This window comes from Centrocercus urophasianus, unplaced genomic scaffold (assembly GCF_019232065.1).
Source record: "Centrocercus urophasianus isolate 14NV4802_14NV808 unplaced genomic scaffold, USGS_Curo_1.0 seq_33, whole genome shotgun sequence".
NCBI classification, from domain to species: domain Eukaryota; kingdom Metazoa; phylum Chordata; class Aves; order Galliformes; family Phasianidae; genus Centrocercus; species Centrocercus urophasianus.
The window spans coordinates 7127673-7267312 of NW_024884900.1; the positions used below are offsets into that span (position 1 = coordinate 7127673).

At 47.0% G+C, this 139640-nt stretch overlaps 5 protein-coding genes across 14 annotated transcripts in view; 4 read left to right on the forward strand and 1 right to left on the reverse strand.

Moving 5' to 3' along the window:
- The first annotated feature begins 6601 nt into the window (after positions 1 to 6601).
- GTF2IRD1 (GTF2I repeat domain containing 1) lies at positions 6602 to 41726 on the forward strand. Of its 3 annotated transcripts, XM_042830152.1 has the most exons (27): positions 6602 to 6725; positions 8490 to 8631; positions 11810 to 11956; positions 15231 to 15414; positions 16564 to 16874; positions 17254 to 17343; positions 18238 to 18321; positions 18997 to 19180; positions 20113 to 20138; positions 22222 to 22342; positions 24311 to 24348; positions 24523 to 24603; positions 25810 to 25899; positions 26172 to 26231; positions 26590 to 26655; positions 27743 to 27926; positions 28649 to 28707; positions 28870 to 28929; positions 29624 to 29707; positions 30770 to 30953; positions 31413 to 31441; positions 35860 to 35907; positions 38296 to 38373; positions 39375 to 39567; positions 39904 to 39941; positions 40819 to 40955; positions 41583 to 41726. In XM_042830152.1, exons 1-27 carry the CDS (start codon positions 6603 to 6605, stop codon positions 41655 to 41657), a joined length of 2916 nt encoding a protein of 971 aa, XP_042686086.1. In that variant the 5' UTR covers position 6602; the 3' UTR covers positions 41658 to 41726. The 3 variants fall into 3 exon arrangements, with proteins under 3 accessions (XP_042686086.1, XP_042686087.1, XP_042686088.1); XM_042830153.1 differs by lacking the exon at positions 35860 to 35907; XM_042830154.1 differs by lacking the exon at positions 11810 to 11956.
- A 4602-nt stretch (positions 41727 to 46328) lies between these two features.
- GTF2I (general transcription factor IIi) lies at positions 46329 to 98017 on the forward strand. Of its 8 annotated transcripts, none has more exons than XM_042829889.1 (34): positions 46329 to 46455; positions 49565 to 49670; positions 50630 to 50768; positions 59854 to 59988; positions 61005 to 61188; positions 61371 to 61399; positions 61702 to 61750; positions 62436 to 62479; positions 63720 to 63797; positions 67496 to 67555; positions 69822 to 69884; positions 71083 to 71184; positions 72271 to 72336; positions 75236 to 75419; positions 77145 to 77203; positions 77917 to 77988; positions 78571 to 78754; positions 79072 to 79139; positions 81346 to 81417; positions 81937 to 82120; positions 82583 to 82641; positions 83071 to 83154; positions 83641 to 83736; positions 84659 to 84724; positions 85557 to 85740; positions 86634 to 86686; positions 87370 to 87480; positions 88178 to 88261; positions 89045 to 89228; positions 90090 to 90118; positions 91412 to 91474; positions 92838 to 92876; positions 94605 to 94680; positions 95744 to 98017. In XM_042829889.1, the coding sequence occupies exons 2-33, from the start codon at positions 49572 to 49574 to the stop codon at positions 94661 to 94663; spliced, it is 2982 nt and encodes a 993-aa protein (XP_042685823.1). In that variant the 5' UTR covers positions 46329 to 46455; positions 49565 to 49571; the 3' UTR covers positions 94664 to 94680; positions 95744 to 98017. The 8 variants fall into 8 exon arrangements, with proteins under 8 accessions (XP_042685823.1, XP_042685825.1, XP_042685826.1 ...); XM_042829891.1 differs by having other exon boundaries at positions 95748 to 98017; XM_042829890.1 differs by lacking the exon at positions 46329 to 46455 and adding an exon at positions 46840 to 46923.
- Positions 98018 to 99362: 1345 nt separating this feature from the next.
- Positions 99363 to 106935, forward strand: NCF1 (neutrophil cytosolic factor 1). The gene is made up of 11 exons (XM_042829900.1): positions 99363 to 99678; positions 99883 to 99963; positions 100248 to 100323; positions 101349 to 101514; positions 101620 to 101675; positions 101989 to 102111; positions 102600 to 102707; positions 103255 to 103372; positions 103710 to 103817; positions 105324 to 105463; positions 105811 to 106935. Exons 1-11 carry the CDS (start codon positions 99607 to 99609, stop codon positions 105927 to 105929), a joined length of 1167 nt encoding a protein of 388 aa, XP_042685834.1. The 5' UTR covers positions 99363 to 99606; the 3' UTR covers positions 105930 to 106935.
- A 53-nt stretch (positions 106936 to 106988) lies between these two features.
- Positions 106989 to 120524, forward strand: RCC1L (RCC1 like). Its single transcript, XM_042829899.1, has 11 exons — positions 106989 to 107300; positions 108020 to 108149; positions 110447 to 110575; positions 111407 to 111473; positions 112573 to 112624; positions 113645 to 113729; positions 114650 to 114831; positions 115911 to 115995; positions 116907 to 117080; positions 118339 to 118424; positions 119283 to 120524. The coding sequence occupies exons 1-11, from the start codon at positions 107004 to 107006 to the stop codon at positions 119358 to 119360; spliced, it is 1365 nt and encodes a 454-aa protein (XP_042685833.1). The 5' UTR covers positions 106989 to 107003; the 3' UTR covers positions 119361 to 120524.
- A 6222-nt stretch (positions 120525 to 126746) lies between these two features.
- Positions 126747 to 139640, reverse strand: part of CASTOR2 (cytosolic arginine sensor for mTORC1 subunit 2) — an 86273-nt gene continuing 73379 nt past the window's right edge. The window contains exons 4-10 of the mRNA XM_042830408.1: positions 134133 to 134326; positions 133624 to 133756; positions 132617 to 132740; positions 132102 to 132212; positions 130815 to 130897; positions 129839 to 129933; positions 126747 to 127002 (exon numbers count right to left, since the gene is read on the reverse strand). Coding sequence (XP_042686342.1) covers positions 126937 to 127002; positions 129839 to 129933; positions 130815 to 130897; positions 132102 to 132212; positions 132617 to 132740; positions 133624 to 133756; positions 134133 to 134326 — 806 coding nt within the window. The 3' untranslated portion in view covers positions 126747 to 126936. The remainder of the gene's footprint in view (positions 127003 to 129838; positions 129934 to 130814; positions 130898 to 132101; positions 132213 to 132616; positions 132741 to 133623; positions 133757 to 134132; positions 134327 to 139640) is intronic.

Below are 139640 nucleotides of genomic sequence, written 5' to 3' on the forward strand. Positions count from 1 at the left end.
AGAGGGTTAAACGCCCTACAGAGGGAGGAGTGTGGGGCAGGGAGTGGGTTTGGGACTGCTGTCCTGAGATTATATGGATAGGGATGACATGGGGATGGCTCCTCGTGGGAACTGAGGTGGTTATATAGCCTGATGCATGCAGAAATGCTGGTGCCTGTGCTGCGAGGCCAGGCAGGAGCTAGTGGCAATACCTGGGTCACCTAGTCCTAGTCCTGGCTGTGACTCCTTGCAGAAGCATCTGGGAGAGGCCCTGGCTGTGTCTTAGGGCTGCCTTCAGCCCGGGGCAGCCCCTGAAGGGCTCCCAGCTCCTTGCAAGGCTTCCTCATAGCCTGAGGAGGAGGAGCAGCTCTACCTGGGCGCCGATCGTTGGGGAGTGGTGTCATCGCTGTCTCTGGGTGTGTGTCTGTTCCTGTTCATCTGTCTGCTCATCCCGAGTCATTTGCTGCTGGCTGGATGGCTCCCACCAGGCGCCCGGTGACAAAATTGGGGTGTGTGTCTGAGCCCTATTAGCCACCAGCGAATCTCTGCAGGACCAGTGGCACCGGTGGGATGCTGGGTGGGATGTTTCAGTCTGGCTCTGTTGGCCATGGGGATGCTGGGGCGTGGGGAAGGCATCCCATCCCAGCTGATCTTGCTGCTGGATGGGGGCTGTAGGACTCGGGGCTGTTTGTGTCTGAGAGCCAGTGGTGATGCTGTGGTTGGTAACACCAAGTTGGGGTGAGCTCAACACAGCTTTGGGGCTGGAGAGCCAGCAGCAATTCTGTTGGAGCTTCTCTAGGTCTTCCCTTTAAACAGTGAATGTAAAGAAGGAGTGAGCAGGATAGAGGAGCAGTGTGCTCTCATGTATCGATGCTGACTCAGACCCAAAATTTGCTTTTCCGTGTCCTGCGAGTTGCTGGTGGCTGCAGGTTCTGAGCATCCTTTAATCCCTGCAGAAAGCTGTTTTTTTTTTTATTTCTCATTGAGCTCATTGATGCAGCATGGAGCCAGGCACGGGGCTGGCAAGCAGCATGTCCTGCAACAGGGGGGGAAACTCGCTACTGAAACAACAAGCAGAGAGCTGAAATATCAGCAATAAAATTAAACTGTAATGAGATTAAACAGTGGCTCTTCTATCAGACCCTCCTTGTGCAGAGGGAATTACCTGAGAAGTGCAGCAAGCACATTGTGAGCACGGCCATGGGCTGGGATGGGCTCAGCACTGAGGATGTGCCCAATGCATACACCTTGCCCCGCTGCACTGCCCCAACCCAATGGGGATGCATGGCTGGAGGGCTTCGTTCTGCACATCCCTGTGTGCACTGGGGGTATGGGATCTGTGTTCCCTTCCCAAGGTGTGGGATGTAGGGAAACATCCCAAAAGAATGCGGCTCGGACCTTGTGTGAAGGACTGCAGTTTGGGGTTTTGCTTCTGCATCCGTGGGCATGGGGCATTGCTGCCACCTGCACGTGGGATTCCTCTTTGATTTAGAGGAAAAAAGGAAGGGGAAAAGAAATCTGTGTGGCTGTGTGATATAAAATCTGAGTTTGGATCTCTGTAAGTGCACGGAAAACAACAGGCTTTTTATGTTGGCTCTTGGGGTAGGAGGAGAGCAGGCTAGAATAAAGATTTACAGTGTTTGGGAGATTAAAGGCCCTTGGTACATTGTTCAAATACCACGAGATTAGTTTCCAAGGAGACGGATACCAGTTGCCATAGGCACCGGGGGGCCAGGAATTAGGATTGCGATTTTTTATCCTGATCACGCAAACAGTAGCTGAACGCTGCTAAAACTCCAGCTTTAAATAACACGAGTGTTAGCTTACATACCAAGAAAGCAGACTCTGGAAACTGGATCCCGTCCTCTCCCTGCTCCCCATCGCCCTTGGCTCCATGCTTGGCTGGAGCCGTGCTTTGTGGTGTTGCACCTGGGTTTAAAACCCACGGGTTGCCAAGCGGCACGGGGCACACACAGATGTAGGTCCGTGGGTCAGGGTTTGACCCCCTGTCACTCAGCCCTGTGGCATGGCCATGATGCTCATTACCAGCACTTACTTCCTGCCCACCAGCCCCGTTTCAGCACTGATGTGCAACCCCAATCCCAGCCCCAACAGCTCATCCCGGCCTTGTCTTATCTTTCTACCAAGGGCTTGCTCTCCTTCGGGGATCTATTCACAGCCGGCAGCTGCAGTGGTGCAACAGAGCGAGCTCCACATGCCCTCACCTAATTTTAGCAGCCATGGGCCACCCGCTTCTGGGAAACGCAACCTGAGCCCCAGCAGCACTGCAGCACGCATCCCGAGCGCTCCTCCCGGCGCAGCATCCCTTCCCTGCCACGCTCCTTGGGTTTTTCCCCCATTTTTGTTTATTTGTTTATTGTTTTCTTCAGTAAATGAAGAGGCTGTTGCTCGAAGCCAGAGCTTCTGCGCCTGCCTGGTGAGAGGTTGCAGCATGGCAGCTTGGTGGTGTGGGGATGCTGGAGGGACGTGGCGGAGCCAGGGTGAGAGGTGCTGCCTTGCCACGGTGACACAGAAGCTGGCTGTTTGCAAGAGATCTGGTTTGTTCTGTGCTTGTGTTCGGAGTGGGACGGAGCTGTGCTGTGGGTTATTTGGGGCAGTGGCTGCAATGGATGCCTGGGGATGTTTTCGTTTGGTGCCGGCATGTATGTGAGGAGCTTTTCCAGCAGGTGCCCTGCTTTTTATTGATAAAATAAAGCAAGGGAGGAGGTGTCTGATGGCTCGGAGCCATTCTTCCCCTTGGAAGGGGTTAAACAAACCCCAACAAACTGGCTTGGTTCGGGGGGACCTGTTCCCAGCCCCGGTGCTGGCATGGAACGTGGTTGGGGTACCCCAAGCTGCACCAGAGGACTGACCTCAAACACTGTCATTTTTCAACTTGTGCAAACAGATGGAGTGAAAAAGGAGATCTGTGGGTGCGAGAAGAGACATTGCAATGGGGCAGTGGTTATGGGGCAGCAGATGTTTATAGGGCTGAGTCATGTGCATGTGCCCTTGGTTGGTGTGGGAAGGGCAGGTACCCCAAATACCAGAGCCCCAGGAGGGCTGCATTGCAGCATGAGGATAAGATTGGAGATTTTCGGGCTTTTGGAGAGCTTATTTATGGCCACTGCATGAACGCCTGTTATCGCAGTTATGTGCTGGAACTGGCATTGATGCTGACCAATCTGTGACAGGAGGGCTGTGCTGAATTAGGCATTGGGGATTACATCTGAGTGGGTTACGGGGCCGCCAGGGCATGCGGAGCATTCATTTATCTCCTGCAAGCCGCACGTCCAGAGCAGTTTGTCAGCCCCTTGGTGGGGTACAGCCAGCACTTGGCAGTGTGTGAGAAAGCTGCCCGTGCTGGGCAGACATCCCCAGCACTGCGGTGATGATGAGTTGCACATCAAGTCAATGCGAGTCAAGTGTACGGTGCTCCGAGCCAACCACCAAAAAGCTGACCTCAAAAGTCCCTGAGATTTATTGGGGTGGGAAAAACGCCTGCAGTCAGCGTCCTCTTCTTGCTGCCTTGCTGTGGCTCTCGTCCTGAGCCCACATCCCCATCAGGGATGTGTTGGAGCCGGTGGATGTGGGGACTGTCCCTGTGCAGGAGGGCGGATGCTGTCTCTGTGCTGCTGCACCTCGGCAGTGACATTCGTTGTCCCTTTGGCTCCTATCAGGACAGCTCATGATGAATTTTAAAGCACGTTTAATGATAGTGAGGGCTAATGACTTACGTGTCCTCCAGGGCTGGTGTGATTTTTAGAAATCCCCTTTCAAGGCGCCTTCCCAGAGCAGAAGGCAATTACAGCCCTATCATCGCCGTCTCATTGCTACCTGTGGGTCCCCATCACATGCGTCCCTCTGCCTCCAGCCCTTTGGGTGATGCTTCCTGGGTGACTCAGGAGCCCAAATGCCATCATCAGAAGTCCTTTTGATGCTGTGTGGCATAGCTCCAGCACCTGCCCCAGGCTGTCTCTCTCCAGCCCATGAGGCATGGATGCCCTATGAGTCCCTCTCGTTAGTACATACCCATTTCTTTGATGTGCACGTGGCTGTTCTCATCCTATAGCATTGCTAACCCTGGTGCATGCAGCCGTCCTGCCCACAGGGCTTCGTCGTTACCCAAATAATGAGCTTTATGCCTTCTTTTTCCCCTCTTCTTGCAGTGGAACTCAGCTTTGGGTGATGTACCCCTCACTTTGCCTTAACGGAACCTGTTTATAATTTGAAAGTTCCAACAACACCATTTTCTGCTTGGAAATTTCCTCTGGGGGAGGGGGAAAGGGGGTGGGTTGTTCCAGCTGTGTTTCACTTGTTTTGTTATTCTGTTTGCTCCTGGCGCTTTGGAAATGGTGACAAAGCAGGCAGATGTTTATTCCTGAGAAGGGTGCGCGGCATGGGCAGGAGGGGGACCATGGCATAGGGGCAGAACGGGCCTGGGGTGGGGATGCATAGTCCCCATCCCCATGGCAGCACTTGGACATCGTCCCCATCCCTGCAGGAGCGCGGCCCCTTGCTCGTGGATCTGGCCAGCTCGCGTGTACTGTGCCCCCGTCCCACCTGCAGCCAGCCCTAAGTGGTGTAAGAATGGTTTACCCCAGTTTCCCTTGAGCTTAGTTTCCCTCTGATTAGACAAACAACTTCAAGCTGTACATCTTAATTTGATTTGAATAAGCCTATCGCTCGCCATGAAGTTTTTTTCCTCCCGTTTATTCCCCCTCTTCCCTTCTAAATCTGCTGTCACTGCTATGCGTGACCGTAAATGATTAAAAGCTTTGTAGGAATATTTCTTCCTCCCTCACCCCCCCCTTCATGAAATCCCAGACATATTACTTGGGTCATGTCCTGCTGTCCCTGGAAGGCTGTGGGATGAGGCTGCTGCAGTTGTGCTCGCTGCAGGCCTGCCCCAGCCCCATCCTCTGGGGCTCTCTGCAGTGCTGCCAACAAACATATAACGGTGGCAATACGGAATAATAATTAGGGCACTCCAAGATGCACATCATCAAAGTAAGGCTGTTTTCCATGAATGCTTGGAGGGGAGGGGGGCCGAGCAGTGGGAGCCTCCAGGTGACGGATGGCCCAAGCCTGGCGTGTGGCATCGCTGCTCAGCATCGCATCCCGCGGCGGCTCTGCGGCGCTGCCCGATGCTCACAGGGTGGGCTGCCTGCAGGACATGCTTGTGTCCCTGCTTCATTTTACAAGCTGATGAACCTTTGGGTCGTTCGTTCCCCCCCCCGCATCCTATTGTCAGCATCATCCTTGGGGAGAAAACTCAGCCGTCAGCTCCGCTCGGGCGGGCAGCGCCGCTCAGAAATGTCAGCTGCTCAGGAGAGGATTTTTCTGGGTCAGTGTTGGCGCAGCAGAAGTGCTGGCGCAGCCTCGTTCACCACTCTGTGCCCAAACACACCCGCACGGCCTGTGAGAATCCTCCTGGGTGTGGGTCCTGTTGGCACCCTGTGGGGTGGCCCTGCTTTGAGTCTGCACAGCGGATCTCGTTCTGTGCCCGCAGCTTCATTCATATTCCTCGGCTCGCCCTGCCCGGCTCCCTCTAATCTCATCTCATTAGAAATTCCCCGTCCCCTTTCATCTGCTCGCAGCTTCAGCACTTGATTCATGAGCCTGGTTGGATGCCCATCGTTCCATCTTCTTTGCTGTCCTTTTATTCGTAGGATGGAAGCCGGGCAGTGCAGTGTTGTATGGGCTCTGTGTGTCTCCCCTTCCCCACATCACATTGCTGCTCTGAGCTGCTTGTAGATATCAGTGCTGGGATTGAAGGATGAAATGCATTTTGGTGCTTATCTTCTTCACCTGTGTGACCGAATGGGTGCTGTGATGTGGCTCAATCCAGTCCCATTTTCTCCATTTTTTTCCTCATTTTGGAGCTTCTAGGGCTGGTTCTGCTCCCCCACCTCCACCCCTCAGGAACCCGAAGCTTCTCCTGGAAGAGGAGCTGATGGTTTGATGGACAATTAAGAAAGGAAAAAAAAGGAAAATACCCTAAAAAGATCAATTCCCTTTTGCTTTCTCCCCACACTGAGCTCCTGTGTGTTGATCAAAGTGAGGGCAGATTGTGCCATGCCTTGAGGACATCTTTGCATGCCAGTTGCTCTCCTGAGTATAAAGAGAGCCCATGGGGATGGGGAGCATGGGGACACATTTGTCACCCAGTGCTGTTTGGTGTCACTTCTCCCACGTGGCACAGCTCTGCTCGGGGTGTCCCACCTGGGCAGCACCTGCCCAAGGATGAGTCCCCACTGGCACGGTTGGGATGCGTGGCATCGGCGACAGGCTTTGCTCACAGCTTGGCAGCACTCGTGGTTGTCTGTTCTGCTCCTGGCAGGGCTGAGCTGATTTGCACGTGGGTGTCTTCCACATGCCTTTGGTTTTCTGCTTTTCCTCTTGCTTCTGCCCACTCGTGTGCGTGGTGTCTGTGCTGGGGCCGGGCGCCGTGGTGCTGTCTGTGATGCAGGAGGGACCCAGCAGCACTAATGGTGTGCTGAGTGCTTGCTAAAAAGACAATTTCTTTTTTTTTTTTTCTTTGGGGGTGGTTTTCATCATTCTTTTTTGCTTCTATCAGTAACAGCATTGCATTTTTTTTTTAATCTTATTTTCAGGTGAATATGGCACTGGCAGGGAGGCCTCTAGATGTGACCCTCGGCAGCTCCAGACCTGAGCAGTGGAATATGGTATTTCCCCAGAAAGATGAAATCATCACCAGCTTAGTGTCTGCCTTAGACTCCATGGTAAGGGTCCCCACTCCTCTCCATCCCTGTGCCTGTTTCCAGCTACTGAAGGCATTGCTGCAGCCTCAGCAGGGCTCACATTAGAACCCAAAGTGGGGAAAGCCTCCATACCCCCAACAAAACCACCCCTCAACTCATTGAGCTCCCATTGAAAGGGCTGTGCTGAGGGATGTTGAGTTCATCACATTCTGACAGCCCTGCTTGGATCAGCCCGTGCTCATCTCAGCTCCGCAGTGTTCCCCATTAATATTTATGTCGGTATCAACTGAATGTAGGGGCTGGTTGGGTTTTTTACTTGATGTTTTACCAATGTTACCGTGCACTTTTACACAACAGGAGAACAATGGCTTTTATCTGGCAGAACAAAGAAAATAACTTTCATATCTTTTGACGTAGAATTCCCAGTGGAAACCTTGCATAAGTCAGGCGTGCTTACATAAACAAGATAACTGTTGGGATTAATTCTCATGGACCAGAGCTAATCTGATTTTTAACTGTGAATGTGATCGAGAAGAGAAGGTGCGAGTGTAGCAACAAATATCTAATGGAAAGCAATGTGCTCAGCAGCCCTCCCTTTTCAAGCCAAGTGTTCGATGTATTCATCTTGAAAGCATCTTCATCTCGACCAGGAAGGCATTTTTCCCCAGATAGCAATTTCCTTTCTTTTGACCACTGTCACCCCACTAAAGAGCAGGTTCCCCAGCTGACACGGCCCAATGGCTTTGATGTGTGTCTGTGCCATCATCTACAGCAAACCGTGCTGGCGTAGCTGGGCTTCTTAATGAACGCCCGTTGTTCTGCTGACTCTGAACCTCCCTTCTCACAGTAGGTTTTATATTTCTTTTCCGCATGTTGAGTTTCTTGATCAAAATATTCCGAATTATTGCCAGGTTCTTGAAAGGAGACTTCTTAAAAATACGTATTTTGGTGATATAATGAAATACTCCCTTCTTGAGGAAGCTCAGCAGGAGGGAAAATGACCAAATAGAGTTTGCTTTGAGCCCAACCAAATGGAAATCGTGTGCGGGGGAGCTGGGAGAAGGCGGTGGCTGCAGTGGGGTTTGGGCCGTGGGCAGCACTTTCCTGCTCCATCCTCAGCTCACCTGGTGTGCTTTGGGTCACCTGCACTCCATTTTTGTCGTCACTGAAGGATGAAAGTGGGAAAATCCCCATTTACATTGTGAGCTATGGATGGGGCCATGGCAGAGCCGTGGGAATGGGAGCCAGGCTGTGGGCACTGTGTAAGAATTACAATGGAAAATAATAACGAAAATGCATATGCACGTGTTATGTATAGCAGGAAGGACAAATTACATAAAATGGATTAATGGAGGAAGTCTTTTCCATCTCTTTAATGTTTTGCATAACTGTACAAGAAGAATCACTCGACTAATCCAGACTTTGACCATATTAGTGTTCTGTAGCTGAAATAAGATTCTTGTGCTCCTTATTTTATTAGGGCTGGTGGAAAACCACAAATTGTTGTTTCTTTGTTCTATGCAGGAATGTTTTCTTTTAAAGAAATAGTATAAAATTGTTATTTCGGGGAGGGGAGGAATAGAAGTCACATGTTTACCAATAAAACAAGCTTCTTTTTGCATATCTAAGCCTTTATGGCGTTGTAAAGTGGTCAAAGTATTTGTGGTGTAGGGGGTGCTGTAAAACCCGTGAAATTCTATCCAAAACATTGCTTATGATGGGGAGATGGCCACGGGTGGCTGATGCAAGGCAGTGCTTGAGCTCTAACCCATCACATCTCTGCAGTGCTCCGCGCTGTCCAAGCTGAACGCCGAGGTGGCCTGCATTGCTGTGCATGACGAGAACACCTTTGTGCTGGGCACTGAGAAGGGCAGAGTCTTCCTCAGTGCCAGGAAGGAGCTGCAGGCTGATTTCCAGAAGTTCTGCCGTGAGTATCTTGGGTGATTTGAGCTTGTCTGCCTGTATGACGTGCTCGGGTTCGTTCGTTATGTGGTTGAGGATGGGCAGCTTACAGGTGGCGTGGCTTCGTGTGTGGTGTTTGTGGGGCTTGGCAGAATGAAATCGTAGATTCATGAAATCACAGAATCTTAGAACTGTAGAATCATAGAGTGCCTTGAATGGGTCAGGACCTGAAAGATTATTCAGTTCCAAACCCCCTGAATGGATTTCCTCGGGCATGGAACTTGGTGCTCCATTGGTTCATGACCCCAGAGTTGCATAAAGAGGCTGGGGTTGGGGGTGGTGGGGCAGATGGAAGCCTTTTCCAAGGAGGGCACCGTGTGTCCTGGCTCCTTTGCATCCTTTTGGTCACTGAGGTTTGTGGCGTGGCCATCTGTGAGCAGGAGGAAGTCTGAGGGAATTAGCAGAATTAGGTTCTCCTAGGGATCAGCCTGGAGCCAAGGCTTTTACTGGCTTTTGGAATGACAGGAGCAGATTTGGAGAGCTGGAAGCACTGGTTGGATTTTTGAAGCCAACGGGAATCTTCATTCCATGGGATATCCCATTCCATGTGGATGTCAAGCAACAGCCACGATGTTCTAGGTGCCACCAAATAACACACCCCAACCTGCCCACCTGCATTTTGGGATGGCTTCATCCCTCCACACAAGCTGGAGCTTTCTCATGGCTCCCTGCAGGAGTAGGGATGGGGTTTTGGTGCTGCTGGTGAGCCCTAAGGTGGGGGGAGGTGGCCCTGAGCCCTGCAGGAGGGCCACCACACGTGGTGGGACAGTGGTGGGGACAACAACCCACATATGCGTGCACGCATGGCCTGGTGTTGATGAAAACCATATTTGTGCTTAATCCATTGGAGAAATTGTTCAAGAACGGTTCATTGTAGTGAAAACATGAGTGCTGTAAAGCTGCCAGGGTCACTGTCTGCTTGGCTGATTCGTTGCACATGTGCTGGGTGAAGCACAAGGCTCGCCCGCAGCACTTGGCTTTGCAGCACCGCATCCCTGAGCATCTCAGCCCTACTGACCCCACTCCTCCATCGCGCTGCAGATGGGAGGCTGGCATTTCTTCCACTCTATTTGGGGCTAGGAAAGCTGTCTGCAGTTATTCTCCAGCTCGATGTGTTTCCTTTTGTAGGCAGGTTTTTGTTTTGAACGGTGGCGTTTTGGGAAAGGTTCTTCCCGCTGTGAAAAGAAGGCAGGAGAGGAATGTAGTTGTCAACAGCAGCAGGACAGTGAGTGTAATTAATGGAGCTGAGCCTTACAGATTTTGGCACAGGCTGCCCAGAGTGGTGGTGGAGTCACCGTGTCCCTGGAGGTGTTTAAGAACCGTGGAGATGCAGTGCTGAGGGTTGTGGTCAGTGGTGTGGTGGGGACGGGTTGGTGGTTGGACTGGATGATCATAGAGGTCTTTTCCAACCTTTATGATTCTGTGAGATGCCAGCTGTGAGGCCCTGCAGCTCCCATTAGCTGATGACTGCATGCACATCTCACTTTTAGTAATACATCCGCATAGATTCCGGTCAGTTACCATCGGCATCAAAGCTCCCCTCGCCTTTGGTTTAATTTACACCTTTGTGGAAGTGGAATTCTAACATCTGGTACAAAGCATGAGATTCTGACTGTGGGGTTTGTAACAAAGCGACTGATACTCGAGACAGGGTGAAACGTGATAACTCTGTCTTGAATTATAAATGGCCGAGGCTCAGCTCCACTACATAAAGCTCTTACAACTGGCATGCATCGTAAAGCATCCATGGAAATGCCTCTGATTTATAGGCTAGCTGCCCCCTTAGAAAGGATCTGAAATAATCTAAACCAGACATCACTGGGAGATGTAAGAAGGCTCTTATCTGCCGAGCTGCTCCTCCGGGCACACAGACCTCACTTGGATGCTCTCCTTTATCTGGAGCTCTGGCTCAGCCTTTCCTGATGCACGGTGGGACCTGACAGTTATAAAGATGGATGTTAATGGAGGCGAGTTTGCACTCGGATGGGAGGGAGAGTCTTAGAAGGGTGTGAGTTTGAGTGGATTTCACCACTTTTGTAGAATACTCAGGGTTTCCTTCCTGCTGTTGTCTTTACCACCAATCCTTCCAGCACCTTAAAAACAGTTACTAAAGGCTGTGGAGTAGAAGGCATGGTCACCACTCCAGTCAATAAGTGTGGGAGCAATAAGGGACAGCATGGGGGTGGCACAGGGATGCTGAATCCCTCCATGTCCTCCTTTCACCTGGGAACATCTCAGAAACAGGTCTGTAGGGGGACAGGCAGCGTGGTGCCACTAAATCCTTCATGCTGCCCTAACCATGAGACCATCAGCAATCTCCCAGAAGCCATCCAGCAGTGGCAGAGCAAGGACTTTTTTAGTTCTTACGATTTACTCCAAGTCTGTCCTTCTGGACATCAGTATAAACCGGACACGTGCCAGCTCACCTGCCCTCAGTACTGGGCTGCCACTGCCTTCCCCCTGTGCCAGGAAGGATGGCTGAGCCCTCTGTGAGCAGCAGCCAGGTTGAATGGCTGGTGAGAGCCTGTCGAGGATGATGAAGGAATTAGTCCTTTGCCACTGAAAATCCCTGGTGAATCGGTTTAGCTAGAATAGCAATAATGTACTTGTAGTGTTTAATTTTCTGTGCATTTAGAGACGCGAGGAAGTCATTGCTGAAGATATGCTTTATTTGAGGTTTAATGGGGGAAATTAGCAGGAAATAGCTGGTATTACCAAGTTATGTGACGCTGAAGGGTAAAAAAGCCTCTGAGAAAGGCGGATTTTCTCTTTCGGAGAGATTGAAGGCTAAGCAGATTGAAACCAGAGAAAAGAAACGCGCTGGCCAATTAATCACAATGGTGTCAGTGCAGCTGAGTGTGTAAAACAGGAGTGAAGGGGGGTACATGTGAGCTGAGCATGCCCACAGCTTGCTGGGGTGCACCATGGCAGTGCTGCCTGTCCCTGCACCTTTCCCCATGCATTCTTAAAGGCCTTTGCTGACACCGGAGTCTGGCAGCTGTGGGTCTCGGTCTTGCATGGACAGGCTGCGTGATGAGCTGTTGATGTTGGCCGGCCAGTTTCATCATTTTGTGCAATCAGAGTTGCTGGCAGCATTGTCCACTGAACCTTCTCCCACTGCAGCATCTCCTGTTTTGTTCCAGGAGTCCAGCAGCGGAGGGAGCAGGACGCAGAGGCGCAGAAGAAGGCAAAGGAGTGCGGGCGAAGCATGCTCAGGGTCTCCCCGGACCAGGGATCAGACGTGTACCTCCTCAGGAAGATGGTAGAGGAAGTGTTTGATGTGCTTTATAGTAAGAACCTTCACAATTCCATCTGGGGATTTGGACGGCCCTGGGGCTCGCTGCACTGCCAGCACCAGCCCACCTTGTGGCTTTGGGACCACTGGCACCCAAAACAGCGGGCCCTGCTCCTGCGTGGGGTCAGTGCTGTGCTGGGAGGAGGTCCAGTCACTGCCTTGTCCCTTTGCAGTGAAAGGGGCTGTACCCCAAATGGGTAGCAGTGTGCTTGGGGGGAGCACCCTGCAGCTCCCCGGTCAGCTGAAGCCTCTGCTGTGGGCTAAGTGGGGTTCTCAAATGCACCCTCATCCTGAGTGCTGCCCATACAGCACTTCACAGGTGTCCCAGGCTCTGCACCTCACTCTCCCCTTTCCATGGCAGCTCTGCTTAAAAGCAGAAAGATGATTTTCTCAGCTCTGAGAGACAAGCTGGTGCCATTCCAACACATGCATCATCCCCAGCAATAAAGCTCCTGCAATTAAAATGTAGATGACCATATGGCTGCTGCTGCGTTGCCTGGTGGGTTGCAGGGCTCCCTCTGGGCCCAAGCTGTGGATGCTGGAGCTGCGGCAGCGCTCCTTCTGCACTCAGAACATCCCCTCCGGGTCCACTTGCAGGGCTCCTGGTTGTGGTGTAGTTCCACGTTTCAGTGCCCACTCACACCTGCACCCAGCATTGCTGTTTGTTTGAAGCACGCATCGCAGGCTTTGGAGGTGGAGGGGAGACAGCATTGCTTCCCCTGGGGCAGAGCAGTTGGGATCGGAAGTGGAGGTTTTCTGAAACCACTTAAAGGGCTTGGATGTGATATTCCCATTAAAGGGGGTAATCAAATCCTCTTGCTGCCTTTGAGAGCTCATCCCAAGTCACGAGGAGAAGGGAATACAGAAAGCCAAGCGGATGAGCTGGGGCTGCTCGGGTTAGAGCTGCAGGCTGCGTTTTCCTGCTGCAGGCTGTAAAGCCAACGGGGAATACAAGAATTATTCTTTTATATAATTAGGTATTTAGATTATGTAAGTTTTACCAGGGCTCATTTGCATGGGGCTGGATGAACTAGATGGCCCATGTATTAGGATAAGGCTGGAGATGCTGTTTGCGGTGTGAAGGACGTGTGTGGGTTTAATGCAGTGCCTGACTTGCAGGATGCATCTCCCAGCAGAAGAGCTCCTGCAGTGCTGCACTGCATCCCCAGGCTGGTCCCAGGGTAAAGCCTCTCCTGGTTGATCAGGGAGAAGCTGTAGGAGCCCCATGGGGATTCTGTTTCCAATACTGACAGGGCTGTTGGAAATTAGGAGTTATCTCTTTTCCTTTTTTTTTTTTTTTTTTAAATTTTCTTATCCTTTCAGTTGCTTCCCATCAACAGGGATTGGAAACAAAAATCTTAGAGAATGCTCAGTCAAAAAGACGGCATATTCCCTCCAGAGCCGGGTAATCTCTGCACCAACAGGATGACTGATTACCGCCAGCTTCTATTAAACAGGCATTAATGATGATTATTGTCTCTCTTTAGCTAAACCGTGAGGCTCTGCGTGGCAGCACAAGGCTTGGTGAAGGTCACTTTGACAGGAACACGCTGCCCATAAAAATGTGTTCAGGGAGTTGTTGAGTGCTGGGTTGATAAGGGGCCGCTTGGGCATCGTCCTCCTCCCATAGCAAAGATGGTGGGAGGTGGAAAGCTGCTAACGCCGGCGCATCGAGGCAGCAGTGCCTTCTGAGCCTGCAGAAAGTCTTCTTGCAGTGTTGTGGTTCAAAGGTTTGGTTTGAAACTTCTGTTATTGGCTTAATTAAAATATTATCCAGCCCAGCTATAAGGAACCTTGATGGCTTGTGCGAGTCACACATCATTAGTTATCATGCGTTGCTTCAAAGAACATGTTGAAGAAATCACTTTTAATAAGGACTTGCTGACAGTGCCATAGGATTTCCAGGGTTTCTGTCAGATCTTTTGTGTGTCTTTTTTTTTTTTCTTGAGAGAGAGAGAAAAAACAGAAGATTTTAAGGAGAATCACTATTTAAATGTCCCATAGAGTCCTCTGCTCCTGACCACAGTGCTGGGGCATGGATGGAGATCCCATGGGACAGGAGCTGAGGAGTGAACCCATGCCATGCAGCCAGATGTTCTGCATCTGGACATTGCTTTGCCAGACAGGTCACATTCATGCACGGCTGTTTCTTTTGCTTCGTGCTTCAAGCACCAGGCTTAAGTGGCTGCAGCCAGTTGGGTTGGCTTCCAAAGGAATTGCTCAGGACAGAGCAGCTCAAGGGAGTTGGCAAATACCCCCAAAATGCTTTGGCAGAACCATCTTCTCTGGTATTCATGCTGCCTTGGCCTTGGATGTGGGCACGGGGCCTCTTCCATCCTTTTAGCAGATCTCTGTGTCTCAGTGATGCTGTGTGGTCATCCTGTGCTGCCAGGGAAGGGGAAGCCATGTGCTCCTGGCTGTATGGGGATGTTTGGTTACCAGAGGTATAGAGGTGCCTCGTGTCACCCAGCCAGCCCTGCACTTTGTGGGACTATGGGGCTGCTGAAGTGGAATGGGTGGGCAGAAGTGTCTGTGTTCACTCTGCCTTCAAATCATGGAACGGAGGGAAACTTTGGGGGATTTTCTTCTCTTTCTTTGTGAGCGAAGGCTGCCTCACAGCAGTGGGGATCAGAGTGCTTTCCTTTTCTCCAAGAGGTAAAGAAAAAGTACTGACAGTAAGATATGCAGAATATTTCAGTTAACTAAGATGAAAACCCACGCGAGCGGAGGATGACACATCTCCTTTGTCACAGAATCACAGAATCACAGAATGGCCCGGGTTGGAAGGGACATCAAGGATCATGAATCTCCAACCCTCTACCACACGCAGGGCCACCAACCTCCCCATTTAATGCTGGACCAGGCTGCCCAGAGCCCCATCCAACCAGGCCTTGAACACCTCCAGGGACAGGGCAGCCATAGCCTCTCTGGGCGGCTGTTCCAGCACCTCACCACTCTCTCTGTAAAGAATTTCCCCCTGGCATCTGTGCTTTGTCAGCACAGATTCCTTGCTGGCACGGTTCTGGGGTCCCTTGGAGGTGGGCTCACGCCAAGCGACCCTAATTGAGGATTTCACTGTGCCACCTCCATGAGGAGGGCTCAGTGCTTAGAAAGAGTTGGAAGATCCTAAGCACCAGACTGCTTGCTTCTCACAGTGTCTCCATCAGGCTTTGCACAGCAGTGCCTGCAGTCCCGCTCTGGGTTTGCTCCTCGAGCCCTGCCTGGAGGGCCGGGGGTCCCCGCTCTGTGTAACTGTGCCCTTTCCCCAGGTGAAGCAGTTGGGAAGAGCAGCGTGGTCCCTTTGCCCTACGAACGCTTCCTGAAGGAGCCGGGACTGCTGGCGGTGGCCGGCTTGCCCGAGGGGATCAGCTTCAAAAAGCCCATGGAGTACGACGTGAAGTCCCTGATGGCCATTTTAGAGCACAGCCACAGCATCCGCTTCAGGCTAAAAAGGTAACTGCAGGGATCCTGGAGGGGCTGCAGGGGGCTGAACCCTTGGCCCGTTGGCTCTCATCACACTGCTGTACGGTGGAGCTGCTGTTGTAAGCATGTGGCAGTGCACGAGGTTAACTGCAGTGCTCTGTGCCACTCTGCCAGCATCTCAGCTGCAGTACACTCTGTGCTTTCTCGTCTCCAAAGAGATTTCCAGTGTAAATGTCGCAAGCTCCTTTCTAGGCTGAAATGTGTTTTTGTGCCAGAGGACGAGGGAGATGGGGGGCAGCAGCGGGGTGGGGTCCCCCAGCTGCCATGTTTTCACGAGGGACTTGTTGGTTTTGGATGCTCTGAGCTCGCCTGACTTGAGGCACCTTGGATCATTCAGAGAAATGCTGAGCACTGACAAATGCCTCCTTTGAAGGCTCAGCACTTCTGGAAAATCAGGCTGAGATGGCTAAAAGTAGGACACGCGGAATTTGAGCTGTTCAGTGAAGCCATGGCTGCCTGTCTCATGTGAAGCTTGTGCACTTCCTAGGTATGAAACGCATCCTTGGGCTGATTGAGGTCCCTGGTGAGAGTGCCGTGAGGCCTCAGTGCTGAGAAAGGCAGCTCAGACACTTGGTTGCAGTCCCACAAATTGTTTTATTCCTAAGCACACCAGGCTATGGGACTGGATGGCTTTGCCAAAGCCATAAGCGTTATGCACTGCCATAAGCTAACCTGTTCTGCTTAAAGGAGAAAATGGTGTATGTTCCCAAAGAAGCTATAGGGGGTTGGGTGTCTGCTGTCATTTCTGAAACCCTGAGCAAAAAGGATTTAAGTGCAGGGGGTCCCATCCTCTTGGGCACGGCCCATTCGTAGGCTCTCCTTTCCCCTTCCATCTCTTTGTTCATACGACTTATTTTTCCTACTCACATCCACCCTGAACATTGGCAGAGGACGCGCTCAACTTCCACAGGCGCCCAACTCACTGCCTGGAGCCACTGTCCCCATAGTTTGAAGCTGTGCACACCCTTGCCTCGAGCAGCTTTCCCCTTCCAAGGCACAAGGTGTTGGTGGCAGCTCCTAGCGCACGCAGGCCGTGGTGCTCGACTCTCAGGTCTCCAGCAGTGCCACAGACCCAGCAGAACCTGTTTTCTCCTCTTTTTCTCCTTTTCTTCCCTTCAGGCCGGCGGATGAGCCCAGCAGAGAGCCGAACCCTAGCGTAGAGTTGACTTGTACCTCCCTCGTGCCCAAGGGCAGCCGAGACCCCGGTGCCAACAGCCACATGGCCAAACCCTCTGGCCAGGACGCTCCCCCCGCCGTAGCAGTGACCAATTTTTTATATGGTGTCTCGCTGCCTACGCAGATCGCCATGGACCTAAAGCAGGAGGTGTCCTCCGGTCTGCACGGGGCGACCATGGCCAGTGAGGTGCTGCTGCCCAGGCCCTCGGGAGAGCTGAAGGTGCCTTCCTCACAGGAGTACAGCGACTGCTGTGGTAATAGCCTCGAGTTTGCTCGCAGACGAGGGCCTGGTGCAAAGCCCCATGGAGCTGAGAGGGAAACATTCGGGGCCGGGCGTACGGGGCCAGCGGGCTGGGGCTGGAAGGTGGACACTATTATTGGCCCTGGGGCTGTGCAGCCCTCACAGAAATGAGGAGGCCCTGCAGTGCTGCCCCAGCATTGCATTGGGTGCCTCCATGGTGCCGCTATGGATGTGCTTTGCTTTGGGGGTTGGGTGTGTGAAGGGGGTGAGAGATGTGTCACAGATGCCTAGCCCCGGGCTGGTATCACCAGCAGACATCCAGGAGCTTGCTGAAGTGCCGTAAGCCTCTCTGGGGCTCTTAACATCGCTTTCTCATCTTCCCTTGTGTCCAGGACAGAAATCAGCTGTCTCTGGGGGTCCTCTCATCCAGAACGTGCACTCATCCAAGCGCATCCTCTTCTCCATTGTCCACGACAAGACAGGTCAGTGTCCCACCATGGAGTGTTTTTTTTTTAACAAGAAGTGCAATGAAGCACTGGCACCGGTTGCCCAGAGTTGGTGGTGGATGCCCCATCCCTCGAGACACTCAAGGTCAGCTTGGATGGGGCTCTAAGCACTTGATCTAGCTCACCCTGTTCATTGCAGGGGAGTTGGGTCAGATGACCTTTAATGGTCCCTTCCAACTCAAGCCATTCTGTGATCCTGCACCTCTCTGGGAAAGGTTTCCCCACCTAGAGGCACCAGTTACGCCACCACACAGACGACCTTGGGGAGTCCCAGTCCTAAAGGGGAACCTGGGCACGGCTCGGGTGAGGTTGTTTTCCCAGCTGAAAGTTTCATGCGGTTTCGAAACAAGTGGAACCCTCTCACCCCAATCTGACTGTGCCAGTGGTGCCCAGAGGGGATTGGTGGGAGGAGGAGACTGCCACATCCCCTCCTAACCCCACCCCAGGGATGTGCAGCCTAGAAATGCTGACGTGTTTGCACCAAAACCCTCACCTTTCTGCTTTAGGAGTGGGAAAGTTGGGAAAGAGAAGGTATGGGTGAAACTGCCATGCCTTTCAGAGGTGTGCTTCAGGTGGAGCTAGCTGTGTGCAGGAGGGTCTTTCATTTCAGGGCCGAAATGTTTTATGGGGTCGTTCCTCAGGAATCTGCTGTGCACATGCAGAGCTGCAGCAGAGCTTGCTCCAGGCTGGGGATGGGGAAGCCCAGACCTTATCTGCCAACCTGGCAGAATCAGCTCTGGAAGAGGGAAATAATTATTTTTAAAGCAACAAAGTCTCGTTCCTCGTTCTCAACACTTTGCACGAGAAAAGTGCATCTGCTGTGTATGAACCATATGGAAGTTCCTTATTTCTTATATTTTGTTTTGATAGATAAGTGGGACAGTTTTATAAAAGAAACTGAAGATATCAACACCCTTAGGGAGTGCGTGCAAATTCTGTTTAACAGCAGATATGGTGAGTAGGAGTTAATATCCCATTATGCATCTGCAGTGCTTGTGGTTTGCATATCATTATATAGCAATCATTTTTGTTCCCTAACACAGCAGCAGGAGCCATATGCTAGAGCTCCCTTCTTAACACATTTAGCCCAGCAGCTCCCTGTCTGGGTGTCTGTTGAAGGTTATGTCAGTATTTCCGTTTGGAGCCTCCCCTGTTGAGGAATTTATAACTCAGCCATAAATTGGCCTGGTGTGGAGCATGGCAGGGCTGGGTCAGTGCCCACCAGCACTGCAGGCAAAGAGGAGCAATGGTGTGCAGCCATATTAAATTAATGTGGCAGGAAAAGAGGAAAATCGTTGCTATCCCAAGTGCTTTTTTTTTTCCTGCTTGTGATGCTTATGAGTGCTGACCGTGGCAAGGTGCTTTGGGGTCACATCTCCATAGGGTTGGGATGTGGCTCGTGGATGGGCTGTGGGTTGTTACCTGTGATATAAGTCACATGCAGGAGCTACATGTGGGCTGTGAAGTGATAACTGAGATATGAGCTGCGTGGCTCAGAGACATGCTGGGGGAAAAGCAGTAGATAAGACAACACGCGCTCTGCTTTTCAGACCACCTTGAGTTCACCTTCATTTTTATCATTCCTCAAAGGAAAAGTGTGTGTGTGAGTGAAAACCTTTCACCTTGCAGCTGAAGCCTTGGGGTTAGACCACATGGTCCCCGTCCCATACCGGAAGATCGCGTGCGACCCCGAGGCAGTGGAAATCATTGGCATCCCTGACAAAATACCCTTCAAAAGACCTTGCACCTACGGCGTCCCCAAACTCAAGCGGATACTGGAGGAGAGGCACAACATCCATTTTGTCATCAAGAGGTGAGTGGCCATCCTCTGCAGGAGCTGCCACTGGCAGGAAGGGGCTGCACTGAATCAGGTATCTTGGGGTTCGCTTGGTATGTCTAACGTGAACGGGGCAGTTACAGCACATTTGGCTCGTGGTTTGGCTCTCTCAGCACATCTTTGGCTGGTTGGGTGCCATGGGAGCTCCATGAGGACACAGCCAGCACCACAACTGGGAATTTAAGCTCAGTTTGTTGCCTCCATGCCCAGAGGGTTTGTTTTACACCCAGAACTCATTTTGTCCTTATTTATGGAAAAGAGTTAAACAGCTGTTGTGTAAGAGATGAGCAGGGGGTTTTAGTCCCCGACTTCCATCTCTCTTTCCCTTTTTGTAAGTATGCCACAAGGCCGTCTGTAGCCCCTGTCATCCTGCTGTGAGGTATTGCAGGTGTCCCACTCAGCATTTCAATTGGCTTTGGGACCCTTCCATCACAGCATAGCTATCAGATGACATTTGGTGTCTGGGAGGAGAAACACCCATAGTTACTGCACACACCTGGGTGCTTGGAGGCGATCATTTGTGGACATCTGAAATCCTCTACCGATGACACCATGAGGATGTGTCACAGGCAGGCAGGGTGCTGTGTCCTGGGCACTGCTTTTCTGCTGGAGTGAAAGCTTCTGCTTTGGTCCTATCATCTTTTGGGACCAGCCTCGAACAGCCTCATTTAATAAGTTAATTAAATGAAGAGAACGACTTATATAGAGATTTAAAAGTGCTTTGGTTAAAAAGCATATGCTGTAAGATTGCTTGGTTGCACAACAGGCTCAGAGCCTTTTTCTTTTTTTTTTGAGGGAATGAATAAGTTGACTATTTTGATTCAGTTTAATCCTATTCATAAATAGAACCTAAAAGTCAGTCATTAGAAGCATCTCTTTCTAATCCTTTTTTTCCCCTTCCCTCCTAGGATGTTTGATGAGAGAATTTTCACAGGTACGTTCTTTATGTCTTCTGATTTATTGCCTGTGAATTGAAAGATTATCCAGAGAAGCAGGGTTGAAATGCAAACAGCCAAGTGTAGGACACATCTTTACACTCAGAAGAAACCCGGTCTGTGCCAAACCCAGGCTGGCTTTACCTGGGCTCAGAAAAGGCACTGTGCACCCCTCAAATTGTGTTCTGAAGGTCGAAGGGAGGAATATGTGGGGCGTGAGGCTGGGCTGGCTCCCTGCACACAGCTGCAGGAGGCACGTGGGGTGTTCCTTTGCTTTTGTGGGTAAGAAGAGTCACCACCGGGTTCCTCCCTGGTAAATGATTCTCTTAATTTTAACTGGGAAGTGCTAGCATCGCCCAGGGGCTGGCTGTTTTTTAAAAGAAAAACAGCAAAAATGGATTTGATCAGTAACAAAACACTGGGAGAGGTTCTGCTTTCTTTTCCCCGTGTTTAGTCCTGCTTGTTGGAGGTGGAGAAGCCACGTTCAGTGCTTCCCAATGAATAAAGCAAGACAGGAGCTGGGGAGGCTGCCACGTCCCAGTGCCCTGATTTGGGGAGGAACTTCAGGAACAGCACCAGGCACTCCCAGATTTATCACCCAGCCCTGCTCCTGGGCTTGGCTCACAAGTAAAGACGTGTTTGGGGTTTTCCTTTCTTCCCAGCTGCCATCCAGCTTCCCAGACAACACCTGTGACATCTCCACAGGCCAAATTAACAACCTGAGGGTGCTCCCAGGCGGAGTCCCAGCATAACCTGGAGGAGGTCCCACCTCTGTGGTTCTGGAGTCCCATTTGTGATTTTCTTGCTCTAGAAAATGATTTTGAAGCTGTCGCCCACCCCTCAGGTTTGGAGCTCTGAACCGCATCTTGGATGCTTGGATTTTCCTTGCAAATCCGTCACAGTTTGCCTTGGGGGAGGCGTTTTCAGACACAGGGGGTGATGGAGCAGCTCTTGCCTGCCCACGCCTGCGAGCTGCAGCAGGAAAGCTCTGTGCTGGGAGCTCAGGGTCACTTGGCACGGAGCTGCAAATGGAAACGTGGAGACGAGGAAGCAAATCCGTGTGGGTGACGGCCCCTCCTTCCCCTCCTGCTCCCCGCAGGGCTACCAGGAGCAAAATACATTAAACCTGTCTTACTGCGATTCGTGTCAGCACATCTGACTGTGCAAAAAAAAGCATCTGCTGAGTCAGGAGGTGCCAGTTTTGCAAAGGCACTTTTTCAGTGCGGAGCTGTATTTTAACTCGCCGACTATAAAGCATCCCAAAGCTTCCCCTTACAGTTTTGCTCACCCTTTAATTAAAATACCCACCACTGCTAGGAAACCTATTTTTGCTACTCCCCTGGGTAGCAGCTGAAGGCAAGCTTCATTGCTGCAAGAGTAAGATTCAGTCCATAGAAAGTACAAATTAAAAGGACTGTCGGTAGATAAACAGCATCTTTGAGGCTCTCTATTGCTGCTGGTGCTGTTGCCAGAGCCTTGCCCTTCCATCCAGGCTGGGGTCTAAAGCCAGAAATCTTCATTTTCCCATGGGGCAGGATGTGTTTTGGAAGGGTGGGGATGTTGCAGTGGCACTTTGATTCCAGCCAGAGGCCCTTTACAGCTATTTAAGAGAACACCTATATGGTTTTTGAAGCCTGGCTGCGTAATTCCATTCCCTCCTTCCCTCAGCACCAATTCTTCAGCACTTCCTTCACGTTCCCTGCATGGTTCTCATTTCCTATCCTGTCATCAGATCACCCTTTTCATCTCCAAGGTCATTGCTGAGGCTTCGTTTCAGCTCCTTTCATATTGCTGAGGAACAGGGAAGGGGAAGAGGGGGTGTTTGGTGGTGACTGGATCCTTTTGTCCCCTCTTGTGTCCCTGCAGCACATCCTTTCTCCCTTTGCGAGCCCAATTAAATCAGCACCCTCTTCTTTGCAAGCAGGCAGCTCTTAAAACCCATTCCTCTCCCTGACCTTAGCTCTGGGACTAGAGAGGAAGGACATGGAGGTGGAGATGCAGCATTGTTGCACTTCTAGCTCTTTGGTTGCTTATTCTGGTTTTGCTTTTAATTCCAAACCCACTCTGCACGTTTGGCACCAGGAAGTAAATTTACCAAAGATCCAACCAAGCTGGAGCCCTCCAGTCCCCCTGGGGAGATCTCCCCCGAGCCGCACCGCGGGGCCGTGCTGGACCTGGCGGGGACATCACAGGCTGCCAGCAGGTAAGTGGCTCTCAGGTATCAGAAGAATAAAGCTTGGAATCGTTGATTTGGGGTGAAATCGGTGCTGTTAACTGCAGGAGTGATGTGAGCTGCCTCCTGCCCCGCACAGCTTTGAGACTGGAAGCATTTAGCAAGGAGAAGCAGCACTGATCGTAGTGTCACAGAGTGGTTTGAGGTGGAAGGGACCCTTAAAGGCCATTCTGGTCTGACTCCCTGCAGTGAACAGGAATGCCCACAGCTCCATCAGTGCTCACAGCCTCATCCAGCCTGACCTTGGGTGTCTGCAGGGGTGGAGCATCTCCCACCTCTCTGCACAGCCTGTGCAGTGCTTCACAGCCCTTATCAAACACGCCATCCTTGGGGGTGAGCAGGGGAAACTGGTGCTGCAGATCTCCCCCAAGCACGCTGCAGGGCTGAAGTCTGGCCTGAGGCTTCTCATTTTTCTGTTCATTTGTTAACATTTGCAATTAGGACGCTTCTTAATTTTTGCCACGGGAGATCTCACCGTGCAGTTAAATCAGTGTGACCGAAAGCAAGCAGGCAGAGAGACAGAATGGTGCTGAGCAAAGCGAGGGGTGGAAAATGAGTGGCACATTTCTGCAGTAGCATCCTTGTCCCACCTTGCTGATGCTGCTCCTGCCCCATTTCAGCAGCTGAGGCCAGGCAGGGGTTGCATGGGGCAGACAAACCACTGCAGAAGACATGATGGGAGAAAAGTAGGTGTTGTAGGGGCAGTTTGTATGCAGCCAGGTTTGGGTAGTGCTTCCCACGGTGATGCTGGGCTGGGCTGACCTTCTGCTGGCCTAAATTCGGTACAAGCAGCAGAATCACCTGAGGTCCCTTCAGAATCTGTCAGATCTACCCTGGTTGTGTGTATAGACGTGCGTTGGTCCCTGTTTGTGTTGTGTGGGTGCAAGCTGAGTGAGGCCACATGCCCTGCTTTTCTCATTCTCTTGGTTGCAAAGGAAATTGTGCCTTGCTATGGTGGTGGTGGTGCAAACCTTGCTTTGCCCTCCTGCAGGTGGAAATTAACCCTCCCAGTACCTCGATAACACATATCTGCAGGAAAACCATATGTGTACTTGACAAATAATCAAATCCTGCTTTGTTCTTCCTGTCAATGAGGAAAGCCCTGTTCCCAATAGGAGCACAGCGTTTCCATACCTGTGGTCCACCCAGGTCAGAGTCCGGGTCTGGGGCAGTGCCAGATGCTGCAGGGCAAAGGGAAGTGCACTGCACTGCACTTGGGGAGGGCATCTTCTGAAAGGCTGCCTTTCACCTGACCTGGGAGAGTTGGAAGCCCTTCCTGCAGCTCCGATGTGGCACACACTGTACTTACAGGCCTGGACATCCTCTTTGCCCAGTTAAGATCTGTCCTTACAACAAATTTATTGCACTGCCTGAATTCAGATGCCGTTGAGTGGGTTGAGGTGAGAGTGGGGTGCTTTTAACCCCCCTCTCTCCCCCGAGCCAGCACAGACGTGAAGCTGCATCAGAAGGGCTGTCCTTTCCCTCAGAGCACCAGCACTGTGGCTCTCCAGTGCCGTTCCTTCTGTCCTTCACTGCCAAAGCAGTCGTTCTTGTTTAAGAAAGACAGAGAGAATATCCATCCCGAGAATGAAAAGTAATCTAATTTGGATGCTGAACACCTTGCATAAATTTCTAAGCATGTGAAGTTAACTGTAGACACAAGTTTGGGATAGTGCCCAGTATCCAGGGGAGAAAAGCTTTGGGCAGAATAAATATTTACCAAATCAATTGACTTTTTCCTTTCTCTCTATTTGCTTTTCCTCTGTGAGTAACCACGTTGTAATGAGGCTTTATGCACTGCTCTGTGCTGCAGTGTGATGGAGTCTGCAAGGTCTGAGGCTGTTAAAGCCCCTGGGATGGGTCCAGTGCACGCGCATGGGTTTAAAGCTTTCCCTTTGATTGCTCCATTAGCACCTCTCATCTGCCTTTCCCTTTCAGGTCAGAGAAATGTGGTGTTCCTGAAAGCTGTGAACCAGGTGAGGAATCATTCGTTTTCTCTTGGTGCTGGGGGGGATTCTATGCCATCCCAGGAAATACGAGGTGCTCAGTGAGCTGCTGACCTCTGGCTGATGCAGTTGCCCACCAAGGTGTGCAGACACAGTGTCTCTGATTCATGTTGGAGATTGTCTTTGCTTGTCTTTCTCCTACAGGTACCTCAGGAGAGCTGGGTGGGATCAGACAGATCAAAATCGAGCCAGATGAGCTGGACATCATTCAGATCACTGTTCCAGGTGGGCACCGACTCCCTGCTCCTTCTTTCTCCAGGTTTTGTTTGGAGAAGCAGCCGTGCCTAGAGCAGTTACCAGACCTGGGTATCACACCAAATGGTAGGGCTGTCCTTAGGGTTTAATGAGTGGATAGGTAGCACTTTGCATTGTCAGTGTGCTTTCCAACCGTCAATTAATCATCTCAGCAGAATTAGGGCAGCAACATGACTCCCAGTGAGCCTGAATGCAAGTGATGCTGGGGGCAGCAGTGATGCCCTGTCCAACTTGTCCAACTGCATCTGCGCTTATCTCGTGGCACCCAAATTGCTGCAATCTCAATTGCACCCAAATGCACCGATCCCATTAATACAGGGGCATGCTGGGAGTCTCTCCAGGATTATCATGGAATGGATTTAACATATGGTTACCATAGAGGAAGGGAAGGAGCAAAGTATGGCGGTAGATCAAACATTTTAATTTTCAACTTGGCAGCTCGTGGAAGAGAAGAAAGTTAATGCATGGCAAGCTGGCAGCGTGTGGGAGGAGGAGGTGTTATCACTTCTCCAGCACTGGGTAGATCACACTTGAAGTCCAGAGTCCACTTTTTATTACCTTATTTGAAGATACAGTTCAATCAAAGGGAGTACAGCTTAGGGCAATGAAGATGATTAATAGAAAAGTGCTCAGGTGCAAGAAGAAATTGATGATATTTGGATTATTTATCCTGTGAGAAGATGATTAAAAAGTGACCCGATTGAAGTATTTAAACGAGCTAAAGGTTTATTTAAAACTAAATTTGGATAGCTTTTCGAGGGCGTTGGGCAGGCCGGTATTAGGGGATGCAGGCTTAAATTGAGAGGGCATACATATATACATAAGGGAAACTTCAGGAGGTGTCATTTCATGGAGGAAGGCGGCATTAGCGGAATGCTGTTCTCAAGGTGGAGTAGTTAAGTCAAGCAGCATTAACTTTTTAAGCCAGAACTGAGTGTTCACATGGAGTTAAGCCAATTAAATAATTTAGGGCTGTTTTTGCTCTTCACATGCTGTAGAGGTTAAGGTGAAACTTTTTCCCTTGGGTCTGAGAGAGATGGGCTGCATTTGTGGGAGGCCGTGGCACCCAGGCTGAGGATGCTCTTTGTTCAGCCCTTGCTGTTGGGCCTCTGAAACTCTCTTGAGGAATGGTGCCCTTCTCCTTGAGACCAAAGCTGCCCGTGCTGTTGTCTGCAGATCGATCGCCCGGTTCAGATGAGTTGCATGACCCGGTGACGGCGCACGTGGCCTCAGAGGAGTCGAGCTACATCCTAGATGCAGTAGCAGGTAATGGAAATTACGTATCCAGGAGACTGGTCATCCAATGCAATGGGTGACGAGCCAAGGTGATGGAGTCAGCACCTTCTCACAGAGTCCAGTTCAGAGCTCAGGCAGTTGGTGCTCGTTGGGTGCTGCCATAGCATGAACCGAGCTCCTGGGGGAAGGCATGGCACTGCCAGACCCAACCTGTGCCTGTGGGTGACCCAGAGGGTTCCTGCTGATACGTGGTCTGATTTTGCTGGTGCTGGCCACTGCTAACCCTTCTTTTTCCTTGGCAGGGTCAGAGAAGGGGCCTGGTGAGGAGCAACGACACGAAGAGAAACAGATGGAGGGATCAGGTGAGGTTCTGGTGAACCTGGAGCACCTCCAATAGCTGCAAGGCTTTGGGAGGTTTGATGGACACAGTTGTGTTTGGTGGGCTGCCTGCATTATCTGTGAAGAACTCAGCCTCCGTGCAGAGATGCACCTCTGTATTTTGGGGACTCGGTGCTCAGACTGTGAGCACTGCTGGCTGGTGGGGGGACTCTCACTTTTGCCAACCCACTCATGAGTAGAGGTCTCTCTCCTCCCATCTTGCATTGGTAGCATCTTTTGCCCAGATTCACTTCTACTTTTTGCCTCCTTGGGGAGATCAGTGCTGTGCTGGAAGCAGCTGATTTCTCAGAGCATCCTTTTTTTTTTTTAATTTTTTTGCAGATGGTATAGGGGACGTTTTGAGTCATCTGAGGAGACAAGTAGAAATTTTGTTCAACACGAGATACGGTAAGTTGGTCATTAACACATTTGTAATGCCAAGTGTTGGCTTCGGCCGTGAGGAGATCCTAATTGCTGAGAAATGCCACCTACTCTTTCCAAACCAGTTGCTGAGTAAAGGTGCAATCTAATTTGTTCATTTACTGTCTGCCGGGCTTCTGAGCACGTTTGAAGTCTCCCTGGGCCTCGTTACTGCAGCTCTTCCCCTTGGCTTTCTCAATGCCTTTGTGCTGGCACAGCCCAGGAATTGCCATGGTGACCTTCAGCCTTCCTCCCACTGAAGTGGGGCTGATGGGTGCACCCAGCACTGGTTTGAAATACGTCCAAGAGGATTTTCCATCCGACTGGGCTGTGTGGTGGCCAGGAGAGCTGGTGGGTTGCAGGGACATGGCATGCTTCGTCCTGGGGTCATGTATCCCATGCCTCCACCTTCTCCTTCCTTACAAAGAAAGACAGAGAGGTCTGCTGGATAATAAACAAAAATCAGGTTATTACCTGCTTTCGGTGCCTAAGGATGTCTCCTAGCTTAATTAAGTTTAGCAGGGCATTGGGAGGTGCAGAGAAAACATATCTTTTACCTCCTGCTACTTTTTATTCAGGTTACTTAACTTGGGAAAAATTCAGCAAGGTCACACGTGCCTTTGGTGAACTGGCAAAAGGGTGTTGCTGCTGCTGGTGGCAGGAGAGAAAACAGAAGAGAAAACTGAGCTCTGTGCATCCAGCTCCAAAGTACAGAGCTGTGAGAGCCAACCTGGGCTGTAAAGGGAGAAAAGGAGAAGGACCACGATGCTCTTGGGGAGGGGCAGGGGAGAGCTGCAGATCAAGCTGCCAGCAGAGCAGTGGGCTTTGCACAGTGATGGACTGGGAGCCACGTCCCCCATCTCCATGTCTGCCTGAGGGACAGCAATGAGGCCCAGGAATGGAGTCCCCAGTGCAAACACTTGGTGGCCACCTGGTTTTATCACATCACAGGGCATCCCTACTGGGCACAGGGTAACCAGAAACTCTCTGAAGACCTCTTCAACTTGTGCTGATGTACCATATCTCTGCTGCATTGATTCAGTTGTCAAACTAATGAGATCTGTTTCTTGTGCAGCAAAAGCCATAGGAATATCAGAGCCGGTGAAGGTTCCCTACTCCAAGTTCCTGATGTACCCTGAGGACCTGTTTGTGGTAGGTTTGCCAGAGGGCATCCTGCTGCGGCGTCCCAACTGCTTTGGGATTGCAAAGCTGAAGAAGATCCTCCAAGCAAGCAACAACATTCAGTTTGTCATTAAAAGGTGAGCAGGAGGAGTGGCCATCCCATGGGAAGATGCTGCAGGTTGGAACTCCTGCTGCTGGGGGTGCAGCAGCCATGCAGTGTCCTGGGCAGTATCCATCACTTGGTCGCCTACAGTCAATTTGCTTAATTAGGAGCAGCCAAAGCCTTGAAACTTCAGGGTGCCAGATGTGGGGCAAGGAGAAGGCTTTCCTATGTGCAGTGGCTCAGCCAAGGGCCATGCATATCTGTGCATGCCACAGGCACCAGGATGGATGCTGTCCTTGTGATGAGGAGCAGGGGCTGTCCTGGAAGGTGGGGGAAAGAATCCAGCAGAGATGGACAGAAGATATCTTTAAGTATTTCTAAGGGTTTTTTATCCAAACAACGATGACTTTCTGTACATTGAAAGCAGTTAGGCAGGCTTTTCCTGTCCCCGAGAAATGTTGGGACCACATCTCATGCAAATTTGGAGGCGCTGATTTAAGCTACTCAGCTGTCACAAGCTTAATCTTATCGCATGGAGTGTTACATTGGCTCACTAAAGAGGCTGTCAGCATGAAAATTATTTCTGAAGTTCCCCCGCTGTATTGCAGGAGCTTTGAAATTGCATTAGCCAGATATGTTTAGTGGGTTTGCTGCTGTAGGAGCGTTATCCTCAGTGATAGATGGGGCAGTAAAACGTTGATGGCTTTGCTGGATGGGGATCTGATCACGCTGTGTCTGCTTCTTGCTGTTATTCAGACCGGAGCTGCTGGCGGAGGGCATTAAGGAGATGGCTTTGGACAGCCCAGGAGCTAAAGGTAGGGCTTGAGACCTGTTAGTGATGGGGTAGAAAGGGAGGGAGGGCACGTCCCTGCAGCACGTCTTGTGCCACCTTGTTCTTGCCCTGTGCAAAGGCAGTCGTGGTGGTCCCGTGGCCCTTTGGTACTGCTGATGCTAATGGCTCTCTGTCCCCTGCCCAGCTGCCAGCGACTGTGGTGATGCACTGCTGGATGATGCCATGAAGAGACAGGGCTTCCAAGGTGGGCTCTGAAGGGGGCAGCTGTGGAAATGGAGGAGCTGTGAGATTTCAGGGCTTGGAGGGTGGGAGAGGAGGAGATGGGGAAAGAGTCAAAGGGAAGATGGAGGGCTGGTGCACAGCCATGGGTCCACGCAAGGGCTCTGAATGGAGCCCTAATTAAACAGCTTTGCTTATCTCACCATCTGACCATGTGAGACACATAATGAAGTCTTCTAAGATTTGGACTTTGGCTATTTTTTGGTTTCTTCTTTAATATATAAACACCGCTCCCATCCGCAGTGCATCTCTCCAGTGGGGAGGGTCTGTTGGGGCAGCTGTGTGCAGGGAAAGGGGCAGCAATGAGGATCCCGTGGTTTGGGATGGGTGAGCTCTGCCCCACTCCTCAGCCAGGGATGGAGGCCTTGAAAGGGCTTTGGCTTGTCAGGCTTTCGAGTGTGTTTTATTTTAACGCTGGTGATTATCACCACTGAATCTTTGATTTCATGCAGCTTTTATTCTTAGCAAACAGGCGGGGGGAAAAAAAACCCACATATTTCTGTTTAGATTATTTTTAAGGACTTTGAATGGCCTACTCCAGAGATTAGCTAATTGCAAGATAAGGACTTTCCTATAATTAGAAAATCGTATTACTTAAAAGTCACAGAGTGCCTTTTAATTTAACAGCAGAAGTCCATAATTGTTCCTTTATTTTACAGAAAATTATGATGCCAGGCTTTCCAGAATAGACATTGCTAACACGCTGCGGGAACAAGTCCAGGACCTGTTCAATAAGAAATACGGTGAGAAATCGGGGTGGGAGCTGCTTTAGCTGCTTTCATTCCCCTCTGGCTCATCCCTGATTTTTCGCCCTTACCCATCCCTCTCTCCCAACATCTCCCCGTCCGGAGCTGCTGTTGTGCTGGGTGTACCAGGGTTGGATCTTAGGAGCAGTTGCTTCTCAGAGCGGTGAGGCATTGGCACAGACTGCACAGACTTCCCTGGTGGTGTTTGGGAGCCGTGGAGATGAGGCACTGTGGTCAGTGGTGTGCTGGTGGAGGGTTGGCAGTTGGACTGCATGATCCTACTGGTCTTTTGCAACCTTAATGATTCTATGGCAGGAAGGAGGTAGGGAATGTTGGGAAGAGAGTAAAAGCATCCGCAGGCAATTCTGTGGCACTGCTCTTCCCATCTGCCAGGGGGATGTTAGGGACAATTGCTGTTATCAAGCAAGACAGGGGAATGTCATTATCTCATTTTCTAGATGGGGTTCTGGCTTGTCCAGGTTCCTAGGTGATCGTTTAACAAACCAGTACAATTATGGCAAGGAAATCATAGAATCATAGAATGCTTTGGGTTGGAAGGGGCCATAAAGGCCATAAAGATCATCTACTTCCAGCTCCATGCCATAGGTTGGTTGCCACCCACTAGATCAGGGTGTCCAGGGCTCCATCCAACCTGGCTTTGAATGCCTGCAGGAGTGAGGCACCCACAGCTTTTCTGGGCAGCAGTGCCAGTGCTTTGCCACCCTCAGAGTAAAGAATTTTTTTCCTAACAACTGACCTAAATTTCCCCTCTTTTAACTTCAAGCCGTTCCCCTTCAATCCTGTAGCCAGATGTGAGAGATGGAGCATGGATGTGATGTCCACTGTAATGTCCCCAGGCAAACAGCTCTGGGTTCTCCATCCTTCCCGCCAGCTCTGCCTCAGGACCCATTACCCCCATGGTTAAGGCTGAATGTGCTGCTCCTTGACCCAGCTCACCTGGCTCTACAGCGGGGTTTGGGAGGACTGGGATGGAGCCAGAACCACTGTCAAAATTACATCGCTGCCATCCCACATGCTTACCTCTTGCTTCTCTTCCAGGTGAAGCCTTGGGGATTAAATACCCCGTACAAGTGCCATACAAGAGGATCAAGAGCAATCCAGGCTCGGTGATCATTGAAGGACTGCCCCCTGGCATCCCCTTCCGCAAGCCATGCACCTTTGGCTCACAGAACCTGGAGAGGATATTGGCTGTAGCTGATAAAATCAAGTTCACGGTGACAAGGTACGGCCCCGAGGGCTGCCTGCCACCCCACAGGGGAAAGGGGCTGACATGGGATTGCCATGCCTCTACCTAAATGCACAGCTTTGGTAAATACCACGCAGATCTCCAGCCCCAGAGACAGCAATTCAGTTGGCAGCCAACAGTTTGGAGTGGGCTATAAAGCGTGGCATCCTTTGGCTCTCTCCTCCCATCCGCTGCCCAAGGAGGAAGTGAGGAGGTGCTCAGGGTGGTGCTGGCAGGGCGGCAGCCCCCAAAACAGCTCAGTGGGATGAAACAGTGCTGGGTGCCTCTGCAGAGACATCTGTGCTGCTTCTCTTGGAGACCTGAGGTGGGAGAAGCTTGAGGAGCTTGGGGGAAAAACAGATTTTCCTACACATCCATTACTTGCTGAGTGTTTTCCCAGGTGTAGACTCAAGATGTTGCCTATCAAATCTTCATTTTGCCTCCTTTGTTTTACAGGCCTTTCCAAGGACTCATCCCTAAGCCCGGTAAGAGATGGTGCCTTTTTGCCTAAGCAGTGCTTTGCCTTGCTGTTTGTTATTGGTCAGGGAGTTGCAAGATGTGAATGGCACGCTAATTTTATCAGCTGGAGGAAGGTTGCTTATGATCTTGCTTGCCTGTGTTTCCTTTTTTGTTGGCTTTTTTTTTTGTGTATGTTTGTTTTGTTTGATGCATTTGATAACGTTCCCCTGACCGAAATAGCTGGGCTCAGCTTCACCCACGTGCACGGCTGCTATTTCCTTGAAATGACAGCATTTTTAAAGAGCTGATCTAGGGCAGGAATCTGCTTTCTGCACTGAACAAAGCGCATGGGCTTAAAAATAAATATCTGTTGCAATCAGATGGCAAGTTCAGCAGTGAGGGAGTGCTGCGTGCTCACCTGTGGGCCTGCACCACTGCTGTGTCCCACCATGGCTGCTCCATTGCTCCCTGAAAAAGAGAGCTGCTGCTGGAAGTGCATCCAGCAACCCGCCTTTGTTTCCAGTGTCTGTGATTACAGCCAAAGGAAGAGCACAGATGGGTGCAAAAAGCGTTGTCGTCTTTTATTGATGGCTTTCCTTTTTCTTGGCCAGCCTCCATGGAGATGGCACAATTTAGGCAAGAGAAATCTGACAGAGGGGAAAACATTTATATGGCCTCATTGGAACTGCAGGAAGGTGTTAGACTCCAGAGATGGCTCTGACAGCAGCAGTCTGTCTGACATGCAGTGCATGGTCCCCATTCCTTGCCCAGCCATCTCCATATGGAGGTGCCCCACGACCCCTTGGGTTTTGGGTTAGGATTCCCATCTTTTGGTCACACCTCACATCAGCCAGATCTTAAATGGGACAGAATTTGGCTTTCAGTGGAATCACGTGGATGGGAACGAGCTGAGGACGCACCACTGCTCCATCCTCATCTTGTCTTCCTGCTCCCCTGCTATAATCTGGATAATTACGTTAAGAGACACTGATCTGACACAAATCACACCATTAACAAAGGAGCATATCAGAAGGCAAATACTTCAGCCTGCCAGCTGGCTTGGAAACACAGTATGATAGATAGAGATGTAGAAAAATTGGATTTTATTTTCAATGCCCAGTATTTTTCTTCCTCCTTTCCTAGCTGAGTGTGTGCTCCATGGGTTTGTCCATGCTAGCACAAAACCCAAGATGTTTTATCTTTGTGTTGTTTTACCTGAGGGGGCTCGGGAGGAGTTCACAATGTCTCTGCCCCCTAAAAGCCCCACTGACAGCAATTAACCTCTCTCCTGCTTCTCCATCACCGTATGCCTCAGTGGAGGGTGGTAACACGGTTGTGTATCTCCATGCATTAAAATTGATTGCTTTTCATCTGCCTTAACAAAATGAATAGCCACAGATTAGACGAAATTCAAATGTAAGAGAGGCTGTCATGTTCTTTTCACCTCCATCTCTTGTAGTGGTGCCCTGCCACGTAGCACTGAGACCAGCAGAAGTGCATGCTTGGCATTACAACAAAATCAATGGCAATCTCTTTTATTTCACAGAGGAGCATTAAAATGAAAGCAATGGTTACTCCCAAACAGAATGGCATTGCAGTGGGTTTGAAAAGCTGGAAAGCCCAGGAGATGACTTTATGAATTATAAGGGAGGTTGTGTTTTTGAGGATTGCCTTGCCAAAAGTTAGGTGAGAAATATATGTTTTAAGGGAGAAAGGAAACAACATTTTTTTCCCCTTGAATCACTTGGGTGAGCTGGGGTTTGCCTTCAAGCTGCATTGTGATATTTTGTTTGCTATCTGGTGCATCTCCTGCATGGAAAAACCCACAGAGCTGCAGGGTGCGTTGTTCTCTGTGGGGATCCCATTCTCTGAGTGCAGCAGATGAAGGCATGTAAGTCCAGTCTGAGTGCTGCTGCTCTTTCCCTGCACATTATCTCTGTTTCTCTGCGAGGTGCTCTCTCTGGATATGAGCTGCAGGGATCAGACTGGCTGCTATGTGTGTGTGCAAAGAGCTCTGTGCTCAGCAGATGGGGTGTTCGTGAGAACGGGCCGTTTTTTGGGTGCTCCCCATTGTCCCCAGGAGGTGAGCACTGCCCTGCAGCACAGCTTTCCAGCAGCTCTGGGAGGTTCAGCTGTGATCGCAGTGCTGCTGACCCAGGCGCCTGCTCTCCTTGTAGTCAGCATCACTGTGGGGATGGGGGCTGCAGTGGAAAGCAGCCAAAACCCAGCTGGGCTCCCCGTGGGGTTGTGTCCCATGGGCACCATGGGGTGTTCTCTGTTCCAGTTTCCTTTCCCCCCACCACTGGTATCCAATTCACAAACACTTTCTGAAAGCAGAGCAATCTTTCAGCGTTAGAACAGAAGTGGAAGTGATGGGGTGAAGCTCCAGTGCAATAAACACTGCACTTATCCTTTCTTTTCTTCTTTCCCGAGGCACAGAGATACAAAACAGGCTTCATTTGAGCCTTTGGAAAAAAAAAAAAGAAAAAAAAAAAAAGAATCAAGCATTCTGTATGTTAATTTTTATGTGCTTTGATTGAAAATGTACACCAGCTCCATCTGTCCTATTCCCCAAACTCCCTACCACCCTGATAGATTATTTCCCATACTCCAATTAATAAAGTAGGGCAGGCAGTGTTCTTTAATTAAAAAAGCCACACATCCAGGCATCCTTTTTTTTTTTTCCTTCTTTTTTTTTTTTAATCATGAGAGCACCATCCTCTGCAGGACTTTGATGAGATGTGCCTCACGGAAGCCCCTGATGACAAAAAAAGGAGAGCAAAGCCCTCGGTGCGCAGTGTTTGGAGCACGGCTCCATTGCTGCAGTCCCAGGGCTGCCCCTGTGCTTAACCCCTACCAGAGCTACTGAGTGCTCCTTCCTTCTGCTCTGCCTTCCCTTCACCCTTCAGGGTGAATGATTGCTTGTTTACCTCTGAGCTGGTTAGTGATGTGAATCTGAGGGTGGAGCACCAAGCGGATGATGGTATAAATGGCTTTAAATGAAAAGAGGGGAAATTTGCATTTGGTTTGGGAAGAAATTCTTTACTCAGGGGGCTCTGAGGCCCTGGCACTGCTGCCCAGAGCTGTAGGTGCTCCCTCTCTGCAGGTTCCCCATGCCATGGATGGGCCCTGGGCAGCCTGAGCTGGGGGGGCAGCCAGCCCATGGCAGGGGTGGGGCAGAGGGGGCTGTGAGGACCCTTCCAACCCAACCATTCTATATGATAAATGACTCTGTAGCTTCCAAGCCTGTATCTAAACACCTCTGTGCTTCAGATTGCTTTGAACGTTGCTTTTCATTTCCTTGTTTTCTCTTCCATTAACTCATACAGCATCCCTGCGTTGAGAGGGCAGTGCTAACACCCAGCTAATCCTGGCCTTTGTGCTTTGTGCTTGCTTTGCTCTTGCTTTGCTCCCCATCAGCCTCATACCCTGCTTCAGTCACCCCAGACCTCTGTTTTTTGGGGTCATGCTGTGTCATGGCTGCACCCTGGCATGTTTCATGCTCTGTGCCCAAGGGCAGCGGTGTGACCCTGGGGGTTGGCTGAGCACATGTGTACTGGCAGGGCAAGGAAGTAAATTATCTTTCTTAATCAGCATGATTTAATAACAGCACCTAGAAATCCCCACCTGCTGGAAGTGTTTGGGTTTATTTTACTGATTTATTACCAATACATTTTAATGACAGTGGTGGCTGACTTCACCTCCTATCTGTGCTCAGCTCCATCCCAGCACCCCAACCCCTGTCCCAGGTTTTCCTTTCCCATGCTGGCGTGCCTTGCTTGCATCTCTTCCTCCTTGCACGATGTATTCACCAAAAAAACATTGGCCAGAATTTTGCAACCTCGGCTTTCCCCAGCCTGCTTGAAATATTCATGTCTCTGCCTATTCCGAGATGCTTCGTGTTGCTCTTATCTCTGCTCAGCCCACCAGGACGTGCTCCCCTGCTTGCCCAGCCCTTCCCCTGGGCTTTCCCATTTGTGGGACTGTCAGCACATTCTGGCCCAGCCCCCCTGCTGGGGCTCTTCCCCAGGAAATCCATTTCTTTTTGATGTCGCATGTTGTGTCGAAGTCAGCAGCGAGGCTCAGCCTCTCCTTGGGGAGCCCTTTTCTCCATTTCCCCCCATTGCTGCAGAACTAACCCAATTCCCTCGGCTTTCCATCTGCTGCAACCTCTGATTTTCCCGTGCATCTCTCGGGCTCCCACGCTGTAACCTCACGGGATGCTCAGAAATTGAGTATGTCATAAATCAGAGCACAGTCCAGTCAGCCTGTGGCACCCAGCCTCCACCATCTTTGTCCCACGAGGCCTTGGGACCTGAGGAATTTTATAGGGAGAGCATCGCCCTGGGTTTTGCTTTTGTTTGTGAACAAGAAACGAAGCTGTAGCACTCATTGCTCTCTTTTTCTTTCTCTTTTTGTTTTCTTCTTTTAACTTGTGCTGTAGCCCCTAGACGGATAACGTCATTGGAAAAAGCGTACGCTGCTTTGAATGGTACGTAGCTCAGTTGATGCATCGTAGATGGTAGCAGACAAGAAATGCATTTTAATGTGCGAATGAAAACGTGTAAAACTCCCAAATTTCAGGTATTTTTTCCTCTCTTTCCCTGTGATGCCGAGAACTGAATGACGCCATATGTGTTAACAGTATTCTGTTGTTGTTATTAATCCTCTCTGCACGTCTGGCCACGTGTCTGGATGCTTAGTGCCTGCTCCCACAAGTCCCACTTGGAAAACACGCATAGGTGGAGCTGCTTCTGATTGTATTTAAGCCCACGTCACTGTGGAACAGCCTGAAGTAATGTTAGCGTGTTAATCCAGAGGTACAGTGAGAAGAACCTGTGGGTGCCCCTTCCCTGGAGGTCCCCCAGCACATGGGTGGGCCCTGAGCAGCCTGAGTTAGTGGGGGGCACCAGGCCCATGGCGCAGGGCTTGGATCTGGGTGGGCTGTAAGTTCCCTTCCAACGCAAACTGTTCTATGATACTGTGGTTTCAGCTTGGATATTAGGAAACATTTCTTCTCAGGAAGAGCAGTGCTGCAGTGGCACAGCCGCACAGGGAGGTGGTGGGGTCACCATCTCTGCAGGTGCTCGAAAACCATGGAGATGTGGCACTGAGGGACGTGGGCAGTGGTCTGATGGGGGTGGGTCAGCTGTTGGTGATCTCAGCGGTCTTCTCCAACCAGAATGGTTCTGCGGCTCTATGAAATGCCTCAGTGGCATTGATTATTTTCCAAAGCCAAATGCCTGAATGTCAGGGCAGGCTGAGGTCCCTCCTGCCCTGGGGTGATGGGATCACAGGGCCCTGGGAGAGGTGCCACGGCACAGAGCCTCCTCTCTGGCTTCTCTGTTACGCATGCTCAGTTCCAGCTTCGCCACGGCACTCACATACCCCTGGATGGGAATCGAGGAGCGCTGCCCATTGCACAAGGCACCACAAGGCAGAACAAACCCTGGGATACTGTTGGGGCCATTGGGTCTCTGGGGAGCATTAGTGGAAAGGAAAGAGCTTCTGCGTTTGTCAGTCTGGGAGGAAAATGAAACAAGTGAGAACACGTCGCTTTGATGCTTCTTTGTCTGCTACCATCTATACATCCATACGGGTGTCTGCATACATCCCAGAAACTGAGCATAAATGACAAGGAAGTCACAGAGGGAGCCCGCAGGGTTTGCCCCCCGCCAGCCCCTTGCAGCAGCTGCCTCATCTCTGGAAATCAGAAGTTCTTAGGGGTGCTTCTTTTAGTTTCTTCTGTTTTATTTATTTTTGCTCCATTCATTTCAAGCTCCTTTTGTTGCCGTTTCTGGGTTTGAAACACAACTTGGCCCGGATGTTGCTTAGTAGAAAGTTCTCCCCTTTTTTTTCCTAGTTGTGGGAAAACACGTTGGGAATAAGAAACCAGTGTTTTCAGGCTCAGCAGCTCTAAGAGGAGGCTTTCCTGAGAGTGCAGAGCATTAAGGATGGAGCTTCTGCCCCTCACCCAGCCCTCCAGCAGCACAGCAGTGATCTGTGCCACAAGGGCCACATCTCCACTCAGGGAGGCAGGGACCCACACGTGTGTGTCCATAAAGCAAACTTTCAGGCCGTGTGATTGCTCACAATCAAATTAAATTGCCCCAGAGCGTGGGCAGAAGATGCTCGGGTCCTTGCTGGATGTGCCACGGTTTGCAGTGCCCACCTTGGCCCTGGGCAGAGGTGCCTGTTTTTTGCATGGCAAGCTCGGTTCTTGGTGGGAATGCCTCTGTGATTCCCATATTGAAGGAGGTTTGTATCCCAGGGCTGGGTCGGCTGTCCATGGCAAGATATGGAAGAATTTCATTTGGTCACTCCGTGGTGTCTGTGGGTGGCAAAGCACCGAAGCAGGCAGGAACCAAATGAATTCATTTTGTCCTGGAGCCCCTTGAGGCTGCTGTGTAGCTGTGAGAGGTCTCCTGGTGCAGGCATGGTGTTTAAAGCAGGAGAACGGAGAAGAAACCGGTTGGCGTGATGAGGGTAATTAAAAAAGCTAGTAAAGCCAAGCTGATTATATGGTGTATTATAAAACAATTCTGTACTTAGGAACCCGGCTATAAAAGCACTATCATAGTCCTTGATGTCACTTGGGGGAGCGTTTGTGGCACTCGGGGTCTGAGTCTCCATTGCTTTGCATATTTTGCAGTCATTTCCAGCACCGCAAAGTGGATCTAAAAGGCTCTCAACCATGTCAGCTTGCAGCAGACGCAGATGTGGCCGCGTTTTATAGCTCCTTCACACAGAAGGTGCAGGCAGAGAACAGCGGTGCTCAGACAGGGCAGCACCTCGAGCTCAGCGTGATGGCAGCAGGATGGTTTCTCTGTGGGTCAGAAAGAAGTGGGGGATTTAATTGGCTGCCCTTTTTGCTTTGCAGATGAGGATGACGCCAACAGGCTCGGAGAGAAGGTGATTCTCCGAGAGCAAGTGAAAGAGCTTTTCAATGAAAAATACGGTGAGCCTCCCGCCTGCACGCTGAGCAGGGAGAGTTTGTTTTTGCTGACAGCAGCCGTAGTTAAAATTAATTAGGCCGAGGGGCTCTATTTATAGGCTGAGCACATGGCAGCCTGCCGCAGCACGGGATTCTTCCTGCTGCAGCCTGGCCCTGGGGACGTTCCTGCAGGTGGGATGGTGACCTTCCTGTTGGGATGGGGAGGGAGTTGTTCAGTGCCCTCTGTGGGCTCCCTGTGCTGCCTGCTGGGGTTTGGGAAAAGGAATAGGAATATCAACTGGAACTGGGGGGAAACAGGAGCTGGCGAGAGGATGCGCAGCCCTGAGTGGTGTCACTGGCTCAGCCCATGGGCTGTCCCCTTGCTGCTCCTTGCTGTGACTTAGTGGTTATTTCCCAAGTCCTGGTGGCTGCTCAGCCTCACAGTGGCAGTTTGGTGGCATCTGTGGGCAGCCAGTAGCCAAAAGTAACTGAAAGAGGAGGGAAAAGAGCCAGCTGATGGCAAAGAGGAGGTGAGAGAAGCTTTTAGGACTGTGACCAGCACAAGAGGGAGGGATTCTTGCTGTTCTGTACAGTGCAGGAATTAAAGGGGTACCAAGAGAAATGGACAGCAGGTTTAAGCTGCACAGAAGGAAGTACTTGCAGTGCTGCATGTGATTAAATGGTCATATTTCATTGCCGTAGGATGAAGGAATTAAAAAAATGATTCCTGAAGCCATTCTATGATTCTGCGATCTGTTAAACGCAGCATGCTGGATGTGATCACCACCCCAAAACTGCTGATAGCTGGAGAAATGCAGGCTGGCAGCTGATAGGCAGGCAGAAGGTTGGGCAGGCAGACATGGAGCAGCTCAGTGAGACATGGCTGCAACATGGCAACGCAGCCCCATGTCTGCCCTGTGGTCATCACAGCAGCTGTGGCTTCTTCTGTAGCTCTCACTCCTCAGGTTGGTGTTGTCCCAAGCCCTGTGGGGTGAAGCCTCATGTCCTCTGCTCTGCCCTTACAGGAGAAGCTCTGGGCTTGAACCGACCCATCATGGTGCCCTATAAACTCATCAGGGACAGCCCCGATGCGGTGGAGGTCACCGGGCTGCCGGACGATATCCCTTTCCGAAACCCTAACACCTACGACATCCACCGGCTGGAGAAGATCCTGAAGGCACGGGAGAGCATCCGGATGGTGATTATCAACCAGCTCCAGTAAGTTCTTCCAGATCTGTGAGCACTAATTAGGTATTGTCCCCGTTTCTCCAGCCAGTTGACTATGTCCCCATAGAGCCACCAGCACGGGACCGTGCTGCTGCACACCCATGGAGAGCCTGTGTGTGCCACAGGAGGTGCTCAGCCATTAATCCCCTCTTTCTTACACAGTTTGAGATGACTGTGTTGGGAAGGACATGGCATTGGCACCAGGGGCTGCCATGGGTCAGATCAGGGGATGGCCCAGAGACCCAGTGAGTTGTTTGGGGTTTCTTCCCTGCCAAGAGGTGGGGAAGGTGTCTGCAGGCTCTGACCACATGCTGTTTTCTTACACAGGCCATTTTCCGAAATCTGCACTGAGGCCAAACCAACAGGTAAGGACTGGAACGTGTCTGTGACTTTCCTTGCAGTGTGGCAGAGAAAACAGATGGGCAAAACGGATGGGGGCCTTGGGGAGCAGGCATTAGTCTCTCCTGCATCCCTCAGCAAGGCCAGGGGAAGGATCCGACCTGGAAAATGGAAAGTCAGACTCAGCATCTGCTCAGAAGCAACCTGTCGATTTTGGTGACTGTATTGCCATGAGCTGGCAAGAGACCTGTGCTCTTAAACTCAAATTTTCAGCGTGTTCTGGAGGATTTAACACTCCTTTTCCCATTAGCAATTTATTCACCACGAGCAATTTATTCACTGGTTAAAGCCCTTAATTTCATCTGTCGTTTACCCATTGAGCTTCTAAGGAAACAAGGTTTCTGTGATCCCTCTGAATGTATTTTTCTGTGTCCCATCCTCCCCAATAAATTTCATTTAATCAAATGTGTCAGAATTAGCAGCTCTAGAGATAATTAGGATCCTTTTTATTTTATGAAAATAGGTGGCTAGGGAGAAGAGACAGACCTGGCAAACCTGCAGTTTGAGCTGATGTAGAATGAGACGGATGAGAGACTTTATATATGCATATATATATATGGGTATATCATATAGGATATCACATATACATGGGTATATCATATATGTATGTATACACGCTGATATATAATCACAGAATCATTAAGGTTGGAAAAGACCTGAGGCTAAGATCACCACATCCAACCATCAACCCCCCACCATGCCCCCTGACCCCATCCCTCAGTGCCACATCTCCACAGCTCTTGGACACCTCAGGGATGGTGACCCCTCACCTCCCTGGGCTGTTCTCCCCTTAGCCACGCTTGTGGGGCACGGCCACCTCATTTTTTCCCTCTCTCCCTGCAGAAAAAGACAGCGGTGTTCCCAAGCGGAAGAGGAAGAGGATCTCCGAAGGGAACTCAGTATCTTCCTCTTCCTCATCTTCCTCTTCCTCCTCTTCCAATATGGAGTCTACGTCGTCAACAAATCAGATCTCACTTGTGGTAAAGCCTTCCATATGTTAAGTGGTTTACTATCTGCCTTTTGGCAGCAGGACGCTGCTCTTTGCTCTCTAACCATCAGTGCTCCTCCTGACAAGCACTGTAAAGCTCAGTGGCATGGCTGGGCTTGGAGGAGGGGATGCAGCTTTGGGGCTGCCCTTCCCTGCTGGGTTTGTCGGCTGTGTCAGTGGAGCAGTGCTCCGTGGGGCTCCATCCTGCCCAAATGGAGGTAATTGTGGCCCCATGGCCCCGTGTGCCTCTTGGTGGGACCCAGCATCCTCCTTCAGTCCTTATTCCAGGAGCAACGCTGAGCTCCAGCGCACATCTAAACTACAAAAGTAGGAAATGAAAGCAGTGGAGCTGCATTCAGCCTGTCCTCCCTCAGGGCTTGGCTTCAGTTGTGGATGTTACTAAATGCTTCTTAGAAAAAAAAAAAAAGTGAGAGAAATATAGTCTTAAAAGGCTTTTTTTGTTTGCTGGTGGTGTTTTGCTTTTGGGTTGGTTCTTTTATCTTATTTGGAAAGTGGGAGCAACTGCTCATGTCTGAACATGTCAGAGATTTGATGTTTGCATTTGTTGGTCGTGTGCTAACAGAGACTTCTGCCTTCTTTTTCTCTCCCTCTCTTTCAGCAATGGCCCATGAACATGTACATGTTAGACTATGGTGGTCTAAATGTCCAGATCCCAGGACCTATTAACTATTAGACCTCAATACCGAATAAGAACCTCAAATGAAAGAATAAATAAATAAATGTAATTTATGTAAAAAGTGTATATTCCAATATGTATCAATGCCTTTTAGTTTTTCCAATGATTTTTACACTATATTCCTGCCATCAAGGCCTTTTTAAATAAAAATAAAAAGTGTTGCCTTGCTCTTAAAAGTACTTATTTTATTACGTACATAATTGACAAATAGCATCTGTAGGAAGGAGAAGGTGCAGGAGGACACCTCTGTCAGACCGCCTTGTGCTTTGGCTGCTGATTGAAGTCTTTGTGACCAAGAGGTTGGGCTCATTTTGGGGCTTCGTTTGATGTCTTCAGATTGGAAGCAAAGGTAAAAACTCACTGGGAGCTGCAGGAGGAACGGCGTGCTGCCTTCTGACATGGTGAAGCTGTGGGGCTTTGGGCAGCCTGGTCCCCTGGGGGTGTTCCTGCCTATGGAGTGGGTGAGCTTTAAGGTCCCTTCCAACGCAGACCATTCTGTGATTCTCTGATCTGTGATTTCCTGCAGAGCTTTGGTGCCTTATGGGGAGAGGAAAGCTCCAATGGTCCGTTCAGATAGAGCTCTGGTGCTCAACCCATTCCATGGTGCTGGACCAAAAGCTGCAAGTGTTACAGAGAGATGGGGAGAGCTTCCTCTGTGCACCACGAGAACCAAATGAAGCAACCCCATCCATTGAGGGTTGTTATTTGGAATTTCCCCAACTTTACCTCCATTCCACCAGCAGATTTTGGCAGCAGAAGCTGGCATTGCTGGTTGCTGTTATCACTGCAGGTATTTAATGTGGGTTTTTGGGTGCTGAGAGCTGTGCTCGAGTGACACAATGGCAGCAAGTGCATGGCCATGTAAAGAGTCAGTGAGCAGAATGGTTTCCGTGCCCACATTCCTGCTTTCAGCTGCCACCTTCAGGCAGAGGTGGCATTGGTCACAGGCATCAAAGTCACTCACAGTGGCTTTTCTGAGTGTAACAGGCTGCTCTGTTGGCTTTATGAGTCCTCTCTGGATGTGCACAAATCCGTCTCCATGCTGGCAGAGGGTTCTGAGCAGAGGCAGAGCTGTTCCAAACGGCTGCAATTTTATTTCCTCATCCTCGACTTGCTGTGGAGTTGGATGCAAATGATGGCACGAGATAATAAAAGCCTAAACAAATGCAGCAGAAGGCACGAGGCTGGCAGCTGGAAGAAGGGCAAAGATCTGTACCCATGACCCCAATTAGATGTGCAGTTTGACATCTGATCAGTTGGCATCAAAATCTGAAGTCTTTCATGTTTCTGCCTGGTGCTGAAACCCCATGGCATCTCCAATTAGGAAACAAAAAGAAAAATGCTTTAGAGGTTAAAAAAAAAAAATACACTTTCTGTCTTCTAAAATGTCTGAAAGGGGTTCGCTCACAGATCAAACCACCCTGAGGAGGTGTCTCCTGGGAGAGCACGTTCATTATATCTTGACTTCTCTTATTTTTTGCAGTGTAAAGGCCTGGTTCTGGAACACCGGGGGCGGCACTGAGGCTGGGTAATGAGCGAGGTTCCAAGCAATGGGCAGGCAGGGATCCCAGCACTGAGCCAAATCAGGGCACTGAGCTGCACTGGGGACTCATGACTCTGTTCAGAGAGCTGAGTGCATTCCTAAAGGCTAGAGAAGTGGGGGAAAAGGGAGGTGAGGGGGAGCCAGCAGGGCTGTTTCCACTCTTGGCTGCCTCATTTCCCCAAGTGGGTGCATGAGGGTCATTCTGGACCCAAATCCAGGTGCAGTAACTGCTCTGGACATGGCTTAATTCAAAGATTCCCCATGCCCCTGAGCTCTGCAGCCAGCTGGCACCAGGCTGGGGTTTGGAGATGCTGCAATCTTGTCACAGTTTTGAGGAGTGATGAGCAGCAATTCCTGCTGCACTTGCACGCTACCCTATTCCCCCAAACTCCAGATCTTGCTTTATTGCTGCTTTCCCTTAGCTGCAATTTTGCATCTTCCCTAGTCTTGGTCTTTTAGCACAGGATATTTTTATACACAGTTTTTGTGTGCAACGTGATTTTCTGCTGAATGGGATGCACTCTGTCACAATTAGAAGATGGAGATCTTAACACTTGAGCCATGTTCCTCATTTATTACTTTTCAAAGACTTTGGTGGTGGTTTTTTTTGTTGCTGTAGTCTCTGTGTTTACAAATCCAATAACAATCCTCATTAAGAGTTGCAAAACATGAAGCCATTTTGATCCCAGGCAGATGGCAGCTAAATGAAGTTTAATTAAAGAATGAGCGCTTTGATTCAAATCATTTTTAAAAAATATAGTGCACGGAGATGCTGGAGAGCAGCATAAACAGCATCTGTGCTGCATTCAGAGCCCCGAATCCATTTGCAAGGAAACATTTTGGGAAAAAAAATATGCAGGGAAATGGTAAGTTTGTTGGCTGGGTTTAGGGGTTAGCACTGCGTATTTGGGGAAAGGGCTGGGATGTGAATCTCCTCCAGGCTGAACACTCACAGCCCCCAGAGCCTTGCTCCATAGGAGAGATGCTCCAACCCTCTGAGCATCCTTGTGGCCCCCTCTGGACCCATGCTGGGCAGCTCCATGGCTTTGCCATTTTGCTATTGGCAAAATTGGATGAATGGATGCTCCCTCCTCAAGGATCGGGAGACATTTCAGCTAATTCCAAAGAATGCTATGGAATGTTTGTGTGGGCTCATAGGGAGGCTGGAGAAGTTTGGAAGCAGGAACTGCTGAGTGCTGAGCACTCAAGCTGGCAAAGCTCATCATGGGCAGGAACCTCCTGAAGGTAGCTGGGATCTGGGTGAGCACCAGGGGAAGGCATCACCTGTGCTTGACTCCAGACACACAGTTCTGAGGATGTGCAGATCCACTTGGCTGTCCTGTTCCTGGGGGTCTGGAAGAGCAAGGAGGAGTGCAGGTAGCCTGTGGGAGGAGACGATGGTTCCTTGGTCGTGTCTCTTGGCTCTGGCTTGGTGCTGGTCTTGCTCAACCCAGTCTGGTCCTGTTCTCTTGGATGAATACCAAGGGATCAGCCACTGACAAGGGGCTGCTGTGCTGCAGCACAGCCTGGCACAGGGAAACCCTGAAGACCTGTAGTCCATTGGCTTGTGATGACAACTTCTGTCCTGCTTCAGAGCTTCTTCCAAAACAGGCTTTTCCCTTATATCCAACTTCGAATCAAACGGAAGAGGAGAATGAAAAGATGATGGCACTTCCACTGCTTTGCCATGGGATGGCACAGGTTTCTGTCCTACAGATATGAGCTGGATGGTGCTGGTGTCAGTCTGTGCGAGCTGGCTGCAGGCTCTGTCTCCAGGCCAAAGGCACTGCAGGGCAAATGGGTGGGACCTGGAGCACCCTGGGATCAGCATCCCTGCTGAATGCCCCAGGGCACAGCAGCAAAGTATGGAGGAAAATAATGCTATTACTGTGCAAGTAACTGTACTTACCATGTGCATCGAGTTCCAAGTGAAAACAGGATGTCCTTACTTACTATTTAACAGAGAAAAAGCTCAGCGAAGGAAAACTGCAAAGGAATCGAGCCAACAGGAGCACATCCATGTGCTGTTCTGGTCCTCCAGTAGTGTTCTCAAGTGCAAAGGGTTCTTCGCTGTTCCTGGCTTTGGAACTGAAATTAAAATAGCTCGTAGTCTGGGAGAAGAAAAGACATCCCATCTAGGTACAGCTGGAGCACTGCTCAATAGGCAGCCCAGAGCCCTGGGCTCTAGGCTCTGGTCTGTGTCTGACACTGAGCTTCTGCACAGAGTATAAAAGATAAGGGAATGCCACACAATTCAGCATCAGGACTGTTCCTGTAGGGCCTGGGGCTTCCCCCTGCTCCCCATCACCCTGCCACCAGCTCTTCAGCACTCATTGGTTTCACACACTGAGGTTCTCGCTCTCAGATGTTAGATATTTAGGCGTAATTTGTCAAGAATACTTAGATTTTCCCATGGATACTTCAAATGGGAGTCAAGTGAAACACCTTACTTACGTGCTTAGCTGGAGGTGACATTTGTAACTCATGCACATCTTGGAGCAAAGTTTTGTGACATAGCCTAAAACCTTTGAGTGTTAAAGAGAATAATATGTGTTTCTGGAGATGAAACAGAAGTAATGAGTCAGAAGAAATAAGTACGGATTGGTCTCATTTTGTTTCCAGGAGGAGACTATGTGCTGAAGATGGAATTTCTCTGTTTTAACGATGACAAAAACGACTCTGAATTCTCCTCTCCACAGCAACTCCGGTGTTACAGCATGAAGAGAAATGCTTTTCTTGCCTGGTGTGAACACCTCATTCAGCCTGCAGCCGATGCTCATCTGGTTGACAAGCAGAGGGGAAAGCAAAGGGACACGAGGAATTTAGGTCCCAAACTGAAGGACCTGTGCAACCGGCCGGACAGGAAATGGCGACCGGACCCCCTCACGCAGGATGCCCCTCCAAGGCCACCACTGCCCCCGCGCTCCCTCCCTGGGATTCGCGCCGCTCCGCCCCGCGCGGGGCACGATGGGAGTTATAGTTGGCCGCGTTACACACTGCGCGCTGTGGAGAGGTGCGGCCGCAGGGGAGCGGACTACATATCCCAGCAGCCCCTGCGAGGCGCGCGCATGCGCAGTGGTACATCGGTGAACAAAAACCTCCCCCTCCACTCCCCTCCCCGTGAGCGGCGCTGTGCTCAGCCCGAGACCGCGAGGGGAGCAGCGGGGCTTCTGGGCCCGTCCCAGCGCCGAGAGGTTGCTTTAAGTGGCCGCCGCCACTGCCCGCCGTTCCCCTCAGCCTCCACAGCCAGCGGTGAGCGGCGGGGTGGGATCGGACCTTGTGGGTGCGATGCGGGGATAGAAGGCGGGAGAGAACCGCTGTTCCCCGGCACCCTGAGGGGGAGGGAGGGCAGCGGGGACCCTCGTGCTGTGGGCTGGGAGAGGCCCCAGGCCCGGCTCTGGGGGTGGGGGGGGCTTATTTTCCTCCGCGGGTGGAGGCGGAGCTCCGCATTCTGCCCGCCCCACGGAATCCAGGTGTGGGGACAGAAGGAGGCGGGCACCACTGTGTTGCCGCCGCCTGCTATTGGCTGGCTCCGGGGGCGCGTTTACCGAGAAGCGGTCGCGATTGGGTGCAGGAGGAGAGGGGCGTGGTCTGTATGCAACTAATGTAGGGTGAGGCCCCATGGGCTCCTGGGATGGGGCCGTGAGGGCGGGGGGGGGCTCCTGAATCTGCAGTGCAGGGATGGAGCTCCGTGCTGACAGCTTCTGTGCTGCTCCGTGGGTAATGCACTTGTTTTGTATACCTGCCTCGTGAGCAGTGTGGTTGGATGCTGTTTTTTCATTTTATCTAAAACTTTGTCAGTGTACGTTGGTCCAGAAATAGTGAGGTTTGAATTAAGTATTGCTTTGCTAGCAGACTTGAGAGTGAAAGGAATCAGAGATGTTCTTAAAGTAGCCAACGTTGGGATTGTTTTGTCTCTTTAAGTGGTCTTTAATAGTAGTAGAGGTAAAAGGGCATTGCATCTTCCTGAGCATCACAGATCTGCCTGCACCCCTGCAGGGTTTCTGTGCTCCATTAGCTAAGGCACGTCAGGATTAATGTTTTCTGAATCAAACTGAGGGAGAAAAATAGAGCTTGCTTGCTTGCTTGATTGATTCAGTATGAATCGTCAAAAAGATTTGCTTGTACTTAACAGCTGTGCATTCTAATCTGTGCAGTTCTGATACGGTGCCTTCTGTCTGAAGGCTGATGTTTGGGTGCAATTAAACATACCTTCACCCTGAAGGCAGAGTAGCTAAGGGTCGAGACCAGTAACAGCCAGGCAGCAGTCTGCCTTCCAGGTAGAGCACCCATTATAAATCTATGTTCCTTCTTATTCCAACTTGGTAAGGCAACAGGTGCTCAGCTAGAATGGTATTTCTTATGGAAGGGCCCCTGCTGGGCTGCTTTTCCCTGGGAGTAGCAGATCTACAGCAATGTGCAAGGCTGAGTGCAGGCACGCTTGCAGCAGCTGCTGTATTTTGGAATTCTTGGTTACAAGTCTTTCCATCTGTATAGTAGGGTTGGTTTTAGTGTTTTTAGTGCTGCGTGGTCGGTTTGCTGCTTTGGCACTGTGTGAGACTGATGAGGAATTTGGCTTGTGCTGCTTCAGACAGCCTGAGCAGGAAGAGCTGCAAGAGGGGAGATAGGAGAGAAGTGAACCTGCAGAAGCAGAGCAGAGAACTGCTTTTCTCTGCTTCCTCTTATGGATGACATCTGTTTCTTCCTATGGCTGAAAAACTTCAGCTTGAGGAAAAACATCTGTTTGAGCACAAAAGAAAGTAAAGCAGCAACGGATTGAGGATGAGGGGTCCATCACTCCAGAGACCCTTATTGGAAACTCCAGATCTTCTGGCTCCAGAGCTGCCTTCCCAAGGACAGTTTGGGACCTCCTGGACAATAGGAAAGTGAGCACCTTGATCAGCCCTCCACCCACAGATCACCACCCCAGACTCAGGACAGTGCTGGACCAGAGAGTGGTGCAATGTCTGTTTTCTGTCTTTGGCTCTTTCCCTTCATCTGTTTTCTCTTGACTTTTTTTTACATATCTTTCTTTAGTAGCTGTTGCTTACATTTCTCTTAAAGTAGTTGATAGGAATACATGTGCTTAAGTATTCTTTATCCTGAATGCTTACTAGTTGTTGGAAATCTGTCTAATTTTGCCTTGAAGTAGTTAGATAAATAGTGCTACTCTGGCAGCTAGCTACTAACTGTTGGAAGAATGGCTTCTAGATGGGCCTTTTTGTGCAGCACACTGATGACAAGTCGGGATATTCCCCGAAGCTTTGCATGAGGGGACTGTGCAGAGCAGTGGTGTTGTCACAGAACCTGAGCTGCTGGCATTTCTGCGTTTCATTTCAGATACCCTCCGGTAGCTGCAGACTGTTGCTGCCAATTTACCCATAGCAGCTTTAAAGCTGTTCAAACCTTGCAGACCTGCCTGGACCGTCAGAAGGCGTCTGGGTGTCTGTTGTGTTTGCACTGTCGATGCTGCAAGTTTGTTTTCCCCACCTTACTCTGTGTTTGGAGGTTTTGGGGGGTGATTTCTTGAAGACTCACATGTGGAGCTGTAATAACAACGCCTCTCCCAGTTCTCCCCACCTGCAGGCATGTCAGGTTGTTGCATTAGGTTTGTGTGAACATAACATCAGTTGCAACATCCAGCAAAAAAAATGTGCTCTTGGCAGCTGTTCTTGGTATAGTCATCCTTCTCTGGTGGCAGTTCTGCCAACATAAGCGTGAACAACTCCTGGTTATTATGTCTTTAAGTTGAAAGTCGGTTACGATGCACATAAAACAGGGTTTAATCCTATTGTTGTCACTTCTGAAATGCAGCTTTTAATTTGAGCACCTTAATTGGCAATTCTTAGCTTGGAAATTAATCCTGCAGCTGTTTAATATGCAGATAAGAATGTCGGGCTCTGGTTGCTGACACTGGAGTCTCAGGCCACGATGTGGGATGGCTGTAGTGGTGGTGTTTATTTGAGTGATACCCTAATGAACTTATACTGAGAATTATAGGGCATGTTGCTCTAACACCAGTGTCAAGAGAGTTTTGTCATTCTGTTAATGCTTGTCTTTTTCTGCTGTGCCTCTTCAGGCTATTGCAGATACAAGCATGCACAAAAAGAAAAATCAGTATAAATGCAGCTAATCGATTAATATGCATCTCTCTGGGTGTTTTGTCTAGACATGGAACAGCATTTTAACTTTCAAGCAGCAGGAGGTATGCAGGAACAAAACAGTGAACAATTTATTCTGTTGCTGCACCTGCATATTTGCTCACGTGGGGGTATTCAGGATTTTTGAGTACATGTATCTGTAGGTAGATATTCCTGCACTGTTGCATGTAGCTGAACAGGCTTTTTATTTGATGTTCCAGGAAGAGAATGGCCCAAGCTACGGTAGCAGCAACGTCCATGCATGATGAAGACCCATCTGAAAGCAGGATGGTGGTCACGTTCCTCGTGTCAGCGCTGGAGTCCATGGTGAGTGGCTGTCAAAGCTCTCTGGGCACATGCAGTGCTACAGCAATACCTTGCCTCCCTCCAGGGAGCTGGTGTGTGCTGTGCTGTCTGTACCTTGGTGTGTGCTCTCCGACTATTGTGACTGTGTGCTTATGGAAATTCATGCTAACAGCCTTCCTTTTTGCTTTGTGGTGGTGTTAGCAATGAAGTTTTGAATATAATGATTATAAGGCAATTGGTTTCAAAGCCAAGGGTTGTGTTCAGTTCCTAAGGGCTTTGTTGCTTCACATCATGCAGCAACTATTTATGTCACCCTGGTCTCCTGAGTTACTAAGGATAGTTAACCTTTTGTGGTCACTTCTAGATGATCTCACTGACTTGGGAACTTCCTGCCTCCATACTCTGCAAGTTTTCTTTTTTTTTTTTTTGACTCCCTTGCCTGGAATTGCTCCCAGCAGAGCACACCTACACCTTCACAGGCAGGCTGCCATCCTTCCCCTTCTCAGGAGGAATCCACACAGATCCACACAGAGCACAGCTGTCAGGACAGGGCAGGCTACAGGAAGCCTTCCTGTTTCCAGCCACGCTTTTCCAAACAACACTGTTTGTGTTAAGTGTGCTGTGGAAGGGCAAAATTCTCGCTAGGACAACACCATTATCTAATTGAAATCTAATTGAAATGATAATTTCCAAAGGATAGATTGAATAAATCATTTTAATTAAAAGCAGTTCAACTTCTCAGTCTAGATGAGACCTCAATTTCACTAATGCATCTATAGTGCTTTTAAGGTTTCTCATCAAAAGAATTCCAGATACATAAACTATCCTTTGCTACTGACTGACATTATGTAACTCACGGTATCTTTTAAGGAGAGGATGCTGGCAGCAGAAGCAGTAACTGCTTTAAGTGATTCTGCATACATTTCTATAGAATGTACATTTAACAAGGACAATAAATGCTTTTCTGTTTCTTTTCATAGTGTAAAGAACTTGCCAAGTCCAAGGCAGAAGTTGCCTGCATCGCTGTCTATGAAACAGACGTCTTTGTAGTTGGAACTGAGAGGGGAAGAGCCTTTGTTGATTCCAGGAAAGATTTTCAGAAGGATTTTGTTAAATACTGTAAGTTTCAACATTCTTTTTTTCGTTTTGTATTTCACTCAAGCTGCTTAGTGTATATTGCAAAATACTAGTATCCTTTGAGAGCAAAATCCTGTATATCGTGGCTGCATTCTGTATGCTGCTCTGAAGTTACAGCTGCATTACTTTTGTACCCCTTCACATCTGTGGGAGTGTTTTTTGTTTCTATTAATTTTCATAGTGGAACTTGTGTGATTATAAAACGTGATTCATTGTGTACAGAGCAGTGTTTTAAGAGTGGGCTCTCAAAGATGCAGTGATTCTTTGTGGAGGGTTTACATGCGTGTATAGGAAAACACTGCTGATGGTCAGTGCTTAGCCAGTAATGCAGAGTGCCTTTATCTGCCTGAGGGAGGGAGAAGATGAAGGTCAAGAGCAGGATGTGAGAGAAAAACCAGTCTGCAGGAATTTTAAAACAACAGCTGTAAGATATGCTGGCTTGACTAATTAAACACTGTGTGCAATGCAGCCATGTTTAATCTGTAACAGAAAGATTCGCTCCTAAAAATGCTTTTGCTGCTAGTTAAAACTCTGAAGATCCAGATTCTCTGGTAAGAGTCTGGATTTGTCCACTGCTGTGCTGTGGGACAGTGACTTTCTGCAGGCGTAAGTGTATTTACTCTAAGAAAACCACTGTAATGTGGGGCTGTAACATGATATCAAAATGCAGAGTGATGACCTCAGTGAGGAATTGAGGATCAGATAAATCCATTTCTCCTCTTCATAATTTCTGCAGGGGCAGGGTTTTTATACTGGTATTTATGAAAACTATTAGCTGAATAATTGGAGGATGTTCAGCTTTTCACCTGACCTGCTGTTAAAGGATTTCCCTGTGAACCCAAATACTTTGTTTGCTAACCCAGTGGTACAGGCAGAACAGTGGTATTGCATGCCCAGGTAGAATGCTGTGGGCTTTGTCTGCAGTGTGTGTTGGTATGGGATCTACAGTAACTGGGTCTGTTTGATCTCCCTGGCTAGGTCTGTGCTTTTGGTTCTGGACCATGGCAAGCACTGGTTTTCCTTCTGTGCTGGTTGAACTGTATCAGTTAAGATTTCTGTAGATGTGCATATGTTTATTCAAATCTTATGTCAGTTCTCTTAATCCTGACCATTTGTTTTGTTCCAGTTATAAATTATACTGTCTATGAATATCTTTTTCATACTGTCAGATATGATTAAACAATATCTACAATGAAAACAGTATTTTCCTTATGCTTCCTCCGGAGCATCATGGGGTAGATCTGTGTGAATGAAGCCACCCAAATCTCAGTCTATATTCATGGGTTAGGTGTGAAGGAAGGAAGAAGCTCCATAAGGATCTTGTTGTACCTTAAGGTAACAACCTTAAGAAAAAATTGATGGGAACATGTTAGAGCATTGCTTTTTTAATGTTGATGTGTGTTGTGTGCTGAATGTTGAAAAGGCATTAATTATTTAAATTGGAGTCAGATAATAGACTCTTCTGAACTGTGCTTAATTAAGATGGCTGCAAGCTCTGTGTTACAGTGAAATGGTTTGTTATGCCTTGTAGTGTGGAACTCTGTGCTTCCATACATGATCTGCAACTCAGGTAACCTGCATCATCAGTTCTTCTAAGCCTGTGTGAGTTTCCGCTCTACATAAAAAGGAGCATATGAGAGGCACTCAAATATCATACAGAGTATGGGCAAGCCATGGGTATGGAAGCAGTGCAGATAATCTACCTCTTATTCTACCAGTACCTCTAGCTGTTCCCTACTGAAATGAATTGCACAGTTCCTCATGGATGGCCTGTGGTGAGATGAAATGCCTCCTTGCTCTCTGGGTTATCAGCCATTCTGAACAGGAGATGGAAGGCTGGGATGTCTTGAGGATGACATTCCCTTCATCTAGCCACCTTGACAGTTTCTCTTGAGGTTTGCTATTGATTCTGTGGAATTCATCCTCATGCACACACAAAAGGGCAGTAGAAGAGGCCTTAGCTCATCCCTGAGCTGACTTTGCCAGTCAGAAGTAAACTTTCAGAAGAGCTTGTTGGCTCAGAAGTGCCTTTTTGATCACCTGCTCTGCACTTTGAGCAGGATTAGAAAGCACCGTGTATCCAGCCCTCACCCAGATGCTGAGTGTTTGCCAAGAGTCCTGGTGACCTGTCCTTGAACATCCACTGGTGCCAGCTGTGGCACCCGCAGTACATGGGCTGTGTGGAAGTACAATCCTGCTACTTCTGTGGCTTTCTGTCAGCTCTCAGTGTTGATACTTGTTCATTCATTGGTGCTAGGGCTTTGGGATTGCATCTGTGGACTGCTCATCCTGAATGGTAAGCACTGGATTCTTAGAAGCCTTCTTTTTCCTTCTAGTGGTCTCAGGATTCTCTGCTGATCTTAGAAATACATCTAGCCAGAGTTCTGCTTTAAGTCCTGGAGGGACTTTGGCTGAAACTCTTTCACTCTTCTTACCTGTGCTTCCGTGTTCATCTAGCCATGGGTTGCAAGGGCTCCTTGTAGCTTCAGGAGTGATCAGAATTTCTGTTTTAAATGAGTACTGCTGTTCCTCCTACTCGTGATGAATGAATGTCACGCAGTGTTCCAGAGACTTCACAAGAAAGATAGCTCAGCTTTGACTCACCAGTATCTTTGGTATGTGGATTACTGTTGAATATCTTCAATATCCTCCAAATTTTGCAGGCAAGTAAAATGACTTGTCCCATAAATAAAGTTATTGTGGAGCAGCCTGAAGATCTGTGGCTGGGTGTCTGCCTCATTGCACCCCTCTGGTCTCTGAGAATGCGTTAGGCTTTGCAGGGAGTTTTTTCCTCTTGTCAGCAATAAGGAAAAATAAGGTAAACAGAACCATGAAAGGCTGCATCTTACCATCTCTTCAAAAAACAGAAGGAAGTACTTTCAAGTCTCCAGCTGTTGGACTTTGTGGTATTGGCTGTAATTTCCGTCTGAGTAACTGAATTTAACATTTCTGGGCCATATAGTAAGCTCTGTATTCTATGGGGAATTAAGCATCCATGGCTTAAGTTAAACGATGCCTTGGGTCTTACAATAATAGTTGCTGGCTTCCTAGTTTGTAACAGCAATTTTAAGTATGCAGTGACTGTTCTCAGTACTGAGTTTGGCTTCCACAGGAGCTGCTGTTTGCTGTGCAGGGTCTCTCCTCCATAGAGAATGAGTGCTTTGACTTTGCGTCTAGTGCACAAAAACACTGATGTTTTGATCCTGGGCATCCTTTCATCTTCAAGGATTGCAGGCTGGATTCTGAGTGTCAGTTTGCATACAACACCTACACTGGAGAGCATGGGTCTACTTCATCCCTAATTGTTCATCCCCGTGGGCTGGAGGATACCTGTGTAAGATGAAAGCAAATCTATTTTACCTTGACCTTGCCTTCCTTGCAGTGTCTTCCTAACTATATAAAGAGATGCAGCTCATTTCATCTGTCTGCCCTGTGTGTTTAAGCAGCAGGACTTGGCTAGGCTGGGCGCTGCCTGTACTGGACACCAGAAATGGAAGGTTTTGTGACTCTTCTCAGTTTTCCCCTCTTTTCTCAATTTCCCAACCTGTTTTTAAGAGTTCTCAGTAAATTTTACTCTTGCAGTTCTGTGTGACATTGCTTGTTGCATCACAGCAATTGCAGCTATTCCTGATACTGGCAGTAAAAAAGCAGTGCTAGCAGCAGAGTCAGATTTACAAAGCAGCTTAACTGCCTAGAAAATCTGGAGTGGTGCTTTTGAGAGCCTCTGTGCCATCTACCTGTAGGCCTCCAAATAGCCCTTATATCAGTGTTTTTTTTTTTCTTTGCAGCTGATGATATTCAAAAAAGACAAATTGGTTTTTTTGTTTGTTTTTGTTCTTTTTTAAATCAAGCTCAGTCAAGCATCTTTCACTTTCTAATGGATGAAGCTATTTACACGTTTGATCCATTTGTATTATATGTATGCTGTGCTGGATAGACTGCTCTTTTGCAGGCCTGAGAGCATCATGCTCTTGTGTTTAGAGGATGACAGGTTGGAGTCAACAGCAGTGTGGATATCTTCTTAACTCAGTAGTTCTGGGTTAATTTCAGTCTTGTGCTTAAAAATCTTTACATCTCCAGAGAGTTCCTGGTACAGCAACTTGCTGTACTGCTACCCTGGGCACGTGCCTTCTGTAGTGCTTGGTGTGGATGCTTCAGCTATGGTGTAAACCAGGTATTCATACAGCAGCCTTGCTGCTTCCTTATGATCCTGATCACTTCTGACTGTATTCCTACTGTGTATTTCTTGCTTGTAATGCCTGTGTGAATTCAGAAATAGCTTCTAAATGGAATGGTTTGCTCTTCAGCCACTAAGCAGAATGTATCTGATCTGAAGTGCAGGCTGCATTCCCTGACACGTATGGTAAGAGCTGAATACATTTTTCAGCCTTACTCTAACAAGAGAGATTACCAGTGGCTCTAGCTGCTCCTGATCATGTTCCATTTGTCTTAGTTACAGTATCTAAAGGGCAGACTTCCTCTTTGTGCCAGGGCAAATGTGAGGATACCACTCTGTAACTAGCTGACATCTTTGTGTTGCTGGGAGGGTGATCCCTTGACACTAATGCAGCTAGTTGAAAAATGCCACTTCTTCTTTGATGGTGATGTGTCAATGGGAAAACTGGTTTCCCACAGTCATTTTCTTTGGCCCTGAGCTGTTCTGTGGTCAGCTGTGACTTCCGTGGCTTTTGCTGCTCTTGAAGATGCAGAATGTTTAAGCAGAGAGGGGATTTGTTAAATTGTAGGCTTAAATAGTAAGGGAAAGAAAAACAGTGAGAGACAGGTGGAGGATTAACCCTGACAGCACACTTGTGGAGGTGCATACGTGCCATCTCTAATCCATTCCCTACTATGAATGCATATTTTTGGGCTGTGTCTACTACAATTCTCACCTTAGATTTGGTGCACTCTGAAGAACACATAGAAGCAGAGCACGATTGGATTGGTTGCATTCTTCAATCTGTAATTAGCAGGATGCTTTCCGACTGCCAAGCCAGAGCTGTTGAACCTCTGTAGGTCTCAACCTCTTGTTTGTTGTTTTTTTAATTCCAGATTCCCTTTTCACTGTCTGGGAGTGGCCTTTGCTGAAGGCTTGTTCTGTTTAAGTATGTGTTGGAACAGGCAATCTCCAGTCAGTCTTAATGGGAGCTTCCTCAGTTGTGGCTCTTGGTTATATCCTTGAGTTTTCAATGTTTTGGTTTTTTTTCTTCCCTCCTTGCAGCAGATGACATGGAATAATTGGCATTTCTGCAAATGGCAAGATGAGAAGAGGCTGACAGCTGTTTGTGGCTGTGCTGACAGTAGCCTGTCACCATTTCCCAGACCAAGCATGCTGGCTGCCATCACATGTTTACTCCTGTCACTGGGGAGTTAGGGCCTTGGTGCCCTGCTGGTGGAAGGGATCACATGAACACTTCCTTGTCCATTTCATATTATGTGAGCCAGGTTGTATCATGCCTCATTAGTGATGCATTATGCTAACCTGGCTGGCTCTGCCTGGAGTTAATTAGGGAATAGTTTCATAATTGTTTTGTACAAAAGGTGTGGGCATGGTAACTGCTTTGTCTTACCTGCTTTCTTGCTCTTCCCTTCTCTTGCTGCTTCCAGCACCCTGAGCTTCTGCAGTTCCTCTTTGGTGATTACATCACATTCTGTTTATCAGAAGCACTAGTTTGCATTGTGCACTTGTTTTTACTCCCACCCTATTTTTGGGCAGTTATAACTGCTTGACAGAACAAGCAGAACTGTGTTCGTTCTTTGAATTAAGTCTTTGGAATTCCATCACTTCCAAGTCTGTATTTAGCCTGTGGTGTGAGTTAAAGCATCTCCCTTTAAAGACTTGATCAGTATGTTCACAATAAATCATGGTTACAGTTGAGTTTAAATAAAGATAATATTCCTTTCTAGCGCTTACTGAACAGTTGCAAGAAGTAACAATAAAATCCAAAGCAATCATCAACTGAGTGCTGCTTTCCTGCCATCGTTCTCTCCATTTGAGATCACTCAGTGGGTTTTGGCTTACCAGTCCCCTTCTGTCTCACCTTGTGAAACACACAGTGCAGTTCTTGGGCTGTCTTATGCTGCACTTTTCTTAATCACTGATGTGTTCGCTAGGTGAACTCCACATCAATAATCCATGTCATGCTGTTTCAGCCTTACCTCGTGGCCTGTTAGATCCTTTTACCTTTGTCCTTAACTGTGATTCTCTTCCCCCTCTTTTTTTTTTCCCCCCTCCAACTTCCCAAGTTGGTACAGGGGCTCCAGCTGAAGTGGCTGATGATCTGTCCTGGCTAGCCATGCCTTTTTCTGTATCTCCTTTGTAGCCTTTTCACACACACACACAGCATCAGGGGTGAGTTACTCTGTTTTTGCTAAGTTTTACTTCTCAGTCAGTTCGCTTAGATTTAAGAATTAGTTGATGCCTTTTTACAACTTCTCAAAATGGAGGAAAAAAAAAAAAAGAATACCTTTAAAAGAACTTCTGAAAATGCAACGTGTGTGTGATTGTATAAGAATTTTGAAAGATCTCTCAGAATTTTCTGCCTGCCTTCCTCAGGGATGATTCCCTTGCTTCCACTGCTCTCTGCCCTGAATATGTGGATGTGTTGGGAACAGAGGCTCTTGCAGGCTTTGTGCCAGCCCAGTCACCTTCTTTTTGCAGCACTGCCGATGTTAGCCAGCCTGCACTGTTCCGGGTTGGTTTAGGATGTGGTGAGCTCTTTTGAATCCTTATTAGGGCTGGTTTCCTTGGCAGGAACCTTTCGTTCTTCTGTCTCTGCCTCACCAGTTAAGGTTTATTAAGCTAATGAGTACTTCAACAAAAAAGAATGCCAATAACAATGACAAAAAGTAAAATTAAAGAAAGAAAAAAACCACCTGCTCAGAGAGTTAAGCCTCATCTCACTGCAGCCTACCCGTTTTCTTCCCTGTAGTTGCAGAGTTGCCATCAGTAGCACTTCAAATACCCACCTCCTCAGTGTCTGCCTCAGGTGATCTTCTCTTTGACAATCATTACATTATTTTTCTTTAGAGCTGTTGTCCAATAGAAAAGCTTAGGGCTGAATTAGATGGGCAAAGCCAAGCAAAAGTGTGAATGCTTTCCCTCTGATTGATTGTAGTCACTTTTGGATAATAGTTTTCCTTAAGCACAAAGGATGAAAAGCGTGTCCCATGTTGCTGCAATGGAGTTGCTGGCCTTACTGTGCCTCTCAGTGTCTGCACATGGTGACATTGGTACTCCTACAATCATTTCCTGATTTACTGTACCTGGGGGAATGCCAACATTTTGTTGCAGGATGCCTTGCCTACCATGGGCCCAATGCCCCTTTTGCTAGAGGAGTGTCAAACAGTGAATCCCACCTCCTTCTCTCTCGTTGTTTGCACATCATCTCCTCTTTGACTTCAATTAAATTGTTGATCTGCTAAAGCTTGATTTTTCTTTTTTAGGTGGATTGTAGGCAGCACTCTCTCTGTTACTTGGCTGCAGCACAGCTCTGCTCGGTAAAGAACTGCAGCCTGCAGCAGTGTTCCCTTCCTTGCAGTCTGGTGCTTGAATGCAGATATGCTTTGTGGCCTATTTTTGTCTGCAATCAGAGAACATGCTTTGGTGGACCTTCAGAGCAGATGTTGTGTAACACTGCTGAGCTGTGCTGCTCATCAGTTTATAAGCATCACAGCTCTTGTTTAGAGAAGGAAGCTGCAGTGTTGACCTGCACAGAGGCCAGGCTGTAGATGCTGAGCTGCTCTGAAGCAACAAGAAAAAAAAAAACTACCAAACTGAAATTCCATCATTCTGAGTCAAAAACAACCAAAATGTTTGGAGGGCTTTTCTTTCAAAGCAACCTGTCCAGCCCTTATAGAAAGATGATTGTTTTCATCATGAGGATGGAGACAACTGTGTGCTGCTTGGGTGATTGCTCTGCCTCCCACTGTGCTCAGGGCAAGAAGGTGGTTCTGAGAAACCGAAACAGCTAGGTAAGGCAGGAAGATAAAGGATGCTTGACCATACAGGTGCTCAGTGGAAGGTGAGAGTTGCTGAAGGTAGCTTGCTTGTAACCCTACTGAGCACAGGTTGGCTTTAGCAGAGTATCTGTGCTAATCTTGCTGTGTGCTCCCAGCTGTAGAGAACACAGCTCTTCCACCACCTTACCTTCCCACCCTTACTGGGCCTAATGAGGGCTTTTTTTAGGTGACAAATGCCTTTTTTTAGTGCGAGTGTTTCTTCTCAGCTTGTTTCACAGCCATCTATAAGCAGTTGTTCAATCTGATGTTTGCTTTCTTGTGTTAGCCACGTTACCACTCTAGCAGTATTGGTGTGAATTGCAGTGTTTATGTTCTTGTTCACAGTGAAATCATGATGCAGTTTTGACACTGATTGTCCTGTTACTCATAGGAATGTAGTTCTTTCTTGTGTTTTCTTTCATCTGTAGAAAAAAAAAATATTGTTTTCCCCCATTTTTTTTCATGGGTGATTCTCAGTAAAACTACAGTAACAGAAAGGAAAGGCTGCTCCTGAAAATAGATCACTTCTGTTCGCTGCTTATGATCGAAATAGAATAAGGTTTAGGACTGAAATACTCTTTTCATTTGTTCCCCTGTTCAGCAACAGATGTACTTCAGTGTCTTTTAAAAGGTGAAGAAGCCACGCAAGGTAGGAGCTGTGTCCTATAACAGGATACAGCATCTGCTGAATGAGACATCAGGTGTAGTGCCAGAGACAGAGGTTTTAGTATTTTCCTGTGTAGTGTTCCTACCCTTTCTTCCTTTTGCCTTTGGCATTTAATTTCTACTGTATCTTTCTCTACTGGGATTAGTGGTGTTTTCTACATCTGCATGCAAAGAGAAGTCAGCTTGGCTGTGTCTCTTAATTAATCGTTCTTACGCTCAGAGGGGGATATTTACAAAGGCTGTATGGAGGGCATAATAATATTTACCCACTGCCCACATACGTTTGCCTCTAGGTTGAAGAACTTTTGAGCAGGAATCCTTCTAACCCCTCTGTAGTCTAAATTAGAGGAGCTTGGTCGTGAGGGTTTTAATAACTTGTTTGATTTTGCCTCGTTTTTAGGTGTTGTAGAAGGGGAGAGGGCTGCAGAGCTGCAGGAAACGAAGTATGTACCGCCTGCCAACAGGCTGACAGTGGATGCCATGGAACTGGAAGCTCTCAGGAAGTCTGTAGAGGACTACTTCTGCTTTTGCTATGGTGGGTGCTTCAGGGTCTTCAGAATACCTGCTTTGGATTTCTAAATTTTTATTCCAGTTGGAAGAAGGGTGCTTTATGATCTCGTTGTCTGAAAAGCAGATCTGTTACCCAGTGTGCAGTGAGCCAATTCCCACACACTCTGAAGAGATACTTCTTATTTGGACCTGAGTGCTGGGGGAAGTTTATACAAATCAAGCATAATAATGCAATTTTCTTCATTGTATTTATACACGAAATTCTCAAGTGTTCCATATTCCACCTATCTAATAGAGAAGGGACACCTCCTACCTATATATCCATAAGTTAAGCCATCATAATATTGCCTCCCTTTTGTCTGCTTTCCTGGCCATCTGTGCCTGTGCTGTGTCCTAGGCCTTACGTGGCCCTTTGTGGCCATTTGGGCAGTGCTCCCCTTGCTCTTTTTCCCTTGCTCTTTTTACACTTGCATGGCCACCTAAGAACGAGCTGGGCACTTCTCCTCTTGCCAGTTTTCCAAGGGGATCAATTGGTACTGATTAATCAGATAACATAAAAGGTTGAGGTGTTCTACTTTAATATAGGCAGCTCTTGATTGAAGGATTCTTCACCCATGTTGATGTAGCACAAACACCCTCTTCTTCCCAAGGGAGGATTGTTTCTGTTACCTGTATCCTCCCCTTAGAACACTTCAAAATGTCTACCTAGTATCAATCTTAGCTTTTCAACTGTACTGTAATTTAGGTAATGAGCTTATTTTGTACTGGCTGATTCTACAGCATGCACATATACTGGGTGGTTTTATTTCCTATTTGTTTTGCAGCATTTAGTTTGAGACTGTGGTGCAGTACGGCCCCTTTGCTTTTAAGTAAGCATCTGTGCCTCAGTGGGTTCCACTGAATATTGGTGCATGAGGTTTCCTACAGGGGTTTGCATCTGTGCCTTGTTTTCTCTCCAGTCCTCTCTGAAGTAATGGGGTTTATGAGGCATGCATCCTTTTGCTAGCTGCTGATTGTGTGACAATCTCCTTTTGGTTGTAGGTAAAGCTTTAGGAAAGTCAACGGTGGTCCCGGTGCCGTATGAGAAGATTCAGAGAGACCAATCTGCTGTGGTGGTGCAGGGCCTGCCCGAGGGGCTTGCGTTCATGCATCCGGAAAATTACGATGTTTCAACCCTGAAGTGGATTTTGGAAAACAAGTCAGGGATCTCATTTATCATCAAAAGGTTCATTGCTCTCTAGTTTGCTCGTTTGTTCATTTTTGGAATTCAAATTCCACTTCTTAAATTGTTTCTGTTTCTATTAAACAGAAGTCTTGCCTTTTTAGTTTTGTACTACAAAGTCCATATTCATCTATTTTGCTAAAGCTATGCTTTGGTGTTTTTTTTTTCTCCTTATTTCCATACAGGCCTTTCCTAGAGCCGAAGAAAGAGTTAGGTAAGTTCCTGCTTGTTCAGACTTTCATTTAGGAATAAACTGGAATTTCAGTGTAAGCATCTCCTTTGTTTGGGTGAAAGGTTTGCTTAGCTTTGTTTCCCAACATTTTGACTTTTAAATCTGGAAAGAGAGCAGTGGAAAGCATAGTTTGAAGCAATTTTATATTGGTGTTACTTGACAGTTTAATAATCCAATTCAATTAATCTCTCTTCTTCGTATCTTTGCATGTGCATGGGCTCTGTATACAAAATTTGAATTGAAAGGTGTTAAAGGAAATTCACATGATATCTTTTAACTTTCAGGAGCTCATGTGACAGATCCTTCACAATCAATTATACCTCCAGGTGGAAGGTGAGTTTAAAATAATGTAGGGTTTTTTGCATGTCTTTAAATATTTCATCTACTTCTGTTGCATGATTTGATGTCAGTGTCAACGGTGTGTTTTCATATGAATTCATATAATTTATCTTAATGGGCTTTTTCTGACCAGCTGACCTCTGGACAACTTCTTGATAGCATGGGATTATAAAGAGCACAGACAGTCTCTTTCTTTTGACCATTACTTGTGGAGAAACTATTACAAATTAAACAGCTGATGAAGTTTCCGTTCAGTCTAATTAGCCCAGTGAGTGTTGTTAATTCACAGTCTATCAGTGATAAGTTTGCCATGTCTTATGCTAAAGCAGCGACTGGGAACAGATGAAATGTTCTTCCCTTCCCCTTCCTTAATTAAAAAAACTTTATATATCTGTATATTTATTTGATTCTAAACTGAGAGCTTATATTTGGAATAAATAAAAAAACTGTTTAATGTGAAAGCAGGGAAATGTTCTGTGCTTCTGCTGAGTGCACTTCTCATTGGATGGTAAACGTGCTTGGAACGTTGTGCACATCCATCGAGTGCAGGGCTGGGAGATTCATCCCCATCCCCTCGAGGCTGATTTCACTAGACAGCTTGTAAACTATGAGGAGCTTTCCAGAAATAGGATTTTGGGGTTTTATAATGTCACTGTGTTCATTCTGTTTGTTTCTGTAGTTGCCTTCCTGTTCAAGTGAAAACGGAGCCTACTGAGGATCCTGGTACGTTCAGAATTTTGTCCTTATTTGCCAAACAACTGCATCATCAGTTTCTGTTCAGAAGGCTGTATTGAAATGGTGATAGGAAGATCCAATAAAAACAGCATAAATCCACCCTGCGTGTGAGAGAGAAACTGCTTGTTAGTTAAAAATGGCCACTTCTCCATTGCAGTTTTTATCAAATTTTTTACCTTAGCCAGAGGTTTCCACTTCTGAGTTTGTCATGTTTTGTAGCCTGAAATTATTTATTATCATTGGAAGTGAAAAAAGGGAAAGGTCCTCAGCTCTTCTTTTCATTCTTACTCAGCACTATTTTATCCCTGATGTGGAGAGTGGAACTTACCAGCTTATATAATAGCACTACCAGAATGTTGATAATGACATGGAAACAAATGGGAAAATGTTACTTTTTGTTTAAAAATAAAAAAAAAAAATCAATAGAATCATTCCCTGCAGCTGGGACAGGATGCTGCGAGGCACTGTGTTCCCTGTAGCAAAGCAGTGCTTAGGTGTGTGCTTTGAGATTAACACAGCAATAATTGCAGGGAGACAACAGGTTTGTTTGGAGATGAGTTGTGCCTTCCTGCTTCCCTGGGTTGGGCTGTGCAGTTTGGTGTTTTGTAGAACTGTGTTTTGTTGTGGGGGAAGGAAGCCATTCTTTTTAATTCTTCAGAAATCAGATGGTGTTTGCAGGGATGTTTGCTTTGTAGGGATGCATTTAGTGCTGGATCACCTCTGATGGGAACTGTATTGAGACAGGAGAAACCTGCAACGTCACTGTGTCACTTGGTTACTGTTTTGTTTGGTTTTTTTTCCCCTCAGCAATTGTTTAGTGCCTCAGCACTTGGAAATCAATTTGTTTTCTTTTCTTGTTTAGATACTAGCTAGAATATTAGGGGTTTTTTTGTTTGCTTGTTTTTGAGTTATTGACTTTTTTAGTTGTTAAGAACTTCGTAGAATGGCCTGGGGTGGAAAGGACCACAATGACCATCTAGCTTCAACCCCCTGCTGTGTGCAGGGTTGCCAACCAGCAGACCTGGTGGCCCAGAGCCACATCCATCCAGGGATGGGGCATCCACAGCCTCCTTGGGCAGTCTGTTCCAGTGCCTCACCACCCTCTGTGTGAAAAACTTCCTCCTAATACCCAACCTAAACCTCCCCTGTGTCAGTTTAAAACCATTCCCCCTTGTCCTATCTTGATTATCTTTAATCTACTTATTTGATTCTTTTATTGCTTCTACAGGAATTCCTTTGGAAATGTCAACAGTGACAGTGAAGGAAGAATCAGAGGATCCTGATTACTATCGATACAATATTCAAGGTAGAGATAGCAACATCTGCATCTGCTTATCTCCTCACTGGGTTGGCTCCTGAAAGAGTTGCTCTCCCTCTACTCTCCTTTTACCTACTTGTGGTTGGCAGGCATAAAATTGCTTGCTGCTGTTATGATTACAGCATCTCCATGCTGGCTGCTGTTAAGTTGTACTTCACATCTTTTGTTATTCTTCAGAGTAATATTGGTAACGTATGAGTGTGTTTGGGACTTAACAGAGAAGCCTGTTTTTCTATTTCTTTTTCTATTTCTTTTTCTATTTCTTTTTCTATTTCTTTTTCTATTTCTTTTTCTATTTCTTTTTCTATTTCTTTTTCTATTTCTTTTTCTATTTCTTTTTCTTTTTTGGCTTGATTTTTTTTTTTTTTTTCCTGCATGCAAAATGTTTTTCAGCAGGAAGCAAACCCTGATGATAGCAATGCTCAGAGCAGTGCTTGAATCTTTTCTTTAGTTTCAGCTGCATCAATCGCTTTCCTTGGAGGGAAAGACCAGTGCATGCCAAAACTGTTTTGAAAGTTAAGATTATATTCCTATAGACAAAGCATAGCAGCATCTGTGAGATCCATGACTGTGGCTCTGAGTGTATTTTGAAGTATTTCTCAGTTGTGCTTCATCTGTTCATATCTAATTAAAATACTGCATGTTAATCTCAACCAGGAACAAATAAAGAAATCCGTAAGAAAGTTATGTTCTGTAGGTTGAAATGAGCAGTAAGTAAGAAGCCCTAATTACAAATGGCAATATAAAAAATATAAATAGATCCCTAAATGTATTATTTCAGCTTCTTTGCATTTGTCATTAGGATAGCAGTATAAAAAAAAAAACACAGGCAAATTGCCATGTATCTCTGAAGGACAATAAGATGTTGAAGAGTGGGCTGCAAAGTAGCCCATCCTTCTATTTTGTAATAATATATTATTTAAGCAAGATTTTTGTTGGTGTTTCAACACAAAAATTCCTGAGATTATTTTCTAACCTGTTTTAATTGCTTAAAACATGCTAATAAGAGAATGTTGGTTCTATGATGCTGTAATGTACAAACATCGTTCAGAATGACCATAACCACATGGCAAACCAAAATGTCTCTACTCAGTGCAGAATTTGAAAGGTGAATTATCTGGGATTATGATCATCTTTTCTTTGTGCTTGTTCGTTGCTTAGCCTCTGGGTCCGTGGGTTTACAGGAAGGATATAATGCAGTAAAAACAGCTGCTTTTTTGGAGCTGTCATCTTTCTTTGCTTTTCAGCCCCTGGTGGCTTTCTGTTTCATGCAAAATAACCCCACAATGTCAGAATTTGGCCACTAGCCTGAAGTGCAATCCGTCCCTGTTTGAAAAGAGTCTGTACTGAAATCACTAAGAAAGCAGTAACTTGTTGTAATGCGAGCATGTTGGAACTAAAGAAAATCAATTTATACAGCATGCTTCTATAGTGAAGTCTAGGCAATGTGGATTTTCTTAAGGAGTTTCTTTTGTGTTCATTAGAGATCTCTAAATTTAAATCTTATGGGTGGGAGGTAATGTACACCTTTTTCAGATAAATAGATGCTCCAGTAACAACTCTCCTTTCCCCCACTCCCAGCGTAGTAAACTTGTATTTAAGGGGAGGCTACACTTGAGTCTGCTGGGAGGAAGGATGATGTGCTGTGAGCCAAAGAGATTTTACCTGTCATAGTGTGTTACCTTCCCTTCAAGTCAAGGAGCTTCCCCTTCGTTTCTCTGAGTGGCTATCACCAAGGTTCAAGCCAAAGGTTGTACAAAATACACAAAGCTATAAATTCAACAGGAACAGGAGGAGAGCCTTAGAGAAGTACAGTTCTACCAAGGTGTGTTTTGAGAGGTGAGATCAGTCTACCCAGCATTTCCTTTTGTGTAGACAGACTGCAGAAAAAAGGAAAACGGCTGGGATCTCACTAAGAATATCCTACAGCAAAAGCTGGGTTTATTGATTTATGAGAAGAAATAACTTACATGTTACAGAACAGCAGCGTGCCTGGGGCTTCCTGGAGAGATGATTTACTGCTGGAATTTCACAGTTATTGTTTTTCTGAGTATTTGTTTTCTCTCACATGTCTGTAATGCTGACCAGGAGTCTGCATGCCTTGGTGGCACACACAGCTCTCCAGTTAATCCAAGGGGGGAGAAATTAGAATTGGAGATGGACGTTCTTCTCTTCCCTTATTATCTCCTAATCTGCTGTGGCATTTGGATCTTGCCATGAATTAACTCCTGAATTACTAAATTTAGGAAGGTGGTGCTCGAAGTACAAAGCAAGAAGATAAGGAAATAGAACTTTTTAACCTTCAAAAACTTCCCCCAAGTGTTTTGATAGGGCATTAGGGGCAGTTTTCCTTCAGTGGGCAGTGGCAATGTGGAAGGTTATTGGTTACTTTTTCCTCTGTCCTGGACAAATGTAAAGATCAGTGCAGTGTTAAATGCTTTGGCTGACACTGGAGACAACCTATTTGAAAGGAAGGTACAGATTTGACTGATGACTAAATAAGGTAAAGGACAGTAAAACTGCAGGACTAAATAAAATCATGAGTTCCAAAAATCATATAGGTACCTATCGTTGCTGTAGGCATCTAATCTAATGAGCACCACTTTTGTATGGCTCTTAGGATAGGAAATGTTAGTTAACATGCTGTTTCTTGGTTTAGTGTCCTCAAAACAAGAGCATCCTTGTGCCTATGCCTACCTTGTGTTCAGGAGTGTTGGCCGGTAACAAACCTGGACACTGAGCTAGAAGGCTGCAAACAAGGTGCAGGCTGTCTTGAAGATCCTTCTTGGAAGGATTGAGGTTGGAAAGCTATTGGTGCCAGAAGGAGAACAGCTCTGAAGCAGTGAACAAAATAGAATTGGGCTGTATGTATTTCAGTTTTTTCAGTTTACACAGAAGCAGAAATATGTTAAAGGAATTACTCAGGGATACGTACCATCTTCTGTCCTCTTTAACAGCATAGAATGAAACATGGCCCATATAGAATTGAGTCTTGCTGATTACCAGGCACTTCCTGAAAGAAGCATGTTTCGCCCAATGAAACTTACAGGTTTGAGTCTTCTGTTACCACTGATGCCTTGAAGTTTAAACAAAGAGAACTAGAAGCAGAAGGAAATGCCTGCAAGCAGCTGTCCTGTGAATGAATGGGTTCTTCAGCTCTTAGACTGGTCTCCACATGAACTTGGCTATATAAATCTGGGGAAAGTAGGACTTGACACATAGGCACTAACTTGAAAATTCCACAGAATATGTAGAGAAAAGAGAGTGGTGAGGTGCTGGCACAGCTGCCCAGAGAGGCTGTGGATGCCCTGACCCTGGAGGTGTTCAAGGCCAGGTTGGATGGGGCCCAGGACAGCCTGGTCTGCTATTAAATGTGGAGGTTGGTGGCCCTGCATGTAGCAGGGGGTTGGAGATTCATGATCCTTGAGGTCCCTTCCAACCTGGGCCATTCTATGAAAATACCATCTTGTGCTTCCTGGTGCCTTCCATTAGTCCCTCAAATTTTGCTCAAGTGAATGAGAGAAGGCATAGAAGTGTTCATAGTTCACAGCTGAATTCAACTTTGCAGAAAGTCTGAAGTGAGCACGTGGTGCCTGAAGTTGGGTTATTTGTCAGCTTTCTCTGTGGAGTGGGAAGATGAGTTTGTTGTGAGACTCAACTGAAAAAACGTTCTCTTTGTTCCCAAGGAGGCCCTTCTGAAACATCAGAGATGGATGAAAGAATTGCTCTGGCCAAAAGTTACACAGGTAGGTCTGTATATACATATATATTTAATTTAGCTGGGTGTGATGTGAACAGCACACAGAACAAAGTGTACAGAAAGCATATCCTTAGGGGAAGCAATTCCTTACTGAATCTCAAGAACATCTGAGATGAATTGATTCATAAATTGCATTTCTTTCAGCTTTTTCTTGTTTATTAAAAGTACCATTCTGCCCATTTGCAGACATTAGGAAAAGCTCATCTGCATTTCAAGCAGTGGGTTTCTTTATAAGGTCAGAGTGCTGTCATCAGGTTTCAAGGTTCAGAGACTGAGTCTTTGTTATGGTGTTCATGTGAACGTTATCGTTCTGAATTTTTGGCTTATGAAAATCCTTGCTTTGAATATTCGATGTCCAAAAGTTAGTTTTTTGTGTTATGAGATGTTTGTCTAAAGGCAGCCACTAGGATTCCAGTTGCAGTGACAGAGCACGTGTGGAAATAACAGTAGAAGGTGCTTTGCATGAAAGCAAAGTAATTGGATTTTTCTTTTTACGGAAATACTTGAAAAGTTGGCATCTTAATTAAAGTTGTACATTTTCTCCAAGTATTCTTTCTACATGGTTGCCTTTTTGTATTTATTTATTTATTATTATTATTATTAATCCCCCAAACCGTGGTGCTCTGTGGCTTACTGTTGTGATGGGAGTTGCCATGCTTCTAATTAATGAATTATAATTGTAAGGTGCCTATCACCCAACATTCTAAACTCCTGCCTCTCAAACCTAAGCTGTAAGCATTTTTTGGATGTTAAGACCAAGTTATGCTAGCAGCACTATTCAGTCTTCCCAGTCTCATAATTTCATGCTTTGAAGATGCATATCACCACACTTAAAGGTGCTGTTACATGAAATCTAACAGCATTTCTCCTGATACAGGAGAATGAAGTTCTCTGCTCTCGTGCTGGCTGCACAGCTAGCACTGCTTATTTGAAAGGGAAGTCTAGGCACTGTATTTTCCAAAGCATAGTGCTGTGAGCCCTTGGTGCCTGATTATAGAGAGTGATAGCAAATGGCTGAGAATTTGACTTTGCTTTATTTTTGCCTGTGTAGCATTTCATTGCTATAGATGCTGTGTGACACTTTGTGTCAGAGAGGAGTTTTCTTACATTCTGTTCCTGAATGAGGGAGAGACAAAACTTCCACGTGCATGGAATGGCCCAGGTTAACTATAGCTGCCAAGTGCTTGTTAGTTTTAGTAGGACTGGGTGAGTGTGGAGCACAGCACTGTTGAAATTCAGTAATCAGAAAGTCAAGGTTGTTAAACTGAATGGCAGTGCCAGAGAGTGACAACATTAAGAACTGTAAGGGATGCTGCTGCTTAGCACCTGTGTTTATTTACCTTGTTACTTGATACAAGGATATAAGATCAGAAAAATACCTCACCATGATCATACTGTGTTGGGAAAAAAAGCAACCAAAAGCCTTTAGTGTTTATGCCTGATGATACGTTTGACATAATTTGTGTCATCCAGGTAAGGTATCTCAGTATTGCTGGACCTCTACCACACATGGCATCGTATGGAAAGGAGAGAAGGGTCCCTCCAACAAAGTGATGTGGGGTGATAGAGCTTACAGAAACCTGAGCTAAGATAGTCCTCAAAGTGTGCAAAATAGTGTTGCTCTGCCAGAAGAGTTAATGTTTTCCCTCATGCACAGCTGTGAGTGGTTACTGAGATGACTGACATTGCTTTTTTTAGATTTTCTAGGAGTTAAATTCAAATTGCTTTCTGCTAGCAGGTGCTGATGGGCCCAATCCTGTTTATTGTATTGGTACAGGCTGCCCCTACACAAGCATTTTCATTTTCACTGTTGGCATTTGGAGCCTGTTGTGGGAAACCATCGTAGTGCAACAGCTCTGAATCTGTGTAAATGATAAAGAAATACATCATCTGTAGGGCTACACAGGCTTTGTTTATGTTTTTGGTAATCCTTGATAGCTAAGAGAAAAATATTTATGATTCTATTAATCCTTTTAAGCCAAGAGTAAGGAATTTCCTCCTGTCATTAATGCCAGCCCTCTGTGCTGCTGTACATGTGATTTACCATGTATAATCCCTGCCTAGAGTTGCTTAAAGGCTTATGGTAAGAAAGCTTTGCTCCTTTTTTTTGTTGCATGCTGTGAATGTGAAATATTTCAGTGAGTCATGGATCTTCTTGACAGGTGTCAGTTAAAGCAGAAAATCATTGAGTGCTTGGCTAAAAGTGTTTGTGTCCAAACAGAAGTTCAGAAGTTGTTTTTTCTCCCCTTCAGATTCCTCCCAGCATCCTCCTTCAGAAACACGTGAGGATCCCGAGGTCGAGGTCACCCTGGAAGGTAAGTTATCCAGTTCCAGTGTTTCTGTTTGTAGGGCTTTTAGGTCAGTATGTAATACTATACTTCCTAATGTGTGATAATATATTTCCTAAAGCAACTGGGCTTGTTCAGAGAAGAGAAGGCTGTGGGTAAATGTCATTGCAACCTTCCAGTACTTAAAGGAGTTCACAAACAGGAAGGAAAGCAACTTTGTACGTGGGCAGATAGAGATAGGATGAGGGAATGGCTTTGAAGTAAAAGAGGAGAGTTTTAGGTTAGATGTTAGGGGGAAATTCTTATACTCAGAGGGTGGTGAGGCCCTGGCACTGCTGCCCATTGAAGTGTGGGTGCCCCATCCCTGGAGATGCAGGCTGATCTGGTGGGGGGGAGGCAACCAGCCCGTGGCATTGGGTGGACTTGGTGGGCTGTGAGGTCCCTGTCAGCCCAACCATGCTGTGATTCTATGGTTCTAACTAAACTATATGCACGCTGACCTGGGCGTATGCTGTTCTACATGTGAAATTAACTTCTCTGTCTGCTTTAACCATTTTCTCATTCCAATATTGGTGTTGTTGGTGACTGGAGTTTTCCAAGAACTTGTGAGTTTGTAGAGAAGCCAGTGCTGTGGGGTGGGAGCTGACTGGCTGAGTAGCACCTTGCTTAAAAAAGACCTCAGGGTCGCAGGTGTCTGCATCCACTTGTATGTTTTTTGGCTAGGGCAGACCTTCTGTTTAATGAATTTCACCAAAGTTCATCAGTTTTGCATTGATTTTAAACTGACTTTAGCACCTTTGAGGTCTTCAGTATTGAACTTAAGCATTGTTTGTCAGTGCTTATTGGTGGAAGGGTACTTTTAGTTAGATACAAAATATAGTCTGTATGTGCCCAATTCATTTGCTGTTTCTTTTGCTGTCACATAGTCACTGTGTGATCATGAGATGACTAGTTGTTTCAGAACGCAGTATTGTTTTCCTTAGGAAATGTAAAGAAGCTTTGACTTTTTTTTGCCTGTGTTCTGCTTTGAGCCAATGTTCTCACACAAATTGTTCCCACACAGGCTAGCAGCTTTCTAGAGTTACTCAAGTAATTTATTGCAAAATGTGAAGCTCTCATAAAGCATGGATCAATATTTGTATTAAGGCTTGAAATTCAAACAGTTCCAACATTGCACATCAGTTCTCTGGATGGTAAAGCTGTGATATTTTCGTGTTTCTTTCAGATGATGAAGACTACTTGCCCCCTAACAAGAGATCGAAGAACACTGAGGCAGCACCTGAAGCTGCCAGTACTGGGAAAAGAAAAGCGAGAGAGTTCAATTTTGGTAAGAAAAAAAATTCAAGATTTATTTCCCTCTGATTTGTTTCATCAAGAGGTATTAGGCAGTTTCACAGTGCTGGAGTAAGGCAGGCCAGTGCTTGGTCAGTTTTTTTGTCAGTTGACTTACTGTGCAAGAAAATCAGACTGAATGTGCTACTGAACTGAAGGATGACAAGCATTAGATCAGGAATGTGTCCAGATGGTCTTCCTTGATATGCACTGTGAGCTGTAAAGGCAACCAGCAAATCTGTTGTGCTGAGTAGCATGTTCTCATCCTCACAGATGCACAAACTGTTGTTTCAGAACGGTCCATGTGTTCAGCAGCTCTATGCAGTGAAACAGGGTTTTCCCTTCAGCCCAATAAATTCTGACTTGTATCTTCCTGACTCTTACGGTAGAGTTGCTGTTAATCCACTGTCCTGCAGTTCAACAGAAAATGCTGTTGCGTGCTCTCTGTCATGAGCAGAAAATAAGATGTTAATGTGTTGGCGTTTAATCCAATTTTCCAGGGAATACACAGTTGGAATTGGATAAATTCTGTCTTGCAACTTGCATCTTCCTTCAGAAGGAGGATTTATGAGGAGGTCTTGCAAAATCAGGACTTGGGGAAATGTTGGATTAAGGAAGAGGAAGACATAGTGCTTCCTGATCCATGTAGTTGTATGGATTAACACCAAAACAAGTTCATATGCTCACTGTCAGCTTCATCAAGCTGTTCAGGCCCTGGGTTCAGATAGCTACCAACGGCAGCTGCAAACTGACTTTGCACCTAATGGTGGTCAGAGCTGCTGACTGAGGCATCAAAGAAAAGTTTGGGACTTGGTTTGGCGTGGGTTTTGTCCTTTTTTGTTTTGTTTTCTTTAAAAAACAAACAAACAAAACCTTGATTTAAGATCTACACAAGTTTGGGAAGCAATCTTAAACATTTTATTCTTTTGGATTTTATCCATATATTTTGAGGTTTAGTATTGCCAGAATCTGTATGTAGATGAGCAATAAAAGCACACTGCATGTTTCTGTTAGTGGTAACAGGTCTTACAAGAGATTCTCGTTTTTATCTGCAGTCTGACTTGTCCTCTTTTCTTTGCAGATAAATGGAACGCACGAATTACAGACTTGAGAAGGCAAGTGGAAGAACTGTTTGAGAAAAAATATGGTATGTGTCACAATCCTCTTAAAACAACTGCTTCTGTTCCTTTGGCAGTGGAAATCACAGCATTTTCGTGTATGTGTTGTTGGTGGCTCTGAAGCAGACTAGCACCAAAGAGTAAAATGTCACTAGAGGGCTTAAAACAGCGGGCATTAACCTTTTTGACGAGAGAAGTTTGGCACTGGAGTGCAAAACTTGGTTTAAGTTTTCAGTTGTGCTCAGTTTCCTGGAGCATAGCTCCAGTATGCTGATGTTCTGGGCACCTGTGTTTGAAAGACTCAGTGTTTTTTGGTAATTAGACAGAATCTTTAAGTAGAATAACCTTAGAGAATGTCTTCGGGGATTGGTTTCCATTGATTGTTACTTTCTGATCATGATTGGCTTGCAGTGAAGCATATCCTGGGGAAAAAAAGCAGCACATGTGTTAGACTTTGGAATGGTTTTGGGTGTTGTACATAGGCATCATTGTGTCCACATATCACCAAGCATATCACAGCAGCAGTACAAATTTCAAAATACCCAGTGGTGCTTTTGCCATCAAAAGTGGAAGTGTTCTCTCAATGGAGCTTGTGGTCTGTCAGAGTTGTTGCATGTTTCAGGTGTGACCATCAGCTGACACTTGAACAGCCCATTGGAGGCAGCTCACACTGAATGAAAACAGCTCAGGGTGTTTTGTTGCTTCTGTTTGTTGCTTTTGCTGCAGGAATTCTGTGCATTGTTTTAAATTTCATGTTGGTGTTTGCACATATCCTGTAAAGATCTCCTGTGGAGTCTGCTGGGAGAGCTGGTCCTGACTTTCTGTCCAAGGTCTTGGTATTAAGCCATCGCCTTTTCCCCTGTAGATGACAGTCCATTGATTCATGAACCAATTCCATACCAGGTTCCATTTCTTTCTATCTACATGGACATGCAATTTCTTATTTACTTAAATGAGTTATGGATGTTCAGAATTCTCAGAATTCTTTTCGGATTTGTTGGCTTTTGGAAATCTAAAGCATTCTAGCAATGTCAGCTGCTGTCAAACATTACTACTGACTAGTCTGAAAATGTATTTATTTTGGTGTTTAGATGTAGGCTGAATAAAAATACTTTTTATAGTATAAATACAAGAGTGTCTCACAAATATAGGCTAAATTGAAACTTGTATTCAATGGGATTTCTTTGCAAAAGCTTGCAAATCTAAGGAGCCTCTCTGCAGACTGTGTTACTGAGTGCATTGGTTGATTGCAGAGTATTTGCTGAAACATTTATTGATTGAAGTGAAATAAGGACTCCTGCTTAAAAAGGACAAATAATTAAAAAGACAAAACCTCCTCAGTTGTAGCTATTTAAAGAAGTTTTTGTACCTTTGAAGGAATGATCTAGATTTTAGTGCTTTCCTTGCTTTTTTTCCCCCCCCGTGGCCAACTGTTACGAATGTTGCTTTCCAGCTGCAACTCATCTCTGGGTTTGTTATGCTCCTTACAACTCACCACAACAGCCTCCAGGGCTGCAGGTTTTGTTTGAATTTCTTAGAAAAGGTACATAACTGCAGTAAGAAGCTGCTTCAGTGAAGGGCTGGGATGATACACAGCAGTGCATTTGGTGGTTGTCCCACGTCTCCTCTAATAGTCATATTTGGGTAGGTAGGTTTTCTTTAGTCTGTGTGCCCATCTCTTTGCAGAACTACATTCTGGCTGTAGTTTTGGCCACCTTATTAATAGCAGTTGGAGCCAACTGTGGTCGAAACACAACTCTTCATGATCTTCTGGAACTTATGTATTTCATGCTCATCAGAATTTAAGACCAAAATGCAGGCAGTTTTTTCAAAGCTTCCCCTTTTGTGCCGTAGTCACACCTGAATTCGTCATTTGTAAGTGGTAGAAAGGGTATGTTATCCATATGCCTTTAAAAACTAGATTGTTTTATTGCATGTAAGAACTTCAGAGTTCATGTGAACCCGTGCAAATATGCTGTCTGTTTCCCATTGCTTGAAAAAGTGCCTTCAGTAGTTCTGTGCTGCAAGCACAAACATAACTGCATGCAACAAGTTGCATTATCAAAGAGGGCACCTCTTTGATCTGTTAATATTTTTCTCCTCACGTAATTTCTAACATCTGATGTCCATAGCAAAACAACAGGATGTTCCAAACTATTTGCAGACCAATCAGATGCTGGTAGGGAATTCTTGTTGCGTGATCTGCAAAATTAAGGTTCCGTTGTGAGTAAAAAGAGATTAGAGCTCTTGGTATTTGCAAACTGTCGTGTCTTTTTGTTAAAACATGTGGCTGCCTGGTACCTGGCCAGGGTACTTTGGAGGGGGAATGGCTGTTACAAGGGATAGTGATACGACAAGGGGGAATGGTTTTAAACTGAGACGGGGAGGTTTAGGTTGGATATTAGGAGGAAGTTTTTCACACAGAGGGTGGTGAGGCACTGGAACAGGCTGCCCAAGGAGGCTGTGGGTGCTCCATCCCTGCAGGCATTCAAGGCCAGGCTGGATGTGGCTCTGGGCAGCCTGGGCTGCTGGTTGGTGACCTGCACACAGCAGGGAGTTGGAACTGGATGAGCATTGTGCTCCTTTACTACCCAGGCCATTCTGTGATGCTGTGATGGTAGGTGTATCAATGTGATCTGGTCCTTGTAACTTTAAGAGATACTCTGAGGTTATTTTCCAGTGCTATGAGAATCCATTGTGTGTTTTTTCACTGGCTTCAAAGGTTTCATTAGCAGGGCAAAACTTTTCTGGGTGATGTTAGAAGTATACTATTAAGTTCTGTAGTGATTTCTTGCATTTCTAAAGTACACCAGAACTTTAATAAGAACAGACCCCCTCCTCCCCAGCAAGGCATGACTAACTTTTATAAACCAATAACAGCAGAGCCACAAGCTGGTCTAATTATTTCATTCTCCTTCTCTCTTAAAGCTCAGGCCATAAAAGCAAAGGGCCCCGTGTCCGTGCCGTACGCCCTCTTCCAGTCCCACGTGGAAGACCTCTATGTGGAAGGCCTGCCGGAGGGCATTCCCTTCAGACGGCCGTCCACGTACGGCATTCCTCGTCTGGAGAGGATTCTCGTAGCGAAGGAGCGGATCCGCTTTGTGATTAAAAAGTAAGGAATCCTGTGGGTTTTGTCCCTGCTTTATACTTTTTTCTTTTTTCTTTTTTCAGTCCACGCTGCTTCATGTCATCATCGCGCGTTTCCACGCTGATTTCTGCTGAGGCGTTGCTTTGCAGTATTGATGAGTAGTTTTTATTTCAGGCTTGCTGAGATGAGAAATTCAGCTTATCAGATCAGCAGAACACCACAGCGGTGGCTTAGATCTGGATGGATCTCTTAAATCTTAGAGGCTTTTTATCATGGGCAGATCACTTTGTAATATTTTAGTCTCAGCAGCTGTAGGATGCACTGCAAGCCACTGACTTAGGCACATTTAGTGCTGTCTTAAGATCCTGGCCTGAGTTTCAGTTTCAGGCAGTGCTTTTATTTTTCTCTTGCTGCAATGGTGTAAAGGTCTGTATCTGTAGATAGCATCTCCCAGGACACGTTTGAGGCCAAAACAGTGACTGCTTCTTAGGACTTGTGTGTGTGTGCATACAGTGTCCTTGATGTTATCATGAAGTACATCTGGTAGCATACATGAAGACAGACCTTACATGTACATGGGTACTGTTTGAGGGCCCAGGTGCCTTCCTTCTCACCCTGGCAGGATATCATCTGTCTCTGAGTCTCACATCTTAACTCTGTGGCATCTTCTGGGCTCCTTTCTCTTTTTCTCATTTCTTGCTTCGGTGTCTTTTCTAGGAGAACCCTGATGTGACTTGCTACAGGCAGGTGGGATTTTGGGGTGCCTGAACCTAATGTGAATTCAGGATATGCTGGGAGAGACTGCAGTGCCACGCGTGCCACTTTGGTAGACCAATGTGCAGATTTGATAGTGCCTGGCTATTTGCTTTTTGTCACTTGTTGCTTCACTTCAGACATGCAATGTTTCACGCCAGAGATGGGTATTGATGGCATTGTACTGTTGTGCAGGGCTGTAGGGCCTAATCCAGGAGCTTTTGAAGTGGGTAGGGATGTGCTGATTGCAGTGGTCAGGCTCAGGATCAGTGGAAGTGGCAGCCTTTGCCTCTGTGCATGCCACCTTTGAAAGGTTTTATGGTTTGTTTCTGTCACCCCAGCCTTGCAGGTGAAAAGAAAAGAGGGAGAGCCATAGCTCTGCTTCTTGTCTCACTTAAAATCAGCCACTGTGCAGAGATTTTAATATTAATACAGTACAGGAGCCAGCTCTGGTCAGATTTCTGTTAGTGGGTAACAGTAACTCATTTACACTGCTTATCAGTCTTGCAGTGTGTGGTAACCAGAGCAGCACAGCTCTGTGAGAAATGCCATAGTTAAAAAAATGTGGTGTTCTGGTATGGATGAAAGCAGCTGTGATTGGCAACAGAAATGTCTGCTGTAAATATTTGTTTTTAAAGGTTGACTTTTCAGTTTTCTTCTTTGTCTCTGATGATAGTTTTGACTGGTAAGTGCATCTTAGACCTCAGAGATGATTTCAGTCTCCGATACTCTGAAATGTTATGGCTGTTATGGTGGATATGAGTGTCGGGAGTGAGAAATATTTTTGTCAGGAGAGTTTCACCCAGCTCTGATCATATTTCAGTGTTAATTGGAATGTAATATTATGAATCTTAATATCTCTTCACTGTTTTTGATCCTTCAGTGGTGACTTCTATTTGCTAGATGTATCTGCTAGAGAGGCTGTAACTAAGGGCTGTAACTTCTGGTTTACCCCAGTTTGTATCACTTTTGAAGCGTGGATCTTAAATCTTCTAGGCACGAGCTTTTGAATTCAACGCAAGAAGATGCACCAGTGGACAAACCAGCTGCAGGAGGTGGGTCTTCAGATGTGCAGGTTGATTGCCCTATGGTTTCCTCCTTGTCTGTTGGTCTTAGCGATGCCTACCACCAGCTTTTACTGCAATAATTGCAAATAATTCTTCTTGTTCTGGATTATCTTTAGCTTCAGAGTGATAGCGGTTGACCAATAAAGTCTTCAGATCCTGCAAGTAGTTTGGAAATCTAGCAATTTTTTCCTCTCATTTATTCTTTATTCATATGCATGAGACTATTCTAAGCAATCAAATTCAAATCATTTGATGTAATTTATTGGGGGTTGGAGCTGGTTGATCTTTGAGGCCCCTTCCAACGCAAGCCATTCTATGATTCTAAGAGGTATTGTACACAAACAGTAGAGAAATAGATTCAGGAAGCTCACCATGAGTACACAACTAGGAGCAGAATGATACCTCATCTGTTGTGAAAGCTTGCTTGTGGATGTTCGGTGCTTAAGGAAAACTTGAGAACAAGTTATTTGTGTGCATGGCTTTCAGGTGATATTTGAGATGTTTAAAATGGGGAAAAGACACCAAAACAAACAACTGATCCCACCTCCAAATGGGAACTATGGATTGAAGGAATATAAAAGCACTGCTTTTATATTGTTGAATGCGTGCTTCTTCAGCTGTCCAACTGAAAATATAACCAAGTAATTAGGGAATGTTTTTATTTTTATTTTTTCTTTTGCCTGTGTCATTCTAACATGCAGTGAAGGAGGAGTGGTATGCCAAAATCAACAAACTGAGAAAGACGGTAGATCAGCTCTTCTGTAAGAAGTTTGGTGAGCATGGTGTTGTTGTTTGCTGTTGTGGTTTTGTGTTTCTTGAAGGTTGCTCTCAGTCATTTGTGTCAATGTCTTCATAGGTGGCACCTTTGATTATTCATAATCCTAGCAGCTGATTGGAGGAAAAAAAGAAAGCAGTATTACTCTACTGTGTATACAACTAGTTAAATTCTTAGTAAAAGAAGTCGAATGCAATACCATTAAAATTTGAACATTTCTGGATTTTATGAATTTTATGAAGTTGACCATTTTATTTTATAGATCTGGGTTAAAATATTACGTGTTACTCCATAGCAGGTTTAAAACTTTGGATAAAACCATTGTATTATGCCCTAGTGAAGAAGCCCTTAATGATGTCTGGCAATGTGGCTGCCCAATATCAACATAATGCAGTTTGGTAGAAGTTTGTTCTTGATAGGCTGAGACTTGGAGTCTGTTGGATTCAGATATCCTGCATTGTACCAGCTTCTAAACTCATGCTTGCAGCGATGTGGAGGTTTTGTAGCTTTGAATGAAGCTTGTTTTTAACAGAGAGAGATGGCAGACTGTCCAGTTAATGGGTTTATTCTGTTCTAACAGCTGAGGCCTTGGGGAGCACTGAGCCTAAAGCTGTTCCATACCAGAAATTCGAGGTCCATTCTGCTGACCTCTACGTTGAAGGTCTACCTGAGAACATTCCTTTTAGGAGTCCATCCTGGTATGGGATCCCTCGCCTCGAAAAAATAATTCAAGTGGGCAACAGAATAAAATTTGTAATCAAAAGGTAAACATTTGTTTTAATGCCTCATCTTTTATTTTTTTTTTAAAGAGGGCAAACAAACACCGTTCATGTAATCAGCCACCTGCTTTCATTCGGTCACAAAGCATTCAGTCTTTGTTTGCCAAACAGGCACGTGAAATATTCTGCATTTTAAACTGAGTGTTTGCAACCCTGACAAGTTTTCCAAAATATTTTGGTAGCATGTTCACGAGTGTGAAATGCTCAACAGAAAGATCCCAACTTTTCACTGAATGTTATAGAAAGCATGCATTGCTTACGTTGTGTGAAGAATGGATAGATGATCTGCTTTCTGTTTGCAGGCCAGAGCTGCTAACTCTCAGTTCACCTGAAGTTACTCAACCTGGGACAGCCACACCAGGCAAGACAGGTGCTGTCTCTAAGGGGCATTGGTGTGGTCTCAAGGGATTGGTGTGGAAACTCATTTGGATCATTACAACACTTTTCAAGAAGTGATCTTTCTGTGATGCGTGCCATGACTGCTTCTTGGGAGGTTTGAGCAGAATACATCGATCATCATGAAAATAGATGGCTTTCTGAACTGTAGTGCATTCCAGCTATCTTTGAGTAGCTAAAATGGATCATATGCACAGCCATGGAGAGCTGGAGTTGTTATCCTGCTCTGATGCAAAGCTCTGAAGTTCCTTAGCATTTCACAGCTAATTTAGCTGGGCTTTTCTTCGAGCCTCTGTTGTTAGGGAATTTTAATGACTTCTTGAAAGCAGAAGTGCTTTTGGAATAGGGAAAGAATCCAGATTAATTTAATGTGATGTTTTTATTGTTATTTGCCTGAGACAGCAGAATGCTCTTTTCTTGCTACAGAAGTATATAATCCAGATCTTGATATTTTTTTTATTTATTTCTTTTAAGTGTGAATCTGCTTGTAGTAAGAACACAGACTGAGATCCAGGGGGTCCTAGGCTTTTTCCCACACATTTCTCTGGATAATCAAGCTCTGACTTGAAGAACCAATTGTATTGAGTTCTCTGCAGGGGGGGAAAAAATAAATCAGACTTGTCGAATCATAGAATGGCTTGGGTTGGAGGGGACCTCGAGGGGCATCTCGTTCCAGCCCCCCTCCTTGTGATGCTGACTGCTGGATCAAGCACCAGATCAGGGCACGATCCAGCTTGGCCTTGAGCACCTCCAGGGATGGGACATCTGCGCTGTCAAAAACTTACCCCTGACATCTAATCTAAATCTCCTCTCTGCTAGCTTTAAGCTCTTGCCCCTTTTCCTCCCACTATCTACCTCTAGTAGAAGTTAATTTCACTCTTCTTTATGATCTCTCTGTAAATACTGGAATGCCATGAAGAGGCCTTCTCTACTCCAGGCTCAATAAGCTCAGCTACCTCACTCTGCCTGTGTAAGAGAGTTGTTCCAGCCTTCTGATCATCTCTGTAGTCCTTCTCTGGACTCTCTCCAAACGTTCAACAACTTTCCTGTGCTGGGACACCTCCCCCCCCCCACTGCCTGCTTGCACCCTTCTGTTGATGCAGCCCAGAGCACTCCAGGCCTTCCAGGCTGTGATTGCATACTACTGGCTCATGTCAGCTTTTCCTCAAGCCCTTTTCTTAAGGGCTTCTCTCAGGTTCTCCTCCCACTCTGTGCACATATCCAGGCTTGCCCTGACCCAAGCCTGGTGTCCTCAGCAAACTTGCTGTGAGTGCACTTGATTCCAACACCTGTGCTATTGGTAAAGATGTTAACGAATACTGGTCCTCACCTGGACTGCTGGGGGACACTGAGCAGCCTCCACCTGCAGGTAGAGCTGTTGACAACAGCTGCAACCATCCAACCATTCCTTATCTGCCACATAGTCCAGCCTACAAATCCGTATCTCTCCAATTTAGAGGTAAGGACGTGGTGTGGAGCCATATCAAACACCTTACACAAGTGCAGGTACATGACATGTGTTGCATTTCTGTTTGTTCACTGATGCTGTTGCTGCACCGTAGGAGGCTGCTGGATGGGTTGGGCACAGTCTGCTCTTAGTGAAGCTGTGCTGGCTTGCTCAGATCACTCCTTCATCTCACATGTGCTTTAACATCTCTTCTAGAAGGATCTGGCACTGTTTGCCAGAAAAGATAGGCATTTTCTGGCTGCTAAGAGCATTTTTTGTTCATCTAAGCTACCAATAGTCAGCACTCCTATGTTGACTTCTTTGTGACAAAAAAAAAACCAGGATTGAAGATGATTTTTTTAAGCTAATAAAAATGTTCAGAAAAGCACTCTTTAAATCCCTGTCTTCTGTTGTAAAGGGTGTTACACACTGGAATTAATTCTATCTTTGGAAACCTACTAGAATAATTCTTTCCTGCATCTGAAGGACATCCTGCTCTGAAAAACAAGTTCTCCCACTTTGGACAATTTTGAAACTTGTAACTACATTTAAAGAAATTTTCCATTATATAAAGAGAGTTCCATGTATCATTTAAGTTTCCATTAATAGTCATTATTTGCTGCATGTCCTTGTCTATTCGTGTGCTTGTCTACTCATCAGGTTGAGAAAAACGTGTTCAAATATGTCTCTTTATCTGGAATTGAGTAATGCTCTGTTTGTTTCTTGTTCTCAGCCAAAGAAGATTGGAATGTCAGGATCACAAAGCTAAGAAAGCAAGTAGAAGAGATATTTAATATGAAATTTGGTAAGTGGAAATGTTAAATTAACTCTTTTATAAAGCTGCTGTGTTTTAAAACTGGTCTGTAAAAGGTGTTTTCAATTCTACTGTACTTAAGACATCAGAAATGTGCTGGGATGTATGGAGGTGTTGACTTCTCTCACATACTGCCCACTGACCCATCCCAATAACTTACACTGATGACTCTATGACAACATCCCAACCCTTAGTTTTTCCAGCTGTATGATGGAGAGGATAAGCACACAGAAAGCTTTTGGATGTAAGAAGTTGCCAGAAGAAAATATTAGGCACAAATAAATAAGAGCTTAAATAAGAGATGTTATCTGTGGCACAGTGGAGAAAGGCTTCATTTGTAAATATTCTACATAAGGTAATAGAAAATCAGGGTACACATTTCTCTTGGTTAGGTGGTTGTCTTTGTTACCCCTGAGCAGAACAGCTTCTGGAAGCCAAGCTTCTTAAAATCACTGGAGTTAGAATACCTCCCATTCAAGTGTACAAACTATTGTTAATGTTCATTTGCAGCTTTAGCTCTGGGGCTTTCAGAGGCAGTGAAAGTTCCCTATCCTGTATTTGAATCAAACCCTGAGTACTTGTATGTGGAAGGCTTGCCAGAAGGAATTCCCTTCCGGAGTCCCACGTGGTTTGGGATTCCACGCCTGGAAAGAATTGTCCGCGGGAGCAACAAGATCAAATTTGTTGTTAAGAAGTAAGTTTGTAATTCAGTTACTTTCCCTCCTGATTTTGAAGTTGCTTGATTTTCTTCTCGGAAAACTAAGGGCTTAAATTCTAGCTAAGTGCTGTTTCCATGAAGCAGGAGATTTTTCACCTAAATTGATGTCATGAAAGCGTGCGACTTCCTCAGGAAATTTAAATGCACAGTTTGTGTTTGGTGCATCATGGATGTAGGGGAATAAAATGGCACTGTACCTGGAAGCTTCATTTTGTTTTTCTTTCCTCATTTGTTTGTTTATTAGAGCAGAACGTGTAGCTTTCTTTTCTGGCTTTTTCTCCTTAGGGTTGGAGAGTCACAAATGCTTCTGGCAGAACCTTACTGTGGAAAGGGAATTTACATACATCTGAATCTGACAGAATTCTGTGAAATTTGGGATATTTTTCTGTATTATTTTTCTTGCATATGGAATTGAATTGTATTCTGTTCAATTTTTAGGCCTGAGCTTGTCGCCTCCTATTTGCCATCAAGACTGGCTAGTCAATTAAACACTAAAGGTAAACAGTTAAGTATTATTTGCTGCTGTAGATTCATAAGCATTTGCTTTCTGCATCCTTAGCAGACAGAGATCTTTATGGTAGGAAAACACGGTGTTGCAAACAAAGTCATTACTGAAGGTGAACTAGCAGGGTAGCCTCTGAATCTACTAGTATTAAGAAAAATTCCTTGAATGTAAGTATATTTCTCTTTTTTTTTTCCTTTACTTAAGACTGTTCCAGTAGAGAATATACTGTTTACCCAAGTTCTACAGCTTTTATTTTGCTGCTGTCTGGATTGTTCAGTTTTTACAGTGTAAGCTGTACTTAGTGCAGATACAGGTTAGTCTGTTAGAACTTTCAAAATGTAGTTTGGTTTTCTTGCTAGCAGTGCAAGCTACACAGCATAGAGTGTTTGTGCATTACAGCTTATAATATCTTGATTTCTAGCAGCAAATCCAAAGAGTTCGAAAAGGTTACAGAGTCCTGCAAGCAATTTACAGGTTCCAGAGATAGAAGTTACTGTTGAAGAAGGTAAGGAAGAAATATAATAAAATATTCTTACACATTCCTGCTCTATTCTTGTAATTCTTTTACCCTGTTCTTTTAAGTTTTCATTTTGTGGAATTGATTTCTGTCTGCACCTTGTGTAACAAACCCAGTATCATTTCAGGGCTGCGGATACGTTTCAGTATAGAAGATTTTATTTTTCATTTCTGAATAATACTGGATTCTGTGCCATGATGGTTATGTAAAATGTGTGAGTTCGACAGTTTGCTTGAGCCTTTTATTCCAAGCAGAGATGTGGGAACTGATGTAGTCCTGAGCAGAGCAATGACAGATGTGAGCAATTGTGTCAAATGCTTAATTACGATCCTGGAAGAAAGTCTGAAAGCTTTTTAATTCCAGTCTTGATTCAGAAGTTAATCTTTCTCTGGTGATCAAGCTGGATGTGTTGTTCTTCTGTATGAAGCATGCTTCTGCTCTCTGCATGTATATAAGTAACATCTTTCTTTACAGGTCCTAATAAAGCACAAACAGCAGATGTTCAAACTAATTCTCAAACCAATGGGTCCAGTCTGAGTTTCAAGCCAAGAGGAAGAGATTTTTCTTTTGGTAAATATTATGGGAATTAGCATGAATACATTCCATTCATATTGGTGTTGAAAAATCTGGTGGTTTCATATCAGAGAGATTTTGAGTTCATTCACAAACTTCTTGTTTTCACATACACTCAGTTCTCAGTCATCAGTAGTAATATGCATCAGAGAAACCCTGGATGATGGTTGAAGAATGCTCTTCAAATGCATTACAGGTCCTTTAAGATCTTATTAACCTTCAGAATTAAAGAGATTTGTGCTGCTCTGTCATGTCACACTGCTGCAGACTCTTGATGGATTTGCTGTCTGGTGCACAGTGCCATGGAGTGCTTTGGCAGAGCTGAGGTCTTATGCTGTGCATAAGCTTAATAAGCCCTCCGTGAACCTGAAGCGTTGAGCCTCTCTGTGCAGCTGTATGTGAGTGGTACATAAGAGAGGGGCAGATCTGCACTATGGTTAGTAAGCCATGCTCTAACAGAGCTGATTTTGGAGATCTCTGTGTTGGACCTCTCCAGTGCTACCAATTCCATAAAACCAGTATAGTTGAGGCAAGCCTGGAAGTGACACTGTTGGGCATGTGTCACTGAATGCATAAGAGCTTTCTGCTTCTATTTGATAGTTGGCTCAGATGAGTAATTTCTTGCCTGATATTGTAAATTTGGATCACTCTTGCATTAATTTCAATTTCGGTGTACTTCCTTTATGTAGTAACAGTGTTTTTCGAAGCCTTAGCAATGTGAGGATCCTCATGGCTTTAGGTTTAGGCTGCAGCAGAACGTTTCGGGGCCATTTGCAGGATGAAAGCCATTTTGTTCTTTTTAATGTCACAGTAAATTGGTTATCAAGCATAATAACTTATTAGGCGGCTTTAAAAATATTCTTCAAGGATTAATTCACTGTGTGAGCGTTGATTTAATCGTTCCATTTTCTCCTGACAGAGGCGTGGAATGCCAAAATCACTGATCTAAAGCAGAAAGTTGAGAATCTTTTTAATGAAAAATGTGGTAAGTTCGTTGATTCCTTATCACTGAGACGCCTTCCTAATGAGCACACAGTTAGACGTACGACAGATATGTTCACACATTTCTTCCCAAGGTCCTACGCTCCTTGCATGCTGTAGTCATTCTCTCACTTGAGTTCATTCTCACACAGGGTAATTGCAGTTCTGTGTCACGTTTCCTCTCATTATTTCGGTTTGGAAATGGAGAAGTTGTGGTTTGATTACTGCTTCTTTAATGACCCAGAGAAATGGTGATTCCACATCCTGCCACTCCTGTTAAGCGTTTCTCACTCTGATTATGAATGGGAGTTCGTATGACTGGAGCCTCTGCATGATAATGTATGTTCTAGAGAGTCACGTGCCCAATCAATTCCCACTGTTTCTTCTGAAGTCATTGTAAGAATCTGAGTAGATATACAGACATACATACATATCCATACTGAACCATCTCCTCCAGTAATTGGAGCGAGACAGTCGTTACTCCTGCAAGTGCAGTTTTTGGAGCAAGAACACCAGTGTCATCTGCCATCGGTGCAAACACAGAGACAAACGTGTTGTGTATAATGAAGTGAAGTACAACTAATAGGCTTGCATGCACCTAAGCCAGTTATAAGCTGTCTAATGTTTTCAACTGCTAATTACAATCTGGTTCACTGCATGGAGATGTGTTGGGTTGGTGATTGTTTTTCTTCTTGCCTACTCATAGCCATCACCAAGAAAAGCAAAGCCTGCTGCTTCCACTTAGCCTAGTGTGCATGTGTCAGCTGTGCTAACCTGTTTGTACCCGAGGCGTTCTCCTTTCTAGCTGGTGGATTATTGGCTCTGTTGTGTTTCAGGGGAAGCACTGGGGCTGAGTGAGCCAGTGAAGGTACCGTTTGCGTTGTTCGAATCCTTCCCAGAGGTTTTCTATGTGGAAGGCCTACCAGATGGAGTGCCCTTCCGACGACCTTCTACCTTCGGAATTCCGAGGCTAGAGAAGATTCTGAGAAACAAATCTAAGATAAAATTCGTTATTAAAAAGTAAGAATCTAACACGTCCCTGGTAATCCAGTCCTTCAGAAATGAACTGTACACTGAAGAATAAACTCTGTGATGCCGAGTTGCTGAATGACTCTCTCACCTGTCTAAAATACACACTGGGATATCTTAGTAGATGAGAAAATGATTAGGAAGCTCTTGTGGAGGTGGAGTGAGATGTAGTCATTTTCTTCTGCTCTGGAGGACTGACGACCTGTTTAGGGCTGAAGAACAAGACCAGGTTCCTTAGCCCAATTCATTGTCTGTATCACTTGTTCTTTTTCCTTCCAGTACCTGATGGAGCCTACAGGAAGGCTGGGGAGGGACTTTTTATAAGGGCAGGTAGCAACAGGATAAAGACCAATGGTTTTAAACTGAAAGAGGGTAGCTTCAGCCTAGATATTAGGAAGGAATTCTTTACTGAGGGTGGGGAGGCACTGGAGCAGGTTGTCCACAGAGGTTGTGGATGCCCCCTCCCTGGAATCATTCAAGACCAGGTTGAGTGGAGGTGTCCCTGCCAATAGCAGGGGGTTGGAATGAGATGATCTTAGAAGTCCCTTCTAACCCAAATTATTCTATGATTCTGTGTAGTTCCTATTGCATGGGGCACTTATGAGTTAGCCAGAGCAAAGCTTACTAGCAGTACTGAAGGCTGAAAAATGGTGTTGCAAGAATTGGTTTTACTTATTTAGCATGGGTTCAGATAGCCACGTGCCAGTGTGGAAACAAGCAAGGGAAATGTGGAGGTCTCTGTCTGGCCTAGAGCGTTATGGCATTTAAGATATCAGGTAGTTCCTGTCTTTTAAAAAATAACCACTGGGATATGGCATGGTCTTTAATGTTGCTGAAATAAATGTGATTGCATTGTTGCACATAAATGTTTAATCTCTCTGCAGGCCTGAGATGTTTGAGGCGGCGGTGAAGGAGAGTTCTGCTAAAAGTCCCCAGAGTGAGTTTTGCAACTGCTTAATGCCCTAGATAAGTCTGTTTCAAGGATTGAATGCAAATGAGGAATGCTGCTCGGTGTTGATGAGTCCCTGAAAGATTCACTCCATGTTGTGGTTGGTAGTTTGGTCTTAAGATGTAGGGAGGTTGTTATACAAGCTGAATTTGAGGTCCAGCCTGAGGTCCTGTGCCACTGGCCTGCATGCATAGCAGCTCTCTCTACTTTCCAAACTATTTGGAATATAACTTTAGCAGGGATTTATGAACACTCTGTGTTATTCACAAGAAAATATTCATGTCTGATAGAGGCATGCCTTTCATCAAAATACAAGTGATGTGCAATCATAGAAGTAATTCAGATCTTAGGTTAATTGCTGCTGATACATAGCTCATTCAAAATGGGGAGTTCTCCATGGCTGGTGTGCAGATAGCTGGTAGAAAATTATGTCAGCTGAGGCAGATCATGGATTAAATGTTTTGAGTCATTGTTAACTTGTATTCCGAGTCTGGACTGTGTGGCTCAAAATACAACTGCAGGGCAATTATTCTGTGAATGCATTCTGGAAACGAGATTCAGTGTGCTTTGAAAGCTTTGCAAATCTCTGCTGTTTTGCCAGATTTCCTTTATATCTGACATTCAAGATGCGTGTTTCTCCACAGCTGTTTTTTAAATGAACTCTCTTTCAGGAAAAAATAATCCATCTAATACAGCCAATACAGCAAGCACTACAGCAAATACAGCAGTGAACACAGCAGCAGGAGTTGAAGATCTTAACATCATTCAAGTAACTTTGCTAGGTGTGCATAATCTGATTTCACTTTGTACTCCTTGTACTGCAGTCTTCACAGTATTTGTTTCATCTGATATTTTCTTACAAGCTGGACAGTTGACAGAAACACAAGTACAGTCAAGAAAAAGCAACGTTTAGCATCTTGTTTTTCCATGTTAAATGTTTTCTGACTTCTATGGCTATGAGTATCTATTTGGTGATGAGTCTGGAATATTCTTGATCCAGCCCGCAAGTTGAGAAGTATCCTTATTTTTCCTTTTTTTTTTTTTTTTTTTTTTTTTAACTCTTTGTATAAATTACAAAGCTGGTTTGTAGCTTTCTTGACAACTTCAGGAGATCTGATCTTGGATTTAACTGATTAGTCATGCAGGCTGAACTGTTTTCTCTTGAACAACACTGACTGCTTTCTCAAGCACGCGTTACATTCATTAGAAAGGAGCTCCATTGAATGCTATGGCTGTTGATTGAATCTCACTTTGCTTTTGTGTTTCCCCCACCATTATAAGTACTGTAAGCAAATGAATACAGTTTGTGTTTTCGGATGAAGCTTACAGAGCCACCTCTAGGAAGGAGATCTTATGTTGTTCACGTAAATACAATTCTGTGGTACTGTCAAGAGTAGGAACAAAGGCAATGTGTGTTTCCAAACCTCAGGGGAAAAAAAGCCTGCTTAGTTCTCATGCTTTTCTAACAATTTTTTTCAGAGGATGAAAGTGAAAGACTTTCAAAGGTGGAGAAGGCCAGACAACTGAGAGAGCAAGTGAATGATCTCTTCAGCAGGAAATTTGGTGAGTGCTTCTTACTTCCCCTTTTGACATAAGTGAGAATGGAAATAATGCTCCTGTGGATGTTACTGAATCATCATTTCTGGTGTATATCATCACTGAAATGAAATGAACAAATTTGAGAATTGTATATGAAAATTGTGCTCTGACTTCCAGAAGAATCTTTGATGATGCAAGTAGGTTGTTGGGTATTTTGAACAAGTCTCAGCAGGACACGTAGCTTTATGTTCTCCCACATCCTATTTCTTTTGTGCATTCATGAACAGAATATTTATTTTGCTTGGAAACCATGATTCATCTTACAGCTCCATAGTCTCAAGCAATTTGTACTTGAAATTAGAGTAATTTTCAAAACACAACTTCCAGCTTTCTTTATTTTACTGTGCAATTGCACTGTACAACTATAATCACCCGAGTTTCTTCATCTGAAATTCCTTTGCTAGTGCCGTGTTGAAATATTTTTTTTGTGGGTGTTGGAGGAAATGCTTTATTTTCCTTCACTTTGTTACTTCCTTAGCCTATTTTTTAGAAGAAAGGGAATCTGGGCTCTTTATGTGGGAGCTGTCAGAGCGGGCTTTTAAACTAATGATCTTGCAGCAACATTCATGAGTGCAATCCAGAACGCCCACTTCTAACACTAATGATTTAATCATCAAGTAGATTTTGGTTTACAGATGTGATAGAAAGCTGGTATTTGCATTTAGTTTCTTAATTAACTGTGTTTTCTTTCTTCGGTGTGATCATAAATATGCGAACTTGAAAACAAACATGACCTCTCTCATTTAGGTGAAGCCATCGGTATGAATTTCCCTGTGAAAGTCCCATACAGAAAAATCACAATCAACCCCGGCTGCGTGGTGGTGGATGGGATGCCTCCTGGAGTGTCATTTAAAGCTCCCAGTTACCTGGAGATCAGCTCCATGAGGAAGATTTTGGAATCATCAGAGTTCATCAAATTTACTGTCATCCGGTATGGAGCTGCGTGGAGCAGATTGTATGAGTGCAGGACAGCCCTTAGCGCGTGTGAATTCGCCTTGCAAGAAGTCGCAGGGCCTCTTTCAGTAGTGGAGGATGGGGCTCTTGGGGTTAGCAGCGTGTCAGATCAAATGGAGCCCTGACGTTGGTAGCAATGTGACAAAGGATGTATTATTAATCTTAAGGCAGGCTGTCTTCTGAGATGCTGTCTTACTCATTTTATGTGCTGCAGTGCTGTGGGCTCTGCTGTCCTGTTTATAAAATCAAGCCTGGAGACAGTTCCCTGCTCCAGAACTTGTTGACAGTAGATAGTGTGTTTGTGCTTGTGTTATTCCTGATGATTTTGAAATTTGTATCAAAATTCTTGTGTGGAGGTAAATTTTTTTGATGTTTTTTCTAGTATTTTAAAACATAATATTTACAATTGCAGTGTAAGTTAGTTTTTGTGTATGTGTATATGCACACGCACATCTGTACAGAGTGTATTAGTGTGCATGCAGCAGAATAGATGAAATACTGAATCACACTCAGGAGGACTTCAGGAACTGGAAACAAATATTAAAGTTGTTGTAACTCGTGAAATGACAGTCTGCTCCAAAGGTATTTGAAAGCTTTGGTCTCTATGGAGAGAGAGACACTATTTAAATAGAACTTAAAGGTGTCTGAACTCTCAACCCTTGACCATTAAGCACCCAGGAGGTGCTATGATGGAACCTCCTGTTTTGTTCCACTTTCTGTTAGCAGTTGGTAGCAGAGCTCACAGCTTTTAGGTGAGGATGCCTCAAGAGGGAGGTCCCACACAGTGCTTCAGAATCAGCATGGTGTGTTCTTTCTGTTTGTTTGTTTTTTTTTACAGACCATTTCCAGGACTTGTGATGAACAACCGTAAGTAATTTCTGTGACACTGATAGCAAATGTAATTTTGTAACTTACCAGGATCAGTTTTCTCCATGTTGACTTTGTGGAATGTGAAATGAACACGAGAGCAGTGTGATCAGTGCCTAAAATTAGCATTAACTTTGATAAGAAAATGCAAGACACTCATTTTGTATTTTACAGCTGCAGGGTCCCAAAGAGATTTAGGACCCTGAGTGTGCAACACACTGTCATGGCAGTGTCTGTATTTTCAGTTTGAATCCATCATAGTAGCAGCTAATTAGCAGGAGTTAAGTTAATAAACAACTTTAGAGCAGCTGCAGCACCGTGTCCCAATAAGAAGTCCTGCATTCTGCTGAAGCAGGAATGGTTGAGAGAGGCAGAATGCAATTATCAGTGTGTTGCATTGCATGTTACTCAAATTTGGTTTGAAAAAACAAGTCTTAGTATTTCCAGTTGCTTATAATAATTGTAACCTTATTTGTTAACATCTTATTTAAAGAAAAAGCAAGCAGCAAAACACTGTTGTTACAAGTGACCCTTGTGTTGCATTCTTTCAGAGCCAATGTGGCCAAATAACCTGCTGTCAGTAGTTTGGCCTTACTCAGCCTTAGCATCCCAGTGCTCATCCATTTGCATCAAGTACAGTATTCTGTACTGAGGTCTGAATGGCAAGGACAGAGTGTTCTCAGGAAGGTTTGTAGTTGGGAGCTCACAGCGAGCTGCTTAGCAATCGTGGGCAGGATCCTTAGGTGGGCAGGAGCTCCCTTTGTAGGAGGGAGCACTTCAGGCAGATGAACGTTGATGATGTTGCCAGAGGATTGAATTAGAAATGAAAGAATATTAAACTGTTGGCTCTCCAGCATAGTTTTCAGTGTTTGTTGGGACTGATGCTGGCCAACTGAAGAAGGACAGCGGATGTGGGGTCATCTGCCATTACCAGAGCAGGAAATTGGTCACTGAATGTGTGACTTTCCTTCAGTATCTGTGTCACTTAATTATGATCAGAAAGAACTGACACTGATATTGGAGTGAGTTATTGTTCGTCTCTGAGCCAACTTGCAGATATGGAACATTCCTGCTCTGGGGAACATATGAGAAATAACTAGGAAATTGTAGGTGCTTGCAGGCAAGACAGGGAATGCTTTTTTCTGAAACAAAAAATAGTGAACTGTGGCTCAAATAGTGACCTTGTAATGCAACAAGTTTCAGGATTTGCAGATAGCAGAGGTAAAATGGCCCTTGTGTTACACATGGGACCAGTTCTGTTGTAAAGTTAATGATGATCATGTCTGATCTTAGAGCTAATGGAGAAAACTGAAGCAGAAGCAGCACCAGCAGCAGCAGCAGCACCCACAGTACCAGGTGAGGCAGTGTGACACGTGTCCTTGCAGAAGGGGTGGGATATGGAGTTCTAGATGCTATTGGCAGATGATATCAGCAGTCATGCCCTGGGGATGCACTGCTTACGATGAGCTGTTTGATTTTGACAGATGCTGTGCAATGATGATGTTTATAGCCATTAAATATTAACACATTAATAGAAAGAAGCACTGCTTCCTTCAAGCGATGTCATTGGCATGTTCCTTAATTTCATTTCTGCAGATGATGAGTGAGCTGAAAGGAAGGATCAGTAGAGGCAATATATAAAGGCAATTCCCTGTCTGTTTAATGATGTCTGCTTAACTCAGAGTGTGTGTCTGTGCCAGATCGATGTTCAGCCAAGTTATGTTTGCCTGCAAAATGTGTAAGAACCCAGAAAAGGGTCTGGATGGAATTTCTGTCCACTAAACCACACCAAAGCCCTGTTAGATTGTATCTGGACTGCACTCACAGGACCTTTCTTAATCGGAATGGAGAATTTTGTTCTGTGCTGGGAGTTGCTGAGCTAAATGTAGTTGAACAACTTCCTTTTGGCCCAGTATTTCATGAATTCTCACAGGCCTTTCAGAAATGTGTATCTCAAGTTGCCAATAGCCTTCTGCTATTGACTGAACACACTGTCACTCAGAGAAACAGAGAGAAAACGTTTAATAAACATTTCAAGAGTAAGGGGCACTTCTGTGGTAACAGAAAGGGAGCCGTTCCCCCCCTGCTTCTGTTGGGAAGGGGTGGCAAGGAGGAAAAGGTCTGTTTCTGTTGGGTGAACTCTGTCCTTAACTCACCTGCACTGTTAAAAAGGTTCTGTGGCTTTCCCAACAGCTCTCAGTCTCTGAGCCATCCACACAGATTGTAGAAAAGGCGTTATGGAAATAAAATGTGATTTTTGCCCTCTGCTCTACAGCTTCCCCCTCTCCACCAAACTATACATGCTCACCACTGAGAACAGAGGTATCCAGGAGTGGTGTGATGTGTGTTTGAAATCCAGACATATTGAAGTGGTTTGAATTAAGCTGATGCAAATCTGATATGTTCTGTGCAGGAATGCATTGTTTTGCTGGAGCTCAGTGATGTGTGCCACAGTGACCCACACACTGAGGAGAATGTTAATGTAATACAATGAATGTTTGGGTGCTTTTTATATTTTGCTATGAAGTCAATAGCAAGCTACAGATCTTTGTCTCAGAAATATTTACGTGATTCTAAGAGGGAAAAAATGGACTCTTTTTTTCTTCTTATTTCAGAGAAAACTTAATTTTCCTAGCTTTTGCTAAGACACTCACCTGTTTTGTACCCTGGAAATGACATGCATATACATCTGACTTTTTTTTTTTTTTTTTCATTTAAGAGCCAGCTGAACCCAGGCAAACAGAGGTATCTTCAGGAGGTGAGCGTTTGTCTTCAGCTGTATCAACAAATACTTTAAAGTTATAAAATCATAGAATGGCCTGGGTTGAAAAGGAGCACAAAGCTCATCCAGTTCCAAGCCCCTGCTGTGTGCACGTCGCCAACCAGCAGCCCAGGCTGCCCAGAGCCACATCCAGCCTGGCCTTGAATGCCTGCAGGGATGGGGCATCCACAGCCTCCTTGGGCAACCTGTTCCAGTGCCTCACCACCCTCTGTGAAAAACTCCCTCCTAAAGTCATTTAGAACAAAGCTGCATCTTTCTTTTTAAAAAGACACGTCAATCTAAACAACAAAAAGAGGCATTTGTTGGTTCCCAGGACATCTGTTTTAATATTGTGCTGCATCACGTGGAAGATGCTCTGCAGCAAAAGTTATTATTCAGATAATTGTACAAAAGAGTTTTACGAATTGCTGTTTTTGGTGGGTGAGTCATGACTATATATAGGCTTTGAGGGATTGCTCACATCCTGAGTTATCTATCTGAGCATCTAGTTATTCCACGCAGTCATTTTGACAATTTATGCAAGTGAACGATTGCCATCATCAGGGAATTTGAATGCAGTATTGGCCTGAATTTACTCTCAGGGTTTGTTGAGCGGAGTTGTGAAGCTCTGGAAGAAAAAGAAGTGTGGAGAGCAGTGCTGCCATATGGCCAGCAGTACTGGGGTGGACATGGCTGTGCATCACTGCTTTGCATCTTAGAACTCACAACTTGAGTTTGTTCTCTAGTCCTGCTTGGACTCTCTGAAAGAGAGAGCTGCAAACTGCAGCACTTCTGTTCTTCTGTGTCCTTTGCTGGGGTGAAGTCCTTTCTAATTTCCATCGCTGAAACATCAAATGTCTTTGTGCTGCCAAAACGGTGTGGGATCACTGAAACTGTTAGTTGGAGTGGGACAGTTCCTGAATCTTTAAAGGGGAGTCTTTTAAAGTGATTCTTTTGAAGAAATAGACAAATGTGTTTTTGAATTTGTCATCCAAAGCTGCAGTCGGGTCCAGCTATCAGAGAAATGATGCTGAGGAAAGGTGTGTTGCTGCTGAAGTGCACATGGTCCCATTAGAACTAAGCTGGGAGGGATCAAGCATCATGTGCTGAGACAGCCTCGCTTTGCTGTGATGAATTACTCTAGGCCTGAACCTTGCAAACAGCTTCAGTAAAAAACCAATTTCCTTTCAACATCATACTCTCTGTTTATAAAAAGAACAAAATCAGGCTCCAGGACATACAGGCAGTGCTATAAAGGCATGAGATTGCTTTGATTTACCTCCCAGCATCCCTGTGAACAAGAAGAGCAAAGATTTTCCAACGAAGTCTCTTGGAAGTGAAAAATATTTATGAAAAGTTGATGAATGCTTTAGCCAACAAGATCAAATTTCTCTCTTTTTTTTTTAAACATCTAATAATGCCTTCCTGTGTGATGCTGTGCATTGAAGAAGAAAAAATAGCTAAGGTCAAAATTTATTTTGCATGGATTGAAATATAACAATGCAGAAATGGTCTGTGTGTGGTTGGGGAGAGCAGGGGTCTTACAGATGGAAATAAAGTCTGAGAAATGGCCAGTGCTGAGAAAACAAGCTTGTGCAATGAATGTTAATTTGTTAACCAGAAGGCATGACTTGAGCACAAGGGCGTGTGGTCAGATGTTGTTTGCTGGCTTTGGAAGGCATTCAGTTCATTCATTTGTTCACTGCATTTGTCCTTTTTCAACAGATGTTACAGAAACAGAAGAAAGTTGTCAAATAAAGCAAGAACCAGAGCCAACGTGGTAGAGCTCATCCCTACTGCGGTGAGAGAATGTTGTGGTTCTTGGAGTTAGTGCATGTGGAGGAGTAAGCCCTGGTCAGGGAATAATGCTTTTACAGTGCAGGGTGGGGAGGAGAGGGCGAAGATTGGATGCCAGAAGGTGCCAGTCCTTCACTTGACTTGTTTTGTCTTAGTTCTCTTCTGTGTAGAATGTTTTCGCTACCTTGCCAGAATACAAGGTAAAGTGTACTGTGCTCAGATTTGTGAGGGAGTCATTCCAAGGGAGATCTGGGCTGTATCACAGCCTGTGAATAAAAATAGGTGATGGTAATTACGTACCTCAGAGGGAAATGATGTTTGTGAAGAGCTCTGACGTGGTTGGTGAAAGAGCCCTCTGTCAGTGCAGCACAAACACTGACTGATGGAGAACATGACGTGGCCTAACTGATGTCATGCATCTGTTGTTGGTAGTTCTAACACTCACATGAAGGCTGTCTATGTATGAGCATCCCAGCTGATGGGCTTCACCTGGAGAATGTAGGTTTGTTCTCTTGCTGACTCTCTTCCACTTTCCTTGGGATATGAAACAAGCTTTGTGGGCACCCAGGCACAAATTAGCCCTGTGAAGCACTCCCAGCACATCTCAAGGCTCTGACAAAAGGATAAAAGTCACACAGAGAAGTGGCAGAACCCACTGCTTGGTGGATGTTAAGATCTGTCAGCACCAGGGCTAAGCTATTGTGAGCTGCAGTCCTTTGGGAGCGAGGCTGGAGCCTCTTGCAGACAGCATTTGTGTAATTCTGTAACATCTGCTCCATCCCTGTGTGGCAGTGGCATGGTACAGGCCTTGCTCCAGAGCTGCAGTGGTCCTTATGTTCTTTGTAAAGGACTAGCTAAAGAATGTGTATTAAAGCAAGTATTCCATCAAATTGATATAGGAAGCACTCGAGCACACATGTAATCCCACTGATGAAGAGCAGTGTTCACCTTCTGTGTGGTCTTTAATTCTGAGCCTGAAGAACTCAAAGCAGTGCAGCCCACAAGTATTTGTAGCACGTCACAGATCAGCAGGGAAACTAACTCACTTTTGTTTTACTTCTGTCTAGCCAGAAGCACCCAGAGCTGAGAAGAGCTTGCCAGGACTGTGCTGAGCTGTGTGATGTAACTGTATAAGAGAAGTACCTTCTGTACAAACCCTTTTGTACTTTGAGATAGAAATGTCTACTTTTTCAGCAGTTCTGTGAATTGACTTCATGTGAAGAATGACTGCAGGTTTGGAATGGCTGGTTTTGCTCTGGAATATATGATAAGGACTGAATTTGTTGCAGCAATACTGGGGAGATGATAAGGATTCAAACGAACGGGGACTTAACAGAGGCCATCTACTTTTCCCAATGAAGCTGAATTCCACTGTGCCTGAATATATCTCAGCTTCTGTAATGAAGAAACAGTGCAAGTAGCTCCGTTTGTTGGTTTCACTTTGGAGAAAACAGATCACTGATTTTTTTGGTTCTTACTCCTTTCATGGCTGATAGGTCAGTGGTATGTGTATATTTGCACTAATTTTTCCTACATCTGCCACAACTCATTTGTTTCTCATAAATAAAAGGTAAACTGGTTCACTTGAGTGTTAGTATGCACTAATGAGATGGGCAGTATATCAGTTTGTGGACTAGGAACCCTTTTAAATTTAATCCTTTTATAGTTTGCTCCATTAATTGGAAGTAATAAGTGCATGTTTTATCAGAGTATCACGTGGGATTTGTATGATGGGTCTGCTCTGGCAGCCCTAATTTAGGCAAAACAGAGTGAGTTTTTCTCCTGCAGGCTGTGGGTAATGCCCTGCTGTTCATCCAGAGCTACCTACAGAATCCTGCATCACAAGCTGCTGTAAGCCCTGATGTCTCAGAACTTAAATCTCCCATAGTCCTGTTTATGCCCCACATCATGTGAGAGTCTCATGTATTCATTTCTTGAAGTTTCACAACCCGTGAGAGTTGTAGAATTCTGGCTCGAGGAGGTTGGGATGACTGCATGATGCACAAATGCTCGACCTTATTCCCTCATTAAGAAATAAAGATATTTCTGATGGTTTTTTGTGACTGTCCATATATGTTCACATAGCAGTAACTTTGTAGGCAGCTAGAATATGCTACAGCATAGATACTACAGTGAAGAACTGAGTTCCTGTTCCACCCTTTGGACAAGGAAAGCAGCTCTGGGTGGTGCATCTGCAAGGACAATTTTGAAGACCTGTGTGCAGTTGGATGTAGTGTCTGTCCTGAGGAACATCGACAGGAGGAACTCTGCAGACAGGTTCCATGCTGTGGGTGTAAGGCAGGGAGAGGGCTGTAGCTCATGTGCTGGCACGATTGCTCCATGTAGGTCTAAGTGCTCCTGCTTCATGATGTTTGGAGGCATTGTAAGTATCTGGCTGTCATTGTGGTGGCAGTGGGGCCAGGGATGGCTCTGTGCTGAGCTGTGCTGACAGCAGGTGATGGATGCAGTGCTGCCCTGTGTCAGCCCCACAGCAGTGAGCCCAATGGATTTTTTTACCTGGTGACTCAGTGATGTGGGCACTCTCCCAGCTCATAGCCACTGACATATTTCACTTCAGTGGACCTCTGTAGATAAGTTGTAACAGAATGACAGCCAGTTTCACAATTGCTGCCAGACGTTTTTAGGGTGGGGAAATGAAGTTAACACAGCTTTTCATGCGTTTTCAGCTTCCCTTTTCGAGAAAGCAGAAGGGAGGGCCATCCCTCCTTCACTATCATTGCCCTTGGGGCAGCACTCCTTGCCTTGTCTGCCCAGCAGGGCTCTGTGCTGCTCATATGGAGTTGGTGCTAACGTGAGTCGAGCGGGGCATTATAATGAAGGAACTGTAAAAACAGTTCAGGCTGCTGCCTGGTGCGGATGTCCTGGAAATGCATCACACCCTGGGCATATGAGAGCTTGGAAAAGTGAAGTGAAAACTGATGATGGTGGTTTTACTGGAAATGCTGAAGGCTGGGATTGGGTCCATCCCTATGGCAGATCTCATTAGTGTTGGGGTGCACATCAGCAGTGCTCTTTTGATTCTTTCTGATGGCTCTTTTGATGGTCTCGGGCATTTTGAGTGATAAGCAGTAGGGATAAATTAAACTGTCAAAGTAATTGCACTGATATTTATACCTTCCAAATACCAATTTTATATTGAAAATGATCTATGTATATAGTAGGCAGCAGACTTTTAAGGTGTTGACCGTGTATGAAAATCTGATTCATTTCTGAACTAGTAATACATGAGGTGTTCCACTCTTTGGGCACTGAGTGATAATGCCTTAAAAAGCCTTGGCTGTACTGATAAATGAGGAAATAAATACAATTGTAACACCTTACCAGAGCTCTGAATGTTTTCTTTCTTCCAGCACAGAATCCCTGCGGTTGATGAAGTGCCAGAGGAGCATCTGTCAGAACACACAGCCTGTCCTGCTCCGTGAGCTGGTTCTGCTCTCCTTAAGAGCAGTTTGGCTGCAGGCAGTGTAGGACACCCTCAGGTCGGCACCCTGATCTCACTGCAGCAATGACTGGGTGTCACGGGAGGTCCAGCACCGTCCTTTGGTGCTGGTTGTGGGTGCAGTGCCATACAGGAGGAGGCACTCCGTTCTCCCGAGGAGCTTCACACATCCAGTGCTTCCCCTTCGGTGCCCTTCTTGACCATACAAACCCCATCAGCTGAAGTCGTGCTTCCCCTAGAAGAGGTGTGCAGTGCTGAGGAGCATTGCTGCTGCTGGCGTTTGAAGCCAGTGGGAATTCTCAGCATCGCTCAGGCATCAGGTGCTGCCTTCAGGTGCCAGCTTTGTTTTCCATACACGTGAATCCTCTGATGAACTCCATAAATCAGCTTTATGTCTCAGCTGGGTCGTTACTCTTCCAAGAATTTTCTTCTGAAATGACTTTTCTTCCTATCTAGGAATTGTGGGGCAATTAGTGGGAGCACTAATCAGTGCATCATACTGAGCAGCACGCTGAGTTATGCCTTGCATTGCGTTATAGACGAACCCGGTGCCAGCAGTAAGACCTAAAACCTCCATTTCACTTCTCACATTACAGGAAGAAAAATGAGGAAATAGAAATAAACATGTGCACTATTTCCAGCGATGCACTGTCTGTAACTCAGGTTTAAATTTAGTACAACCCTAATTAAGAAATGAGCTTTCGTAAAACGTTTCTGCATATATAACAGCAATCTGGCTATTAGCAGAATGCAAACAGCTCTAGGTGGATTTTTTTTTTTAATATATGATTTGTAGCTCAATGTTCACTCACTTATAGGGAAGTCCCCACCTTAAAGTCAAAAAGAAATGTTTGACCCATATGTGTTACCTCAGCAGCTGCAGCATCCCATGCCTGGGGTCGGGGGTAAAGCTGCTGGGTTTCATCTCTTCGATGCAGCCGGAGCAAACCTTGCCTGGCTCAGGGCCACCAGTGGAGGTGATGAGATCCTTGGTGGCAGCTTTCTGGGGATGCTGCAGGTGATGGGAAGAAAATGGTGATGCAAAGGCAGGGCCCAGCCTGTTTGCAGCCTGTCCCCCCTGCTTCCCCAGGCGGATGGTGCCGCTGTCCCTGGGCTCGGGGGCACGCTGGGCGCTTCCAGAAGGAGTGAGTACAGACTCCTGCTCCCACTGCCTTTGTCAGTGCGCTTGTCCTGCCTGCAAAATGAGCACTGTAGCTCCTGTGCCATCCCAGGGCAGTGTCACCTGGCTGCTGGGGCTGGAGGCTGCGCTGTCTCCAGCGAGGGGTGGACTGGGGCTGGGCTGCAGCAGGAAATGCTGGTTCAATACAAGCTACAGAGGGTGAACAGTTACAGATGCGATTGCAGCACAGCTTCCGTTTTCCTGGGGCTTTTAACTGAAACAGTGCAAGGCGAAGGCAGACGGGAGCAGAGCACAGGGAGGCAGCAGCACAGAACCGAGTGGGAGCAGCTATGGGGGATGCCTTCATCCGGCACATCGAGCTGCTGGGCTATGAGAAGAGGTTCTTCCCCAGCCAACACTATGTAAGTGCACAGCCAGCAGTGGAGGGCAAAAGCCTGACCAACGTATTTCTTGAGATAGAGGTGATGAAGCGTTTAAGAGCGTCCCTTTGTGGAGCTGGGGGTCATGGGAATGACATGGGCTGGAAGCAGCCAGAGGATGAAACCCCACTGGGGTTTGGGGTCCCGGCCACGTGCTGAGCTGCAGCACTCTGCTCTGCCCCGCAGGTCTACATGTTCCTGGTGAAGTGGAATGACCTCTCTGAAAAGCTCATCTACCGCCGGTTCACCGAGATCTACATGTTCCATGTGAGCAGACCCAGGGAGACACCACCCCACATCCAGGGTCGGGCAGGGAGGCTAAAGCAGACAGCAGGTTTGAGCTGGAACTGCACCCACATAAACCTGGCTCAATGGAGGCTCTTGGGTCTCTGTGTTTACATCTCCTTTGCTTCGAGAATGGGGAGTCCGGTGTCCTCAGGGAGGTTTCTCCTGGTGTTGGGTTGCAGACTGCAGCTGGGAGGGATGAGCTGTGGGTGTTGTGGAAGGGTCCCTGTGCCATTCTCACAGCCCTGCTCGGCCCTGCTCCATAGAAAGCACTGAAGGAGATGTTCCCCATCGAGTCTGGAGGCATCAATGCGGAGAACCGGATCATCCCACACTTACCAGGTAAGAGGCAGAGGCCTGGGGGCTGGACCAGAAATCACAGCCGCTTGGAAAATCGCCCCAAACTGCTCTGCCCCTGTGCAGATATTGGCTGCCATCTCTGTTCCTGCTTTTGGGGCTGGAAATCAAAACCCCAGCAGGGTCTGTCTGGTGCTGGGTGCCCTGGGGATGCATCCCAGAGCATCAGCTTCAGTCCTGGGTGGGTGTAAAGGAGAAGGTGTGCTGAGCAGCTGCAGCTGAACACAGCCCTCCTCTGGTGACACCATCCACAGGTTGGCTTTGGTGCTTTTGTGATGATAGAGAAAGGTATAAGGGGAAGCAATGCAATGTATATTCAAGGAGAACAGTATAAACTGATGCAAAGAGCTGACACTTTGTACCTAACTAAGCAAGGTGCAGCTCAGGAAAAATCCCCCTTACATTTAATTTCCTTCCTCAAACAAGGCAGGGAGGGAGAAGTAGCTGTGGGCTCTGACTCCTCAAGGAAGCTCTGCAGTGCACAGCAGGATGGGTGTTTTTCTGCTTTCTGCTATTCCAAGCTGCCAGGAGCGTCCTCTTCTGAGCACGAGGCTGCCCAGCACAGCACGCTGCTGTGTTTGGAGAACTGAAAGCACCAGGAGTGGGACAGCTGTGGGGTGTCATTCACGTGTGTGCCCAGTGTGGGGTTCAGTGCTGTGCCATGGGTTGGAGCTGCAAGTGGGGTTTGCTGGGAAGGAGAGATGTCCATGTGTCTGCATGGTCCTCTGAGCCATTCCTGGTGCTCTGGAGGCAGTGAGCCTTGTTACAGCTGGGCACGGCCTGAGCACAGCTGTGGGAGTTATTCTGTAACCAAAATAGGGTTCAATGGGGTTTTCCTAGGGCTTTTGCAAGGGCTGTGGGCTGCAGGGATGAGCTCAGCTGTGCAAGTTCTGCACTTGCTCACTGGCACCAAAGCCGCTCGTTTTCAGGTGCAGAGCAGCCTGCTCGAGCAAGATGTAAATCCATGGCTTTCTGTCTGCTTTTTCCGACTCCTTTCCCTTCTCCCCCAGCCCCCAAGTGGTTTGATGGGCAGCGCTCAACGCAGAGCAGGCAGGGCACGCTGGCTGAGTACTGCTACACGCTGGTCAACCTGCCCCACAAGATCTCCCGCTGCCTGCACGTGGTCAGCTTCTTCGAGGTCCGGCCCGATGACATGAACCCCGTCACAGACAGCCAGTGAGTGCAGCAGGGCCACTTCTTCACCTCTGTGGTGCAACGCCAATTAATCACGCAATAATTAGCTCTTGGGACCTAGCTAATGCACCACTTTGCTCTACGTAGGATCAGGAAGCCCGAGGTGTTCCTCCTGCCCAAGGATGCAAAGAAAAATGCCAGCGGTGAGAGGCCTGGGGTGGCTGCATGGGGCTGCCTCTTCCACAGCAAAATGCACAGGGAGAGGGGCAGTGTGGGTGGATGGGGCTGAGCAGGGGCAGGCTGCCCCATGGCAGGGGCTGTGGCTGACAGCAGAGGGCAAAAGCAGCCCTGCTGCTGTGTGAAAACCTCATCCTGTGGGAAAAAGAGTCCGGGATGTAACTGTTGAGTCCTAGAAGGTGCTGAGGCTTTGCGTTAGGCTGTACTGGAGTTGCTTTTAATGTGGCTGAAGTAGGGTATTTCTGTGCGAGGAGGGAACGTCTCTCTTCTCTCCCACAGACATCACAGGCCCCATCGTCCTGCAGACGTACCGAGCCATCGCCGACTACGAGAAGAGCTCCAAGCCTGAGATGGCTCTAAAAGCTGGGGATGCGGTGGACGTCGTGGAGAAGAGCGAGACTGGTAGGCGTCCATGCTGCTGTGGGCCAGCCCTGTTCCTGGCCACCATCTCAGCAGGGGTGGGGAAAGCCTTTGTGCCTTACACCCAAACACTGTGTCCCTATGGTGTCACTTACCACAATAAAGGTTGTGAGGGGCTGCTGATGGAAAGGCCCAGCGCCAAACTTGTCAGCGCTTCCCGATTCACATGGAGCCCCGTGACGGTCGGTTCTGGTCGGGGTGTGGGGTTGTGAGGCAATCCTAGAAAACCCTGCAGCCTCCTCATGTGCCTCAGCCTGGAACGGTTCCCGCCCAAGAGGAAGCAGCATGAAGTGGCCGGGCTCCCCAGTTACACCACCACAAAAACAAAGCACAGCCCCAGTGCCCTTTCGGATGTGTCATGGGGGATGTCATGGGAACTCCTGAACACGAGATGGGGAACACGGCTGCTGCTGGCCGCTCCTGCAGCCTCCACGCTGTCCCTGCTCTTGCCCACCCTGCTCTCCTTGCAGGTTGGTGGTTTTGCCAGTTAAAGAACAAGCGGGGCTGGGTGCCAGCTGCCTACCTGGAGCCGATGGATGGTCCTGATGAATCGGAGGAGCAGGAGCCCAACTATGCTGGTAAAACACTCAGAAAACCACAGCGTTCCCAAGAGCATCACCCCTCTGCAGGACAGTTCATTGCAAGGCAGGACCTCTGGGCACAGGGATAACGCTGTAGGAGCAGCACAGGCTTTCCGTTGCACTGAGCTCCTGCACTCCCCTTATTGCCCTGCTGTCCCGCCTCCCTGTTGTGCCAAGCAGGAGGGGTCCTGCAGCTTCCTGCTCATTGCTATCAGGGCTTCGTCTTTGTGGTTTTCAAAACACTCTTGCAGACTCTATCAGCACAGCACTTCCTTGTTCCTCATTTAATCACCCAAATTACAAGCACGCTTTTCAGCCTAGATAAACGTCCTTTCACTATTTGCACTCGCCAGCTTTCTCCTGCAGAAGTGCTGGGTGGACCTGGTGCAGCTATTGCACCAGCAGAGCTCAGCCCAGTCTTGGAGACGTGGAACACTCTGGGTTTGCCTAAACTTGCAGGTTGATGCTCTGGTGCTTCCTCTGCTCAGTGAAGGAGAGGCTGAGCCCCATTGCTGGGGGTGATGTCCCAATTGTGTGTGTGCAGGTGAGCTGTACATGGTGCAGAAAAGCTACACGGCTGTGGAGGAGGACGAGCTGACACTCAAGGAGGGTGACACCATCGAGGTGATCCACAAGCTGCTTGATGGCTGGTGGGTCGTCAGGTGAGAAACACCACGAAAGCAGGCAATGGGATGGACCCGAGGTTCTCCACATCAGGGCTGTGTCATCTGTGCATCATTTGGTGCTGCTGCACAATGCTTTCTCTTGCAGGACTTCTAGTAGCCTTGTGGCTTTGCTAAGTGCAACCACCAAGGAGGCAGCAGATGGAAAAAAATGCATCTGTTATTTTTCCTGCCTCTAAGTATTCTGGCACAGTTTGTTTGGTGAATCCTCAGCTTTCAGACCAGCCTTAGCTCACTCTGTAGTTTTGGACTTTCCCAGGGGAATCCCAGCTGCATTTGTGCTCTGGAGAACAAGCAGTGTTGCTTTGTGTTGCAGGAACGATGAAACCACAGGATATTACCCCTCCATGTACCTGCAGAAATCTGGGGAGGTGAACACTCCCGAGAAAAGTGGGCTGAGGAACCACAACATTCCCCCCCGGAGGTAGGAAATGAGCTGAGGGAGGGAGGGAGAGAGGGAGGGAAGGAGGGAGGGAAGAGGGCAAAAGCTCTTCATTGAGAGGGTGAAATGAAACTTTTGGGTGTGTGGTGTCCCCTGTTCACCCTGGCAATGCACAGAGAGGAGAGAGGTGAGCAGAGCACAGAGAACAGGAGCAGATCCTGCAGGACTGCCGCAGAGCCAGCCCAGATCAGGCAGGCACATTTCTCCTTGTCCTTCTGCAGAGTTTCTTTTCTGGGCTAATCTCGTTTAATTTTCAAATTAGATTTTTTTTTTTTTTTCCCCCTAAGTGCATCCACTGAATCTTTGAGAAGCGGGGAGAGATTTGACTAATCAGGGCTGCCAAATGGCCTAATCTGATGGGAGGATTTGAGCTAATGGAAGGGATTTTATTTTGATTAAAAAGATAAAAAGCAATAATAGCTCATTAATTCTGATGCAACGACAATGGCTAAGAAGGGCAGAGCTTGCCTGGATCTTTTCTTCCCCCACAAGAAAACAAGGCAGCCTTCTATAAAATCTCTCAAAATCCGGCTCTGCTGGAGCATGGGTTGATGGTGAGGCAGTGTAAAATGGTACAAATCTGCTTATTTGAGTGCACTGATGCTTACTGATACCCTTGGGGAGGACAGTGACCTGTCCCTGTGGCACTGCTGCTGACAGTGCACAGCAGAAGCAGGTGGGAACTGGCTGCTTACCAGGGAATGGCCACAGCATGAATTTGGGCTCACAGCACTCCCACTGCGGTGGGGAAGAGCTTGGCTACAAAATGGGGCACACGCTGAAACAAGGCAGGGGCTGAAGGCAAAGGACTGCAGGTGCCTGCAGCAGAGCAGGATGGTGCCGTGGGTGGTGGAAGCTGCCACTCTCATCCTGGTCGTGACAACAAAGCAATGGTTCTGTCCGCCTGCCTGGGGATTGCCCTGCATGCTGGGGCTTTCCCACAGCAGTGTGGCTCTGCATAGCTCAGAGCTCAGCCTTTCACTTCTCTCTGTGGTGTCTGCTGCGGGCACAGCACTGAGCAGACAGCTGCACAGGCACCTGTCTCAGGCTCTGCCCCCAGATCCCATACAGGGAAGCTCAGTGCTGCAGCCAGCATAGATACCATATCCATCCATCCACCCACCTGCAAGCAATGTTGTACACCTCTTCCAGGAGTTTCTTGAATTCTGGGGAAAACCTCGTGCCTCTCCTGCCCTTTTCGGCATTGTGTCTGATCTATCTTGCCATCCCCACCTTCACTTTCCAGGCTTCAGGTTTCACCATCAGCATATGCTTCCAAAGCATTGCTTCCTAACAGCAGTTCACCCCCAGTGCTGGCAGTCACCTGCTGCCTTCTGTCAAGTGGAAATGAAAAGTGGGTAGGGGTGTTCAGGCAAGGTAGAGCAGGAAGCACAGTGTACAGAAGCAGGGCTGGGGATTCTAGGAGGGAAATTGTGAGTGAGAGCTGTGGTTATGGAAACAGAACATTTAATTTCTGACTTGCTGCAGATCCACCATCCGCAATGCAAAGAGTATCCACAACAAGGGACGGAAGCAGATCAGCCAGGAAACCTACAGGAGGAACAGCAAGAAGTACATGCAGAACCGGAGGAACATGAGGGGCAATTTGCAGAACAAGGACATCATCTGTAAGTCTCAGCAGGGTCCTTGACCTAGACATGGACTGAAGTCCTGCAGGACTGCTGTTCTATGATTTTATGACATGGTTCATGCTCTCCAACACTGGTTGCTGGCAGCGTGGCATAAACAAATAGACTTGAGAATCTCTGTGCCACTCTGAAAGATGTAGGGGGAAGGAGGAAGCAAGTCTTCTTTTCTCTCAAACCCTTTGCACTTTGTGGCCCCAGGTGTGGGCTGCCCTTATAGGGCAGCATGGCCTCCGGCTCTGCCCTTTCACAGGAAGACCTGGAGGAGCACATGGAGGTGTGGGGTTGTGCAGAGCTCTGACCCATCTCTATGTGTGTTTCATCCACAGCTGAGAAAAATGAGCAAGAAGAGAACAAGTCAAAGGCTCAGCCTGCGGTTCCTCCCCGGCCCAGCAAAGACCTCATCATGAACCGCTGCACAGAGAGTACCAGGAGGAAGATCATGTGAGGCTCTCAGCCCCCAAACCCTGCAAGCAGATGCTTTATCTCTCGTGCGGAGTGCGAGCCAGGCTGAGGGTCTGCGTGCCTCCCAGAGCAGCTGTGAGCCCAAGCTCTGTGTTAACCCCCCAGCACCAAGGTGCCCCAAGGAGCAGTGTGAGCACTTCCACCAGCACCTCTGGGCTCAGCCTTCCCACAGCCCAGGTTTCTCATCACTAGCAGGTTCGCTTTTATCCCTTATTTGTATTCTGAATGATTTTTTTTTCTTCTGGTTTTTAACAGTTACCAGCATTGCGCTGAGAGTGCAGCCAGGGCTTCAATCACTGTGAGAAAAGCCTAAATAACGTGTACAAAAAGCAGTGTAGCATAAAGAGACACTTTATACGTGTGTTTCAACGCTTTCACGCTGTGTGTGGACAACTGATCAATAAACAAGATATCGATGCTGAACCAATTCGGTTAAATAGTGAAAGCTCTCTGGTGAAAGCTTTCTTTGCTCCCTCTAGTGGGATACTGGGGCTGGAGATGCAGGTGTGAGGAGTGAGCTGAGCCTCGGGCGGCCATGAAGTGAAGCGGCCGTGAGGTGAATTTGCTTGAGGGGAAGCGGCCATGGGGTGAGGAGGCCTTGAAGTGAGGTGGCCATGAGGAGGCAGCTATGATGTGAGGAGGCCATGAGGCTAAGCTGCCCCAGATGGCGGTGGGGTGTGAGATGCCGGCAGGGTATCTCAAAGGGCTGCAGGGCTCCGCATGGCCGTTCCTGCCCCCTTCGCAGCCTGAGTGTTGCCACGTCAGGTGGCCCTTGGCCGTCGCAGAGGGACCCAGCATGGTGGGGGGTGGCACTGCCACACAGCGGGGAGCAGAACACGAGGGTTATGTGAGGTGACACCGCAGCCGGCCCTGCTGCGGCGATGCCGGCAGAGTTTGGGCCAAGTTCTGGCTTTGGGTTTAGGTTGCGGTCTCTATTTGAGCGGGACCCACCCTCTGAGATGGCCGGCATTGCCGCTTTAAGACGAGGGGAGCGGAAGGAGCGCTCTGTACGGCACATGCGCACAGCGCCCGGCGGCGCAGGTGAGAGGTCGCCAAGATGGCGGCGCTGGCGGTGAGGCGGGCGCCGGGAGCAGCGGGGCTTTCGCCAATTCCGCGCCGCGGCCTGGCCAAACCCGCGGGGCCGCCGAGCGCCAGGCAGCTGCGGGAAGCCGATGAGGCCGCCCCGATCTTCCAGTACGTGGGGAAGGCGGCTAAGCGGAAGGATCGGGTTTTCGTGTGGGGTTTCTCCTACTCGGGCGCTCTGGGCGTGCCCAGCTTCGTGAAGCCGGACGCGGGCTGGAAGAAGCCGCGGCGGATCCAAGCGACGCCTTACCGACTGGAAACGGAGGAGAAGGTGGGCGGGGAGCCGGGCTATGGAGCTGGAGACTGGGAAGCTCCTTGTCAACGCGTCGTTCGCTGTGAGGGTGTCGAGACGGAGAGGCTTCGGGCTCCTCCGGGGGGATTTAGCACCACGCAGACGCTGTCCTGCGCCTCCTGCTGTGGGAACCGCTTTGTCAGTGCGTTGGGTTTGTGTTGTGAGGAGGCCGTGGGAGCGGGTGAGGAGGGGAGCGGCAGAGCTGTGAGGGGTCTGGAGCACAGGTGTGATGGCTGGGCTGGGTCAGCGTGGAGCAGGGAGCAGCGAGGTATTCTCTGAGCTTCCTCAAGTGCCTGAAAGGAGGTGTGAGGTGGGGGTCGGGCACCCGGGTAACTGCGAGAGGATGAGAGGTGATGGCTTTAAGTGGTGCTGAGGGAGGTTCAGCTTGGAGATCAGGAAATGTTTGTTCTCCGAAAGAGTGGCACAGCTGCACGGGGCAGTGGTGGAGTCACCGTCCCCAGAGGTGTTGCAGAGCTGCGGGGTTGTGGCTTGAGGGATCACAGAATCACACGGGTTGGAAGGGACCTCAAGGATCATGTAGTTCCAACCCCCCTGCCTAGCAGGGCCACCAAACAGGGATGTGGGGTTGGGTTGGTGGTTGGACTTGGTGATCTCAATGGTCTTTTCCAACCTTAACAATTCTGTGATTCATTTTTCTGTGCTTATTACTGAATGCTACTTTTTGTTTGTCTTCAAAGATAACCTCTGCTGCCTGTGGTTATGGATTCACGTTGCTGTCTTCTAACACCACTGACATCACCAAAGTGTGGGGCACGGGCCTGAACAAGGACTCCCAGCTTGGATTTCAGAGAAGCATAAGAGACAGAAGTAAGGATTGAGGTGTCGTAAAGCCTTACAGGGCAGCGCTGTGGGGTGCACACAATGAGCGAAACTTCAGATGAGAAGGTGTAGAAAATTTGCTGGAGGTTCTGATGCAGATCATAGGGCCGTACAAACATGTTTACATGTTTGTTTGGTTTTTGAACTTAGCTGTGTTTTTCCATGGTTTGTAAGTAGGTATGGAAGCCATTGATCTTTTCTAGGCACTGTTCCTGTATTCTTGCCTAAAAGATAACTAAAATGGAAGCACCTTTTTGTTGAGTCTGCAGACAGTATGATGGACCTGTTATTAAAATGATTTTGGCAAGATGGTTTGCTCCCTTCTGTTGTCCTTGCATCTGTAAAGTAATTTTCTTTCACATGGAGATTTTTTGACAAGGTCAGTGTTGGCTTTTTGTGACACTGTTGATTTATTTTATTTTCATACAAAATTGAATTTTGAAAGGAAAATGCATTATTCAAACATTTGGTCTTATACCAAACTCTCAAACACATGAAGAAGATTATCTCTGTGAGAAAGCTGTCACTTTCCACCTAAACCAGATATCAAAAACCATGAGCTTCTTTCCTTAAAAGGCATTTGTTTGAAAATATTCTTTAAACAATTAGGAAAAAATGCATTATAACCAGTTTTTCCTCTTCATAAACGGTAAGAGCATAATTCATCAAGGTATGACGTGTCTGTTATGGGCAAGAAATTAAACTTAATGGCAAACCAACAGAAAATAACTGCTGTTGTGGAGAATGCTGAAGTCTGTGCACTTAAACAGCAGCAGGAAAATGACAGCAGCCTCCACTCAGTTTTGCTTTTCAAGGTTTCAGCTCTTACTCTGCCTTATTTCTGTAACTGTTCAAGTCTCAGAAGTGTCCTCTCGTCTTCTAGGTTTGTTTGTTTTTTTTTTTTAATTTCATGCTGATTTTTCTTTTTGCTAAAGGGTCCAGAAAAAGGTTAAATAGTTCTGCAGTTCAAGCCCTTCTAAGTAAGGGAGTGCACACTGTTTTGTGGGAGCTGTTGAAAGTGATGTGCAGATCAGTGAGGATGCTTCTGCTCCACATTTAACTTTCCACTGACAAGTTTTCTGTTGGCTAAGCTGCTTGTTCCTTAGTTTTGCAGCCTAGCTTTGATAGCTGCTAATTCTAATGCTGTGTCCCCACAGAGCTGTTTCACAGGGAACCTAAACCTTCTGGTTTCCAGATGGCTGTATGTCATGCTGTAGAATCAGCTATTTCTAAGCTAAAGTTACATTTTTATCTTCACCCTATCCTGCCTTAGCCACCTTGTTTGTTTTCCTCTCATGTCCTTCAGATACCATCAGTGATGATAGTGAGTTCATTACACAGATCCCAGTAGGCTGAACTGGAAGGAACAGAGAGAAAAAGGGGTTTTGTTTTGTGACATCCATGTCTCTTTAGACAGATAGACTTAGACCGTAGGCTTTAGACCTGACTTAGAGCAGGTGTAGGTGTTCTTCTTCTAACTGAGGCAGTGAGAGCTAGTTAAAATGCTGCTACATGTGGGCAGAACACTGTATTGAGTCTTCTGGGATTTGCTTTCACCTGTTATAGTCTTTGATATCACAGCTTTTTCATCTCCCCTTAACCTTTTGCCTAGCACTTGTTATGTTCTGCTGTTCATTTTTTTCCCCAGTTGCCTGTAACTGATTACACATTCTTTAAGTTACTAAATCTTTTTCTAATACAGCCTGTCACTTTCCTTCTTGAGCCTTAGATCTCTCATCCCTTATGGAGCTGTGCTTGCTATTGTTTTTTTGCGTGCCATTTTCTGAAAGGGCCTTTATTGTACTTTAAATATGAAGCCCTAAGATTTTCTGTTTGCCTTTCATGCTGTCTTTTTGTGGTGTCTGCTATTGTACCTTGTTTGCAGTATCCCCATTTGTACAGAGTGCTTTAGTTTGAGCTTAGTGTTAGGCTTTCTAGTGATCCAGACGTACTCAACAAAATGATTGAGTGTGTGGCTGAAAGCCTCAGTTTCCCAGTTCTGGCCTCCTGGTACTTTATTAACTTTCACTGTCCATGTATGGTGGATTTTTGGCTAGGCAGTGATTCTTCAGGATGGCTTCAGCCATCCCTATTTCTTTTAATCTTTTTCTGCCAGTGATGAATACCACCCCCCTTTTTACTTTTCTTTAGCATCCTGGCTTTCAAAAATAAGTTTCCTTTTGTATTGACTAGGAATCTGTTTGTGTATGTACAGTATAATCAACAAATATACGATGAATTTCCTTCATAGAATCAACTGACTTTATTTCTCTCTCTTCCTTAAGCCAAAGGCTATGAATATGTCTTAGAACCATCTCCAATCCCATTACCTCTGGAGAAGCCACAGAAGACTCGAGTCCTGCAGGTGTCCTGTGGCAGAGCTCATTCCCTGATCCTGACAGACAGCGAAGGGGGTATGGTGTTGCTCATGCTGGTAACAAGGCTGACTGTGCTTTCATTGAAGACTTGAGAAAGATTGTCTGATGTCCTCTAGAACTAGATCCCAGGAGCACTGCCTGCGCTGTCAGTGTGATGCAGGTCTTTGTGGGATTGCTCCCAGGAAGCAGAGGCCTGAGCTGATAATCATGCTGTGCTCTGCGTGCTGTTTGGCTGAAGCTGTAAACGTGCTGGATGCTTTTTGACTGCAAGTATTGCAAAATACGGTTTGTTTACCTAGCCTCAAGCCTCCTTTAAGTGCAGGCTGTTTGTCTTGTTTGGGCAGATATGTTTTTGAATTCATTTTTGCATAGCTATGCCAATAGTTCTGTGTTACTTTCCCTGTGGAGCCCAAGTGCTGCATGTATAAAAGCAGTGAATGAGTCGGTCTCTGTGCAGAAGGTCTGCTGTGTGAATTGGCGTTCTGCCTCCGTGCTGACTCTCTGGAGCAGTGGCTTCAGTGCTGCTGATTGCCAGTGAGCTGCATGGTGGATGTGACACTCCTGTGGGAGCACTGATCTGTTCCTGAGTCTCCTTGGCAACGCCAGGCTGGGCTGTGCAATTACTGAAGGACAGCCAATGGGCTCCAGGTACTGCTGCAGCAACGCTCCTGGTTATTGTTGGCTGAAATGGATTCAGTCACTTGACTTTAAGAGGATTTGGCTGGGAGGAAGCTTCTGCCCAGTTTTCAAGTGCTGTGTTTAAACTATCATACTGAGGGCTTTACTAATATATCTTATGTACCTACAAAGAAGCTTTTGTGAGGTTGGGCAGCAACAAAACTGCTCTGTTTTATCATTGTTTTTCAGTCTTCACCATGGGAAACAATTCTTATGGACAGTGTGGTCGGAAAGTTGTTGAAGATGAAGTTTACAGGTGAGAATCCAAATGATTGGAACTTTGTTAACCTTAAAAGCATTGTTGCATGAAAAGAACCTTTCAGGAAAGCTTGTAGGTGGTATAAGGATACTGTTCTTAATCTTGAGCAGGCTTTTATGCTGCAGGCATCATGCAAAAGGCCTGACTGTAAAGCCAGGCTGGACACAAGCATTCTTCTTACCACATTCATAAAACAGGAAAAAAAAGTCAATATCTGACAATTTTCACAGGACACAGTGAGGAACAGCAGCCTTCATAAATAGCCTGAGTTGATCTGTATCAGTAGTCCTTGCTTCAGCCTTTCAGAGGGGATGTGTAAGTGGCTCTTCTGGGAGAGGGGAGGTCTTAGAAGTGCCATTTCATCACAAAAGAGTCATCCTTTTGTTGGACCTCTGTGCTGTGACAGCCTTTGAGGCTGGGCTCATTTCCTTGACGGTGTGTTTATGGGCCACCAAATGCATTCTCAAAATATTTACAAGAGAGTAGTGATCTAAGTGGGAATGTGCTGGAAGTTTCTGATTCCATCACTGGGCATGGAAGAGGTCTTGCAGATTGCTGTGATCCACGAGACTTGGCCTGTGGAGTTTGAAGGCAATAGCTGTAATTTAGCTAGCTGCTCTTCACCTTGATACTAGAAATGTTCAGAGGTATTACAGTACAATCAAGGTACTGTTCAGAATTCCTGTTTTTATAAGAGTGAAATGAATGCTAACACTGCTTTTTGTGCTCTGGGATCTAATTTCAATTAGTCTGTAGGTTAGCATAAGTGTTTATGCAGGTGCTGCAGTATTATCTACTGTCAGTGTTCTTTCCAGGCTAGGGAATGTGTCTGAGGACTTCCACCCCCAGTTCCCATTAAAGGTTATATTTTAAAAGCATCTGTTCTTCTCTAGGAGAAGAGAATGCAAAATCAGTTCCCTTTTTTGTTCAGTGGAACTGTGCTTTCTGATCCTATAAGAGCATGAAAGACTCTCTTCTTCAAACAGCAAAGTGACCTTTGGGTAAAGGGAGGTCTGCCTTCACATTTTTCAGTTGCAGTCCTCTGAAATGCTCTCTTTGCCTTTTATCTTCTCGGTTGCTATTTGATGGTATCCAGTGAAAGCCATTTAATTCATCAACTGAATGATTTTGACAGCAGAGTTGTCCAGGTAAGAGGATCTTCTGAATCTAAATCTGAAGGTGGGTGGGAAACTGGCTGAGTGACTAAGCCCAGAGCATGGTGATCAGTGGCGTGAAGTCTGGCTGGAGGCCGTCATCTGGTGGTCTGTCCTGGGCTCAGTGCTGGGTCCAGTCCTATGAAACACCTTCATTAATTCCCTTGGAGTCCTGGTCACAGGGGAGCTGCTTTATTTCAAATTTTGTCTTTTCCATTTCAGAAGTGAACTGTGGGCCCTGCTGAGGGTTTGCAGAAGGCTGTTTGTGATGCTCGTTCCTCACACAGCTGCAGCATTTCCAGGCACAGGGGCAGTTCAGCAGTAGTAGGCTGTGCTGCTGCAGTAGTATTTTGTGTATAGGTGTTGCTTCTGGCTTGTGCAGCATCCTCAAAGCCAAGGATGATGTATTTGTCAGCAGTCAGAGAGAACATTGCACGTCCTAATTGTGCTTAGAGGTAGGCTTTTCAAAGGTTTTTTCTCAGGGGAATTGAGTCATTGGTACCTGTTTGTACTTTTGCAGCATCTGCTTGCTTAAAATTTCTGGTACTCAATCTCTTAAATTGTGAGTTGATGTTTGGCAAAGTTTTAGGCTCTATTTTTGAAGAGCTTGACTTTAATTTGTGCCAAACCTGTGGCAGACATGATTGCCAGTTCAGTGTAAACCTAAATTTGAGAACAGCTGTGTGGTAGCATTCTGAGAAGGGAAATCTCTTATTTATTCTTTACTGTTATTATGTTGCACTGCTGAATCTGGCTTTCTGTTAACTCAGCCTTGTTCTGGATCTCAAAACAACTGCAGCATGACTTCCCACAAAGAAAGCTCTGCTGTTTCTTGTGTTGTATCATGCTGTTTGTAGCCTGTAGAGCACTTTCATTTGCAGAGAAAGGTCAAAATCTGGGCTGATGGGTGCTGTGGAGGTTCATTGCTCAATTTGTCTGCCAGTAATGCTTCAGTAAATCAGTTCTGAACACGTGACTTTTCCTGACCAGGTCTGGCTTTCTGTTTGTGTGCAGGTTGTGTGTGGGCAGGACCACAGTCTGTTTAGAACCAAGAAAGGCGCTGTCTTTGCGTGCGGTTGGGGAGCTGATGGACAAACAGGTAGGAGCTCAGCTTGCTGTATTCATCCATTTACTAAAATGCAAGCTGTTAATTCAGAGCTTAATTTGTCTTGCATGTATGGATGGAAGGGGGCTGGTGTGTTTCCAGCTGTGTGCAGATGTTCTCAGTACTCTTATGTAGCCACAGAGACACAGCAGTTCAGTTCATTTTCCAGATACCGTGCTGTCAGTCCCAGCATGCAGTCTGAGGAGGATGTGTTTGCTGCTTGAAGCTGGAGGGGAGGTTATCTGGCAGTGGCATGTGAAAGTTAGCTCCCTGCTTCCATGCAGACTTTCTTTGCTTCACGATTCTCATTTCGGGGTCTTTTGCTTTGGACTAACAGAGATCTTTGGCTGCAGCTGCTGTCTTAGCATGGGATCTTTGGCCAGGCCCTTCTGGTGGCTCTTGCTGGCAGAGGACTTTCTCTGAGCCCTTCCTGCTGTTTTGTCCTTCTGCTGCTCCTGAAGCCGGGTTCTTTCTGCAGTTCTGTCACGCAGGCATACTGTGGTCTGTCTGCACTCTGGTCTCCTGTCCAAGCAGCTGTCACATCATCTGCTGGCTTCCCAGCATCTTTTGCCACTTCTCCTGCTGTTGTCCAAAATGATTGCGGAGTGTGCTGTCACTCCTGGCTGTCTTTGCAGAAGGCACAGTGCTGTGGGACTTTGCCTCCATCAGGATATCTGCTTGGCTTGTTCAGTGCTCTCAAACTCTTCAGTCCATGCAGACAAGAGAGATGAGGGCCTAGGCTGTGTCCCATGCATGGCTGTATGAAGTTGTTCTGTATTTCAGAGAGAGGAAGCTTTCTTTAGTGGAGCTGGTGTTTGTGGCTGCTTGTCCATTGAAGTGTGTTTGGTGTAGGAATTAAAGAATGGCTGGAAAAATATTCTTAATCACCTTGCTCTTTTTTTTTCCCCTTTCAGGTCTTGGACACTACAATATCACTAGTGTTCCAACTAAGCTAGGTGGTGACATTGCTGGAGTGAACATTATCCAAGTCTCTTCCTATGGGGACTGTTGTCTGGCTGTTTCAGATGAGGGAGACCTCTTTGGTTGGGGAAATTCAGAATACTTGCAGTTGGCATCTGTCACAGAAACCACACAGGTCAGTTGGCCTGGGGGCCTTGTTTTCACATGTTTCTGTTAGGCTGCAGTTAAAAATTAAGTGCTTCTCCCAGCTCTTTTTTTGACAGCAGTATAAATCAATATAAACTAACACCACTAGCAAGCTGATTTTCCCAATGGTTTATGAAACCAATGTGTCTGAAATGGTTGTATAGCTTTAGGGCAGCATGTTTCCCAGCTGTTGATAGGCAGAGGTTTGGGTTACCTCATCCCAGTTTGTTTGTCTGTTATGGGGTAGAGCACACTGTGTTCTCTTCCTCAGCCCATTGCTTTTGCACCCAATGAGATGCAGCTTAGTGTTTGTGCTGGATGCTTTAATGAGGCAATCTTAGGATCTGTAGAAAGAAATAAAAATGGGGGGTGGGGGGAGTATATGGTTTTAATAACTTTTAAAATCAAGGTGTTGTTAATAGATATGTATTATACAGCAGGGAAATTAGGTTCTTTAATTATGTACTTCATAATGTTGAACTCTGTGCCATGGGCCTGGGTTTTTACACCAGCTCCCTTAGTAAGTTTAGAGTTGGCCCTGAACAACTCCCAGGTTTTTGCACATAGAAGCTTGTTGGAGCAAACTTCTGTGGGTAAAGAATATAGTGCTGACTTGACACAAGTGTTGTAGCAGTGATGTAATTAGACAGATGGTCTCCTCTTAGAGTTGGTGTAGAAATGGAGTCAGGGAATTCATTCCTACTCTGCTATTCCTGGCAGAAAGCTGAGAGCAAGCAGTCATGTTAGCATGGCCCTAGTGAAATATGTCACTTTGTTTCTTATGCTACTCCTCGTCTGTCATTAATGTAGGGCTAATTACTGAGGCTTGGGAGGCCTGAAGACAATGACTGTTAGAAGTAGTGTAGTGGCTGCCTGACTGGGTGCTTAGGGGTCTGGAGTAGCTGAATGGCACCTTTGCTAAAGCTGGAGTTTTACTCATCACATAGGTAATGTGCAGATTACAGAACAGCAGGTACTGCCTGCAACTAAAACTATAGAAAACATTAAAAATGGAGGTGTTTTCCAGTTTATTACCTTGTCTGAAAGAACTCTTGCAACCTCATGCAGGTGAACATTCCCAGACATTTGCCTTTCAAGATTGGGAAGATAAAGGAGGCTGCGTGTGGAGGTACTGGCAACATTGTGCTAACTGGTGAGTTGGTTTTTACAGCCATCCTCTTTAATGCAAGGCCATGCAGTGGGTGGGTTATAACATACTGAAGCCAGCTTCTTGTTCTCTAGAAGCAGGGAGTTTCTGTCAGTATGAGAAAAGCTTGGATGATGAGAACACTATGATTTAAGAGTGAACTAGAGATCCCTTCTGATCCCTTGTTTTCTGATCACATGGGTGGCCTATAATGAAGGTGGATATAGGAGAGAAGTAAGGCAACACTTGAGAGGAGGAGCAGGCCTTTATAAGTCAGACTTATAAATAAATCTTGATGAAGCAGACTGGAAAGCAGAGAGTTCTGAAAATTCTTGCTGAACGTTCTTGGGATTGCCAGCAGTGTGAGGAGCACAGCTTGAAGAAAGATCCTGAATAAAGGAGCAAGGGAAAGGGTTGCACTGCTTTGAGGAAGGATTTTCTTGATGAAGACATTCCCACTTACAGTGCAGTTACTGTGAAGACGTTTGAGCTTCTAGCGTGAAGGAAGCAAAGCTGGCAGTCATAGCATCTTATTCTGTCTTATGCTGTCCAGCTGCTGCCTTTTAAGAGAGAATGGCAGGCAGGGCAGCTAGCCTGCCTCAAAGGTTTGGCTGTGCCTCAAAGGAATAAGCAGTGATAATAAAATATTCAGTCTCTAGCTGAAGGATTTTATCCAGCCTGCACTGTTGGCGTTTTTCCCCCATAAAAGTTTTGCCTGTGAAGCTTGATGAGCCTACACAGCTTAGGGAAAAAAAATAAAGGGAATGCATTGTTTATTACTTCTGAATATTCAAAAGGTGTTTGACCTCTCTGGGAGAAAGGAGAATATATCCCTTTGGATCTGATTAACTCTTGGTCATGGCATGAATTTCACAAGCACAGACTTTATTACAGAGTGTCTTCTTACTGTAATGCAGAAGAAGGAAGTGTTTTTGTCTGGGGATATGGAATTCTTGGGAAAGGACCAAACCTAACTGAAACAGCAGTGCCAGAGATGATCCCCCCCAGCCTTTTTGGCTGGTCAGACTTCAGTCCTGATGTCCGTGTTGCTCGTGTTCGCTGTGGGCTCAGCCACTTTGCAGCACTTACAAGTAAGTTTCTAGTCCTGTTGTCATGAAGAAGTCGTGTGGCCGTGCTATTCTCAGCTTAACTAACAGACAAAACCACCTTTCTTTAAGCTTAAACCACGCTGGAATGCAGCAGGAGGGGCAGCATGTTTGCAGGAGTCAGCGTGATCTCTGATCAAGGTGCTGCTATGATAAAACCTGTTTCAGTGTGAACATGTCTGTTACTTACTTGTCACTTCTGAAATGAGCTATAAGTTCTAGAAAGTGTTATTCTTCTAGTAAAAGAAGATAATCAATCTTTTTCAAACAGGAAAGCCAGGCAGGTTTTTTATTTTCTCATACAGAATAAATCAATTGCACTTGCAGAAGAAAAAGAATTCCAGTGATAGATGGACAAGCTAACACTGAGAGTTTGAATGTCAGGCTTTCTTGCATCTTCTGACCAATTCCATCAGCAGCCTGAGGTGGGAAGAGTTAGTATGCTAGGATGTGATGCCATGATATGTATGCATGTGTTGACACCAGCCTTAAAAAGCAGCTTTGGACGTGAAGGTCACTTCAAAATGATCAGCAGAGGGCAGCAGCACAGGAAACCCGTGTGCTTGCTGAGCAAAAACCCTGCTTTGCTAATGAGAAGTGCTTATTCCTGACTGCTTGTCAGCGCTGGGGAAGTGCTGTGCCTGTATCTGGTCTCCCCTGTTATCCAGGAGGCATTACAAACTGCAGCCTGCCTAAACTGGACTTGTTTTGGTTGTCTCTTCTGTGGAGCTCATCTGCATGCTTCAGTATGTCGGGAGGATTGAAAAATGGTCACTTCCTGACACAACTGAATGTGATTTTTGTTTTTCCTCAGTTGCCAGTGGAAGTCTCCCCTGTTGGGCAGTAAGCACTGTCCAGGTGTTGGACTGCGTTGGGTTTCACTGCCTTGCTTACCCCACAAGGGCTGCTGCCTGCACTTGTGCAAGGCCTGTGACGTGGGCTCACACCACATCCTTATCTCTAAATTGGAGAGAGATGTATTGGAAGGCTGAACTATTCAGTGGATAAATAATGGGTTGGAGGGTTGTGGTCAACAGCTCTGTGTCCAGGTGGAGACGAGACACAAGTGGTGTCCCCCAGTGGTTTTGGGGCCAGTGCTCTTCAACATCTCTATCAGTGACATAGAGGGCTCTTTATACTCCCAGCAGCACCATAGCCACAGCTGCCAACATCACAAATAGAGGGTTTTTTTTTTTTTAATGACTCCACCTGATTATTTTTTTTCTATTCTTTGTTTGCATAGACAGAGGAGAACTCTTTGTATGGGGCAAGAATCTAAGAGGGTGCCTGGGAATTGGAAGAATGGAAGACCAGTATTTCCCATGGAGGGTAAGGACAATGATGTGAAGACCAAGAGTGTATTTTTTTAGTTCATCTTTGTTATCATGAGGGCAAGAAACTTCATTTGTTACATAGTTTGGTTAAGTAATTTTGGCAGAAGTGGAAACCTGAGGTGACTGTAGGACTGCTTTCTTTTCCAAAGGTCCTTGTTTAGCCTTGCCCAGGGTGGAGGTATTTTTGAGTCTACTTTGAGGGTTTTGTTCCCTCTGACAGCTGGCTCCTGCAGGATGTTACTACATCACTGTGCCAAAGTTACCATTCTCTTTGTAATGTCTTTCTTTGTCTATCTTTGTAATGCTCTAGAGCTAGCTATCTCTGCATTCCTTTAGCTCCAAGGAAAAGCTTGCATCTTGCCATTTGTAGCCTCTGCTTTCCTTGAGCTTTAAGTGCACTACGAGTGAAAGAGGCATAGCTAGACTAGTGGTTGGGCTGGGTCTGCCTAACATCAGAGCAAAAACTGCCTTAGGCAGAGTTGAGTTTTTACATCTCTCCTGTCCTTGCTGATGAGAGAAGAGACTAATCCTTGTGGTGCTTGGGCAGATCCTCATCCTGTTGTCTGGGTTATGTTCAGGTTTGGGCATGTTTTTGTGCTGTCTGCTAGTGAGGCCTCCCTTTCTGCCTTTCCAAAACTTTGTGAGGGCAGAACAGGAATGTTCCACTGCTCAATGCACGAGCATCTCTGGTGCTCAGTCTTGCTTTCTCTGGGTTTTCCAGATGATACTTTTATAGGTTTAAGTTCCTTCAAAAGCCACGGGTATGTTAAGCAGAAGGGAGAATGAGAAATGGGAAATACAGCGTAGGAAATCTCATCTTGAGAAGCAATCTGCTCTTGTGTGTCTGATCCAGGTAACTATACCCGGCGAAGTGGTGGATGTTGCATGTGGAGTTGATCATATGGTAAGCATGGTTAAATCTTTCATGTGATATTGCTGAGCCTTGGCACTGTGCTTGGAAGATGAGGGTCGTGGCGAAGAGCTTCTTGGAAAGGAAGGCTCACTCCAGGGAGCCAGGCAAGAGGTGACTGTGAGCAGAGACAGCCATAACAGTGCCTGGCTGTGCTGTCATCTCTGCATCGTGGAAACGCTCCAGCCCGGCTGCGGGAAGGAATTACATTCCCCAAAGAGAGTGGAAATGCAGGGAGTGCTCTGGCAGCTTTGTGGCAGGCTCCCAAAGAGTCTGACACCCAGCCCACAGCTGGTGAGTCCCTCTGGGCACAAGGATGAAGAGCATCTCTCTCCCTCAGGGAAGACTGGCAGGAGATGAAATCTGTAGCTCAGGACATTCATTTGTGGATGCTTTCTCTGGCACATCAGTGTTGGACTGAGCCAAGTTATTTCTCAAGAGAAAACTTTTTTTCTGTTACTATGTTTTTATGTGGAAGAAAACTCATTCTGGCTGTTGGAGTCCAGCACAGCTGTCCCCTGCATCCACCACCAGCTGTGGACTCTGAAGACTCTGCATCCAAGGAACACATTCATTAAACTGGGAGAGTGAGAACTTGTCTGCAGGGGGAAAGTACTGCTAAATAAGACAATTTATGGAAATTGTGGAAACATAAATCATATGCTGCCTACATTGCCACTGCTATGGAAGCACAGATTGATGGACAGTGGAAGTAGGCTGCAAACAAAGCTCCCTTCTGACTACATGCAGTGGCGATGAGCAGCACTTACTGTTTGTCAGTACTTTGTCTTCACACTGCTGCCTTTGACTTTTAGATGTTCTAGCAATCGTTCTTGTCTGTGGGGCTGTGATTGTTCTCAGTTGCAAAGAGCCTTCTTGAATTAGCCTGGCACTTCTGCAGTGCATGTCAGAGGAGGGAGTCTTGGGCAAGAAGCAGAGTTACTGCAAAGCCTTGGTTTCTTGGTACCTTCTCAGCAGAGAAGCTTTTGCAGGAAGCACATCTGAAATCCAGTAGGCTGAAGGAGAGGGGATGCAGAACTTGTAGGCACTGAACTGGAAAACTGCTGTGAAATACTCCAACCCTCAGGCAGAGTTGTTGTATGTCTCTCTAGGAGATGCCTCTACTTTGTAAACTATTTTTTTCAAAATCCAAGCAAATGTTTTTAATAAAGCAATTATAAAGTCTTTGTATTGGTAGTAATGGAAATTTTCTTGAGCTTGGCTTCCCACGAGGGCTGCTCTGTCTTGCAACTCTTCATTTAAACTGAAGCTCTGTGGAGCACAGGGCTGTGGCAAGAAACATCTTCTGTCAGCTGAAGCACCTCCACGCTGGCATGAAAGCAGAAGTGAACGTTCAGTTGTGAAGGACCTTTACTGGTGTGAATTCTTGTTAAGTTGGCTTTAATTTAAACCTTTTACATCGGGCTTGAGCTGCCCAAGCATATCTTGTTGACCTCATGGGAGTAGCTATGCCCTTTTATCACATGGAAGCGTATTAAAGCATTGAAAATAAATGTAAACCCTACTGCCAGGAGGGTGTTTGTAACAGCCCCCTTCGTGCCTGTTGCTGTTGAATGAGATTACAGGCTGACAGGCTGAGGGAGTTGGGCTTGTTCAGCCTGGAGAAGAGAAGGCTGCGGGGTGACCTCATTGCAGCCTATCAATACCTGAAGGGAACCTACACCCACGAGGGGAGTAAACTCTTCAAAAGGGCTGACAATAGCAGGACTAGGGGAAATGGATCCAAGTTGAAGGAGGGAAGATTTAGGTTGGATGTTAGGGGGAAGTTCTTTACAAGGAGAGTGGTTAGGCCCTGGAACGGGCTGCCCAGGGAGGTTGTGGATGCCCCGTCCTTGGACGTGTTCAAGGCCAGGTTGGACGGGGTCCTGGGCAACCTGATCTGAATGTGTGTGTTTGGTGGCCCTGCTAGGCAGGGGGGTTGGAACTACATGATCCTTGAGGTCCCTTCCAACCCGGGTGATTCTGTGATTCTGTGATCACAGGATTGCTGGTTGTGGATGGGTTCACTGCTGGCTGTTAGCTCTCTTTCACAAGTGTTTCCTGGTGCCCTTTGGCGTTGGGCCTTTTGGAGAACTGATTCCAAGTCATACCTGGCTGTGTTTCAGTCTTGCTGTGCAATAAATTGCAGAGTCTGTATGTTAATTAAATGCCAGCAAGGTCTTTAACCTGAAACAGAAGTGTTGTACAGCAGTGGGAGTGTTTGCACTTTCATTACGGTGGCCATGGATCCTTTCTGCCGTGCTGTGATGGTTAGTGGCCATGGGATTAGTGGTGGATCCTGAGGTCTGACAAATGCTACTGTCCTTTGTTTTGCTTATGGTGGACACTGCTGCTGTGATTACATCCAGGCTAGAGCTTTCCAGTGCTGTTAGAGTGGACGTGGCACCTGTCACTTCATTATTTACATCATGCAAGTTATTCACCGGCGTGGAAGATCAAAGATGAGCAGGGAGTCCCGGAATCAACACCAGTTGCCACTGTATTTGCTATTTATTGAAATTGCTATGGAGGTGACTGATGATTTTTCTGGTGCCTGACAGCAATGGGGCACTGCCACAGGCCAGCCCTGATGTGAAGTGCAGTCTCTGCAGATGGTGCAAGGTAAACACCTGACACTTCTGACATCCACAGAAGGCTTCTGCTCCACCAAAGGGCTTACAGCTACAGATTCACCGCTTTCAAAGGCGAGGAGCTGGGAGGTGGTGTTCAGCACTTTGTCCTTCAGAGAGCCCTGCAGGTCCTTGCAGTGAGGTGGGTGCAGCTTGGGCCCTCACGTGGGCACAGCTCCAATTAACGCCAGCACAACCTCCTTGATTTTTGCATTGATTAGCAAGAGTAATTTGCCCTCCAGAACCCCACTGTGCTGTCAGTTGGGGCTTAAAATAGGCCACAGGCACTGCGGGACAAGGCCTGGAGCAGGGCTGTGCCCACACAGCTGGGTGCCTCAGAGCTCCCCAAAACAACGATATTTTGGGCACCTGCAAGCTCTTTTCTCTCCAGGAGCCTTCAAAAACAAATGACTCAGAGGAAAATAATCAGAGCTTTCAGGAGACTGCTGGGATAACATTACTCATGCCTCCAGTTCTCGTCTTTTCATAAGAATTGGAGCCCCATCCCCCCCTCCCCAGCACCTCCTGCAGCGTTTGTGCCTTTGGATGAAGGACAAAAACCACTGATGTGGGGCAGTGTGGGGCAGGGAACACCTGGGTGAACCCCTGTGGCTGGGAACGTGGCACACTACATCTTATGGAGACAGTGCCAAGCTCTGCTTTATTGCCATTGGTTTGATCAGTACGAAAGCAGACAGTGTTTCACCGTTTTTCTTTTCCTTCTTTTTCATTTTAATTAACACTTTTACAAAGTACAAAATATACTGTCATTTGTTTTGGAACATTAGGATCTTTTTTTCTTTTTTTTCTTCTTTTTTTTTTTTTTTTATCTTCATGTGTGTGTTCTGTGTTTGATTTTCTTTTTCCCCCATACAGTACATAAACCTCAGCTTTGCAGCAGCAGACTGGAGAAGGAAAGCAGCACGCTGGGAATGCAAAGCGGCCACTCTCAGCTGCACAGCCCAGTGCTGGTCTGGGTGAGCCCCACAATGGTTTGCATTAGGCTGGGAATTAAAGGGAAAAATACAATGCATCATTTGCATCCCCCAAGGAAAGGCTCTTGGGAAAGGTTTGTGAGGAGCCAGAGGGCTGTGTACCCCCTGCAGCAGCAGTGAGGCAGCCTCTGCTCTCTCAACAGCTCACTGGAAATTTATGGGGTGCGACAGTGTGAGCATCCTTGGGGAAACGCAGGCTTCCTAAGGGTAGAGAGATCAGCCAGGCCGAGCTCCAGCCAGGGGGGGACCCCAACGTGGCATTAGGGCAGGGCTGCACCCTTCTCAGGTGCTGCCAAGCAGGGCACTGCAGCCCTGGAATCACTACAGCCTCAAGTGAGGGGGGTGGTGGGGCTCTCCATACAAAGTTCCCCCACACTGACCCTTGTGATGCCCAGTGAGCAGGCAGGCAGCAGGGCTGTCACACCCCTCCTTTTAGTGACAAACCCAGGGCCAACAGGCCAGCTGTGTTAGTGGGGAAGAGGGAGATGGGCTCTTGAAGCACACAGGGGTCCTGCTGCATGTCACCCCAGGACGCCTCATGCCCCCCTGCATCCCCACAAAGCCATGGTGCCCAGAAAACAGCGTTCTTTCAAGTTACAAAAGAGCTGGTGGGAGTTCTTTGGGAAAAAGGCTGATTGCTGCTATTGCAGAAAGCTGATTCAGTGCCTCAGCACAGGGATGGGAGAGGAGTGGGGGAACCCCATGCTGCCAACAGCATCTGCCAAACGTGCCATGCAGGGGACAGTGCCTCTGCCACTTCCACCCACAGAGGAAAAATCCAACCATGCCCCAAAGTGAAGGAGGCAGAACAGAGCTGTGCTTGTGGCACCATCAGCTCTGGTACCGGCAGCACCCTGCAGTGCCTGCAGTGCACAATGAGCCTTGGGACCCAACCACATCATGTTTCCCCAGGCCACACCAAACCCACGTGCACCTCCTGCACAGAAATGAGTGTGGGCAGTGGGGCCGTGTGCTCCGCATGGCGGCATTCAGCCCCAGCCCCGCGTCCCACCATTTTCCTAACCAGCAGAAGGGGCTGGTGCTGGCTGGAGATGGAGAGAGGGACTTGTTGGCTATTCAGTTCCCAAGAGGTATGTTTCTCTGCACATTCACACCTACAACTGTCATACGCTTGGCTCGCAATACTTCATTCATTCCCCTGTCAGAATCTCCTGTCAGGATCAGGGGCTGTGTGCTGCTTCTGCAGGGGCAGCTGCTGCTACAGGATCTGCTCAGCAGCCCTAGGAGCATGCTCTGCTGTGCTGCAGGACGTGGCCCTTCTCCTGTGCTGCTGACAGCTGGTGTTACACCATATTGTGCTTCATGGGGGCTGTGATGGAGGAGCAGGGGATGGGGAAAAGGGCTGAGATGGGCTCAGTCCCACAACACAGTGCCCCCACCGCTGCCCATGGGATGCACACAGCCCAGGATGGATGGAAGGACTCATGGGAGGAGGCAGCTGAAGCTGCCAGGCAGAGCTGCACACCTCAGCCAATGTAAACATGCCCCAGCACACACCACACAGTGTAAATACTGTTTGGCAAAAGGATTACTGGGTTTTGCTCTCTAGCAGGTAATAAAAGTTTAATCCAGCCTGACATCTGCAGTCAGGATGGGGACAGTAAGTGAGATGCCTTAAGCTGCTGCTGGAGATGCGCACAGGAGCAGCAGTGACAGGAAGAAGGGACTCCTCATCACCAAATGACATCCGTCACCGGTGGCTGCAACACCTCGCTGCTGGGAGCTGAACCCAAAGCAAGGAAGCAGCAATCACTCAGCAGCCAGGTGAGAGCACTGGCTCTCTTTTTTTGGCACTGCACCAACACAGGACCCGATGCCTTGTGCACAATGTCACTGATCTTTCATGGAGGGATTTTGGATGCTTGATTCCAAGTGGCGCCACCACGATGTCAGCACAGCAACGAAAAGGACGAGAGGAAAAGGAGAAGCTTTTCTCTCATCACTGTGCTCGAGGCACCCAGCTGCAGAGGGACCACGTCCTCCTATTGCTGGTACACCAGAATTAAAAATCTACAGTGAGTAGATGTGTGCATACAGCATTTACCAGATCTGCACGTGCCCATGTACTCACACAGCATCTGTGAGTCTCTTGCTGTATGTGCTGTGTACAGGACACCAACACTAATCACCACGGGCATTTCTATGTTTGTGCACACGCACGGGAGAAAGGAATTTGCAGCTGAAATCCAACCAGGCAGAAAAAGACCAAAAAACGAAAGAAAAAGAAAAAGGCAAGGAGGGGGAAAATAGCCCCAGTTGTGGAGAAATGGAAGGCTTCAAGGAGGTGAAGCTGAGGGTGATGGGGGGCGCAAAGAGCCCTTGTGGGGTTGTGCTCCTTGTGGCATTTTTGGGGCTCGTGTCTGCAGGGTGGGACAGCCCTGTGCGATGCTTTGCAGCCACAATTTTGGCAATTTAAGTCCACTTGCCTCCAGGAAAGAAGTGGAACATCTGGAACAACCGAAACAACCTCTAAATCATCCTGAGTGCAAAATCAAAGTAAAAATAAAATAAACCCTTATTTTTTCACTTTTTCTTAAGGCTCAGTAGAATTGTTGCTTGTTTCAAGTACTTCTCCTCTTGCTGCTCCTTGGGAAGCAACACCAGCACACACCACACCTGCAGCATCACCTCCTGCCTGTGTAACCCCTGCAGATTGCTGCAGTTCCCTGCCTCGCAGCTGCAGGATGCAGCCTCATGACCCCCACTCCAGAGGCTCTTCATTCAGCAAGGCTGGGAAGTGCTCACTGAAGCTGTGCCATGTGCCATTTCTCCATGTCCACCATGGGAAGAACAGGAACACAAGAAATGTCTGGGCTCCTGACTGTGAGGACAGACTCCGTGCAGGTGGCTTCTCCTTCTCCCTGTCCTGGGTGACATCAGCTCCAGGCAGTGGGCTGTGTTGTATGGTTTTTTGGGGGACTTTTCAGCACAGTTCAGCTTTTATAGATCTGAAGCCAACGGGAAACCCCCATGAGTTTAGTCCCAAACCTGGGGAGGAAGGAGCTGATAAAGCCACAGGAAGGACCCAACAGGGACCTCCTGCTCCTGGTGGGGACAACCTGAGGTGAGGTGGCCCAGGATGTGGGATAGGAGAGGAGCAGCAATCAGGACACCGTACAACACTCTGCACCTCACAAATGTCTGAAATTGGGATGGGAAGGGAGGAATCTCTCTTCTGCTGGCCCTGGTAGGTGTCCCTGGAGCAGGGACACAGGGGGAGAGGGAAAACAGACCTAAACCAGACTCAAAGCAGACGGAAGATGGTGTCATCTGCAGGGCCAGAGCAATGCCCCCCATAGACTTTCTGCAGGCAGCCAGGCTGAGTGCAGGGATAAAGACCAATGAGACAGTTCAGACAACAGGATAGCTTCCCCTTTTCCAGTACCAAAGAGGGGAAACAGAACCCCAACCCCATCCTGACCCAACATGCACAGAACGGACAGTCCTCAGACACAGCCTGATGGGAGCAGACAAGCCAGCACCGTGCCACGTCTTTTCTGTTTAATTCCACATGTCATTTTTTAGGGCTCTCAGGGCTCTCTGGCAGCCAGCAGCCCACCCACTCTGCTCGTGCTACCGGGCTCAGGGCGCAGTGCCCACATCCATCCATCCGTGTCCTTCTGTCCATCCATGCCCCGTGCTGGGGAACAACAGGAGTTCCCAGGCAGCTCCATCTCACCCCGAGCCAAGCCTCAGGAAACAACCTGACCTCCCCTCCTCCTGCCCCTCATTCATAAAGAAATTTAATAAAATAACAATAATAATAATAATAATAATAATTAAAACAAAGGCTATTTGGAGCTGTTTCTGCTCAACTTTCCACAGTCTCTTTTCATGTCACTCTCTGGAATCAGATTTTTCAAGAAATACTGTGAGAAAAAAAAAAAAAAAAGAATAATAATAATAATTATAATAATAATAAAAAGCATCTGGAACCAGCTCAGAAGATTTCTAATGCTTTTCAGCTTGACTGACTTGGAGTGCATTGACCACACCGTTTATATTTTCTTCAGGTACCTGCAAAGAAACAGACAAGAAAGGTCAGGTTCTAACAAACCTTGGTTGGATGAATAAAAGGCAGAAGGAGGAGATGAGCAGAGCAGCCTCAAGGAGCCAGGAATGCTTTGGACACCAGAACTCGGCGAGACAGGGCTCCAGCTATGGGACCCTCCTTTTCAGAAGAGCTAATGCAAACGCAGTGATGGGATTTTCTTTCTACCTCTCCCTCCTGTCCTTCCTGCTGCTGGCAAAGCCCTGTGCACCTCTGCTCTTGCACTTCCCAACACAGGAGGAAATACAGGAGGAAAGCATGGCACTGAGTGACAGGTGGTGACGGGTGGCTGGACTTCATGATCTCAGTGGTCTTTGCGAGTTTAATGATTCTATGAAAGGGGACATTCAGGGAAAGCTCCCAGAGTCTTTGTAGCTCCTTCATTTTGCAGACTTGAGTTATGCATCCAAATGTCAGATTCCTGCCCTTCTGGGGGGCACTCACCAGATTTTGGACCCATGGCTGTGGGTGGGGAGCACACCAGGAGATGGGGAGCTGAGGGTCAGCACTGGTGGTGAAGCACAGCACCTGAGCTTTCTATTCCAGCCCTGTGATGGAACTTCACCACAGAAGTCCACCCGGACAATTACCAGTGGGTGTCTTGTAACAGAAGGCACAGAAGATCCTGGAATGAGTGGCATTGGCAGAAAGGAAAATAATAACACATAGAGGCCCATCAGCAGCAAGAGGCACTGACCACTGCCTCCATTCAGTGATGGCACTCAGGGGACGGGCAGCCAACAGCTCTTGGAAAGTGAGAAGGGGACAGAGGGAAAATAAATGATCTGTGAGCAGCTATGGGAAGCCAACATAACTGGTAGGGAAGATGAAGGGACTGCTTCCTCTGCAAGGTATTTGACTCCTTGGCCAGGAGCACAATACCTGGATTCATTGGAGACCCTCTGAGCTCAGTGGAAATATGGCTGTGCTGTGATTTTCTGAGAGCTTTTAACAAAACTGAGAGAAAAAAAAAGAAAAAAGAAAAACAGCAACTCATGAGAAATAACAAGAAAAACGTTCAATTTTCCAGCAGGAAGATGGAACAGGAGCTGCTAACTCTGATGATGTGTGAACAAAGGTCTGCTGGGAAAGGAAGAAAATAACCTTAAAAGCACCACAGAGACAATTCTTCTGGGTTTGGAAGAAAACTCCAGCAAACATCCATCACATGAAATAGGACTATGAAGCTCCACCGCCTCTTTCATTGTTTTTCCCTGTATGTTGAATGCTGCCTGGCTCCCTCAATGCCCAGGCACTACTGATCACACAACGAAGGGCTGGGCTTCGTTTTCTCCAGGACAGATGTGCGCAGTTTCCATCTGTGGGACACATCCCAGTCGTGCAAGACCTTCCAGATCCCTGAAGAGGGCAACTGGTGCAACATGCTTACTTGGCAGCCAGAGGGCAGATCACACATCCACGGGGAGAGCCAAAGCAAAGCTCCAAACTGCTTCCCAGCCACAGCTCCAGCCTCGGTAGGTGCAAAATGCTGGGGAAGATGAGCAGGGAGCCTCCAAGTGTGAGGCAAAAGGAGCAGAGCACCTGGAAAAGCTCACTGGCTCTCTCCAGACATAACCTGCAGAGAGCTGGAAGCTGCCTCCAGCCCAGCCCCACCTCATCCATCCATGGAGAGCTGAAGGTTCCCATCTTGGCAACGCCTCCCAGAGGGAACAACTTCCAGAGCGCTCCTGCAGCTAACAGTAGGGAGAGCTGAGTGTTAACAGCCAGGAAAAACCAAGCAGCAAAAAACACCGTAAGATGCACAGGAGCAAAAAGCAGGGGGCAAGGGGAATGAGTTTTTACAAAGAACTCTGAATTGTTGACTGCAAACACTGAACGACCTTAAACAAAGAGAGGATGAAGAGAAGAGGTTCAAGATGCTCTTAGACCTTGGGAAAGTTGGACCTTTCTGCTGGACTACCTGCTGGAAGTAAAGGTATTTGGGAAGTGAAGAGCCCAGGTGAGGGTCTTGGCCAACAAAGCAAAGGAGGGCTTGCAATGCCCCAGCAGTCAGCACGCCTTGGTGCCAGAACGGCGCCATCCAGGTGTGCAAAAGCACACAAAAAGAAAACAAAAAGTAGCAAAGAAAATGACAAAACAGTGACTTAACAAGGAAGATGCACAGAAATCAACATGCGGCCCAAACAAAGCCTGCCAGCTGCTGCAGGCTGTGGGGTCGGATGCAGCCACTTGTGAAAGGCGGAGCTGCTGCACAGTCATCACAATTGCACGGCCTGAGTTTTGAGTGAAGCATCTATTTTAAGCTCTCCAGATACTGCCTGACAATTAGCAGCACTCTGCACCCCGTGCCCTGTGCACACAGCATGCTCCGGGGCCAGGCAGCAGGTAGGAATGCAAGGCAAAGCTAACAGTATTGATTTTAAAATGGTGTTTTATTAGCTTATCTTATCAGCACAGTTAATATTCAAGAAAATAAGACAAACACATACACCACTCTGACCTTTGCTATCTAGAATAATATTTACTCTTACTCTTTACACACATGACCTGTGGGCTGCAAATGGTTTGCACCAGCTGTGAAAAACCCAAGAAGCGAGGTGAAAAAACCCAGTGCAAAAAACCCCTTGGACTCTTTGGAGCTTCTGAAGGTCACAAGTAGGATTGGACAGTGAGTGTGCAGTGATGAAAGGAGAAGTAATGTGGTGAAGGGCACTTTGAGAGAAACAAAAGGAAGAGCACAAACCAGCTGAGCTTTGTTAGTGGGTGGCTACCGGTGTTCTCATCACTGTTTGCCCCCCAGGAAGCCCTCCCCTACCCCAAGGAAGAAGTCTGGATACTCACCAACGCGTGATCAAACTTAAAAGTACTGATGTAGTAGGCTGGGATGTCGGCCGCGGCCAAAGGCTCAGAAATCTGAGCGACAATTCCACATTCATCTATTGGGGAGATGAAAAAAATGAGTCCCTGCCCATTCCCCCGACTGGAATCCAACTGGGTTCTAAGCCAACACATCTAAATGTTGCATATTTAGGGGACTGGCGGGTGTCCTGATGCCCCATCAATGAAACATGCCATGTCACTTCTACACATTTTGCCTCTGAGATGCATTTAAAGAAGGTAAATTGTGTTCTTACAACTTTTGTTCACCTGGCCAAAAATGAAAAATATTTAGAACTTTTCCAAAATGTTCTTGAAGTCTGTACTTTTAACTGTTTTAGAAAGCATGGAAGGAGCCCCTGTGTTTTGTGAGCATCTGGTCTTGGCTGCAGAATTCAGATTAAACTCCTCAAAATTGCAGAGGCCATAAAAGTAAGAGGGATACTTCTGCAGAAGTGAGTATTTGCTCTGTGCTCTTAGGTTGATGCTCTTTTGAGCAGAGAAAACATTTGCAGCATTGAACATAAAGCTGTTCTCCCATTTGGACTTCCATAGATCTACACTCAATATACCAAAGCCCCAGAGGTGTCCGAAGGCAGTGCTGTCACACCACTGCTTTCAGCAATCTGCAGTGCATCCTGTGCCACCTCTTTGTCCATTTTTGCTCTTTAAATACAAACCCAGTTGCATCTGCCTTTGAAGTCCTGCAGACGGATGTAATTTAGGCGGAGCTGTCAAGCATGCAGCACTTTCAAAAGTATATTTAGAAGCCTGACTTAATAGTAGGAGTCACTTATTGGGAAACCTCAGCCTGCAAAGTCATGTTGAGCTGCTGGTACTTAGAATGTCCCAGACACAAACGGATTTTTCCATCCCCTTTTGAAGGCCCTGAGGCAACCGATTCCCCATGCACCAACTGAGGGCCCAAATGTTCACCTACCGAAGCCAAGGGGCTGCCCACCAATCCGCACCATCTTCCAGAGTTCACCAGATGCACTTGTAAACAACAAATTATTGGGAAATCTGCAAAAGAAAGAGAATGCCAAACACAGCAATTAAAACACAGCGGTGTGTCGGATGCAGCCCGCAGGGATGCTGCTGTTCCTGTATCCTTGCTTGGAGCCAGCAACAGTGGCAGGTGTTCAAGAGCCGTGGAGGTTCAAGAAATGCAGCACTGCAGGTCAGTGGGCATGGTGGGATGCGGTGATGGTTGGACTTAATGAGGTCTTTCCAGCCTATTCTATGCTCCCCTATGACTTTCTTTGATACGCAGTGGTGCCCGCTGTCCCTGTACCCAAGCACCATCAGTGCTTTTCCCATATCATCCCTAGGAGGACCCTGGGTTCCCTGTAGATCCCCAGTTTGTAGCAGAGAAGGAAGGTCAGTGGCCAAGTGACTTGCTGAGGCCAACAGCAGTGAGTGGCCGCCCAGATCCCCCAAGCACCGGCTGCTGCTCCAAGCCTCAGGCCTCTCTTGAAGGCAGACAGAGTTTTACTCCATTTAAGGTTTAAGACATTTCCAAGAGAGCAATTAATAGTTTGCAGAACAAGTCCTTAGGGCAGACAAGAATCAAACCAAACACTGCACTGCGTGTCAAAAGCACATCTATGCCTGGTATCTTCGAGCATCATGCTGTCTGTGCTGCCTGGTATCTGGACCTCAGAGACTGCTGTGACGTGGAGCTGCAGAAACACACACACAAACCTGATGTTTGCTCCCTCACTGACTTTTTGCCTTGTCTGACTAACGAGCCCTGAGCTGAGCTCTGGCCGCACAGGGATGACTGTGTTATCATCACAAGGAGCCTGCACTGAGCCCAGCTATGTGTGAAGGCAAAGTGGGAGGACAGAGTCACTGAAGTCCCCACTCTGCTTTTGTTTTTTGGGCAGTAAAACTTCAACCAGATTTTTGGGGGTTTCTGCTCTTAAAAGTTGTGAAGAAAAGGAGTGAAAATGTCAAAATCACTTTGCTCCCATGTTCTAACAGTGAGACAGCTCTCAGATCCCTGTTATTTCATTCTGTTATTCTGTCATTGCTGTTATTTCATTCCGGGCCTGGACCAACACGCTGGACATGGTCAGTAAGGTAACGAGGTGTACAGTCCCGTAACAGGCACCCAGTGAAGCTCCCCAGAATTAACATGTGGGAGCTTAAGCTGCTTCCTGCTCCTCTGAGAACACCCTAGGTTGTTTTCCAGAGTTTGGGAGACCTTAAGACCAAAGCTCACCTCTGCTGTGTCTGGACATCCATGACCAAGGAGATGTAACCCTCGATGAGAGAAAAGGAGAAAAAGCGAATGTGTCCCGAGTCTTCATTGCCCACCACCGAGTCCTTTACTCTGGGGAAACAGAAGAGAACAGCATTAACTGCGTCCAGAAGAGGGCATTTAAAGAAGATGCAACCACTGACACCAGAGGTGCTCAGACACTGATTTAGGGCAGTGTCACTGAGCACTATCACATCCCATTACAGCAGCACGCTGGCCGTGTATCTCTGGGTCACGTATGGATTTGCAGCACACAGATCACACTGCTAGCATTCAGATAAGTCTAAAAAGGCTCAGCTTTGCAAAGCCAGCAGAGGTCTCTTGGTTCCCACCTCCTGGGACAGCCCTCTTGATCCTCCATCCTCTCCATCCCTAATTACAAGGCGCCACAGCAGTGTGAGGCTGCAGCAGGTCCCCCCTGGTGTGGCAGTGTGAATTTATGCCCTCCCAGAGCGTGAATCCCTGCCATGACTTACCCATTGGAGTAAAACATGACATCCATGAGGAGTGTAGCAACAGTGGGAAGGGTATCTGGGTCCAGGCTGGTGACACAGAACATATTACTCGGACTGGAAAGGGGGTGAATGACAGGCCTCTGAACTGCAAGAGATACAGACACACAGCTGTGAAGCCACGTCCCACCAGATGTAACAGCCACACAGCAGCCACAGAGAAAAGCAACAGTGCTGGCAAGGTAAAAGCAGGAAGTTTCTCCTTACTGAAACCCTGCGGGCTATCAGGCTGAAATAAGTTCAGGCTCCCACCATTTAGGGGCATTTTTCTGGCTGCTGGCAGTATGCCTTCTTATCCTTCCTTTCTCAAAGCTTATTTTATCGACAGCCCAGCTTTTTCTATAAGGCTCATTTTCTTAAGGAGGAGACCTACAGCTACTGAGCGATGAGGATGAGTGGCACTTCACAAAGGATCCCTGCCTTGTTTGGTGTGGGCACACAGCTGCACCTGGGTGTGGAGGAACAGATGTATTTAAGCAGTTGCTTTTCCTGACTGTGCCCTTTGCTAGATGCTTGTTCCTGCAGACTGGAAACATCCTAAGGTTTTGTGTGGCTGCAGGCTCACCGTGGCCTTGATCCTGACTGGTACTGAAGTGTGAAAGGTGAACAACACCACTCTCTGTGCATCAATTGCTGCGGTGCTTAACCAAGCCTCTGCAGAAGCCATTTTCTTCTGCAATGTTAAAATATGGAAATATGGGCCACAGACAATGTTTTCTTTTTGCAGCTGAAATGAGTTATGTTTTAACCTTCTGTCCTACAAAAAGGCATGTCTGCTCCAGAGGTATTAAACCAGCATTAAAAGGCTCAAATTCCACAGAGCCCATCAGCGTTGCTCAGAAAGTTTAGCACCTACTGCAGTCCCTGGTGAACAGGGACAGATTTGGGCACGTGTTAAACAAACTCCTCTTCCCCCCCCACGCAGCACGAAGACCAGCACCCCAAGGGCTTGAATCCAGGCTGCTCCTTACCCAATTTTGGTTTGACAAATCCATTTGTTATCCCAAGGTCATCGGCGGCCACCGTCTCCCCATTCACTACTCTGAGGATGGTGAACTCTGCAGCCAGCGTGTGCATGACGAAGGGCAGGTCTCGCTCACGTACCTGGGGGGGATGACAGGGTCAGCTGGTGATGGCCAGAATGATGATGCACCAGAAGGGTGAAAATGCTGCAGTGGAGGTTACGGGCACAGGGAAGTGGACACATTATTCCCACGTGAAGCAGCAGGTGCACAAGGTGTGCGTCTAGAGAAGCACTTTCACTGCTATTACTGCAAACATCAGTAAGGTTATCTACCATAAGTAGGGTACAAATATGTGTATCTGCCACATAACCTCCTAATGGCACAGAGCTCTGGGGGAAGCAAACCTTGGTGATCCTGCTGCTCCTCAAGCAACTGGATCTCCCAAGTGTCACTGAAGCGTCATTAAGTGCCATCTGCTGGCAGGTGACCCTGGCCGGTCCCCCGATGTCTCTTACCAGGATGAAGTCTGTCTGATAGGTGGAGAGCATGAACACTGAGATGTTTTGGTCAGCTAGTGGTGCTATGACTGACTTGGCAATTTTGGTCACGCCGATGGGCTGGGAGCCAGAGAAGCCGCCTCCGCCGGACACCACGTTGAGGGCAAGCCATGTGGCATCGGCCACGCTCAGGTGCTCCGAGGAAGGGAGCTCTGCAGAGACAGAAGGGGAGCACAGAGGTTTGTCAGAGAGGAACAGAGAGCCAGCTCCATCACCTGGTCCACATGTGGTCAGTGCAAGGCAAGAGATGAGGCCAGGCAGCCTGCCCGGCATCCCGCAATGCTGCACAGCTTGGCTTTTCTCATCTGGTTTTGCTTTCTTTCTCTAAACCCATCTGACGTGGAAGATGACAGAGGAGCCTGGGCACCAGCTTGAGACCTGGAGATGCACAGCAGATTCCTGCTGCCTGCAGCCCCAGAGCAGAAGAGCCCACAGCAGAATCCCTACTCATTGCAGGGGAGTTGGACCAGAAGAACTTTGAGGTCCCTTCCGACTCGAACAGGACTAAAAGGTGATCACACACTGAGATAAATGAAACCTTTTTAAGAATAACGCCAGTGCCCTCACATCTGCTTCTAGTCCAATGGTAGTAAGTAGTTCAAAATCTGTACTTAAACCACCTCATACAGATCTTTCACCATTTTAAAATAACCCTTGTGTATTAACAGCCTGTAAAACCAGGCACGGACTCTGGAATGATGGCATAACCTTCTCTAAGATTGTCTGGACTTTGGATTTTGGTTTGGCAAATTACAGAAGGAAAGAGCTCAGAGCCAGATCCAGCCTCACAAATACATAATCCCTGTTAAACCTCCTTGGCTTCAGGAACTTGACCTCAGCTGCAAACTCAGCCAGCACAGACACAGCGGAGCTCCCAGCAGAAACCTACACTTGGCTTTGAGCTTCGACACAGCCCGGCAGTATGGAAACACAAACCCAAGGATTGCTGCTCTTGCACCAGCTGCTCCACGTCTCCGTACCCACACTCCCTACCCCACAGCTTCCCCCACCCTGTATCCTTTCCTTCTCCTTCAGGGAGGCCTCTGGGAGCCGTTTCTGTCCAGCTCCACACTCCGTGTAATAAATTCATTCCCTCACCCCCCAGTCCCCAGGCACTGCTGCTACGAGACGACGACGGCACTGAAAACCCAAAATGAACTGAATAACAAACACTGTTCCTTTTGCTCTCCTCAATAACGTCAATTGTGTGTGGCATGAAAATAACCCTGAGCAAACACACTGCAAACAGTGGGGACGCTGAGGGTTCTGCTTTTGCATTTTGATGTTCAGCTTCATAGGCCAATGTTACTTTTTTTTTTTTTTTTTAACTGAACAATCAGAGCTCGCACGGAACAAAAACTATGCACCAGGGAGAGGGGTGAGTTTGTGCATTAATCACCAGCATGCCACCTCGGAGAGAGCGCTGCGAGTTGCTCGTGGGAAATCACTGCAGCCAAATGCCATTTGGTGATCGGTTTGCCCTTTGCATCAGCCAAGCACCCCAGAAATCCAGCTCACTCCGCCAACCGGCGTGCAGGAGCTCAGAGCAGCTGCTGATCTACCAGGCGGCTGACGTCTTTCTCCCTTTATTGCCACCTCTGCTCCTTGCCTGAGAGATAAATAAGAAGGGGAAAAAAAGGATGCGTTTCTTCATCGGACGCCTATTTGCTCCCTGGCAGCACGTCATTGGTATTTACACCTCCACCTCCTGCATCCCAAAGCCATTAAGGCAGACAGGAACCTAAATCACAGAAAGGTCAAAACATACTGCTCCTCCCCCCAGAACTGTTCCCAGAGCCACAGCAGTGCCTTCCCAGCACACCCTGGGCTGTGGTGATGCTGCAGAGGATGTCACAGCTCATCTCCCTCCCTGCGAGCGGAGCGGATGGCATTGCTGCCTTGCACGGGTGACCTGGCTGCAGTTCAGCGCATCCCATCAGCTATTTCAGGGCAGGGATGTGATGGCAGATGTGGCATTTTGCAGTGGATGGAGGCAATCCATGCTGGCAAACCTCGCTGACCTCTTCCTCGGGGGCATCTGCAGCTCCTGGGCATTTCTGGTTGCGTTACTGCAGGTCTAACAGGCCCTACCAAGTGCGACAAGGCCACTCCATTTGCTCAAATAATCTGCTCCTCATAATTCAATTAACCTTGCAAATGTGACTGAAAACATCACTTCTGGACGCTGTTTCCAGCAGGCAGCCAGATGGAAAAGTACAGCCCGAATTCTGATGGAACAAACCCATCTAGAAGCTTTACAAATTCATCTAAATAGCATCAAATAAGCCACGTGGGAAGGTGCTGTGTGCAGGAAGCTTGTAAAAGCAGCAAGGAGAGCTGAAAACACCAGATGTAATGTTAATGTGGTCTCGTTAAGGCAGAGGAAGGTAACAGATACAGAGTAAAGCAAAGATTTGTCCAAGGGGCAGCACAGCCCAAGAATAGGGCTTAGTGCACGAGTTAGATTTGTTTTTCACACCTGGAGTGACTGAAAAGAATCATATCATAGAATCATAGAATGGCCAGGGTTGAAAAAGGACCGCAATGATCATCTAGTTTCAACCCTCTGCTGTATGCAGGGTCATCAACCAGCAGACCAGGCTGCCCAGAGCCACATCCAGCCTGGCCTTGAATGCCTGCAGGGATGGGGCATCCACAGCCTCCTTGGGCAGCCTGTTCCAGTGCCTCACCACCCTCTGGGTGAAAAGCAAGAGGGCTGCCCCAGAACTCTTCATCCCAATTAGCTGCTGTGGTTGAACTGCAGTATCATAGAACCACCACTCCAGGATGTGTGTTGGTGAGCATCAGATCAGCCACAAGCGGCTCCTGAGCTCAAATAACCAACGGCATTTCCACCAGGACAACAAATTCTGGCCAAGCCCCAAGCAGGGCTGAGCTGCTGCCACCAGCAATCAGGACATACACCACATCCAGGCCCCACGAGGCACTCAAGAATCCCTTTGGGATGACACAGATGCGTTCAGATCTCAAAAAAAAAAAAAAAAAAAAAAAAAAAAAAGGGGCTAAAGCAGTGGCTGGGAAAGGAACGGTTCCATACTGGAAAGCCATGCCACCATTCCCTGCAGAGTTCATTCCAACTGGATGGCGATCATTTACGCACTTGAGGACATCCATTAGCTCTCAACTGAAACGGCGGATATGGGAAGGATTTATTGTGCTTGGAGGGAAACGAAGATGCTAAGCTGGCTTGTTTCTCTGGTGTGATATGCTGGATCATCTCCTAAGCACTTACCTTCACTGAGCACAGAAGTTTTCGCGTTCCAGCAGAGCGCTGCGGGTGATGTGCTGCTCATTGATTTGTTCTGGTGCTCTGAATGAACCAATTGCTCATCAGTTCATCATCTCAGGGCTAACGTTTGCAGCCACGGCTAACTCTGAATGTTTAAAGATAATGCAATTAAAAATAACCGCCTTTTTTTATTTTCTCTTTAGCAGCCTTTTGGCTTTAGATCCCTTATACTTCACCTTTTATAGCCTCCCTCTGCAAAAAATGACAGCTGGAGTCTTGCTTATATTAAAAAGATAGAGGAAAAAGCTCCTGCAATTGTAGAGCTCCAACGGTCAGGCATTAAAAATAAAAGTGCTGCCAGCTGCAAAATTCATGACAAATGGGGGGAGCTGTCGCCCGTCTCTCTGCATGGCAGCAGAGTTTATGGCCATATCTTTTTAATTTGATTTTTACCTTTATTAAAGGGTTTCCTCCCCACTGCCCTGCAGAAGGTGCTCATCACTGTGCGCGTTTTCAAATCCCATCTTATCACAAAGCAGGGGATTAAGTCGGGTGGCAAAGGCTGATCCAAAGCCCAGGCATCTCCCTGACTTCTGCATCAGCGTGGTCAGCAAGGAGGGCTGGGGGTGCTGCTGAGAAGAGCGTGCAATGAGAGAACCAGCAGGGTCACAGAGAGCCAGGATGGGCTTCCAGCACCACCAGTCTGCTTTCCTGACATCCGAGATGCCGTATGGGTTTGAATTGTAGGTCCCTGCTCGGAAAGCTTTTTGGGAAGCTTGTATTCTGGAGAACACCCTTGAAGGCGCAAAACAGAGGCGCAAAACGGAGGTTTATATCCTGTGCCCCCTCAATAGGGAAGCTGTGAAACCTGCCAACTCGTTTTCCTATTTAGGTGTTATCCCACTCACAAACCCGTCAGAAGAACATTGTTAGGTTCACAAACTCCAACACTGCGGCGAGGAAATGACAGCTTGACATCTGATGTATTTAACCTCGGCATTTCTGTGCCTCAGTTTCCTATCTAAGAAGTGGGTACAGAAAACAACATTTCTTCCTAGGAAAGAACTTGGAAAGCTCATTCCTGGGAAGAGCTAAATAACACCATAACCATGCAGGAACAACAGGAACAACTGCGTGGGAGATGCAGCTTGGCCAGCTGCTCATCCAGGCAGGAGCTCCCCGTGTTTGTCTCCAGGTATTTTCCTCCCATTCAGTTTCCCAAAGCCAGCTGTGATCACAGTGCCATGGCACAAGGAGGTGAGGGTTCTCCAGGCCTCTCCTTTCACTCTGAAGCACAAAAAAACAGTAACAGCTGCAACAACCCAATCAGTTTTTCCCCCCCGCCCCCCCCCCCCCATTAGGCTCCAGCCTACAACCATGCTGAATGCTCCTTCAGTCTGCATCTGGAGTGCAGCTGGATCACCTCACACTAATGAAAGGCCAGGATTGCCCAGAGGGGAAAGAATGTGTTTTGCAATGCAAACCCCCCTTGCCAGAGGGATCTTCAGCCACGTGAAGCAAGATCTATCTGCTCTCAAACCTGCAAATATTCCTCCCAGTCTCAGCTTCCCCACGCTCCAGCAGAGAATTAACATCTCCACGCTGATGTGATGGAGAGCTGAGCTCCCCACTTTGCAGTGCTGCAGGCAGAACCAGGAATGCTGTCTGGAATCTCCACGTGTCCCACCAACCACTGACATTCCTTCCTACCTGAGCTGTTCTATGGGTCTGTGACAATCCTTACATACACACAGCACCTGGAGATGGGACCACCTGCAGAATGGGACACAAGGTTCGTTCTGCTGGGAAGGCACTGGCGGGTACAAGATGCAGCTCCCCCCTGTCTGATCCCATGCTCTCCTTTGCTCCCTGGCCCATCGCTGCAGCCCCTGCCCTGCTCCCTTCCCAGCAAAGCCACCACCAGTTTTATTGGAAAGGTACAAGAACAAACCCTACAGATAAACCAAGCCTGTCCCTGCAAGCTGGGGAGAGAAACAGCTGCAGATGAATTTATTTCTGCACAGCCTCCTGCATCCAGAGCACTGGGAGTTGCGTGCGTGATATCACTGCACACCCCAAACCCTGCCTGGATCAAACCATCAGATCCTGCAGGCACAGCACACCCAGAGCACATCGCTGCTGGAGGAAGACTTCACCTTTCCATGCCCCCATATTTCCCCCGTAATTCAGCTACCCAAGAAGTGGACACTGTGAGA

Excerpts from the sequence above, each read along its gene's own strand:
- GTF2IRD1 (XM_042830152.1), top strand. The coding sequence starts at position 6,603 with ATGGCACTGGCAGGGAGGCCTCTAGATGTGACCCTCGGCAGCTCCAGA. Across the intron at positions 28,930-29,623 it reads GAAGAGACAGGGCTTCCAAG|AAAATTATGATGCCAGGCTT; the intron begins GTGGGCTCTGAA and ends TTTATTTTACAG. Across the intron at positions 31,442-35,859 it reads AGGACTCATCCCTAAGCCCG|CCCCTAGACGGATAACGTCA; the intron begins GTAAGAGATGGT and ends CTTGTGCTGTAG.
- GTF2I (XM_042829889.1), top strand. The coding sequence starts at position 49,572 with ATGGCCCAAGCTACGGTAGCAGCAACGTCCATGCATGATGAAGACCCA. Across the intron at positions 82,121-82,582 it reads ATCAAATTTGTTGTTAAGAA|GCCTGAGCTTGTCGCCTCCT; the intron begins GTAAGTTTGTAA and ends TTCAATTTTTAG. Across the intron at positions 85,741-86,633 it reads ATAAAATTCGTTATTAAAAA|GCCTGAGATGTTTGAGGCGG; the intron begins GTAAGAATCTAA and ends ATCTCTCTGCAG.
- NCF1 (XM_042829900.1), top strand. The coding sequence starts at position 99,607 with ATGGGGGATGCCTTCATCCGGCACATCGAGCTGCTGGGCTATGAGAAG. Across the intron at positions 101,515-101,619 it reads AACCCCGTCACAGACAGCCA|GATCAGGAAGCCCGAGGTGT; the intron begins GTGAGTGCAGCA and ends TGCTCTACGTAG. Across the intron at positions 102,112-102,599 it reads CGTGGAGAAGAGCGAGACTG|GTTGGTGGTTTTGCCAGTTA; the intron begins GTAGGCGTCCAT and ends CTCTCCTTGCAG.
- RCC1L (XM_042829899.1), top strand. The coding sequence starts at position 107,004 with ATGGCGGCGCTGGCGGTGAGGCGGGCGCCGGGAGCAGCGGGGCTTTCG. Across the intron at positions 107,301-108,019 it reads GACTGGAAACGGAGGAGAAG|ATAACCTCTGCTGCCTGTGG; the intron begins GTGGGCGGGGAG and ends TTGTCTTCAAAG. Across the intron at positions 113,730-114,649 it reads GGGAGCTGATGGACAAACAG|GTCTTGGACACTACAATATC; the intron begins GTAGGAGCTCAG and ends TTCCCCTTTCAG.